The following is a 144,179-nucleotide window of genomic DNA, read 5'->3' as shown; positions in this document are numbered from 1 at the left end:
CTAGGCCACAGTTTGTTCTGGAGAAGCTAAGAGAGCAAGCCCAGAGACATTTTGGAGAAAGCCATTTTGAAACCAGAACCCTGGAACAGATGCCAGTCATGTACCTTCCCAGATAACAATAACAGGTTTCCAGATGCCATCAGCCATTCTTCAGTGAAGGTGCCCTATTGTTGATGCCTTAGTTTGACAGTTTTATGGCCTTAGGACTGTAACTTTGGAACCAAATAAACCCCCCTTTATGAAAGCCAATCCATTTCTAGTATTTTGTAAAATGACATTAGCAAACCAGAGTACTGATTAATATAATATCATCAATATAATGAAATAATATCACAAATTTGGGTTTCTTCTGCCACTAGGCCATGGCAAATGGTCAGGTTATGTAGGTAGCCTTGTTGGAGCATGGTGAAAGTCCTCTATTGTCCTTCCTAGGTGAAGGTGAAAGCAGATTGACTTGCTTTATCTAAAAGAATTATTGAAGAAAGCATTATCTAAATCTAAAACAAAATGATATTAGCATAAATGAGTGCTAATTTCTTGTAGTAAAGAGGCAATATTTGGAATTGCTGCATACAAAGTGCTGTTACTTTAATTCATGGTAGTCTACTTTCATTTGCCAGGTTCCATCTGGTTTCTGTTCAGGCCACACAGGACTATTATAGGGGCTATGGGTTGGTACCAATATTTCTACACTTTATAGTTCCTTAATGGTGCAGAAATCTCTTGAAGTCCTCTTGGGAGCTTATATTGTTTAATGGCTACAATCCTCCAAAGTTGAAGTACTTTTACAAGGGAACATTTTGCCTGCCCCTTAAAAACTGCTTTACTACTCTATACCAGAGGAGGAATTCTTCTCTAGTAATTTGTAATGTGTAATTTAAGAGATCAATTCCTAACATATATTTGGGTGTTGGAAAAATATATACAGTGTTTTCTGGGGGGGGGGGATCTTCTAATTTGTAAGATCAAATTATGTCATTTGGCTCTGATTTCCTTTCCCCCATAGCTATCTATGACCAGCATCGAGGTATTAAATCAGGGTAAATTTCCAGAAATAAAAGTACATTCAGCCTAGTGTCTACTACAGCTAACATTCTCTGTTAGTAGGTGTGCCAGTTTGAATTATTATGTCTCCCAAAATGCCATTATCTTTGATGCAATCTTGTGGGGGCAGATGTATTAATGTTGATTGTATCGGAAACTGTTGATTTAGTATTTCCATGGAGACGTGACCCACCTAACTGTAGGTGATAACTCTGGATAGTTTCCATAGAGGTGTGGTCCCACCCATTCAGGGTGAGTCTTGATTGATTTAGTAGAGTACTTTAAAAAGAGCCACACAGGCCCAGATGCTTGCTACAGCCACAAGACACACTTTGAAAAATGCACAGAGAGCTGAGAGCAACTAAGAGTGACATTTGGGAGGAGCTGCAGCTAAGAGAGGACAAAATGCCCCAAGAGCAACATTTTGGAGAGCACCATTTTGAAATGTAACCTGGGAGCAAGCAAACACCAGCCATGAGCCTTCTGAGCTAACAGAGGTTTTCCAGATGTCAATGGCCTTTCTCCAGTGGAGGTACCCTTTGATGATGCCTTACCTTGGAGACTTCATGGCCTTAAGACTGTAACTGCAACCAAATAAACCCCCTTCATAAAAGCCAATCCATTTCTGGTATTTTGCAAAAGGGCAGCATTAGCAAACTGGAACAGTAGGGGACAAATAAATAGTTAATTCTATATGTGGTCTATGATCCCTGGTTATTGCTCATACCTCGGGGTTTTGATCCTTCCCCTATGGGAGGAGAAAGGGGCCTTGCCAAGTCTTGTCTGGAGGTGCAGAGGGAGTCTCATGTTCTGAAGGGGTTTCTTAGTTCATTTTCCCTGTCAGCTATTTGAGGATTCATTTTAGTAAATCTCTTGTCTTTGGGTAATTTGCTCCACTCTTTGAATAAAATGACATTTGGTTGTTTATCTATGGTTTCTAGTTCTCTCCCTATGGCAATTAGATCAGCCCACATTTGCTTACAGGAGATCTGATTAGGGCCATCATATTCTCAGAGAGTTTTTCCTGCTTCCTTTCTCCTCTTTTCTGGAGCTACTCTGATTCCCTGAGATCTGAGCAGCTCCTGAAACAAGTTGTCCCACTAGAGGACTCAAAATGGACACAAGGGGTCCATAAAAATGATTAAGAGCAGTGTGCAGATGGTGTCTTTCATTCCCACCATAAAAGTTTCATTATTGGGGCCTGCAAAATGCTCAGAATATATTGCATGTTTCATCTCAAGACCCCGCAAACTATCTTGCAGCTCTTCCATTGATGGCTGATGGGGAGTAGTGTGTGGGATATCTCCCTCATTGGGCCAGGCAGTCTTGCATACAGTTACCAGCCAGGCTAACAAAGATACCATTTCTTCATGATTTAAGGAGGCATACAGATGCTGGTATAGGGATGGGTGCATCATAATAAATGATAGCTTACTCATTTCCATTCCAGTTAATATTATGCCCTTGAATCACGTGTTCCATATTGTAAAAGCCAACTGGGCAATGACTCCCTGGTTTTCTGCCTGTAATGCTACCCAAGATCACCTAATTCAGCTGCAGTATAATCTCTCATGGTAATGTGGAGTTTCCATTCAGGAGGTTGTCAATTCTGAGGGTCCACCCTGTTAGGTCACAACTGCAGTGCTTTTAATTTTTGCTATAGCACTGGGTATACCTGTTGGGGTGACTCCTCTTCCACTACTTCCCATACTTCTTAAGTTTCCTCCTTTTCATCATCAGATGAAGAATCTATGGGATCCCAAGTTTTGGGGTCCCATGCTGGATTAGTTAGTATTCTCTGGACATGAACTTGGGGTAATTTTTGACCATGAGTTTGAGCATATCTACAAGCTAGAGTTTCTAATTGATCATCCACATGATGCAAGTGCTCAGTTAGGGAATCATTCATGTCCGCTTGAATGTGCCATTTGTCCCTTTCTAATTTTAATTCCTCCTCTAGACAGCAGGCTGTTGTCTTTGCTGCCTGTTCTGCCTCCGTAACCATATGTAAGGCTCCTTAAAGAGGCCAGGTTATGGCCACTGCTACTTGGTGTTCTCCTTTCTTTTTGCTAAGATTTAATTGCCCTGCTATCTGTTGCAAAACTGATAGCAACCCCACCAGGGTTTTTAAGACATCCCCATATTCTCACAGTGGTCCCCATCCATCCAGAAAGGCTGCAACCCTTCCTCATATGGACCATGCAGGCCAACCTTGGATTTCCCCCTGTGAATTTCCCTTCCCTGGACCCACACCTACTGCTGCTGGTGGTGTCTTGGTCTCCTGGCTGGCTCGCCAATTGTTTGGGCCCAGACTGAACTGATGAAGAGCACGAGCTGGTGCCGCAGCAAGATTGAAAAACACACCAGGCACTGAAGTGGACATAGATTTACTAGGACTTACAAATAGGAGAGAGCCTCTAGTGTCAGCAGTCAGAGGGGTAGCGCTCCACCAAGGGGCAGGACTGCAAGGAGCAATATGTATATGATTTCAAAACAAAGACATTTCATATAGTATGAGGACATCATGCCTCTAGTTAATTATTAAAGGGTCTTAAGATCTGATGTTTTACTACGATTAATGTTTAAGACTAAGATACAATCAGTGCCATCCACTCCCATCCCTTTACATCCATGATTATATTCTTTTCCCTCCAGGGAGGTTGTTTTTTTCTTGAGTTTTGTCCTGGCCAAGTAGATGGTTACATGCTTGGGCCTTTGTTCTTATTTTGGAGGGGGCCTGGGCCCTAGGCCGCCACACAAAACTTTTTAAATTTCCAGTGACCACAATTTTTTAAGTGCTAAAAAGATTGAGTTATAATTTTTAGAATAACTTTAATATATAATGGGTCAAAATAGTATAAATAGTTCACACATTTTCCTGGAAATGTATAATTTAATGAGATGATAGATTTATTGCTCGAATAAGTCAGGATTCATCTTCAATTCTATGCCTCTTTTTTGTTTCTTGGGTGGAGATAGAAATGAAGTTATAACTTCATGCAATATTTTGAACACATTTCTAATTAAGACTTATAAATTAGTGTATGTAAATTGTTATTGAAAGAAAAATATACCATAGTGATTTGTTCCTGAGATTTATTTTTAATTACCTATCAGATGAAAATTTTGTTGGGTTTTTCTTTAATTTTGTTGCAACAAAATTATTTTAAATATAGTTGGAAGCCACCTGACTTGCAAAACTTTTGTTGTAGTGATTCCCTTTCCCTATGTTGACAACAATAATTCAAAATTCTCTTTATTTAGTACCCAATGGATTTTATATCCCAGAGCAATGCACTGTATTGAGACTCAGGAGTGAGAAAAGTTCTTTCCTTTGTAAAGCAGGACAATGGTAATTTGTAGAATGAAAGGTTACAAAGAAGAAATGATACAGCACCTGGAGCACAGACAGTCAAATTGGTGGAAGGAGAGTGCAGAAAGACTGGGAATCAGGAAATTGATGGCCTTAAAACTCCATATACCAACTAGATATTTCAGGGTCTTCAGGTACCCTCAAAAGTACCTGTTACCCAGTTGGAAGTCGATTACTGTAAAGTTGATTCTATGACACAAACATATAATAGTCAGAGAAAAGACTCGGCCACAAGATGTCACTAAAATTCCACATTCTATTCTAAGAATCATCTTTCCTTCAAAATAATCAGCAGCAGATTTGGGCTTTGAATAAAACAAGGATAAAGTCTACTTGATTCCTTCTTAACTTTAAAAGAAAAAATAATGTCGTGGGAAAAGTGATGAAGAAAAACAAAGTTTTACAATGTTATCTCATGCTGTCTTGGCCTTTATAAATTTGTTTCTAATTAAATATAATCCAATAAATATGTTTAAATGAAGTTAATATTTAATAATTAAAAGTAATCTAAACTTGAACAACTATTGTAGAAATGAATGTTATATTAAAGTACTCAGGAAATTAATAACATTTGTGGATAAAAAAGTAAACCTATCCATTACTGAACATTTACCTTAGAAAATTAAATGAACCTGTTCAAGGTTGGAAGTAAAGCAGTTATCTTAGGTTAGTTGTCTTTTTCTTACTCCCTTGTTATGGTCTCTTTGAAATGTTGTTTTATTGTATGTTTTTTTTTTTTTTTTTTTTTTTCATACAGTTGATTTAAAAAAGAAAAAAAGTTTTTAAAAAAAAAAAAGGAAAAAATATGTAGTGCCCCCTTGAGGAGCCTGTGGAGAATGCAGGGGTATTGGCCTACCCCACCTCGATGGTTGCTAACATGACCACAGACATAGGGGACTGGGGGTTTGATGGGCTGAGCCCTCTACCATAGGTTTTACCCTTGGGAAGACGGTTGCTGCAAAGGAGAGGCTAGGCCTCCCTATAATTGTACCTAAGAGCCTCCTCCCGAATGCCTCTTTGTTGCTCAGATGTGGCCCTCTCTCTCTAGCTAAGCCAACTTGAAAGGTGAAATCACTGCCCTCCCCCCTACATGGGATCAGACACCCAGGGGAGTGAATCTCCCTGGCAATGTGGAATATGACTCCTGGGGAGGAATGTAGACCTGGCATCGTGGGACGGAGAACATCTTCTTGACCAAAAGGGGGATGTGAAAGGAAATGAAATAAGCTTCAGTGGCAGAGAGATTCCAAAAGGAGCCGAGAGGTCACTCTGGTGGGCACTCTTACGCACAATTTAGACAACCCTTTTTAGGTTCTAAAGAATTGGGGTAGCTGGTGGTGGATACCCAAAACTATCAAACTACAACCCAGAACCCATTAATCTCGAAGACAATTGTATAAAAATGTAGCTTATGAGGGGTGACAATGGGATTGGGAAAGCCATAAGGACCACACTCCACTTTGTCTAGTTTATGGATGGATGAGTAGAAAAATAGGGGAAGGAAACAAACAAACAAACAGACAAAGGTATCCAGTGTTCTTTTTTACTTCAATTGCTCTTTTTCACTTTAATTATTATTCTTGTTATTTTTGTGTGTGTGCTAATGAAGGTGTCAGGGATTGATTTAGGTGATGAATGTACAACTATGTAATGGTACTGTGAACAATCGAATGTACGATTTGTTTTGTATGACTGCATGGTATGTGCATATATCTCAATAAAATGAAGATAAAAAAATAAAATAAAATAAAATACATCAAACTTAAAAAAAAAAAAATGAACCTGTTCATTCATCTACATAGTTCTGTGCAACACTCTTCTTTTGTGAATTGTCTGTTTAAATATTTTGCCCATTTTAAATTAGAACAGTCATCTTTATATGGTTGAATTGTATGAGTTATTTATGTATTGTATTTTACATTCAAGTCCACTGTTTTGTGAATATTCTCTTCCAGTCTTTGTTTATATTCATTTCTTAGTGGTGTATTTTGATGAGCAGAAGGTTTTTATTTTGATGAAGTCTAATTTATCAAATTTTTCTTGTAGGAATTTTTCTATAATTTATATGAATCCTTTTCTTGGCACCAAGACATGAAAATATTTTCCTATGGTGTCTTTAAAGGCTTTAAGGTTTTAGCTTTTTATGTTTAGATCTATGATCCAAAACTGAATTAATTTTTCTGTATAGTATGAAGTGGACAGTGATTCACTTTTAAAATATGGATATTAAGTTATTCCAAATGACTTTCCTTTCCTCATTGGGTTATTTTGCTACCTTTATTGAAAATCAAATGTATACATGTTTATTTCTGGGTTCTCTATTCTGTTCCATTCATCCTTGGATGTGGATTACTATAACTTGCTAGTAAGTCTAGCAGTTACATAGTATACATCCTCCAATTTTCTTCATTTACATTCTTTTCAGATAATACTTATTGAAAATAGGTGCATCTTTTAATATTATGTATGTCATATAAAATAAAAATAAATCACTTTGCTTATGAGTTTCAAAAAGTGCTAATTTGGAATACAGAGGAAAAAGAAGCTTTATAGTTTTGTTTCTAAACAAACAAAATTAGCCACAGAACAGTCTCAATAATCCTCAAGATATTCACTTTTCGAAATTTAGGAACTCATACCAAATTCACTTTTTATAAAATATAAACAATAAACTAGAGTATTTTAGGCCAAACACTGCAACATAGGCTCAGGTTTACCATTTTATCATCACATCTATTTGTCTGTTTGCCTCATTTAAATTCAAATAAAATTTCACAGTTTAAGACCCAAAATTCTTTACTCACAGATTTCAACTTCACACTTTCAGCTAAATTGCTTTTTCTTTCCTGCTCCATTTATTTTAGGCCTCCTTGCAAGATGACTTTGGTTTTATCTTCAAGGTGGTGCACTATGCCAATCTGCTAAATGACCCTTGTTTGCCTCTAGGGCCCAATTTGTATCAATTTCATCTGACTTGACTCTTAGCAGTATTGTTGCAGAAGTCTAACTAAGCAAAGAGGGTAGTTGTCTAAAATATCAAAAACAAAGTCTTTGTTGTTTACAGACAGGTGTTTTGTGCTGAATCTTTGGGAATTATCAGTTATCATTATGCTACGGTCTATGTTAACTTGAATAAATATGAAGGATAAAGTTAAATCTAGTTCAACACCAAACAACATGTTAGTAAGATCCAACCATGTGCCATCAACAGACTCTACTTATAAAAAGTTACACCAAGGAGAAAATCTTACCCCTTTTATTAAGCTATTTTCTACTATCTTAAATTCAAGGGGATGTGTATGTATGTATTTATTTGTTTTATTTACTATTAAAATAGTCTAGGTAAAATGCTCACCACTTTAGTTGTGAGGGGCACAAACTCCAGAGCTATGTCACCCGTTTTCAAATCGAAGCTATGCCACTTATCTGCAATGTGACCTTGGGTAAGTCACGTGGTATCTCTATGCCTAGGTTCCCAATCTGTAAAATAAGCATAATAATAGTACCTTCTTCATAGTGCTGTTATAAAGAGTAAATGAATTAGAACCTACAAAGTGCTTAAGCCAATGCCTTGCACATATTAAGTCATATCAGTCTTAGCTATTATTTATTTAGTAATATGTCAAGGTTCATTGTTTTAAATGATAATTGAGCCACATTTCAAAAACTTATGTCTCAACACCTGATTTTTATGTTCTTTAACAGTTGTGATAAGATAGAGAGCAATGCTTTAGAGTTTGACAGTGCTCAGTCATATGCATTTATTAAAATACATGTTGCATTGATTTAGGATAAAGTTTAGTATTAACAGTTTCTGCTCCATGTGATGTGCAATAGAGTGAAATGGGTTTCGCATATTCTCAAAGCTTTATTTGGTGGTCTGGAATACCTCAGGAAGAGAAGTAAGCAGGCAAAAACAGCAAATTATGATGAACACAGTGACATGGTAAATCGAGCTAGGGTGCTATGAAAGAACAAAGGAGGGGCACCCAATCTGAATTTCAAGGGTCCAAAAGGCTGCCTTAAGGAAGGGGCTTTTCTAGCTTAATGAACTTTTTAAAAATGTGAAACATTTATGCAGATATCAAGTGAAAAAGGAGGCTATAGTAGTATAGTACTTGGAATTGGCCAAACTACAAAGTCTGAGGGCACAGAACATGGTCCCAGGAAAGCTTATATTATATTGCTCAAGTTTCAGGCCTTTCTCTTACTGTCAATTACTTATGGTCCTTTCTTAAAAAAAAAAAAAAAAAAAAAAAGTGGCAAACTACATAACATAAAATGTACCATTTTAACCATTTTAAAGTATATAATTCAGCGGATTAAGTACATTCACAGTGTTGTGCAACCATCACCACTATCTAATTCCAGAACTTTTTCATCACTCCAAAAGGAAACCCTGTATCCACTAAGCATTCAACTTCCCATCCCTCGTCTCCATAACCCCTGGAAGTCACTTATCTGCTTTCTGTCTCAGGGATGTTCTTATTCTAGACATTTCATATAAATAGAATCATAAAATATGTAGTCTTTTGTATCTGACATCTTTCACTTAACATGTTTTTAAGAGTATCCATGTTGTAGCATGTATCAGTATTTCATTCCCTTTTAAGTTTGAATAATATTCCATTGCATTCAAATACCACATTTTGTTTATCCATTCATCAGTTAATGGACATTTAGGTTTTCTTCACCTTGTGGCTACTGTGAATAATGCTGCTATGAAAATATGTGTACAAATTTTTGTTTGAATACCTGTTTTCAATTCTTCGGGGTGTACACCTAGGAGCGAAATTACTAGGTCCTTTGGTAATTCTATGTTTAACTTTTTGAGGAATGCTGGGAAATGCATCATTTTGTCTGCACCATTTTACATTCCTACCAGCAATGCATGAAGATTCCAATTTCTCCATATCCTTTCCAATGCCTGTTATTTCCCCCCTTTTATTTTGATTATTGCCATCTTAGTTGGTATGAAGTGGTATCTCACTGTGAATAGTTGCATTATAAATTGTTCTGGCCTTGCTTTTTTTTCAGATAACAATATATCTTTGAGAACATTCATATTTATCTTTCTTTCTAACTTTCTCTCTGGCTCATTCATTTTAATAATTTCACACTATTCCACTGTATGGATGTATAAGAATTATATGTTTATTGAACATTTGGAAGAATGAGTAGATTGGTACGGAGGGATGAACCAGTAGGATTACTTATTTTCTTTAATATGTAATTAGAAAACCCCCACTTTTGACCTGATTAATAAGAAATTTATAAGTTTAGCCCCAAGGTCACCCACAATAGGATTACTGTATCTATGATCAACTAAAAATTTAAACATCCCTTCACCCGAGTCCTACTCCATACTAAAACTGAACTGATTCTGTTCCAAGGAAGAATGAGTGAGGATCCATATATTTATATTTTTCTTTGATTTCAATGCTATTAGTCCATGAAACAAAGAGATGTAGTTCATTTATCGCTGTACTCTATAGAAGATCTAGTTAGGGGCTTGTTTTATTTTTTTAACTTAATATACTATAGAAGTAATTTTTTTGTATTAACACCAAGAGACTATATCTAATAAACAAAGGGTTAGTTTAGAATTCTATCAAAATATTTAAAAAAAAAGTCCAAAACCTGCATTAGAAGAACTTCTGGACTTTTCTTCTACCTAATTTTTATTTGCTACTATTAAAATATAGTTGATTTAACCTGACATGTTCTCTGAGAACCATCTACCTCCACACAGCTGGGACCCTGAGGACCCCCACTGACTTAGTGTATATCTTAATGTAACTTTACTATTCTATTGTTTTAATTAACATAACTTTATTATTCCAGGGAACTCTTGCCCAGGCAAATAAAATGATTGTGCATTACAAGCAGTTCCAGACCACCAACTCTTCAATAGAAAGCATCAGCAGTTTGTAATCTTAGGCTATCCTGAATCCCTCTCCTCAAAATTCTTGCCAAACTGTTTCCACCAATCCTAAACTGTTACTCATGATCTTTAGCCAAGCCAGTGAAGCCCCACCAACCACCCATGTCAAAACACCCCACTTAAACCAAACTCCAAATTCTCAATATATTCTGACCTTGTCTTTTCTCCTCAAAAATACTACCAAGGCTCTGTCAAGGTGGTGTTCTCCATTACTATAGTAAGCAAAAAGTTCAGCTCTGAACTATCCACAGGTTGTGATGGTATATTTAGGAAACTGACATTTGATGTATGTAACAATGTTTCTAACACTTTGAATCAATGGACTACTTAAAAAAGTATTCAGTATCCTCAAGGACTATAACTTTTGGTATTAAAATAGTCCAATCACAATTTTTTAAAATGATGAACAAATCACATTTTAAATACATAATGTTACTAATTAATGACTCCAAGCTTTACTCACATACAAAACATTTTAAAAATACCATTACTGAATATTTGCACAGGGATTGGGTATTTGGAAGACATCTTGATATCTTTTCAACATTAAAAATGAGATATATTACATCTTTAAAATCTCTCAACAAGTTTTATATGTACAACTCAGTGTCCAATACATAAACTGAGCAATGGGTCAGACTCTACATCTATTTAATTTCTTTTGCTATTTATTTATACTGAATTGGAAAATTCTGACAACTATTTATAGGTCCTGGGCAAATGTAAGCAAGTGTTTAGTAGTTCTGTCAGATAAATCTAGTTAGATTCAACAAGGGCTCAGACATTATGGAGGGATTTCTCACTGAGAACTACTTTCAGTGCTCCATCAGACACTAGGTCACAATCAAAACCTAGAAACCTCAGTATTTCAACTTGTGAGATGGTGTTAACTGAGTTCTTTAGAATGCTCTTCAGCAATGTTGGCTACTGATATCATGCAATTTTCTTTTTGATAGAAGAACAGCTTGCTTTATTCTTTCTCTAATTATATTTGCTATTAATGTCAAGACTTTTATAGTCTTCTCAGCAACAGTGTCTTTTACTTGGTTTTATTTTAAGAAATTTGACTCTGGATTATGTTTCTATAATTTTGGTCTCTTCTCCAACTTACATGACAAATTTTATACTAGGATGCATTATTTTATGCTTGTTCTGGGAAAATGTAATTACACAACCTATCTGTTTGCAAGATATGTCAATGTACTTTAAAAATGATGTGAAATAGATTGGAATAAGCAAGAGAGGAGGGAGATTAGAGGCTATTGCATGAGTCAAAAAAAAAATGATGTGAAAACTTTGGTGGTGACAAATATTTGACAGGCAATGTGCTATTGGTCCAGTGATTAATAGATTACAGCCACCACTACCCACCAAAAAAAGCTCAGATATTTATCATCTCTCCTAGTCACTTATCTATTTTAGCTGATATTTTGAAAATATCACACTCATAGAATCTCTTGCACAGCACAAATTCTAATTCTGTATTCACAATGAAATTATTTCTACTTTTTGCATTGTCATTTTTATAAGTGGTAGTACTTTTTATTATTTTCATCATTTTTCAGTAAGTCATTTTTGTGAAAGAGTGTTAGTACTTTTTATTAGTTTCATCATGTTGCAGTAAGTCATTTTTGTGGAAAACTATCAATCATTCAATGGAAATTTAACAAGCATTAAAATGAACAGGAAGCATATTAGTGAAGATGAACACTCTCGTAACCGCATGTTGGATAAGACAAGCTGAACAACACAGTCCTTCTAGTGTACATATGTATCTATAATCTTTAAGAATATAATTGTCTTAAACATTTAATAGGAAAGATGGTGGAGATACTTCAGGGCTCATGCCCCCACAGAAGCTTTGAACAAACAGGAAGAACTGGCAGAAACATCTTTCCAAAAGCTCAAGAAAACAGTTAAAGGATTGCAGGAACAGGGCCAGCACTAAATCAAGAAAAAAGACTGCTTAAAAGCAATAGAATCTCCTAGCACCACTCCGCCACTCCTTACTGCTTGGCTAGGAGTCAGCCTGCACTCCCAGTTCAGATCTCTGCTCTGGAGGAAGCAGAGTAACCCCCATCCACATACTGGGAGCATGTATGTCTGGCCCAATCTATTTGGTGTTGGCCTGAGGGACTCACAGTCTTCAACAGAACACTGTGGGAGAGCAGGCAAGTGGCTGTCTGGTGCAAGGGATTGTTAGCTGTAGGATATACAGTGTAGTGCCCAGTATAATGAGGAAACTTTTCTAGGGAAGAGAGGGAACATTTGTATCCATGTAAAAAGATGTGGACACATACGCATGCCTAAGACAAGCATGTGCAAAAGAACCAGAGAAGCCCCTATGCTTCAGCCTGGAGCTATTCTCCAAAGTCATTTTACAGTTAAGCCTTGAAGGAGAGCACACACACACGGGTCAATATGCTAAGACTCGGGAAGGTATTTTCTTTTCCTTTTCTTTTTCTTCCTCCCTTCCTCTTTCTCCCTCTCCCTCTCCCTCCCTCTCTCTCTCCTCTTTCTTTCTCTCCTCTTTCTTTCCTTCCTTCCTTTCTTTCTTTCTTTCTTTCTTTCTTTCTTTCTTTCTGGAATTCTTATAACACACTAAAATATCAAAATGTCCAAGTTGCAACAAAAGATTATAAAATACACAAAGAAACAGGAAGTGATGGTGCAGGCAAAGGAGATTAAAGCATTAGATACCATCAACAAAGAGGATCAGACCTGGGACATTCCAAAGACTTTAAAAAAAAAAAAAAAAAGGTCTAAATATGCTCAAAGGGATAAAAGAAAATATGGACAAAGAACTAAATCAAATCAGGAAAAAAAAAAAAGATGAACACAAAGAGGATATGAATAGAAAGATGGAAATTATGAAAAGGAAACAAACAGAGCTGAAGATAACAGTAACAAATTAAAAATTCCCTAGAGGGGTTTGTGATGGTTTGGAGCTATGTGCCCCAGAAAAACATCTTCTTAAACTTAACCCATTCCTGTGGGTGTGATACAATTTGTAAGTAGGACATTTTAATGAGGTTACTTCAGTTAAGATGTGACCCAACTCAATCAGGACGGGCCTTAATCCTATTAATGGAGTCTTTATAAGCAGCTAGGGAAAAAACAGAGGAAGTAGGAAGCTGAAGGTCAATGGAACCCAGAAGAGAAGGGAGAGGCCAGGAGAGCCTGCCATGTTCATTGCCATGTGACAGAGGAGCCCAGGACCAAGGATCACCAGCAGCCAGCCCCAAAATTCCAGTCTTCAGAAAGAAAGCATCACCTTGATGAGGGCTTGATTTGGAGTTCTCCTAGCCTCAAAACCATGAGCTAGTAAATATCATTGTTTAAGCCAATCCATTGTATGGTATTTCCTTGAGCAGCCAAGGAAACTAAGACAGGATTCAATAGCACATTGGAGCTGGAAGAAGAATCAGCGAACTTAAAGATAAGACAATTGAAATAATCCAGTTTCAGGAGGAGAGAAAGGAAAGAATGAGGAAATGTAAACAGAGCCTGAGGAAACTGTATATATGCATTGTGGGTATCCCAGAAGAAGAGAGAAAGCAGAATAATATTCAAAGAAATAATGACTGAATTCTGAAAGCCAGGAGAATGACAAAGATAAAGAATTCTGAAAGTCACATACAATGGGACTTCAATAAGATTAAGGGATTTGTCAATAGAAATCAAGGCAGCAAGAAAGCAGTGGGAGGACATTTTTAAAGCACTGAAAGCAAAAAAAATGCCAACCAAGAATTCTATATCCAACAAAACTGTCTTTCAAATATGAGGGATGCTTTCAATATGAACAGGTTAGGGTGCTCACTGCCTAGACTTCCCTGAAGATGGAGAAAGAGATTAAGTGAGAGGAGGGTAGCAACAAACAAGATAAGATTTAACAAAGGTCTATGAATACTGAAACTTCATAAAAATATATTTTTTTAGATGCTGGGGTGTTGGAATAGCTGGAAGGAGGTAAATGACATGGCGGAATTGTAACCTATAACATTCTTTGAAATTTGCTCTATACTTATTGAATTGTGCTTTGAAAGTCTTCACTTTTCTGTATACACCCTATATTGCATAATAAAGAACTGAAACTGTGGAACTGTAACCATAACAATTTTTGAAATTACCTATATAACTGCTTGTTGAGCTGTACATTGAAAGTTAACACCTTCCTGTATGTATGTTATATTTTACAATAATGGGAATAGCTGAAGTTGTGGAACTGTGACCCATGACATTCTTTGACATTTGCTCTCTAACTACATGTTAAATCGTACTTTGAAAGTTATCACTGTTATGTATATATATTAAAGTTCACAATTAAAAAATGCTTTAAAAATAAAATGAGGGAGGAATTAAGACATTCCTAGATAAGCAAAAGCTGAGGGACTCCTTCACCACTAGACCAGCCTTACAAGAAATGCTAAAGGGTGTTCTGCAGGTTGAAAGGAAAGGACACTAGACAACTGACTGAAGCCAGATGAAGAAATATAAAGATCTTAGGTAAAGATAATGACATGGGTAAATATAAATACCAGTACTGTTGTATTTTTGATTTGTAACTCCACTTTTTAGTTCCTATAGGTTCTAAAAGGCAGATGCTTAAAATGTAGTAACTCAATGGTTTTTGGACTTGTATAAATATGTAATTTGTGACAAGAACTACATAAAGGTGGGGAGACAGACATAGTTTATGTATACTATTGAAGTTAAGTTGGTATCAAAGCAAATGAGATTGTTACAGATTTAGGATGTTAAATTTAAGCCCTATGATAACCACATATATAGAATATGCAAACTCAGAGAGATAGAAAATAAGAGTACAAAGTCACCCAGGCAGGGAGACAGAAGCAATGGGGAGTTGATGCAAAATGAGTATAGGGTCTTTGTTTAGGGTAAAGGGAAAGTTCTAGTAAGGGATGGTGGTGAAGGTACTGCAACATTGTGAATGTGATTAATCTCATGGAATGGTATGCTTGGGAGGGGTTGGGATAGGAAGATTTATGTTGTATATATGTTTCCACATTTAATTTCCTGAACTTGATAACTGCACTTAAGGTGATTACATAAGTGAACATCCTTGTTCTCAGCAAAAGTACATGTGAGGTAATATGTGCTCAAGGAGTATGTGTACAACTTGCTCTCAAATGTTCAGAAAATATACAGATGGATGATGAATGGATGGATAAATGGATAGAATGATAAGACTAAGGTTGCAAAACATTAAAATCAGTGGAAATGGGTATTTGGGGGGGGTGTCTGTTGGAGTTCTTTTTATGGGGTATGTATTATGTTTGCAACTACCTGTAAGTCTGAAATTATTTCAAAATAAAAAGTTAAAAAATTAATGGGACTTTTATGAAAATCCTACCTTACATTTACAGTTTGCTAAATATATGTGAAAAAAATGCGTGTGTATTTTTTCCCTGCTGAAACTGCCAAACTATTTGACAGACTACCAAAAATGACCATTCTTATATTAGCATTCTCTAGTCCAAAGGTTAGGACTTCCCTTACAATTTAGATAAGTACCAGAAGTTGAAAAACAGTTAAAGTGGTAAAAAGAAGGGCATTAATGAGAAATTAGAAAGAAGCATTTTCTAATAAAATAAACTCTTTATTAAACAATAAATATTATTAAAGTGAGAAAAACATAAGAAACTAGAAGAAACAACAAACTACTTTATGTACCGTCTCCTGTTACAGTGCTTAGCTCAAAAAATAACAATTTGAAAGGGAAACATTTAAAACACTGATGTATTATTTAAAATCAATCTTTCTCAATCTCTTGCTCTAGCATAAGGTATGCTCTTAGAATTAAAATTATGGCTTAATTGAATTTTTTCTTAATTCTTGGTGTCTACTGATGTCTACTGATTTTATGATCATTCTAAAGCCAGTTGCAGCATTAAAGTCCTTGACATGCTTAAACTTTCTATTATTTTCTTGTTTCTATATTCCAGGCTCTTTCTATCATACATCTGTACCATTGCAGTCAGTATAACAAAACTTCTGGTCTTTGCTATCTAAATATTTCCATTCAACTTCCTGAAATAAATTTCAGTGACCTTACTTATAAGCAGCACCCAACACAGGTCCATAAGCCTATCCTAAATCTGCCACTTATCTCCAATGCCACTCTTAAAATGTTTGACAACTACTATTACTCCAGTCTTTTGGGAAGAATAATCTATTTTTGATTATTTTACCAACATCTTTGATTTTACTAGGGCTTATAGCCTGTGACACCACTATTCCCTTCCCTTGCCTAAACACGGAACTATATTTTGAACATGTGACAAGGCAAAAATTTTTTACAGTAGTTTCAAAAATTTTCAGAATTTCTAGTGATTAGAAAATGGTAAAATACTTTAACGGCTTCATAATTTTATTTCCTTTCTTTTCTTTTCATTCTTTTCTGTTTTTCCCTCTATACACAGAAATACACACATATATATTTAAAAATGTATACTTGTATAGTTTGAGATTAAGCATAAAAATGTTTTTGAATAAGGATAACTTATGAGGAAGCAAAAATAATACAGAATTAATTTCTCCAGCAATGAGCAACAAACATTCTTTACAAGTAATATTCTTGCTCAGAAGGTATACAACCATAAAACCATGTAACTTTAAAATTACAACAGACTTCAGAAATCATCTAATCTAATTGGTTCCTATTAACATGTGAAGAAACTGAGGATTAGAGTTTAACTCTTTCAAAGTAAGGTAGTAGCAGTTGACAGACTGGACACAAAGTGCAAGGAAAACCATGGACTGTGTAGTTTAAAAAGAAAATAAAAAAGTAGTCCAGATAAATCTCCACAACACTAGGTGAATTTCAACATGTTACTTAACTTTGGGGGCTGTAGTTTTTTCATCTTTTACAAAAGCTTAATATGTCTTTAATAATTCTATCTAACAGTGTTTATTGTAATTGGGCTCATATACTATCATTCAAGAGGATAACTTAGCTTTGTTTTTTAAACACATTTATTGAGCAGCTAATACATATGCTAGGCATTTGCCTTTAACCAATACAAAAAGGGCAAGGAACGTATAAGGCTCTGAAAAAAGTAGCATTCATTCCCTTAAATAAGTTATCTAAGTTATCTTTTGAATACCTACTCTGTGCAAAGAAATGGAAATATAATGTAAGTGAAACAGATATACTCCTTGCTCTCAGTTTAAAATGTAGTGAGGGAGACAAATAATAAATTAACAAATATTTGAAGGGCTAAGACTGAAACAAATATTAATAAAAGGGTCTCTTTAGTCAAAGAGGAGACAGCATTTAACCCAAGTCCTCAACCCTCAACAATGAAAGTGAAACTGACATGCAAAAAGCTAGGAAAAGATGATTCTAGAGACAAAACAACGTACGTAAAACCTCTATCTCTGTGGCTGAAAGAACAGTAGTGTCACAAACAGGAAGAGGTTTAGAGATTGTGGTGAGATAGGGAGTTCAAGAAATTTGTTATAAATTGTTATATATATTTTTATATTACCCAATTTCCTTTTCTAATTTTTCATGAATAATATTGACATACAAGAACATTCTGAATCTTTTCTCCAGGAGGTTTTAAGTCACTAAATACACCAACTGGGAAAAAAATCACAAGTGATGTATAGGATGTATTAATGCTTCTACTCTGTATTCAGAAGTACAGTTCAGATTAAAGTACCTCTGCTTTGGAAACAAGTGTCAGTAAATGATAAAGCAGAAGAAAATTAGTCAAAAAGGATTCATCAAAACCTTACCATATGTGACAGTATTATCTCAGTGGTTACCACATGGGCTCCAGAGCTCAAATGCCTGGACTCAGAACTAGGTTCTACCATCAGTTGTGAAAGTGTGGGAAGCTATTCAACACTGTTTTCTTGTAAAAGAGGGATAATGGTGTCCCTCTTGAACTGTCCATGTAAAATATACTGAAAAACAACTGGCATATAGTAAGCACCCAAAATTCAGCTATTATTTATTCTGAGCAAGGCAATGCAAGAAGGAAGATCGCAAATTAAGAATAACTAATTTAGGAATTTATAATCTGTTTAGGGAGGTAATAATAACAAATATAACAATGTAACAACAATTAGGTGTGATATTAATCATTAGCCAGTAAATGATGAGATGATCAAGATTAATGTAAAGTTATGAAACCAAATGCTTCAATGAAAAGGCTTTTCTAAGTATTAATTGATTTTATATTTGTACAGAAAACATCAAGCCAGACAAGTAACAGAGTTAGCAGTGGTGATTGTTCCTTTACTAAAATTCGTTAAATCAAATATAAGTAGTTTCACACTTGATATTTAGGGTATCTACAAACTGAAGATGAAAACTGATAACCAAAGAACATCACAAAATGACTCATCATAAGAGCAATAAGGAAATTTAGCAGTATTGGGAATAGAATTTAGGAGGCCCCAAATTCTAGGTCAGTGATTCTATTAACATTTCATGACTAACCCAAGTAGTACTGGAGTTTCTGGTTTTATACTTTGGGGCATATTATAACTCACAGTAAATATTTCACTCAATTTTAATATTAATGCTTCATTGAAAGACTACTGAAAAGGTTAATACTAGAAAAAAATAAAGCTAAAAGGATTTAAGTACATTCTGATAAAGTTCTAACACTTCTTCCAACTCTAAATATATTAAAGTGATCAGTCAAAATATCCTATATTCTGTACTGACAAAATTTATATAGCCTAGTTAAAAGCCATATTGACTACTTAAAATTTCAATTCAACTTTTTTTCTGATCACATAAAAGCTAAGGATCTATCAGAATCCTTCTACGTCTTTCTCATCTACAAGACACTTAACCTAGAGACTTGAACTCAATATAGCACCACTCTTCAAAACAAGAAATTTAGGTAAATAACCTAAAAATATATTCATTTTGCACTTGACCCAGCGCCTTACAAAAAGATGCTAGGGAGAGAACCTAAGATGGCAGCTAGGTGAGACAGGGCAAAAAAACACCTCCATGAAAAATACTAGATAAAAACCAGAAAGTGACCCAGAACACCAGTTTCAGCAATGCACCAGCTGGACAAGGTCTGCTAAAACCACAGGGACCATGCACTTGGTGAAACCGGGAGTCTGCACTCTGAAACGAGTGAGTAAGCTGGCTGAAAGCCCCATGGCCATGCTGCAGTGTGGGGAAACTGGGGGTTGGCATTTGGAGATGGACTAGTTCTTTTTTAAAAAAAAAAAACAAAACCCAGGAGCGGCTGCAGTTACAAAGGTGAGAACCACGCAGTGAAGCATGGCAGGAGTGGGCTGTGCCAACCTCTTGGTGTCTGGTGTGGAGGATAGACCACTGCTGATTACCTCAGGGCTGGGGGGGGCGCAGCGCAAAAGGAGAAAGAAACCACGCTGCTTGCAGCTGGCTCCCTGGCGGGCTGGAGACACTCCTGTCTGGGGCCGTACCCACAGCCCAGAGCTGTGCCAGGAGACCCAGTGTGACGGGGAGTGTATCCCACGGCACCACGCACATGCCACAATACTGATCGTGGACAGTGGCCTTGGGCGCATACACACCTAGTTGTCCTGGAGCTGGGAAGGCGGAGCTGTGCGAAAGGTGGGGGGGTTGAGACACTCCATTCAGCCATCTTTGCATCAGGCTGGGAGTGCCCCTGCACGGCCCAGCGGCCCGGGGCTTCCCTTGAGGGATGGAGCACACTTGTGACGTAGCACATCCTTCCCTCAGCAGAGGTCCTGGAAGATCACAGCTGAGAAGGGGGGCCCGCTCGGAAAACCCAGGGACACTACGTCAATGCCGGTGACTTGTGGGCCAGTGGCAGAGAAAATCTGGGGCAAAACTGAAATGAAGGCTTAGACTCTTGCAACAGTCTTGAATCTCCAGGAACACCTGGGAGGTTTGATTATTAAAGCTGCCCTGCCTCCCTAACCACCCAGACAGACGCCCCACAAGTTGTATTTTTTACAACTTGAAAGAACCCTATCAAGCAAAGCAAATGCCAAGAGGCCAAAAACAACAGAAAATCTTGAAGCATATGATAAAACCAGACGATATGGAGAACCCAATCCAAAACACCCAATCAAAATATCAGAAGAGACAGAGTACTTGGCACAATTAATCAAAGGACTACAATCAAAGAATGAGAGCATGGCACAGGATATAAAGGACATGAAGAAGACCCTAGAGAGCACAAAGAAGAAACTGCAAGAGTAAATAAAAAAATAAAAGATCTTATGGAAATTAAAGAAACTGTTGGCCAAATTAAAAAGACTCTGGATACTCATAATACAAGATTAGAGGAAGGTGAACAACAACTCAGTGTCCTAGAGGACCACAGAACAGAAAATGAAAGAACAAAAGAAAGAATGGAGAAAAAAATCAAAAAAATTGAAATAGATCTCAGGGATACGATAGATAAAATAAAATGTCCAAATTTAAGACTCATTGGTGTCCCTGAAGGGGAAGAGAAGGGTAAAGGTCTAGAAAGAGTATTCAAAGAAATTGTTGGGGAAAACTTCCCAAACCTTCTTACACAATATAAATACACAAAGCATAAATGCCCAGCGAACTCCAAATAGAATAAATCCAAATAAACCCACTCCAAGACATATTCTGATCAGACTGTCAAATACTGAAGAGGAGCAAGTTCTGAAAGCAGCAAGAGAAAAGCAATTCTTCACATACAAAGGAAACAACATAAGACTAAGTAGTGACTACTCAGCAGCCACCATGGAGGCGAGAAGGCAGTGGCATGACATATTTAAAATTCTGAGAGAGAAAAATTTCCAACCAAGAATACTTTATCCAGCAAAACTCTCCTTCAAATTTGAGGGAGAGCTTAAATTTTTCACAGACAAACAAATGCTGAGAGATTTTGCCTCCTTCAGATACTAAAGGGAGCCCTACCGACAGAGAAACAAAAGAAATGAGAGAGAGATACAGAGAATTTTAACAGACATATATAGAACCTTACATCCCAAATCACCAGGACACACATTTTTCTCTAGTGATCATGGATCTTTCTTCAGAATAGACCATACGCTGGGACAGAAAACAAGCCTCAATAAATTAAAAAAAAAAAAATTGAATATATTCAAAGCACATTCTCTGACCACAATGGAATACAAATAGAAGTCAATAATTTTTTAATTGTAACTCCACTATTTACTTCCTACATGATATAAAATACATGAACTCTAATGACAAATCAGTGGTTTTGAACTCAATGTAAAATATGTAATTTTTGACAAGAACTACATTAAGTTGGGGGAATGGAGGAGTATAGGAACATAGTTTATGTGTCCTATTGAAGTCAAGTTGGTATCAAAGAGAAACAAGATTGTTATGGATTCAAGAGGTTAAATTTAAGCCCCACAGTAAACACAAAGAAATTATCAGAGAATATGACCATAGAGATGAAAAGTAGAGTATGGGTTATGAGAAGTGGGAGAAGGGACAATGGGGAGTTAAGAAATGAGTGTAGGGTTGCTGTTTGAGGTGAAGGGAAATTTCTAGTAATGGAAGGTGGGAAGGTGATAGCATTACAACATTCTAAATGTGATTAATTCCACTAATGGAATGCTAGGGAGGGGGTAGAATGGGAAGATTTAGGCTGTATATATATGTTTCCACAATTGAAAAAAAAAAAAAAAAAAAAAAAGACAGTCTAAATAGATGACAATTTAATGCCAAGGATGATCCTGGATGGGATCTGGGGATGGAGGACAGGAGGCTCAAAGGGACATAACTGAGACATAAGGGGAAAAAAAAAAAAAGGAAATATAGAATGTAAGCTTTGTATCAAATTTCTTGAACTTCTTAGCCATGCCTAATGGGGATTGCATAAAAGAATGTTCTTGTTCATGGGAATTGTATATGTGAATTATAGTGTTTGTTCAAGGATATGTGCAGCTTGCTCTCATATGTTCAGAAGACAAAGCAATAGATGACAGATGATAGATAGGGAGGGAGAGAGAGAGAGAAAGAAATTGTGGTGTGACAGGATGTTAAAAGTTGGTGGATTGGGGTATCGGGGGAGGGGGGTCAGGGTATGCTGGAGTTCTGTGTATGGGGTTTGTATTGTTTTTGCAACTGTTCCTATAACTTTGAATTTATTTCAAAATAAAATTAAAAAAAAAAAGCCAAAAAAAAAAAGAGATGCAAAGATGCTCAATAAATGTGCCAAATGAACTTGAAGAAAATCTAGATTCAGAAAGTCTTATTTCCCAGCACCGCAGCTGTGCTATCTACATCTAAACTGGGTATTCACAAAGATTATAAAGTAGGTTGTGGTTTGGGGCTGGGAGTTTGGGGTGTATGTGTGGTGTGTGTGTGTGGTTAAGATGGGAAGATCATGTATATAAGCCTTGTAGAAGAAATGCCCATATTTTAAAAATCTTTCATCAGAATACATTAGCAATACAAAAATCATTAATAAATAAATAAACAATACCTTCTTTGGGTAAAGTTTTTGTAAAGGTCTTGAAAATATTTTTTGTAATTATTTTTTCATTTCACATTTTTGTCATTTTCTCCAAAGCATGTTAGTTGTTCATTAAATTTATCTTGTTAAAACTAAATGAAATTGGAGTATGTTTATGTTTCACTTGAGAGTATTTTGGTAGGTTTTGTCTTCATATCCAATCTTTTCAAAGCAAAATTCTCAAGTAACAAGTCTTGTAAACTAACAGACTCCCTAAAGAGATTATCCTTTCATTCGTAAGATTTATCCTTTAGCTTAGGGACTCGGGCAATGCCACAAAATTTTCTAAAAATAATTTTGATTCTTTTCTCTTAATTGAATAGAGGATTTAGTCTGGGAAAATAGAACTACTTTTAAAAGGGAGTAGAAGGAACCCTTTAAGACTCATAGATGTGTTTTAGGGAAGTCCATGAATTCACTGAAATATGCAAAAATTGTAATGCTATATGCAAACATGTTTTTTCTGGGAAGAACATAGCTTTCATCTGTCTTAAAAAAAATCTATGACCAGCTCCACCAAACCAAATTAAGAAACAGTAAACAAAGGGTCATCTAAATTCATGAAAATATTCTCAAGAAAATGTTTAGGTATGGTTTTTATTCATTCTTATGTCCCCTTTGCCTTAGCCAGTCTTTTAAAGCCCTTCATGGTACTATTATAATTTCTTACTAAGACAGGTAACCAGACTTTCTTCAGCATAAAAATGTTACCTTTCTGAAAATCCAGGAACATTTTCTTGTCCTGCTATCACTGTTATGCCATTTGCGAGATGATTTAATAAATAAAAGGTAGCTTTCTCCTATAGTTTGGTATTTTAGTTTTAAAAAACACATGAAGCAAAGCATGCTATTACGCATTCTTAATAAAATATTCTCATTATTACTTTAAGATTTTCCTCAAAGATACTTAAATTATTAAATTCAAGATGTACACCTTTTTATTAGCCTACAACAAATAAAGCCCAGTTGCTCCCTTAGTTTGACCATCCCATTTTTATGAATTATGTGAACAGGGTTTTATTATTCTTTACTACTAGACTCCACAGATTTTTCAAATAACAGTTGGGTATAACAAAGCAAAAAAAGACCTAAAGCTGGGGTCTCCACCATCGCCTAACACAAACAGTAAATGTAGAGTTCAATCTTTGCAGTGTCAGGTGTGCTTTCCGCCCTTCTCAAAGGCCTGATCAAGCTCAAGCTTCATAAATGGATTTCAATTCGTCCAGGTCCTCTTCCTTCGAGTAGGACTGCTTCATATGCTTCTCCTGTATTTGCTAGGTAGTCTCAGTGCCCTCAAGTATATGTTGATCTGATCCTGGGCTTCTAAATGTAGTGTAGTTCTCCCAAATCTAAGTTATTTTGGGGCCTAAAAATTTCCCTGTATCCATACATGAAATTCACAACTATGTGACCAAACAATCAAGAACTGAAGACAAAATCTAGAGGCAGAAAAGCCTTTTTCACTATATGTAATCTTCTTTTGCTCATTCCTTTCACCCATTCACTCAAACATTAGGCCTTTCTATGTGCCTGGCTGGAGTATTTACATAAAACATAGCCCCGATCTTTAAGCTCAGTCTATAAAGAAACTTTCAAATTTTTAAGGGTGATTAAATCTATATGCAGAGATTGTAGCCTGCCTTGGGCTTTACACAAATCCAAAAATTCGGTATTGAAGAGAGCTGGAAGCAATCCCCATCCATCTACAACGTATGCAATATTTTTGCAGTATTTGACATCAGTAGCACAAAGAAAACAGATGGAAATGGTTTTTCATTTCATCCCTTACTTAGGCTATTTATCTGCTGTACTTTATAACAGACACCACAAGCTTAAGGAAGAAAAAGATAACTTAGCTTTAGTTAGCAATTTTTCAAAACTCAAAAAGAACTATAGGATGGGGACTGATGGACTTGTGACCTGAATGTGTATCTCACAAAGCACAAGAGGTAATTATTTAGCATACCATTGTTTTCTTTATACCTAATTATACCACATAGATAGTGAAACTAGCAGTAGTAAAATATGCTTTATTTTGGTTGATAACCTAAAACTTAAAGAGTAAGCGAGTTGTAAATTAAATCTAAACAATACACTATTCTTATAGCAGGCAACAAGCATTTCCCTCTTTTATTAAGTTCTTATTTTAGGACATATCGATTTGCACTCCTCAAAAGAGGGATGGCATTAAAAACAAACAAAAAAAAGAGTTTTGTCCTCCTGCTTCCAACATTCTTATCAGTCACCTAGATGATCATAAGCAGAGTTAAAGGTAAAAACATGTACAGTACATCATCGTATCAATTTTCCAGTTGAATTTTTCTTCCACAAGGCACTTTTGTAAATTAAAATTACTAACTAAATCCAGGATCAGAAAATAGTTGCTGGGTGATGAGGAATCTAAATTTTAATGCCAGTATGTAATCAACCTGATGCTCAACTTTGTAACTCAAACCTCGTAACAGAAGTTAGAGGTGGAAAACTCCTAACTTTAAATTATGATATGGGTATATATAATGTATGTATGCACATATCATAAATTTGTGGGCTTTTTGTCACCTCTTCCAAGATCAGTCAAGAGGAAGAACAGAAGCACAAATTTTAAAACACTTCAACGTTTCCTGTTTAAGGTGCTACAATAAATGCTCTATAAAGCTGCTAACTGTAGTTCTAGATAAGAAAATGAGGTCTGTTTTAGGAATAGCATTTATCATTGCCCAAAACAGTTCAGAAAATGTTATAGATTATGTAAGATATTTAGCTTGAACTACAGCAGATAACTGAAAAATGTTCCTCAATTATTCAAAGAGATAAAGTAAATTTTTTCATCTGTTAAATTATAGGATTTTTTGCATTAAGAATGTCAATCAAATTTTCTAAAATGAGAACTTTAAGTTCACATTAAATATCTCTACAATATTTATTTTTTTAAACAACACAGGTAAAATTTGTAAACTATCCAATTACCTAGATTGAGATAAAAGTAAATGAGAAACTTGAGAGGAACAAGAGCACTATCAATTCTTTCCCACCTGCAACATACAGATATTATAATATTCACTAAGTAAAATGAAAACATTACCTGGTTTCTAAAGCACACCATTAGCTATTACATCTAAAGTGGGATTTATTTGATGAACCACATTAAGCTTTCAGAACATCTGCTGAAACTCAGGTAGAAATAGGGAAGAATCACATAAGACGGCAGTCTGTAGTCAAGAAAGGTATTTCAACTAAAATGTCAGTCCTCACACCTGAAATCACTTAGACATTACTGATGTAGAATTTGGAAGAGTTTCTGTATAGAAGATTTTTTTAGGCTGACATATGGTGCTCAATGCTTCAGAGGTAAACTCAGTTCTCTTTTGTTCAACAATGCCTCATTTCCACTACATAAAGCTTGGTCTCCAGTTCCACTATCCAATACCTGCTTTCCATTAAGTCGTATTTCGCTGGTACCACATAAACTGATTACATTATAAAAGGCCTCGAGATCACTTGGCTCAAATGTAATGGATGGTTTCTGTACTGTTCCAGGAGCAAGGGAACCCTCTCCAATAATTCTCAGATTGATAAATTTGATTTTCCAAGTATTCTCCACAAAAGGGCAGCGGATGAGTCCAAAAATTTGTTCAAAAATGCCCAAACAAGTGTTCCCTCGGTGGACAGTCCCAGCAACTCCAACCATAACTAACCCATGGGGAGAGGAAGCACACTTCAATCCATGAGAATCCAGATTGGGGTTGAGAAAAAGAAATTCTTCTTTCACCAGTGACAGTAAGCGAAGGCTCACAATTTCTGCTCCATGGTAGTCTATCACATTTTGTTCTGATGTGCTGTAATAAAATCTAAGCTTGACATCATGCCAGAAGTGCTGTGGCCCCCATTCATCTTGAGGTGGTCCCAAAAAAGGATTCTGAGAATTAAGAAGCTCAAAGAACCAATGACAGAATTCTCTTCCTAATCGACGAAAATCTATTTTTTCAGCTTTTTTATCTTCCTTCTCCTGCTGATTAAATATAAACAAAATCAAAGTTAGCTCTATTTTTATATCTAGCATGTTTCACAGCTAAGTTTGAATTATTTATGGAATTACAACTAAGTGTAATCTCATTAAACTCCATGATGCAGCATAAAATCTCTTCTTTAAGAAAAAGTTTTAGAATTTCCCAGCATAACAGATGAAAATTCCACTAAGAAACTAAGGTTTAACAAAGTCTCTTGAAATATCAGTATTGACAGTCAAGAATGATTTATAGAAGCATTTTCTCTTGATTGTGGCTGTGGTTTCACATGTGTATATATGTCAAAACTTATTAAACAATACACATTAAATGGGTGCTGTTTTTTGCATATAAATTATACCTCAATAAATTTGATAGTAAGCATTTTCACTGTCTTTAAACAGATACTTCAATGTGTTTGAAATAAATTATTCTTTATGATTCGGGTTAATTTTGTATTATTTCCGTTTTTTCAAAGGAACCGTAACTCCAAAAATATACCTGATAGGGTGGATCTTATTCATCTATATACTCCAAAGCACAGTATCTCACTGAGATGTGAAAACAATTTACAGTAATTGACCACCTGCTAATGAATATACTGGGCACTGTGCTTTGTACTTCAAATGCTATTTTTGCTATCTTCACAAGTCTTATAGAAGTTGTCATTATGCCCATTTTATGGATGAGGAAACCAAGCCTCAGAAAGGTCAAGTTACTTGCCTAGTCATACACCTAATATACAGCAGATCCTAATTTGAAGCCACATCTATATGATTTCCAAGTCAATGCTATACTCTTCAGTACACCAAGAATGAACATCCATTGAAGATTCTTTCCTACTGTGGAAACAAAGCTCTTTACTGTAAAAACCTCATTAATTTACAGTGTGTGGTATGTAGTTTACCAATCAGCAAATTACTGAGAGGTGCATTTAAACATTAAAATATTCATTGAACATCTAAAATGTACAGTGGCAATAAAAGGAAAAAGAAAACAGCCAATGTCAGCCACAGGAAATTACTATAATAGCATTTTCTCTAGTTAAAAATCCTATGTAAAAATTGAGTTTCTTTCAAGAAATTTTTACAGTTCAATACCAAAGAAATTATTAAAAATGAGCAAGTCACAGACATAGGGGACTGATGGTTTGATGGGTTGAACCGTCTACCACAGGACTTGTCCTTGGGAAGACTGTTGCTGCAAAGGAGAGGCTAGGCCTCCCTATAATTGTGCTTAAGAGCCTCCTCCCGAATGCCTCTTTGTTGCTCAGATGTGGCCTTCTCTCTTTAGCTAAGCCAACTTGGCAGGTGAAATCACTGCCCTCCCCTCTACATGGCATCAGACACCCAGGGGAGTGAATCTCCCTGGCAACATGGAATATGACTCCCAGGGAGGAATGTAGACCCGTCATCGTGGGATGGAGAACATCTTCTTGACCAAAAGGTGGAAGTGAAAGGAAATGAAATAAGCTTCAGTGGCAGAGAGATTCCAAAAGGAGCCAAGAGGTCACTCTGGTGGGCACTCTTAGCACAATACAGACAACCCTTTTTAGGTTCTAATGAATTGGGGTAGCTGGAGGAAGACACCTGAAACTACCAAACTACAACCCAGAACCCATGAATCTTGAAGACGATTGTATAAAAATGTAGCTTATGAGGGGTGACAATGGGATTGGGAAAGCCATAAGGACCACACTCCCCTTTGTCTAGTTTATGGATGGATGAGTAGAAAAATGGGGGAAGGAAAACAAACAGACAAAGGCACCCAGTGTTCTTTTTTACTTTAATTGGTCTTTTTCACTTTAATTATTATTCTTGTTATTTTTGTGTGTGTGGTAACGAAGGTGTCAGGGACTGATTTTGGTGATGAATGCACAACTATAATGGTACTGTGAACAATCGAATGTATGCTTTGTTTGTATGATTGCATGGTATGTGAATATATCTCAATAAAATGAATATTAAAAAAAGAGCAAGTGTTTAAAACAGCATTCTTTTGAAGTGGAAAAAATTACAGAGAACTAGAGTCTAAATTAAAATTAAATTGATCCTGTAGATTATCTATTCTCTAAAAATCCAACAGTCCTCATTTGATAAGAATGAGGAAAAACAAAAACATTTTATTTCCTCACAAATCAGTAGACTATTTTATTTACATTACTAATGCTGGAAATATTTTGTCTTTTAATACTTTACTGTTCTTTCTTCCTTTAGAAGAATGCAAAGGAAATGAAATAAGGTTGTAATTATAAAATATCAATAAAATACTACTGATCATGCTCCCTAGGATCTAGTAATCTAAAGAGTTTTAAACAGAACAGTGGTTCAGGATATAACTATAAGATCTATTTACTTGTTTAAAGAGTTGAATGTCTTCTGTCTTTGTAACTGGCTCTGGTGATTCCTTCAATTTCAGTTTTGATTGCTTTTTCCAATAATCTTTTGCATGCTGAATAAGATTGTGTTTTTCAGTAGCTGGAGGTATAATAACCCCTTGTGCTGCCAGGTACTTAAATATGACTTCTCGGTGGACTTTTTTACGCCTCAAAAGTTCTTCTACACTTTGACTGTAAACTAATATTGCATGAATGGCATCTAGAAGGAAATAGCAAAGATTAATAGAAAATCATGAGTCACTCAAAAACACATTAAAGGTCAGCAAAACTCTATCAAATAATATTTCTAAACCCCTGTAACTAAGTATTATTGATTTTCCATGAGATGGTTATTTTAAAACACTACGAAGTGGGTTGTCAGGTTTTTTTAGAGTTCTCCATGCTTTAAATCTCCCTACCTGAAATTCCCTCTTCCTTTTATTTCTCCAAAGAAAATGAAATTTTAGCATTTCCTTTTAAATAACTATGTTTTAAGAAAAAATTTGATCCACAAAAATTATTCTTCCCTAATAAGGCCAACAGGACCCAAATTCACATACAATACCAAAAACTAAGTAAGATTGTAATATTTTAGGTATACAAGAAATTTCAGTCCATTAGCCTTACTCTACAGATACTGAAAGTTGAGGATACATGAGGTTTTAACAACCATACTTCTTTGATGTGGCAGAACCAAAACTGGTATTCTTTTTTCAATTTTTAAAAATTTTATACTAAACACAGACCAAAGAATACTTTTAAAATGTGTGAGGTATATAAGATGGCAATACACTCACTACCTAGCTTAAGACATAGGAAATTACTAGTATCTTCGAGGACTCTATTTCACCCCTCCCTCATGTTATTCTCCCTCCCTCCTCATTCACCTCACATCCTAAATATTGTTTATCATTCCCTTGTTCTTCTTTTCAGTTATACAACCTAAGTATATATCCCTAATCAATATATTTAAGTTTGGTATTTTTTGAACATTTTATAAATTAAATTCATCAATATCTGGTATTCTGTAATCAGTTTTCACTTAACGCAGTTTCTGAGATTCTTCTATGTGGACATATGTAGCTCTGGTTACTTCACTTACAGCGATGTACAGTAGTTCATTATATGACCATACTATAAGGTATTCATTCTTTAATAAACTTTTTTCCTGTCTGTCCTATTACAACACTTATAATTTAAATTTAAAACAAAACTAGCTATGTGATACAGAGAGTGAAATGAGTGCTTAAGCTGCTCATTTACATGTTTATACAATTTAACAACTCTTGAAAATCTACCGGAGCTTTCAGTCAAGACTCCCGGTGAACAAAGGAGCAAGCAGTATGAGCACCACCTTGGAGCTTGTTAGAAATGCAGAATTTCTGGGACCACCCCAAAACTACTGAATTAGAATCCGCAATTTAATAAGATCTCTCAGGGATTCATAGGCACATTCAAGTTTGAGAAGCACAGGTCTAGAGTATATGCCTAGGATTAAGCAAATCTTCACCATTTGGAGATAATGTCAAAACTGTTTCCAAAGTGGTCGTTTTAACTGACACACCTCCAACAGTTGTCAAGGAGTTATTTCACCTGAACACCAACACACGAGTTTTATACTTTTAATATTCTGCCAACCTGGTACATGGAAAGGCATCTTCCTTCTCCTGCTTTCTAAAGAGAGTGAGCAGTTTGTTGGTTTTATTTCTCTTCTCTGAGAAACGTCTATTCAAATCATTTAAACATTTTTGAACTGGAAGTTTGTTTTTCTTTATTTGCTTTTAAATCCACAATAAAAATAAACTAACATTTTTATCTGTTACAATTTTAAATTCACCCCTCCATGACTGTGATTAGCATGTAAAAATATATAAATGTTGAAGAACTACACGTCTAAAATTATTTACCGTCTAAATTGATAGCAATTTCTTTTAAATGCCCAATATTAAAAGCAGGAAACAGTTTTAAAAAGCAGAATCTTTTGACGGTACTTAAGCCATATGCTAATATTGGAATTATCACATTTTAAAGTAAAATTCAGCAAGTTTAAAATAAAAGGAGCTATGTGATACAGAGAGTGAAATGAGAGCTACAGCTGCTCATTTACATGCTTATACGATTTAACAACTCTTGAAAAATCTACCGGAGTGCCTGTTTGGCTCTGAAAGTAATGTATTCCCAGGACATAAAACACTCTAAAAAATCCTGGATGCAAAAGGAGACACGGAATCAAACTGCCTGTTCTTTTATTACAGCGGCTGTTTTACCTAGGAGACCGATAAAAATATTTAAATCTTCCCCCAAGCCTTGAAGGAAACGAAGGCTGAGCAACATCTGACACTTCTCAACTGAAAAGTTGAAGAGGGAAAAACCCCTCCGTTCCCTGGAAATTAAAAAAAAAAATGACCACCCATTTAACCAGAATCCTCAAAATAAGTATTCGTCCATAACATTCGATGGATAAAACTTGGAAGCACCGTCGTCAGTGCCACCACCTCTCCCAGTCTGCACCGCGGCCTACCCAAGTTGGTGTCTCAGTCACAGAGCCCAGCATTCCCGACGATTTCACCCGAATACTGTCAGGGTGAGAGTGAAGCCTGGGGAAGCGCGGCCGCCCCTGAACCGAAGGGTCCGACCTTACCTTGGCGGTCCTCAGGCTGCACCAGGCGGTTGGTGATAGTGTCGCACAGGGCCATGATCTCGTCGTTGTCCAGAAGGCCAAGCATTTTGCGACAGCCCTCCATCTCTGGCTGGCTGAGCCCCGTCATCTCGACCCCAAAAAAGGGGGAAGAGGACGACGCCAGTAACGTCGCCACTCCGGCCCAGAAGGCCAGCGCCTTGGCAACACTCACCGGAAGTGCCTTCCTTGGTGTTCGCTGCCCAAGGGCCTCGGGTATTCCAGACCCCTGGGCGGAAGTGACAGCCAATGAAGTCAGTAAGGGAACCCGGTACTCTGACTTGTCGTTCCGGGCTGGCCCGCCGGGCCCTACTACGCTGGTCCCACGTAATTCACTTTGGGGAAGCACCGGGTTCACGTCGAGAACATCGACCTTTCGCAAGGAAGTTGGGTGCAGAAAGAGAATCGCCGAACCCTCCAGGAGCTTCCTGTCCAAAAGAGCGTCTCGGAAAGCTGCGCAGGTGCGTGGAAAGCGGGCGGCGGTACAGGCGCACGGGAGCTCCCGTCATGCCCTAGGGCCGGCCAATGGAGGCGGCTCCCACCCGCCGGTGAGCCCGGCCCCCGGGAGCGGTTGAATGTCCGTTCGGCCTCTTCTGTAGGGTGTGGGGCGGTAGTGTGATAGTCTTAGATTACGTAACATTCATTTTTTAAAATAATCGGTCTGTTTAATAGTATACTATGAAAAGTTAAAGACAAAAAAAAGATAATCATCTATCCTTGCCCACGCCTACCAGCTCTCAGACACGCTGGGGTCTGTGTTTTCCTGCATTCTCGCCGGTTTGGCCTTAGGAGAGGCGGTATCGTGCGCAGTTTAAGGCTGGGAGCTCTGAAAGTCAGGTTGCCAGGGTTTTACTCCGTCGTCTATAAACTGTTACCGCAGCTAAATGCTTATGTCTCGAAATGAATCTAACCTCGTAAGGTTGTTGTGGGGCAGGGGAGGGAATGAGGGTGGAGAAGAACAGTTGCTGGTGCCTAGAATGAGCTCAGTAAATATTAGCTGCCATTATTGCTGTTAGTATGACAGAAACGCACATTCATGAGAGGGAAACAGTTATGCTGTGCTGGACTGAGCCCGGATGAGGAATCAGATTTAGAAACATTGTCACTTGCCTCTATCTCCTTCCATTTTTAGTCATTTTAGATTTAATTAGGGTATTGATATTGAGTAGGTGAAATGTACACATCTGCAGATCCAGGTAAGCAAATCTAACATTTTGTATTTAACAGCTAAATACCACTCATAAAATATACTGTAAATATAGTCTTTTAGAAGTGTATCCAAAACATGGTTAAATTAATTTGCCAGTGGATGTCATTTACCCAACAGATACCAGTTCATCATTTTCCACTAAGTATTCATGAGTGCCAACTATGCTAGGTATTGAAGATTCAGGGAAATAACACAGACCTTCCTTTAAGAGCTTTTGGAAGTGTTACAGGTAAATCAATTGTAAGACAAGGGTAAGTGCTCCTATTTGTTGGTGAGGTACCACATGGAAGGCATGCCCAACTTTGTCGTTCCTTCATTAATTCTTTTATTTTAGAAAGGTATATTTTATTGAACACCTGCTACTTGCCAAACACTGTTCTTTTTGCTGGGGATGCTCAAAAGACCCTGCCCTTTGGAGCATGCATTTTAGTGGGAGGAAACAGACAATAAATAAATAAAATATATACTGTGCTGGGAGATGCTATGGAGTAAAATAAATCAGGAGGGGAATGAAGAGATACCTCTCTTTTATACGGGTTGTCAGGAAAGGTTTCTCTTATAAGTGACATTGAAGGACTAATATGAAGAAAGTGAGAGAATGAACCACAGGGGAAGATTATGAAGGAAGAAGCAACAGTTGAGGTCCTGATGAAAAAGGGATGTGCTTGGCATGGAAGAAGAAACCAGTGAGGCTAGAACAGTTTGAGCAAGGAGAAGGCGAAGAGCAATGAAGTTAAAGTTGCAGTCAAGACTGATATAGAGCAAGGTTTCTCAACCGCAGCACTAGGACATCTTGGGCCAGATAATACTTTGATGTGGGGGCTGTCCTGTGCATGTGGGATGTTCTACAACAGTTCTGACTTCTACCCACTAGATGCCAGTGGTCCTCCCTCCACCTGGTGGTAGCAACCAAAAATGTCTCTGGACATAGCCCAACTCCCCTGAGAGTGTGTGTGTGGGGTGGGGGAGGCAGGGGGTGGAGGGCAGGGATTTCCCCCATTAAGAATAAAGCTGACTTGTCCAAAAGTACTTTCTAAGATGATGAAAATATTCTGTATCTGTACTATCAGATATGGCAGCTATTAGCTCCAACACGTTGCTGTTGAGAACTTGTAGCTAGTGATACTGAGGAACTGAATTTTTAATTTTACTTTAATTTAATCAAATTTAAATAGCCACATGTAGCTGGTGGCTTTTGTATCGTACAGGGCAGATCTAGAGCCTTCTAGGCCATTATGAAGACATTGGCTTTTATCTTTTACCTCTTTGACTTATTCTCAGTCTTTGACTCCAGTCTAATCACATTGGTTCCCTTGCTGTTTGTTCCTTGAGCTCACCAGAATAAGAGTTCCTTGAACTCTTGATGTTCTGCCTGGCCTATTTTTCCCTCAGATATCTGAATGACTCTCCCTAACTTCATTCTGGTCCCTGCTCAAGTCACCTCATCATCTTATTTGAAATCACCAACAACAACCCATGCCTACCTATAAATTCCCTACCCATTTTACTTTATTCTTTATTCTTCTCCATAATGCTTATATATAGTTTGCCATGCCTTAATAGAATGTGAGGCAGGGATTTTGGTCTGTTTTATTTTCCAATGCCTATTATAAAGCCTGGTACCCAGTAGGTAAATGATGATAAAAGAAAACCTTTTCATGCAATTTAGGATCTCACAGCTTTATTAAGCGATTCACAAATTGGGCAGCATCCCATTAAGAAAGTAGAAGGAAGCTCCCTGAAGGGGTGGAAAGGAGCTCATATGGGGCGAATGCAGAAGCAAGTGAAGAAATACATTGAGTTTCCATTTTACTTACAGGGGTTCTTACAAAGGTGGGGAGCAGGTGGTTGCTTAGGAATGAAGAAGGTAGCTGGCAATAACTGATGGGCTGTATTTAAATTTGGTCTTCTGAGCCAGGCTGAGCAATTACGTGTAATAAATAGAAACTAGCTTGGGTTTTTGTTTTTGTTGATGTGGAGCTTAGCATGGACGCCTCCATGTTGGGCCTACTAGATTTTATTTGTCAGTGATAAATATTTGTTGAATAAATGAGTTTTGAAGCTATGGGAGGGTTTTAAGCTAACTTGTTTCAAACAGTATCACTTTGGGTATTGATGTGAAGAACATACTAAAGGTGGGGGAAGAGTAAAGGTGTAAGCAGGGAGTCCAGTTAGATTACTGCAGTAATCTTGATGAAAGAAAATGTTGGCTTGAGTCAATGGTAGCAGTTGAGGACATGATAAAGTGTCAGGGATGATTGCAAAGTTTTGGTTTAGGGACTCAAAGAATGGAGTTATGGTTTACTGAGAGGAGGAAAACTGGGAGAAGTAGGTTACAGATGGGAAATCAGGAGTTTCAGAGAGATCAGGCTTTGCGGAGAAAGTGATGATGCCCAAGAAGGATTAAAATCAAAGAGTGAGGGGAAGAGTGAGAATAGAGTGAAGAATTACACGTAAAGAGAGCAATAGTGAAAAATGCATGGCATAAAACAACATTGATGAGAGCAAGTGGGGTTTCATTAAGGCTGGAGCCAAAGGCAGGATAGGAGCCATTACACGAATACAAATTTGGCAACATCGTAAGAAGGGCTCAGGCACTTCACAGACTTATTTCTTAGAACCTTAAAAGAACTGCTTTTCTTCTTTAACAAATAAGAACCCTGAGTTCCACCTACAACTGATCCCCCCTTAATGCTGTTTCCATTAAGTCATGTTCTGATAGTTTTGCTATTGAATACTTTTTGAGCAAAAAATGAAAAGTTCACTTAATGAGCGCCTGGGGTATTAGATCTTCTAAAATATTCTTTTGCCCAACAGTAGTTACTTTAATACCTGTTAATATGAAATACCAGCATGTGAAAGGTGCTGAGTGAACAATGCATATTTGGTCCCTGTCCTAAATGGGGTGCACTTCTTTAAATGTCCTGGAAACTGAGTTTGAAAAGACTCTCAATTAAAGAGAGAATAGCTTACCTTCTGAGGAAACCTTGTTGCTTTAGATGAGTGGTTTTCAAAACTTAGTATTTATCAGAATCACTTGGAGGACTTGTTAGCTTGGTCCCAGCCCACAGAGATTCTTATTCAGGAAGTCTGGATTAGAACCCAAATTTAGCATTTCTGACAGGTTTCCAGGTGAGGCTGATTCTGCTGTTCCGTGGACCACAGTGTAAGATTCACTGCTGGTAGTGATAACCACTAATAGATAATGAAACAAGAACCAGGTATGTCTGTAGATTTCCTCCTTTGTCTCTGACATCACTGTTCTTCAGGCAAATCTGATCCTATATGGATATATATTAGATGCACTCATGCTCTACATTTCTAGGGAAAACTGCATGGCAGAATGGAAACATGGTTTTAGAAGACATCTGATTTTCCTAAAAAATCCCACCTCTTATTAGCTGAGTGACAGAAGTTATTTAACCTTTCTAAGCCTTGGTGTCTAAAAAGTGCTTTTCATGTGTACCTTTGAGATTTTTAAAGATTACAGATCACACAAAGAAAGTAGCTGGTATCCAGTAATTTAGTGTAACAGACTTTACTCATAAATATGCTGTGCACCTGTCTCATTTTTAATTTCTGTTCCATGTAATATTGGACTGCCTTTATTTCAAATCTTGAAACTTCTGTTCCTGTTGACAGTTCTTTAAGTCAATATGAATCTTACGCTATGAAAAGCAACTTAATTTGGTTATCTTGGGAGCATACTTACTAATACTGGGTTGCTTCCCAGAATTCCTGTTTCAGAAAAGGAAAGCTTAAAGTTTAAATAATCCCAAAAACTTTGTCTAAATACCTTAATACATTTATTGGTATGAATATGGATTTAATAGCCTAAGATCATAAGACCATAAATCATAGACTGAGAGATCTAGATCTCAGCTCTAGAATGCTTAAGTAACTTTGTCATAGGGTTTCTCAGAGCATCCAGAGAATGTCTGTTCTCTCATTTGCAGTGGTATTTGCATCAAGAGGTTCCTTATCTACTCCAGCACCCATTTTTTTTTTTTCAGTAGCATATTATAGCAAATAGGGTTAAAGGGGCTTTCCTTTATTAGTGAAATAAAAAAGTAGGAGCCCTCTGCCCAAGGACATCACTTTTGGTTAGATTCTTAATTGACTTAGACATCTTCCCCTGGGAAATGCTCTTGTAAGAAATAATTTTTCCATCATTTACATTCAAAATTTCAATGTAACTTCAGTCTGTCTTTTTTTTTTTCTTTTTCTTTTTTAATTCCATGGGATGCTCTTCACCTTTTAGGAATTACCAACCTACCTAGACCAATTCATCCACTGTCTTGTTCTTGAAGAGTTCTGACATGTATTCTGATCCACCTATTATTTGCAGAAGGTACTATTTCATACTGATACCACTTACCCAAAATGACCTCTTAGTAACCAGAATTTGATTATCTTGTATTTCTGTGTATGAATATTAAAATAATGTTGAAAAAATACCTATTTTGTATCTTAGTTTGAGTAAACTTTGTTTTCTTATTTTTCCATATTATGTTTGAAAAATCAATCAACACTCCAAAAATGGTAAACATAACGAACTAAAATACCTAATTCTCTTAGAATGAGACATGATAGAAATTTCTTATTTAATATATACCTTAAATAAGTCTAATTCCTTTTAAAAGCAATCTGCTACATAAAACTGAACACTTCATTACCAACAAGGACAATGTTTTATTGAACAAATCTATGTACAGTACAAAAATTTCTTGAAATGAAACACTTGTTGATTTATTGCAGTTCAATGGCTCAGTTTTAATTTGTACTCTTATAAAATGCAAAGTAAAATAACTTAATGTTCAACAAGGAAGCACAAATTTTCTTTCTTGCTGAATCTGTAATATCTTTTCACATATTAACAATTCCAAAATGCATATGCAGCATTTAGTCATTCTGAAAAGGTGGTTTACAGTACCAAATAAATTAAAAAATAAACACTGTCATCCCTTTAGGTTTTTCATCCATTCAGCAGTATTAAACTAAACATGAAAGGAGTACGGCTGAACCTTCGGTGTGATTTGAAAAAAAATCACAAGTATAACGTTATAAATTATCTACTCAAATTATATAATTGTTGTTTTTAAAAAAATGAATATGGCTAAAGCCCAAAGTACCAGTGTCCTTGCCCACAGAGATGCCCCTTTACTACTTCTTCCATAGCATCTGAGCAGCACAAATTCAAATTTATTTCTTGACCTTACTGAAACATAGCAAAAAGATAATATTTAAATTTTGAAGGGAATTTTTATTTAAAAACAAAGGTGTGAAACTTATAAGCACATCCTTAAAGTAGGAAGAGCAAAAAAGAAGCAAAGAATAAGAGAATCAGAGGACTGAGAAAGGAACCTTCCTTTTCTTCTGAATCTCAAATTCAGAAGAACAGCTGGAAGTTTACATACCTCATGAAAGCAAAATGATTTAGTTTTATGTTTGATAAGACATATATAATAGCAAAATGTATACATTCTTTCAGTAGGGATTATTTGAGAAATATATAAATAAAGAGGTTGAAAACAATGTAAAATAAAATTTTATAAAAGTCTTTTAGTTATGTATAAACCAATTTGATCTCCATCTTTCAGAAACAGTACTCTTAGCAACATAAAAGTAGAAATAAAACCTCAAATTAACCTTAGAAGACAAATATTTTTAAAAAGTGGAATATGTTTAAATGCATCTTAGAATGAACTGCAGAATTAATGAGAATTTAACAATTTGTAGGTACAGATTTATGTCAGTGGTTATACATTCTAAAAAAAAAAAAAGCAGAAATTATTTTAAAAAACTTCATTGTCCAAATGAACCAGTTTCCAAACAGACTTTTTATTACATGATATACTTTTAGGTTGAAGTGAAATAAAACTCAATAATTACATTTTTAATATCAAGAAGTATGGGGAAAAAAAAGTTTTGTTGTTGTTTACCCTAAAGAATTAAAATATCTGATAGGTTTTGTTTACTTATCTGTTATTTAGATACAAATTCCACAGCCTAATATAGGCTATATAACAAAACAAACCAAAATTTGATTGGAATGGGCTTCTGACCATCATTGCATAGTAGTGATGTCCCATGATAAATAAACTAATAAAATTGAGAAATTTCGTTACGGAATTCCTAATTTAATAAAGTCTGAATACTATCTTGAAAGAAATGTCTCACTTCCTTAGTAACCTCATTCTAGCAGCTTTAATATCCTAAACCTATAATAGTAGGATTTGATGAGATTATCTCCTTGGACAAAAATTAATCAGTTGGAATAACTGGAAAATTTAGTTGATATTAGCACATTAGTAGCTCCACTTTTAAAGATTTGCCTTTGTATTTTTGTTTTTTCCATCCCTGTTTAAGATTAACAAAATATTAGGTAAAAGGAGGTATTTAAGCTCCTCTTTTCAAGAATGTACAAGGGGAAAACATCTAATTTGAGAGGGCATTTAAAAAAATTTGTTTTAGCAATTTATTGAGAAGTTAAAATCTTCCTTAGGAAAATTACTAGTCATCAAGGGAAATAATGCATCAGTATATCACTTACTGTGTTCTTGCTGTTCAAATTTTTGTGTACTTAACATTTACATATAAAAATTACTATTCATACCAAAGTCATCATACGGAACAAAAAAGCATGAGTAGTATGGCTTATTTTGGAGTTAACTCTCCTAATTGAATAAAACCAATGAATTCTGGACCTGATTCTTAGCTGACAAATTTTTAAAGCCAGTTATATTTATAGGACTGAGCTTAGATAACTCACATTAACATCTAAAGGACCTTAATGAATCATCAAGCAATGTCCTAATCCTACTCTATATACAAATAGAAATATCCCAGTGTGCTTATACCATTATTCACATTGAATAATTTGCATTTCAGTGTTTTCCTTCAACTATATAGCCTTTAATAGTCTTAGATTTCCCCCACCACTCCCCAAAGTACTGATGGTACTTTATTTGACACTTATGCCTTTTAAATATAGCTAAATTATATTACAAAAGCAGAAAATGGAAGGTTCTAACAAGCAAAACACTGTTTTGTATTTTTAGTTATCAATGCTGGAATAGCATTCATTGAACTTTGACCTGTTTAATCATCTGGAAACAGATTACATTCTTTAATGGATTACAAGTTTTATTTTCATATGTCAATTTCTAACTTATACCACAAAACAGCAGTGGTTCCTTAAACCACACCTGACCAGAAGGGAAGACATAATCTGATTATGCATGAAAAGAAAACAAATCCTATTTGTAGAATACTTTAAGTTGTTTATCATAAACCAACTCCCCCACCCCTTTTTAATGGGTTAACTTTTTCCTTTCTGTAAGGCCATAGCTGGTTTTTTTTCTGACTAGTTGCCTGAACATGTATGTTTCTCATATAAGCAAAACTCAACATGCTGCTATTAATCATAATTTTTTTTAAATGTGGTTTTCTGGATAACTGGTACTTTGGGAGTTCCGTAATAACCATTTTGGAATCTAAAACAGCACATCTCTGAGTTCATTCTAGAAAATGTGCTTTGTCTTTATCTTTAGTAATCCGAGACCACTCTAAAATTAAGGCCATCAGGGAAATAAAAAACTGATGAAGGATTTTCTTGTAGTGCCTTTTTCACACTACTGCTTGATAGATCTTTCTGAAACATTTTTATCAGGCACCTGTAAAACAGAACATATCTGTTAATTCAAATTTCATAGTTCAACTGGAATTCCAAGTCAGATGTCTATTTAATTTATACCCTTCCTCATTCAAAGGATATTAACATTGACAGACTGGCAAGCTCATCTGTTGCTTTTATAATTATTTTCTGGTTCTTTTCCACTTACATGTTTGTAACAGAGGCAAAACTTTACTTGGTTTATATTCTGGTATGCAGATGACAAAACATTTCCATCATAATTTTATTTCTAGACCATTTACCACATGAAACTTAGAATAATTAAAAAAAAAAGCCTTTGATACAGTGAAAAGAGTATGATCAAAGAATATGAATGATCTGTGTTCAAGTTCTGCCTTTCACAAGTTCACAGGTCTGTGCCTATGCAAATTACTTAACTTTTGTGAATTTCATTTGCCTGATCTATAAAACAGAAATAGGAATATCACTTCAGTTTTAAGGATTAAAGGAAAAATTAAGGATTTGTTATACAAATATTAATTTTTTAAACTCTCAAAGATCTGTTACAATTAATTCTATGGCATTTTCTATTTCTACAGCTATACCTACTGAGCAAAAAGACTTACTTTCATCATCTGAATCAAATCCAAAGAGTGTCTGACATTTCTTTTGTGCAAGGTGAGCTTCAAGTGCTTCTGCATTACAGTAGGTGGTCAGACATTTGCCACATCTTAATCTTTTCACTGATTTTTTACAAACATTATCCTGTTCAGAACAGGCATCTACTCTGTCAGTCAGAAATTTACGGCGTTTTGGCATACTAAGGTACTGTTCATCAAGGTAGCTGGGAGGCAATGGTCTGACATATGGCTTTGTTAAAATTAAGCCATATGAAGTGTGTTCACTTGTTAGATTTGGTTTGGAAGGTGCCTGAGATACTGGCAGGGTATTGTGTCCTTGTGGTACAATGATGGGTAAAATAGAACCATTTTCTGTCCTGGTTCTAGTTGTATCAATTTTCAAAGCAGGATCTGATGAAACTAAAGGTGTTTGCTCTATTTCACTGTGTCCATTGACTAACTGATCACTAATACTACAGTTATTTTCAGAATTTGGCTCTGTATCAGGCATCTTTTGGTCTATCAAGCTTATATCTGAAACAGCATCATCAGAATGTTCATTTCCATTCTGAACTAAATTGTCTGTTTTCTTTTCCATATTTTCTATACATGTCTTTGGTTTTGCAGAATCTTTCCTTGATATGCTAGTAGAAACTGGCAGGCTAATAGTCTGTTTCTCATTACTAGATGAGTCTTTTTCCTGATGATTAGGGTTTGAGTCTGTAAGAACATCCCAAAGAATCACTTCACTTGGTTGTGCAGATGATTCGGGTGTTTTACTTAAATAATGCTGAGCTTCATGTTCATAGAGCAGAGGGAGATCTTCAAAAAGCTCATGGCATTCTGGAAAACTACACTGAGCTTGAAATATCCTGTGACTTTTTGTATGCTGAGCAAGCTGGAAAGGCAGCTTAAATGACTCACTGCAATTAAAATGCAAACAAAAGTACACATTTGGATAGCTATGTCTATTGAGGTGATCTATAAAATGTTGAGAATCTTCAAATTGCCTTTGACAAAATTTGCATTTTCCTTTGCTCCATTTCATTACTGTTTGTCGCACATTTAAATCAGTTGGATGTACAGTCCTTGCGTGTTTATTTAGAAATCCAATTCTTTTAAATATCCTAACACAACCAAGAGCAGGACACTTAAAGTTTCCTTCTTGATCTGTTGCGTATATGTCTTTTGGATGACACACAGTTCCATTGATTTTATGAAGAATTGAGGTTTCTTGATTCAGGTCATAATCATCTTCCTCATAATCAACTTCCTCCTCCTCCTCATCATCACATTCAGGTAAAGGCTCTGGGACATTATTTAAAGGAGTATTAGTACTGCCATTTTCAGTAATGTTCTCAACATATTCTGGTGCACTTACAGGAATTTCAGTGAATTGAGCCACATGCTCAGTGATGATTTCTTTGTTGCCATCACTGGAAGCAGTAAGAGTCTCTACTTCCAAATCCTTATTATCAGAATTCCCATTTTCAAATGAAATGGAAGAATCAGAACACTTTATTTCTTCCAAAGCAGGATTTTCCTGATTTTCCTGTTGAACTGCAGCAATTTGTTGTCTCTGTATTTTCTTAACATGATTCTTTAAATGCTTCTGCATAAGTCCTCTGTTTCTAAATTTCCTACCACATATAACACATGAAAAACTGCCTTTTTTCTGATGAGCCTGGGCATGCCTTACAATGTGACCACCTAGAAATTCTTTGTTACATAACACACAGCGATGCCTTGGGACATTGTGATCTACTTTAGAAGCATTTACAGATGTTAAGTTTTTCTTTGTATGACCATGACCTTTAGACTGCACTCCAGAAAGATCATCGGGATCAAACTCTCGTGTACTCTGATCAGTAATAGAGTGAAGCCTTTCATCTAAACTTTGCTGTTCTGTCTTTTTAAGGTTACCTACAGAATTTTCCAGTGTACTTTCATTTAAAAATCCAACTGCTGATTTATCTCGCAGTAACGCTATACAGTTTTTCTTTATCATTACAAAGTTCCAAAATTCAGGATCAAAAAACAATCCTTTTTTCAAAATTGGAAGTAATTCAAAACGAACACGATTTTGAACACTACTTGTGCCTTCATTATATTCTTCATCTGGACATTTGTAGAGCCGTTCAACAGTGTGATAAGCTTCTAAGGAGCGCTCAAGAAAAAATATTGAGAGTGCACAAATCCTGAGGATCTCCAAATCATTTGGCAAAAAATGTGCAATCGTTTTATAAATTAGACATTTAGTTTTGGGATCGTCATGAAGGTCTAATTGCAGAGCACAACCACATATTTCAACACAAATTTGCAAGCCTTCTTCTTCAACCTGTAGAAAGAAAAATATCACTATTAAGTATCTTTTTATTTAACAAAATTATTGCACTAACTGGTTATCTTTTTAAAATACAACTCTGAAATAAAAGCTGAATAAACAGTATTTCTAATTTGCAGTTTTCCTCAGTAGGTACAATTATTAACTCCTCTTGAATATATAAGTAAATTATTTTTTAAATGAGCATAATTTAGAATAGACAGCATTTCAGCACCCAATTTAATTAATTTTTCAGGTTTTACAAGCCCTATACAAACATTATACAAAAATTTTCATAGATTTATGGTGTTTATAGTTTCCTAACATCTAGATTGCATTTATTATATAGGTATCAATCTCATTCTATGGCAGAATGGTTAAATTATATTAAACTGATCAATTTTCTATGTTAAAAAATGATTTTTTTAAAGAAGTGCTTATGGAAACTCCTTCATAAAGCTGCAATAAATAACATTACTTACTTTATTATTTATCCAAGTAAGGGGTAGGGAGGGAGGGAGTATAGCCCACATGAAGACGGTAATTGCTATCTTTCCAAGTCTAACAGGGTATCAGAATAATGAGTTTACTAGAAGTTAGCTGAAAATTACTCAGGCTTTGGAATGTTTACTGTTGACTGCATTAGCTTTTTTGGGGGGAATATATTGTTTATCCTTCTTAGTTCAAACTATAATGTCTTTAGTGGTTTGTAATAATCTAAGTGCTTATTGGAAAGAAAGGAGATACAACAATAATCTGTTTTAAAATTATATATATATTTTACATATATATAATACTGCCTGCATGTATTATAGATTACAGGGAAGAACACTATAGTTTTCAGACTTACGTCCTCTTAGTCCCTTATTGTCTTGTATAGCCATGCTTAACTACTTACACTTCCACAGGCAGACCTTAACTTTGCACATCTTGCTTCCACTTTATCCAGCTAGTGAGTTGCTACTGATCTCCTCCTATACATTCTTTGATAATAATCAGTTCTACTGTGAAGGTTTATCTCCCCATTCATTCTGGTCTCTGCCCTGGGATAGAGTTAAACTATTCTTTCCACTGAGAATAACTTCTGCCTATATCTAAAAAGTACTTACATGTTGCTTTCTAACTATCTGTGTATGTAGCACCTCCCCAATCCCCTCATATGATTCTTAAATGACAGGGACAGGGTCTCATTTTTTAGTATAGAACTTGGGACACAGCAAACTTTGAATAAATGTTCACAGAATGAATGAAATCAGATGTATTCCACTGACTAGTTTTCCTATAAATCCATCATCTCCAGCTTAGAATCCTTTTATTTCCAATTAACTAGTTCGCATGCCTGTCTAGATTTTCTAGATACAGCAAATTCAAAATCCACAGGTTCAAAACAAAATTCATTCTTTGTTTGGCTCCAAAGTTCTGTCTGTGTCTTGACTCATGAAATCTTATATACCCAGTTGCCCAAGTTTAAAATTTTCATAATCATCACAAAAGGCAACAGGCCACTTTAAAGATTCCAGGACATTTATGAGCAGAAATTCCAGCTTTTAGTGTAGCATTGAAGTCCCTTAAGGATCTCCTACCCCCACCTATCCTCCACCTCAGTCTCCAATTAGTCTCATCTTCTACCCACTTCCCAACATCTCTCTGCTACTCTATTAATGCCACCAGACATTTATGAGAAACAAATAATAAAATGAGGCAAAAATGCTCTCTAAACTACAAATGTGTTATCCTCATCCAACATTCAAAACCTAACTTAAAGTGTCTTCCACTGTGAAGCCTTCTCAGATATGGCATCTTGTAATGTCTCTTGAATTCAAACAGCACTATAACTAGGCCTCTTTTCATAGCACTAAATGATCCTTTCCATCAGATAAAAACATTTTTAAGAGTGTAAACAATTATGCATCATGGTTTTTAATATTCATCTTTGAATTCTGTCCTCTTATAATGTATTCTTAGTTTGACCAGACATGTGAAAATAAGAAAGCCCTATGACAATCAGTTGAACCTCACTTACACTGTAAACTTCGTATGACAAAGTCTTTCAACCTTTGGTGCAACTGAGAACCATGAAAAAAAACTATAAATACATCTGTACTTTTTAAAAGTTCTACAGGTGATTCGGAAACATATCAAATGCTGAAAATTTATAGCTTAATTTTGTGGGTTTTTTCCCCCATTTTTTTTGGCGGGAGGGAGAAGTTAACTTTGACAATGTATCTAAATGACATTTCACTGTATCATTTGATACATACTATGAATGCAATTAGCAAAATAAACAGGAAAGAAAAAACACCCTCAGATACAATGGTGCCAACTTTCTATCATGGGGATATGATCACTACAAGATCATACATCTACTAAATGATGTATTGAATGTGATAAATGTATAAATACCTAAGAAAAAATTAAAATATGTTATTTAATGGATGCCTCTTTATATATTTAAAAGTAACCCACATAACAGATTCAGTGAAGTGGAGCTACCCAAAATGTAAAGGTCTTTCCTGTCTTTGTATTCAAGGTTCTGTTAATATTTGGGGGAGAAATGTTAAAGGTTCTATAGTATCCACTTTTATGTCTACTTAAGTTTCATGTGTAGAATTAAACTCCCTTGCAAGTGGCCCAAGAAAAACTTGATTCAAGACTTTTAAAAAACTGCTACTGGGTTTTTACAATTACTTCAAATAAATACTTTAAAAACTTGTGCTTAAGTTTCAAAAAAGTAAGACTTTTTAAAATCACGCCTCAGAATTCATTGTTGCTTACTGCATAAACACTAGACTTCAAACAGTGAACTAAGTTTCACTATGGCTGTGAGCAGATATTACCTACAGAAACACAAAGTTCACTGGCAAATCAGTTAAGATTTTACAAACAGGAATTTGGATAATGTTAAAAACAGCAAACTAAGAAAAGACCTAAAAGCTTCTTAGGGAAGCACTGTCCCCATATTAAATTTTAAGTAGCAATAAATTGCTTTATTCTTTTTCAGTAATTTTTACTTATATATATATATCCTTTGGACTGTGTTGGGAGTTTGGATGAGGTTAGGGGAGGGGATGTAAAATATGGAGAATTTGGCTTTAAAATCCTTCTCTTCAATTTTACAATCAAATAAATTTTACCATAAGAAATTCAAGTTCAGTGAACTGTCATTTAAATTTAATTTAAAATGCAAGGGATAAATATATCCTATTTACCTCATCTTTAATGATTTTCATGAAAGGAAATATGACTCTCACATTAGTCGCTGTTCTTAAAAGTTGGTAGCATTGGTCTACAAAAACTTGTTTTGAAGGATTAGATTTAAGCTGTAGTTTACTCCATATGAAAATCAATTCCCTGTAAAATGAGAAAAAAAGAGAAATATCAAAAATACAGTTTATTCAAATACAAGCATTAGTTCCCTTTCCCTAGTTCTGTGGTACCCTGACTGGGACTTATATAAAGTGGATGTGAGTATTATATGAACCCCCAAGCTGCTACTGCTACCCACATGAGACTAATATAAGCTGGGAGAAAAACAGAGATCAGAAACTGCAATTCTGCAGTGGTAACGAATGAATTCCCATCACATGCTGGCGTACTAGTGCTCTCTATCTAGTATTTGATCAAAATAGAAATTCTAATCTCAATGTACCAATATTGATATTACTTAAAAGAAAAACAAAACAACTCTGGCCTTTAATTAATTCCCACTTACAAATTTTTAAATTATTTTGTAGAGTTTCTGCAAAAGGAGAAATGGTTCATATTTTTCATTTTCAATCTTAAGATATCAGAAGTAGTAAAGATTAAGAAAGTACTTCTACAAAAGTCTCTAGAATCTGAAATTTTATGTTTAAGATAATCTTTTCTTCCACTAAGATGTAGTAATTGTAAACAGACAAACTATGGACCATTTAAAGTATTTCAGAGGTAAAGTCTTTTCTAAAATATGGTCAGGGTTAAATTACATGTACAAATCTAGGAGCAGTGAGTTTTGTGGCAAAGGCAAATCAGAAGATATAACTGATCTATCTGGGAATTGCATTTTAGCAAATTAGAATTCTTTAAAACATGTCAAAAAAGTTAAGTAAAGCGTCGTACTCTAAATTTATTAAATTAATAGATGAAAATGATTTTTTTAAAGGGTGATTTACTGGGTATGTACTTTGAACCCAGCACACACAGGTATTAAAGGTAAAAAGAGCATGATTACCAACATGAAAGTGCCCATAGTCTACTATGTGCACAAGACAGAAAATAACCGCAAGCAACATACAAGAAGTAAAACACAAATTCCACCTCCATTTTGTTCTAGCTGTGTGAGTGTTCCTTAAGTTTCAGTCTACCACTCACTCTCTTTTGCATACATATACCCTCTGGGAACATTCACCAGGTTTCACACCTTCCTCCCAAATCTCTAGCCCCAACTTCTTTCCAAATTTCCATTAATTTAGATTGCTTTCTTTCACCTTAACCCACTTAAAACTAATGGTATTCCTGCAAAATTGATTCCGTTTTTTTTCAATCATCAACATTCCTCTAACTTCTTTGGTTCTAACCTGTTTATCTTCCACAGTCTTTTTCCTTCTATTATATTTTTGTTCACAGCCATTCTGTCTTTTCCTAAAGCTACTTTAATTTAGGCCCTTTAAGTTTACAAATCTCTTTCTACAGCAGATGCTCAAGTTACATGCTTCCAGCCCCTCTAATCATTTCATTTAGTGCTTATTACACTATGCCCTATAGTATCAACAGCAATAAAAACATGGGTTTTGGAGTCAGAAGGATCAGGAATTCAATCCTGGGTACTCTTTTAGGTTGGTCTCCACACTTCAGTAAATGTGTTTCATTTATTCTCACTTTTGTTTATGGTGATCACTCTACTTGGAAAGTACTTCATTTCTAAGATGAGCTTATCTTTTGAAGTCCAAATCAAGTACCTCTTCTTCATGAAAGCCTTACATGAATACCCAAAACTAAAGTGATACCTACTTCAGAATAGATCTCATTGATTTCATGCCTTTTTATAATGGCATAGATCCTATTTTCCCAACTACTCACACACTGTAAATCTCCTCCATAAAATTACTATATAGAGAAGGTAGTAACAAGAACATGGAGTTGGGAATCAGAGGGACCTAAGTCTCAATATAATTGGAGAGGCACTACCCCTCACCATGAACCACCCTTCTCTAGGAATACAGAGACACAGGGTCATGTCTCCTACATGACCCTCCCCATCCTCCTCTCTACCCCACATAGGATATTGATTCAGGGTTGGGAAACTGATCCCAGTCAGGCTAGCCAGAGTCCCTGAAATATTCTGAATAATAATCTATGAAGTTTGGGGATTGCTGGTGTTCCTGCTCGTCTGCAACAGGAGAGATCGAGGCCAACTGGCAGAGAAAAGAAAGATTCTGAAAACATCCTAGCAGCCTCAGTGTCTCTAGCAGCAGTTGTCTTTGAAGCCCAACTATATACCTGTCCTTCCTGATATACCTTCAATAGATACTACCTTTAACTTAAACTAATTACACACTGACTAGTATAAATTCTAATTCCACTTTTGTAACAGCTGTTTTAACTTTCATCACTTTTAACCAGTTTGCTTATAAATAAAATGGGGATTATTCTTATCCAACATCTTAGCAGAGACAAGACAAGTGAAATTTCCTAGGTGAAATGTCTGGGTGTTTTAACAGTTGCTAGTCTCCTGCATTCTTTTCTTATCTTTGTGATTTTCATAGTATCAAGCAGTGGGATTTATTCAATAAATATCTGCTGGCTGACAATCTGGAAATAATTAATTTCCTCAATGCTGAAGGTAATTAGAGGAAGCCTCTTGAGGAAAGGAGTTTTGAGAAGATCTTAAAAGAAATTGCAAACATGGAATAAGATAAAAGATGGTAGTATGCATTCTAAATAAGGGGTATTATATGATCAAAGGAATGTGGATGGAAGAAGGAAAACTGATGAATGTGTTAAAGAAGAAATGGCATTATCTCTTCAAGAGAAAAAGTCACGGAAGAGATATTCCATTCAGTATTATGCAAATGATTATATAAAATACTAGGGAATTTCCAGGAAAATGGAGGCACAGGGAGGTAGCTACAAAACCTATGCCTCTCCCAAAAGCAGCGAGTAGACAGAACTGTCCCAATCAACTGTTTGGAGCTCCAGAGACCAGGAGAGTTCTGTACAACATCCATGGAAGTGTGGGATGAAGAGACTGAGAAACTGTAGTCAGACATGGCGAGTAATTCCATCCGTGGCTCCTGTCGCCAATTCCCCACCCTCAAGGGAAACAGTAGCGGGCAGTCAGATCCTTGCCTGATTACAGACTGGGACGGCCTCAGGAGTTTCTCCAGCCCAAGTACAGAGGAAGACACAGCCCTGTACTGAGTCAGATACTGGCCGGCAAATTTAGAATGTGGGATTCCACAGTTCTAGGCTGTGCCCGTCAGATGCTGCTGGGCGCCACTGTTTCAACCGTGAACTGGCATACGGTAATAAAAGCCTGCCTCTAAAGGGCTCAGAGGAATAGGCTGCCCAAGAGCTATCTGCTGGGCAGGCCAGAATGTGCAGCCCAATGATGTGGAAGGGGGAAAAAAAAGACTTTTTGGTGTCTTTCCTGACCCTCTCCCAGGGCTCTTTGGATCTGGTCTGCACCCCTGCCAAGGGTACTTGGTCCTGTTTTGGATGGGAAATACAGACAAACCAACTGTCAAAAGAGAGCTTTAACATAAACCCAATCAACAACAAAATCCTAGACAAGTGAGAGAAACAGACCTTCAGAATAAACCCATCAAGATAATCAGATACTCAATATCCGCAAAAATTACAAGCCATACTAAGACTCAGAAAGACATGGCCCAGTCAAAAGAACAAATTAAAAAGTTGGAGGAGATACAGAATTTGGAACTAATCAAAGATGTTCAAACAAATCTAGTAATTCAGGGGGATGGCTAAAGAAATAAAGGATATTAAGGAAACACTGGGTGAGCATAAAAGATTTGAAAGCATAGACAGAGAAAGAAAAGACTTTATGGGAATGAAAAACACCATGGATGAAATTAAAAATACACTAGAGACACACAATAGCAGATCTGAAGAGAAAGAAGAAAGGATCAGCTAGCTAGAAGACAGCATCCAAATGTGAACAGACAAAAGAACAGCTGAGCAAAGAATGGAAAAATTTGAGCGGTGTCTCAGGGAAATGACTGATGACACGAAGCGCACAAACATGTGTCATGTGTGACCCATAAGGAGAAGAGCAGGGAAAAGCGACAGAAAGAATAGTTGAGGAAATATTGGCTGAAAATTTCCCAACTCTTATAAAAGACATAGATATGCATATCCAAGTGCAATGTACTCCAAACAGAATCCAAATAGACCCACTCCAAGACACATACTAATCAGACTCAAATCACAAAGATAAAGAAAAAATTCTGAAAACAGCAAGAGAAAAGTGATTCACCACATCCAAGGAAAGCCACATGAAACTAACTGCAGATTTCTCATCAAAAACCATGGAGGCATGAAGGCAGTTGTACGATATATTTAAAATACTGAAAGAGAAAAATTGCCAACCAAGAATTCTTTATCCAGCAAGGCTGTCCTTCAAAATTGAGGAGAAGTTTAAAATATTCAGATAAAACAAAAGCTGAGAATTCATGAACAAGAGACCTGCCCTACAAGAAGTACTAAAGGGAGTACGGCAGGCTGAAAAGACAAGAGAGACAGGCTTGGAGAAAAATGTAGAAATGAAGATTATCAATAAGAGTAACAAAAAGGATAAAAAGAGAGAAAAATAAGATATAACAAATAAAAGTCAAAGGATAAAATGACTGAAGAAAGTACTGTCTTTACAGTGATAACACTGAATGTTAATGGATTAAACACCTCAATCAAAAGATACAGATTGGTAGAATGGATAAAAAAAATGATCCATCTATAAGCATTTCACTATAGACTCATTTTGGACCCAAACAGGTTGAAAGTGAAAGGCTGAAAAAAGATATTCCATGCAAGGAATAACCACAAAAAACCTGGGTTAACTATACCAATATCAGACAAAACAGACCTTAAATGCAAAAACGTTAGAAAAATAAGGACATGATATATTAATAAAAAGGAAAATTCACCAAGAAGAAGTAACAATCATAAATACTATGCACCTAAACAAGGTGCCCCAAAGTACCTAAGGCAACCACTGGCAAAAGTGAAGTGAGTAACAGACATCTACAATTACAGTAAGAGACTGAACACACCATTCTCATCAACAGACAGAACATTTAAGCAGAGGAAACAGAGAACCTAAATAATACGATAAATGACCTAGACCTAACAGACATATATAGAATATCACCCAAAATAGCAGGATATACATGCTTCTCGAGTGCCCATGGATCATTCTCCAGGATAGACAACAACTTGGGCCCAAAACAGTTCTTAACAAATTTAAAAAGACTGAAATTAAATGAAGCACTTTCTCTGATCATAATGGAATAAGGCTGGAAATCAGTAACATCCAGAGAACTGAATTATTCTGAGAATCGTTAATTGTACACTTTGGATGGACTGTATGGCATGTGAATAAAACTGTTAGAAAAAAATATTTTTTAATAAAAGATTTTAAAAATACTAAAAATTTATTACTCTCCAACTTGTTCCAAAAATTAATTTGAGATGCCTTATAGACATTCTTTGAGTACAATATGATTTTCTTTTCTTTTTTAAACAGAAAATTTATTTTCCCTTTGTCTCTTAAAGTCAGGGAAAAACAGTAAATCCCCAAAACCAAAAAACCTAGTAAGTTTGCCAGGAGAGGGCTACCAATAAGTATTTCAGGAAAAGAAGAAATCTTTGGATATGGTTAAGAAGTTTCATTTCAATTGAATTTACAAAGTAGCCTCTCAGGTTTCACTTTAACACTGGATTTGGCAGGTAAAAACAAAAACAAAACTCAGAAAATCATTTAATGTCTTCTTTGAGAAGACCAAAAGTGAGTGTTCAGTGTTTTCTAAGCTGCTCAAAGCAAATACCATGAAGTGGGTTGGGTTAAAAAATGGGAATATATTTGCTCATGGTTTTGAGGACAAAAAATGTCCAAATCAATGCATTATCAAGGCAATGCTTTCTTACTGAAGACTGGCCACTGGTGATCCTTGGCTCCTCTGTGATATGGCAAGCCAAGCATCTGCTGGTCTTTCCCTTCTCTTCTGGGTTCAGCTTCCTGCCTCCTGTGGCTTTCTCTGCTTTGTCTAAATTTCATTCTTTTAAAAAGGACTCCAGTAATAAGATTAAGAACCATTCTGACTGAGGTGGTTCACACCTTAACTGAAGTAGCCTCATCAGAAGATCCTACTTACAATGGGTGCACCCATAGGAATGGATTAGATTTATGAACATGTTTTTTGGGGGTACATACAGCTTCAAACCAACACAGGCAGGTTTAATGAATTTTACATTCTCTTTTAGTCAAAGACCGTCCTTTAGAAAACAACACATTGTGAAAGCCTTGTGGATCACACTCCCCTTTATCCATTGTATGGATGAATGAGTAGAAAAATGAGGGCAAAAAAAAAAATACTAAAGGAAAAACAGGGCAGGAGGGGGACGATTTGGGTGTTCTTTTTTTACTCTTATTTTTTTATTCTTACTTTCACTTTTTCTGGTACAAGGAAAATGTTAAAAAAAAAAATAAGATGGGGTGATGAATGAACAACTATATGATGGTAATGTGATCAATGGACTATATACTTTGGATGATTGTACGGTATGTGAATAAATCTCAATAAAAAAAATTGAAAACAAACAAAAAAAAACACAGCACCTATCCAGTGCATAAACATGTTTCCCAAGTAGCTACGTAAGAAAGGGCCCTATTAAACTACTAGCAAAATCACTAAGTTATCTAGTTGCTGAGAATAGACTGGCACAGGGTCTATAATGATCCACATAACTCAGATTTTTTCAAACCTGACCCATTTATAGTAAGTAATGTTTAACAGCAGAGATTGTGCATCAAGATGCCTGGGTTTGAACCCTGGCTCCAATATTTACTAGTTGAAGGACTTGGGCATAATAATATTATCTATTCCATGGATTATTGGACTAAAGGAAATAATGCATGTATAAAACACAGAATATAGGATGTATTCAGAAACTGTTAGCCGCTGCTATTATTATCATTATTTTTATTAGTAGTAACGGTTGAAGAGAAATGGTTAGGAGTTTACCCCACTGGTTTGAAATGAAGAGCAAAACCCTACCTGTGGATCAGGTTCTGTCAACAGAGAGGGATGATGAAGGACAACTGGCTCATAGGAAAAAACCATGATGGAACAGAAACCAAAGACCTTTGAAAAGCAGAAAATAATTCTGCCCTTTAAGCTATGATGAATAGCAACTTATAGAAGAAAGAAAAAGGACTCTAACATGTATAAATATAGAGAAGAGAGAGAAAAAAATAAGAGAACAGGCCATCATAACTGGCATACTCCAAAGGAAAGACAAAAAAGCAAGCTAAGGGCTCCTTCCTGGATAGGCAACTGGAATCACACACCCAGCTTCTATTCATAGAAGATGGCTGTGGCCAGGAGCAGGAAGACAGGCATTGTTCTATTTTTACGGTCCCTCTCTAAAGAGCAGGAATTGGTTAGCCAAGAGAAGACAATAAGAATAAAATACATCTTCTTGTTTATAGTTTTATTTTCTGCTGATTTTAGTTTACTTACAAGTATATTAAAATGAAACGACTAAACATGCTCTGTTTAAGTGCCTGTAAATACAGGAGCAGAGAACATTTCTGTGTTTGTAGGAAAAGATCTACTATAATACTTGTAACTATATTCCCTTTCAGAAAAACTATGTATTAAAAAATGCTAATACTTTCAAAACCATTTAAAGTGTAAGCTGTACCATCATTTCCTGAATCCCTCCTCCACTTGGAAATCCAATTATTTCAGTGATATGCCTTTGAATAAAGTTTAGCATTATCTAACTTAAATTATACTTAATTGTACTGCCTTAGAAGTTTTATTTTTTCTAGACCCTGTTCTACTACTAATTATCTATTTGACTCTCTGAATCTGAAGATTTTAATCTATAAAACAAGAGTAAAGAATGAGTTTATCTTTAAATCCCCCTTTCAGTACGAGGCTATTATTTTCAGTATAGTTTTAAAATTCAAAGGCACTGATCAAAAATATTCTTATAGCCCAGTGTTATTTCAGATTATGGCTGCAAATGAAACGTAGTTTTCCCTTAAGAATTAACCCTTAAGAATTAATGGAGGGGGGCGGGGCAAGATGGCAGACTGGTGAGCTGTATGTTTTAGTTACTCCTCCAGGAAATTAGGTAAAAAGCCAGGAACTGCGTGGACTGGACACCACAGAGCAATCTGTCTTTGGGCATACTTCATACAACACTCATGAAAACGTGGAACTGCTGAGATCAGCGAAATCTGTAAGTTTTTGCGGCCAGGGGACCCGCGCCCCTCCCTGCCAGGCTCAGTCCCGGGGGAAGAGGGGCTGTCAGCTCCGGGAAGGAGAAGGGAGAATTGCAGTGGCTGCTCTTATCGGAAACTCATTCTACTGATTCAAACTCCAACCATAGATAGACTGAGACCAGACACCAGAGACTATGAGAGCAGCCAGCCCAGCAGAGAGGAGACAGACATAGAAAAAAAACAACACGAAAAACTCCAAAATAAAAGCAGAGGATTTTTCGAGTTCTGGTGAACACAGAAAGGGGAAGGGCGGAGATCAGGCCTTGAGGCTCATATGCAAATCCCGAAGCAAAGCTGATCTCTCTGCCCTGTGCACCTTTCCTTAATGGCCCTGGTTGCTTTGTCTCTTAGCATTTCAATAACCCATTAGATCTCTGAGGAGGGCCGTTTTTTTTTTTGTTTTTTTTTTTTTTTTAAATCCTTTTTGCTTTTTCTAAAACAATTACTCTAAGAAGCTCAATACAGAAAGCTTCAAAGAATTGAAATTTGGGCACGTCAAGTCAAGAGCAGAACTAAGAGAGCTCTGAGACAAAAGGCAATATTCCAGTGGCTGAGAAAATTCACTAAACAACACAACTTCCCAAGAAAAGGGGGGTGTCCGCTCACAGCCACCATCCTGGTGGACCGGAAACACTCCTGCCCATCGCCAGCCCCATAGCCCAGAGCTGCCCCAGACAACCCAGTGTGACGGAAGTGCTTCAAATAACAGGCACACACCACAAAACTGGGCGTGGACATTAGCCTTCCCTGCAACCTCAGCTGAATGTCCCAGAGCTGGGAAGGGGGAGCAGTGTGAATTAACAGAGCCCCATTCAGCCATCATTTGAGCAGACTGGGAGCCTCCCTACACAGCCCAGCAGCCCAGAACTGCCCTGGGGGGACGGCACTCACCTGTGACATAGCACAGTCATCTCTCAACAGAGGACCCAGGGTGCACAGCCTGGAAGAGGGGCCCACTTGCAAGTCTCAGGAGCCATACGCCAATACCAAAGACTTGTGGGTCAGTGGCAGAGACAAACTGTGGCAGGACTGAACTGAAGGATTAGACTATTGCAGCAGCTTTAAAACTCTAGGATCATCAGGGAGATTTGATTGTTAGGGCCACCCCCCCTCCCCGACTGCCCAGAAACACGCCCCACATACAGGGCAGGCAACACCAACTACACACGCAAGCTTGGTACACCAATTGGGCCCCACAAGACTCACTCCCCCACTCACCAAAAAGGCTAAGCAGGGGAGATCTGGCTTGTGGAGAACAGGTGGCTCGTGGACGCCACCTGCTGGTTAGTTAGAGAAAGTGTACTCCACGAAGCTGTAGATCTGATAAATTAGAGATAAGGACTTCAACTGGTCTACAAACCCTAAAAGAACCCTATCAAGTTCAGCAAATGCCACGAGGCCAAAAACAACAGAAAATTATAAAGCATATGAAAAAACCAGACGATATGGATAACCCAAGCCCAAGCACCCAAATCAAAAGACCAGAAGAGACACACCACCTAGAGCAGCTACTCAAAGAACTAAAGATGAACAATGAGACCCTAGTACGGGATATGAAGGAAATCAAGAAGACCCTAGAAGAGCATAAAGAAGACATTGCAAGACTAAATAAAAAAATGGATGATCTTATGGAAATTAAAGAAACTGTTGACCAAATTAAAAAGATTCTGGACACTCATAGTACAAGACTAGAGGAAGTTGAACAACGAATCAGTGACCTGGAAGATGACAGAATGGAAAATGAAAGCATAAAAGAAAGAATGGGGAAAAAAATTGAAAAACTCGAAATGGACCTCAGGGATATGATAGATAATATGAAACGTCCAAATATAAGACTCATTGGTGTCCCAGAAGGGGAAGAAAAGGGTAAAGGTCTAGGAAGAGTATTCAAAGAAATTGTTGGGGAAAACTTCCCAAATCTTCTAAACAACATAAATACACAAATCATAAATGCTCAGCGAACTCCAAATAGAATAAATCCAAAAAAACCCACTCCGAGACATATACTGATCACACTGTCAAACATAGAAGAGAAGGAGCAAGTTCTGAAAGCAGCAAGAGAAAAGCAATTCACCACATACAAAGGAAACAGCATAAGACTAAGTAGTGACTACTCAGCAGCCACCATGGAGGCAAGAAGGCAGTGGCACGATATATTTAAAATTCTGAGTGAGAGGAATTTCCAGCCAAGAATACTTTATCCAGCAAAGCTCTCCTTCAAATTTGAGGGAGAGCTTAAATTTTTCACAGACAAAGAAATGCTGAGAGAATTTGCTAACAAGAGACCTGCCCTACTGGAGATACTAAAGGGAGCCGTACAGACAGAGAAACAAAGACAGGACAGAGAGACCTGGAGAAAGGTTCAGTACTAAAGAGATTCGGTATGGGTACAATAAAGGATATTAATAGAGAGAGGGAAAAATATGGCAAACATAATCCAAAGGATAAGATGGCCGATTCAAGAAATGCCTTCACGGTTTTAACGTTGAATGTAAATGGATTAAACTCCCCAATTAAAAGATATAGATTCGCAGAATGGATCAAAAAAAATGAACCATCAATATGTTGCATACAAGAGACTCATCTTAGACACAGGGACACAAAGAAACTGAAAGTGAAAGGATGGAAAAAAATATTTCATGCAAGCTACAGCCAAAAGAAAGCAGGTGTAGCAATATTAATCTCAGATAAAATAGACTTCAAATGCAGGGATGTTTTGAGAGACAAAGAAGGCCACTACATACTAATAAAAGGGGCAATTCAGCAAGAAGAAATAACAATAGTAAATGTCTATGCACCCAATCAAGGTGCCACAAAATACATGAGAGAAACATTGGCAAAACTAAAGGAAGCAATTGATGTTTCCACAATAATTGTGGGAGACTTCAACACATCACTCTCTCTTATAGATAGATCAACCAGACAGAAGACCAATAAGGAAATTGAAAACCTAAACAATCTGATAAATGAATTAGATTTAACAGACATCTACAGGACATTACATCCCAAATCACCAGGATACACATACTTTTCTAGTGCTCACGGAACTTTCTCCAGAATAGATCATATGCTGGGACATAAAACAAGCCTCAATAAATTTAAAAAGATTGAAATTATTCAAAGCACATTCTCTGACCACAATGGAATACAATTAGAAGTCAATAACCATCAGAGACTTAGAAAATTCACAAATACCTGGAGGTTAAACAACACACTCCTAAACAATCAGTGGGTTAAAGAAGAAATAGCAAGAGAAATTGCTAAATATATAGAGACGAATGAAAATGAGAACACAACATACCAAAACCTATGGGATGCAGCAAAAGCAGTGCTAAGGGGGAAATTTATAGCACTAAACGCATATATTAAAAAGGAAGAAAGAGCCAAAATCAAAGAACTAATGGATCAACTGAAGAAGCTAGAAAATGAACAGCAAACCAATCCTAAACCAAGTACAAGAAAAGAAATAACAAGGATTAAAGCAGAAATAAATGACATAGAGAACAAAAAAACAATAGAAAGGATAAATATCACCAAAAGTTGGTTCTTTGAGAAGATCAATAAGATTGACAAGCCCCTAGCTAGACTGACAAAATCAAAAAGAGAGAAGACCCATATAAACAAAATAATGAATGAAAAAGGTAACATAACTGCAGATCCTGAAGAAATTAAAAAAATTATAAGAGGATATTATGAACAACTGTATGGCAACAAACTGGATAATGTAGAAGAAATGGACAATTTCCTGGAAACATATGAACAACCTAGACTGACCAGAGAAGAAATAGAAGACCTCAACCAACCCATCACAAGCAAAGAGATCCAATCAGTCATCAAAAATCTTCCCACAAATAAATGCCCAGGGCCAGATGGCTTCACAGGGGAATTCTACCAAACTTTCCAGAAAGAACTGACACCAATCTTACTCAAACTCTTTCAAAACATTGAAAAAAATGGAACACTACCTAACTCATTTTATGAAGCTAACATCAATCTAATACCAAAACCAGGCAAAGATGCTACAAAAAAGGAAAACTACCGGCCAGTCTCCCTAATGAATATAGATGCAAAAATCCTCAACAAAATACTTGCAAATCGAATCCAAAGACACATTAAAAAAATCATACACCATGACCAAGTGGGGTTCATTCCAGGCATGCAAGGATGGTTCAACATAAGAAAAACAATCAATGTATTACAACACATTAAAAACTCAAAAGGGAAAAATCAATTGATCATCTCAATAGATGCTGAAAAAGCATTTGACAAAATCCAACATCCCTTTTTGATAAAAACACTTCAAAAGGTAGGAATTGAAGGAAACTTCCTCAACATGATAAAGAGCATATATGAAAAACCCACAGCCAGCATAGTACTCAATGGTGAGCGACTGAAAGCCTTCCCTCTAAGATCAGGAACAAGACAAGGATGCCCGCTGTCACCACTGTTATTCAACATTGTGCTGGAAGTGCTAGCCAGGGCAATCCGGCAAGACAAAGAAATAAAAGGCATCCAAATTGGAAAAGAAGAAGTAACACTGTCATTGTTTGCAGATGATATGATCTTATATCTAGAAAACCCTGAGAAATCGACGATACACCTACTAGAGCTAATAAACAAATTTAGCAAAGTAGCAGGATACAAGATTAATGCACATAAGTCAGTAATGTTTCTATATGCTAGAAATGAACAAACTGAAGAGACACTCAAGAAAAAGATACCATTTTCAATAGCAACTAAAAAAATCAAGTACCTAGGAATAAACTTAACCAAAGATGTAAAAGACCTATACAAAGAAAACTACATAACTCTACTAAAAGAAATAGAAGGGGACCTTAAAAGATGGAAAAATATTCCATGTTCATGGATAGGAAGGCTAAATGTCATTAAGATGTCAATTCTACCCAAACTCATCTACAGATTCAATGCAATCCCAATCAAAATTCCAACAACCTACTTTGCAGACTTGGAAAAGCTAGTTATCAAATTTATTTGGAAAGGGAAGATGCCTCGAATTGCTAAAGACACTCTAAAAAAGAAAAACGAAGTGGGAGGACTTACACTCCCTGACTTTGAAGCTTATTATAAAGCCACAGTTGCCAAAACAGCATGGTACTGGCACAAAGATAGACATATAGATCAATGGAATCGAATTGAGAATTCAGAGATAGACCCTCAGATCTGTGGCCGACTGATCTTTGATAAGGCCCCCAAAGTCACCGAACTGAGCCATAATGGTCTTTTCAACAAATGGGGCTGGGAGAGTTGGATATCCATATCCAAAAGAATGAAAGAGGACCCCTACCTCACCCCCTACACAAAAATTAACTCAAAATGGACCAAAGATCTCAATATAAAAGAAAGTACCATAAAACTCCTAGAAGATAATGTAGGAAAACATCTTCAAGACCTTGTATTAGGAGGCCACTTCCTAGACTTTACACCCAAAGCACAAGCAACAAAAGAGAAAATAGATAAATGGGAACTCCTCAAGCTTAGAAGTTTCTGCACCTCAAAGGAATTTCTCAAAAAGGTAAAGAGGCAGCCAACTCAATGGGAAAAAATTTTTGGAAACCATGTATCTGACAAAAGACTGATATCTTGCATATACAAAGAAATCCTACAACTCAATGACAATAGTACAGACAGCCCAATTATAAAATGGGCAAAAGATATGAAAAGACAGTTCTCTGAAGAGGAAATACAAATGGCCAAGAAACACATGAAAAAATGTTCAGCTTCACTAGCTATTAGAGAGATGCAAATTAAGACCACAATGAGATACCATCTAACACCGGTTAGAATGGCTGCCATTAAACAAACAGGAAACTACAAATGCTGGAGGGGATGTGGAGAAATTGGAACTCTTATTCATTGTTGGTGGGACTGTATAATGGTTCAGCCACTCTGGAAGTCAGTCTGGCAGTTCCTTAGAAAACTAGATATAGAGCTACCATTCGATCCAGCGATTGCACTTCTCGGTATATACCCGGAAGATCGGAAAGCAGTGACACGAACAGATATCTGCACGCCAATGTTCATAGCAGCATTATTCACAATTGCCAAGAGATGGAAACAACCCAAATGTCCTTCAACAGATGAGTGGATAAATAAAATGTGGTATATACACACGATGGAATACTACGCGGCAGTAAGAAGGAACGATCTGGTGAAACATATGACAACATGGATGAACCTTGAAGACATAATGCTGAGCGAAATAAGCCAGGCACAAAAAGAGAAATATTATATGCTACCACTAATGTGAACTTTGAAAAATGTAAAACAAATGGTTTATAATGTAGAATGTAGGGGAACTAGCAGTAGAGAGCAATTAAGGAAGGGGGAACAATAATCCAAGAAGAACAGATAAGCTATTTAACGTTCTGGGGATGCCCAGAAATGACTATGGTCTGTTAATTTCTGATGGATGTAGTAGGAACAAGTTCACTGAAATGTTGCTATATTATGTAACTTTCTTGGGGTAAAGTAGGAACATGTTGGAAGTTAAGCAGTTATCTTAGGTTAGTTGTCTTTTTCTTACTCCCTTGTTATGGTCTCTTTGAAATGTTCTTTTATTGTATGTTTGTTTTCTTTTTAACTTTTTTTTTCTTACAGTTGATTTAAAAAAGAAGGGAAAGTTAAAAAAAAGAAAAGAAAAAAGACAAACAAGGAAAAAAAAAAAAAAAGATGTAGTGCCCCCTTGAGGAGCCTGTGGAGAATGCAGGGGTATTCGCCTACCCCACCTCCATGGTTGCTAACATGACCACAGACATAGGGGACTGGTGGTTTGATGGGTTGAGCCCTCTACCATAAGTTTTACCCTTGGGAAGACGGTTGCTGCAAAGGAGAGGCTAGGCCTCCCTGTATTTGTGCCTAAGAGTCTCCTCCTGAATGCCTCTTTGTTGCTCAGATGTGGCCCTCTCTCTCTGGCTAAGCCAACTTGAAAGGTGAAATCACTGCCCTCCCCCCTACGTGGGATCAGACACCCAGGGAAGTGAATCTCACTGGCAACGTGGAATATGACTCCCGGGGAGGAATTTAGACCCGGCATCGTGGGATGGAGAACATCTTCTTGACCAAAAGGGGGATGTGAAAGGAAATGAAATAAGCTTCAGTGGCAGAGAGATTCCAAAACGAGCCGAGAGATCACTCTGGTGGGCACTCTTACGCACACTTTAGACAACCTTTTTTAGGTTCTAAAGAATTGGGGTAGCTGGTGGTGGATACCTGAAACTATTAAACTACAACCCAGAACCCATGAATCTCGAAGACAGTTGTATAAAAATGTAGCTTATGAGGGGTGACAGTGGGATTGGGAATGCCATAAGGACCAAACTCCACTTTGTCTAGTTTATGGATGGATGTGTAGAAAAGTAGGGGAAGCAAACAAACAGACAAAGGTACCTAGTGTTCTTTTTTACTTCAATTGCTCTTTTTCACTCTAATTATTATTCTTGTTATTTTTGTGTGTGTGCTAATGAAGGTGTCAGGGATTGATTTAGGTGATGAATGTACAACTATGTAACGGTACTGTAAACAATCGAAAGTACAATTTGTTTTGTATGACTGCGTGGTATGTGAATATATCTCAATAAAAAGATGATTAAAAAAAAAAAAAAAAAAAAAAACAAAAGAATTAATGGAATGTCAAAATGGTAGGTGCTGTATGTGTGTTTTGCCCATAATTTCACCTAACAGTACTGTGTGTATGTGTTACTCATAATTTCACCCAACAGTACTTGAAGGACAGATATTTAGAACATTCTCATACCACTTTATAAATTATATGGTTGCTAGTAAATCTGCTGCTCTATATACGCTACCAAGTTATCAAATATTTTTAAATATGTTTAAAATAATTAACCAAATTTATAAAAAAATTAATTTCAAACATAATAGTTCTTTTATAACACATATGTTTATCTTAAACATGTACATGGTCAATTAGTGATGCACATTTTCTTTTAGTATCCCTAGTTTCTAGAACTTACTATCATGCCTCGCACAGTTAAAAAAAAATAGTGTCTTAATAGTTTCACATAATTTTAAAAAATTAATATAAAGTCCAAACTCTGCTAATCAGTGCTCCTGGTTCCACATCAATTTCTGTATTAGGAACACTTACCAGATACAGTACATCTCTCCATTCTGGAGCTGTGGAATAAGAAAGGATTCACAGAGTTGCAAAGCTAACATGGTCTTGCCTTCTTTCTCAGTGTTACAGATGATATCAATTCCACTCTTACAATCAGTTTTCAATAAATGCTATAAAAGGAAAAGAAAAATCAGTTATTAAAAATATATAAAAAGCTAGTAACAATAAATGTTTACAGTAGACATTCAGAAGAAATTACTTAGATTTCTAGTTTGTCTTCAAAAACAATGATGAATTGTATAGAAATATTTTCATGGTTTCATAGTTTCACAGTGTAGCACCTAAAGTTTACAATGACTCTTTTTAGTCTCATTTAATGTCCCCAATCTGCAGGTAAGTAGGGCAGATGTCCAATAGGAAAAGATTAATTCTTTCATCTTATAAAAAAAAAAATCAAAATAACAAACATGAGCATTTAATTTCTTAGTACTTTATTTGAAAGGAAAAATCATGTTTCTCAATTTTTATTTGACTTCTCAGTCACACCAAAAGCTCAATATGAATAATTGTTATTAAGGGGTACAGTTTTTAGTTTCTTCATTTGTTAATATTACTTTATGTCTAATTCAACAGGAATTTAAAGAATAGTGCCCAAAAAGAACACATCTAGACAATGTAATCTTAAAATTTACAGTAATATTATAAAAGGAATATAACAACAAGAATGGATTACATTTTTTTTCAAAAAAAGGTTAAAATGGTGTTAGGCAGTAATAGTCTCAAACAATACCTCCCGGAATAGCTGATCTTCTAGAGGTGACATAAACAGACATGTGAAGAGTGCTTGATGGAAGTACAAGTCTTTACTGATTTCTGGGTGATTTATACAAGACTTAATGAGAGCCATTGCTTCTGGTATGCGTTCACATGCAATCAGGTATCTGGCACGCAGTTCAAAGAACAGTGGATTTTCAGAACTTAAATATTTGTTCACTATATTAAAAAGAAAACAGACTGTATTACTCTCAAGAAAAGATCCTCTCAAACTTTGATTGTTTGAAACTTTACCATTAAAATATGGTACCTGATTAGATTAACTAGTTATAATAATCAAATAAAATTTTCTTTGACAGGAGTTTATTTTTGAAAAGAGCATTCTATTATATGGTTGGAAAGGAAAATAAGAATTATACCAAAAAAGTGTTCAAGAAATATTTGTTGATTTCCTCTCATTTTAAAAACTCAAAGTCAAAAATAATAAAATTTTTAAAAAGAAGAAATTTTCTTTTACTTTCTTTCACTAATATGTTAAAATATGTTTTAAATAACATGGGATCTGGAATTTCTTTCTAGTCTACAGTTATCTACTTTATTGCCCGGTATTTTCATTACTGTAAGATTAAAAGGCTGAATCCTAATTTGTCACATTAAAACCACTTAAATTCAGATTAATTATAGAGAAAATTAATCAGAATTAATGAAAAAGCTGAACCACGAAGTATTATTTTATTACTTTTCAGAAGAAAATTAAGCCTAAAAGGCGCCAAATAGGACTGCTTATTAATATATCCGTAAGTATCACTAAGAATCATTACTAATTAATACTTACTTTTACCAGTTTAAAAACATATAAACATATTTATCTACATAAGTTTATTTAGACCTAACAACAACCTTATGACAGATATTATAATACTTATTTTATGGATCACAAAACTGAGTCTCAGAGAGGTCAAATGACTTGCCCAAGGACACAGAATTAGTAAGTGACAGAGCAGGACTGGAACCTATTTTATGATTTTGAATCCAAGTTATTAATTACTTGTATATGCTTACTAAGTAGCTTCTAAAATGTTTGAGTAATATTTTATTTGGGATTAAACATTTGCCTTGCAAGTCTCTTTATAACAGATAAGCAAACACTGCTTTGTATAGTTAGTACAAAGATAAACTTTACTCTGGTTTTATCCTAATGATCACTAATTAATCACCCATATTAATGAGGATCTAGATTTCCCAAGGTCAGGATGCAAGTGTTAAGTATGAAAAGAGTATTTTTTATTTTAATATGATTCCCAACCTAACAGGCCATTAGCCCTAAGGCCACCCCACTGTAGCAGGTTTATTCTAGGTCTTACTCAAAGAAGCCTAAAAAGTCCCCTAAAAGCCCAAGTGTTTCTTTTACCCTATCTGTCTAGCAGCCTATCTCCTTTGTTTTGCCAAATGGCTGTTTTCCCAGTCACCTGATAGTTTCCTTCAGTCTGTCATCTTTGGCTCTTTATACTTTTCTCTGTAATTCAACTCTTCCTCCTCAGCTCCAGGTGCCTCCCTTTTCACTTTTTTATCCCTTTTCAAGACCGACACATTAACTGCCAGCCTTCTTTATTTCCTTTGAGTGTTCCATACAGCTGCCAATCTATACCTTAGCCTTCTTTTAGTCTTGTCCCAACCCTTGGCACTACTTCTTCTGGTCCTATTTCTTCATCTTTTCTCATATGTTTGTTAAAGTCCTCCTCGTATGTCTGTTAAAAAGTCCTATCTGGGGCCTACTTGCTCTGACACCCAGAATCACAGCCCCTTCTCCACTCACCTCTACTTACAGCTCACGTTTGGACAAATACAAAGATCCTTGCCTACATACCACACTCTTTGGTGGGAAGTGTCTCTCTCATCAGACCAAGGTATGAGTGGCTGCAGGACTGGGAGGTCTTATCTTTTCCCTTTGGCTATCTTACAACTGTACCCCATAAGCTCTCTCTACTTTCAGATGTTCTCCCCAATTTTGTGCTCATTCATTATTGCTGAGCTTACCTTTTAAGTTTTGATGACCCAAGTTGTTCTGGGATTCAGGAATAAAATGGGAAACATTTTAAAAGAACTAACTAGAAGCAGTTGGCAAAGCCTCCTCCATTCAAAAAGAAATTTTCACCCACAAGACTGTACTACAAATCTGGGTTTGACAGTACATAATGTCAAAGTATGGAGGTTGAAACTTAACTTTTATTACTGAATGAAGTTTGGAAATACTCCTCTAGATTAAATGGAATTGAAATGTATTTTTTTCATTCAAATAGTTACTTATTTACTCATGTATTCAAAGTATGGTCATTCATTCATTCAACAAATACTTAATATTAAGTGTCTACTCTGTACCAGGCACTGAACTAGGTGTAGGGTATGTAATAGTGGTGACCAAAATTGGAAGTGTTCCCTCACAGATGTAAGACAGAGTTGATGTGCTTTTATGAAAAGCAGAGTTTGTTTTGTTTTGTTTTGTTTTTAAAGTGGTCCTATTTCAGCAGATTTGAAATGTATAACTGAAGTGACAAAATCAAACTCCCATTAAGTAACAGCTGGATAGTAAATGTGTTGCCACTAAATTTCCATTAATTAGAAATAAATTGTCCCTAATCTGATGGCAAAAATCACTCTTGGGCCTGGTTAGTATAACAAATTAAAGACACTCCATATGAAAGTACATTACTCCATTATTCAGTATTATAAAATAAAATTTTAAAAATCATTATCACTGCTCTAGTTAGAAAATGAACTTGTATTTGCTTCTCAAAAATTCTGGTTTTGATTTTGAATCTCCTGAAGTACCTATCTCCTGAGATGCTGGCTGGGCTTTAAGAACAGCTTGCAACACTGGATCTTCCCATGGGCCACCATCTCTAATGATTCGAGTCACCAGTTCCAGATTCACATTTTCATATCTGCGGAGGTGATTCTGGCATTCCTAGGAGAGAAAAATCATTTTGGCTTTGTCAATTTAAAGGGGTTAAAAACTAAACTTGATCATCATTGTCAATAAAATGACTGATGGTCAATGAGGCAGCTAATAAATTATTAAAGAGAATGGGTTACAATTGTAACCTAAGTAGGGAGTCAGAATCCCATTAGTACACAAATAGGCTTTAATGCCAAAGGTTACACAATATGAACATAATTGGACTTAGAAAATCCCATCATAGCAGGGATAAAGTGTAACCTAAGGGGGGAAAAAAAACCTTAACAGATGCATCATTTCTAGGAAAAGAACCAGGTTGCAAAAGACTGAAACTTAAACGTTCAGTTATATTTACACAAGGGCTCATAAAGTTCCCATGAACATGGCAGACAAGAGCCTGGCAATAAGAAGGTGCAGCAAATTCCTGCTCAATATGTAGACTCTGGTCTTGACAGGTGGACACAGCTCCCCTGCCCTGATCCCAAATGTATAATCTTAGTTGTAATAAAAGGCTGGAGACGGTAATTCTATTCTCCCTTGTTAGGTAGTCTTGGGATGAAGAAATGAAAAGTTGAAAAGATACATCTAACCTATAATATGAACACTTTGCATTAGGTTTAAGAAAACATGCTGATAACTTGGGTAATGACTGTGATAATTTGTCTACACATTTTCTGTTGTTTTTTAAAGATGTATGAAATGTTTTTAGTCAATCTGCTATCTTAGACTTGTGATTATAGTATGAAGTATGTAACAGAAATTTATAAAGTGTCTAATATTTAGGAGAACTTGGTATCCTGAATTTATAAATTTGTTTTATTAGATTCATATTTATGAGAATTGTTTAATTGTTTGATTTTGCTTTTTTGAGTTAGGTATTCATTTTAAAAATGTTTCAGGGAATTTATTTGACAATTTTAAAAGATAACTGTACATTAATGGCTTAGTGAAGATATGAAGAGATTTCTTAAGTGAACGCAAAATGTATAAGTTGAACTTAAAACCTTAAGGAAAAACTAGACATTGAAACTGATTATCTTAAAAATGTGAATGTTAACTGAATATCAAAATACAAATAACTGACAGTTTTCTCTGTACTCAAAAAAATCCTGCAGCTTTCAAAAACTTACAGCAGTTACAAAGTACAACTTCAGGATAAAAAACATGATCTTCATAAAAATTTACATGTCAGATGAAAAAACTGGGCTTTATATGCAAATTGGGCAAAAATCACTTTGTCTTTCATTAAATTGTCCTATTCTTCCATCATTTGAATGTTCCACCTTAGACTACTAATAGCGATTACTATATGCCACTTGGCATTCCTTGTTAGAATACACAACCTAAAGGAGGAAGTTTTATTTGTTTTATAAAAGAACAAGGCAGTAGAAGAAATCATGTTTCAGGAAAAAGAATAATTAAGTCAAATAATAACCAAAAGATTATGGAAAGAAGTTTCTTCTAAAAGTTATTTAGGGGGTTCCCAAATTAAAACAAGCAAGCAAGCAAACAAACAAAAATCCTATAAACAATGGGCAAGTTACTTAACCTCTCTGTGCTACTTCAGTTAACTCTTCTGCAAAATGAATACTAAGAACACCTATTTCATAGGATTGTTGTGAGGATTAAATAATATACTGCATTAGAAAGTGCTTAAAACACTGCACTCAAATGTTCACTAATATTTCTTTAGTAGTCGTTAACATTTTGAATAAACATTTTATTTCTGGATACCCAATGACTTATCATAAAATTAGTCTCTAAATATCTACAAGTGAGCATGTTATAGCATTCAAAAAAAAATAAAGTAACTATAAGGAATAAAGTTACTGATCAGCCATGATTTTTTAAATATACATGGAACATAGTAAGGATCTGTGGCAATACCTTCTTTGTTGAAAACATTCATTTCAAACCTCAAGGTAAATAAACTCCGAAATCATTCTAAATACACATACTGTTGCCCCTAAAATTCCAACTACTATAAGATGGCTTTTGGCCCAATCAAAGCAAAAGAAATATTTTCTTATCACTAGTGGGCTTAGGTCTGCTGCTAAGCCCTCAGACAATCTATCTAGCTATCTAAGGGTAGGTGAGGCACCAATCACACAGCAATTGCACTGGTGAACTTGGAACTAGATTTAGGCCTAAGTCAAGATACAGTAAAGTAGGTCTACTGCTTATTTCCTGAACCTGGATGAAGATAAGGAACACGTGGATCTCTTGTTAAAAACTAGATTTCTGGTCCGAATTCACACCCACAGAATTAGACTTTTTAGGGGAATGCCCTTGTAATCTGTATATTTAACAACTCCCACAGGCAACTTTGGAAACTTTTTTGATTGTACCTCCCATATTTAGACTGTACGTCCAATGAATGTTTATATTATAAATTACATACATATATACCTGTAAGTTCTCCCATTAAAAATTAACTTCATTTTTCTAAGACAGAAACTAATTATAAATGGAAGTGCTAGTATTTTTTTATGAGTGCACTTCTTGGATCAAGAACACCATAATTTGGAGACCACTGATATGGGAAATAATTCTGGATAGGAAATAGAAGTGACATGAAGATTTCATTCTGGTCCATTTTAAAAGACACGGGATAAAAGAGAGCAAATAGTTTAGAAGAATGTTTTGGCTTCTCCTTTCCTAATAGTATAGTGGCTTTTTTGGATGTTATTCAATTTAAAAGCCTCCAAAGTGAATAAGGAAGCACTTAAATCAGTTTAGAATTCACAACTTATCTCGTGTATGTACATATAGTATTCTTTTAGAATGTTTACTTAAATGATGTTTAAAATTGGACTTGCATATTATCTTAATCCTTTATTAAGTCATCTGTCTACTATCACTGATATCCACTGCACTGTGCTAAATATATCCCCTCAGACAGTCACCATCCAACCCTGTTTCTTTGCCCTAAGTCTCCTATCAGGACTCACTGTGGGTTTAATGTTTTGCTCCAGAGGAAAATGTCTATTTCCTGAGCTCACTGCCATTTTAGGATGAAACTATTCTGGCCATTTCAACAACTTGATCTGAAACCTTCAGCAGCTTACCAGAGTATGAAAGATTCAGTGCCTCAACAAGTTATTTAGAGAGCTCTGTAATCAGCCCCTATACAAATTTCCGATCTTGTTCACCTCTTCACATCATGAATCCGTTTGCCAGCCTGGTCTCTTCCATGTCCTTCAAACTCACCTTGTATTTTCCTGCCTATGCCTTTGTCATGTCACTCCCTTTCTCCTAGAACTTCCTGTAAACCCATCTGAATCCTATTTTTCCTGTCCCATTTTCCCCAAGAAGCCTCCACTAGCTACCTGAATTCATAACAAACACAATTCCTTCTCCTACAGTTTTTGAAAATCTAGTGCACTCTTCAGGTACTTATTGTACAAGAGGGTCTTGCATTATCAATCATCTGATGTCTGATGTCTTATTCAACAGTTAGTTGAGAAAGATAATAGGCTGTTTTCCTTCAAACAGAGCCAGGAAAGGAAAGGTGTTCTAGAGAAGATAAATTCTCAATAGTAAGTACCTTTTTTAATTAAAATAGGGTTTCATGGAAATCTGTGTAAGTGTTAAGATTGCCAAGTAAAGTTATACAGTACCACATATTGAATTCTTTCAAAAGCAAGCTATTGCAGCAAGTGGAAACAAAAACGTAAAAAGTCTTTGATGCAGTTTTTATAAAAACAAAGCCTAGGAGGCGGGGCAAGATGGTGGCATAGAGAGGAGTGGAAGCTAAGTAGTCCCCCTGGAACAACTAAAAAAAAACAGAAACAACTAGTAAATAATCCAGAATAACTGCGGGGGGACAAACGAGACCATCCACTCATCATACACCAACCTGAATTGGGAGGAATGCCAGAGAACACAGCATAAAATCTGTAAGTAAAACCTGCGGATCCAAATCGTGAGACCCCCTCCCCCATAGCCCGAGCTGCAAAGCCTCCTGGTGCCAGAGAGAAGCTCTCTCCCAGCAAGCAAATATAGCTCAGCTGAGCTCCAACTGGGGTTTTAAGTAGCAAGTGTGAACTGTTCACTACAGGTACGCATCCCCAAAAAACAGACAGAGGCTTTGGGTGACAACTGACCTTGGAAAGCCGGAGGGTCGCCTTGGACTGGGTCTGAAGGAGACTATCTGTTTCTTTTTCGGCTCAGTGGAGAAAGCCCCAGTCATATTCAGTTTCCAGGGCTGTGACTTGGGGAAGGGTGGAGACAGCACAAGTAGAGAGAGACCATTGAAATGCTAATGACCTCCACCTGGGGGGTCTGTCTTCTCTAGGAGGAAAGGGGTGGGGCCCTTTGTATTCAGAACCAGACCCCAGAGCCTGGAGGAACAGGGCCATACCTCCTCACATCAGTCAAGAATTATAGGCTAACAGGCATCACCTGCTGGGCAGAAAAGCACAGTGACCTGAGGCATCACAGGGTGGAGCAATTTTCTAAGACACACCCTCAGGGAAACCAGATACTGAATATTTCTTCCCTCTGGGACCTGAGCCTGTTCTGGTCTGGGAAAACCTGATTTGGAATAACCAAGGAAACCATGCCTAGACAACAGAAAATTACAACCTACACTAAGAAAAACAAAATTATGGCCCAGTCAAAGGAACAAACATACACTTCAATTGAGATACAGGAATTTAAACAACTAATGCTAAATCAAATCAAAAAGTTTAAAGAAGATATTGCAAAAGAGATAGAGGCTGTAAAGGAAACACTGGGCATATATATGGCAGAAATCAAAAGTTCAAAAAAACAACTAGTAGAATCTATGGAAATGAAAGGCACAACACAAGAGATGAAAGACACAACAGCAGATCTCAAGAGGCAGAAGAAAACACTCAGGAACTGGAGAACAAAACACCTGAAAGCCTACATGCAAAGGAGCAGATGGAGAAAAGAATGAAAAAATATGAGCAACGACTCTAGGAACTCAAGGATGAAACAAAGTACAATAATGTACGTGTCATTGGTGTCCCAGAAGGAGAAGAGAAGAGAAAGGGGACAGAAGCAATAATAGAGGAAATAATTAATGAAAATTTCCCATCTCTTATGAAAGACATAAAATTACAGATCCAAGAAGCGCAGCGTACTGCAAACAGAATAGATCTGAATAGGCCTACGCCAAGACACTTAATAATCAGATTATCAAATGTCAAAGACAAAGAATCCTGAAAGCAGCAAGAGAAAAGCGATCCCTTACATACAAAGGAAGCTTAATAAGACTATGTGTGGCTCTCTCAGCAGAAACCATGGAGGCAAGAAGGAAGTGGTGTGATATATTTAAGGTACTGAAAGAGAAAAACCGCCAACCAAGAATCCTATATCCAGCAAAGCTGTCCTTCAAATATGAGGGAGAGCTCAAAATATTTTCTGACAAACAGACAATGAGAGACTTTGTGAACAAGACACCCGCCCTACAGGAAATACTAAAGGGAGCACTATAGGGTGATAGAAGACAGGAGTGCGTGGTTTGGAACACAATTTTGGGAGATGGTAGCATAACAATGTAAGTACACTGAACAAAGGTAACTATGAATACGGTTGAGAGAGGAAGGTGGGGAGGATGTGAGACACCACAAGAAAGGAGGAAAGATAAAGACTGGGACGGTGTAACTTGGTGAAACCTAGAGTATTCAACAATTGTGATAAAATGTACAAATATGTTCTTTTACGAGGGAGAACAAGCAAATGCCAACCTTGAAAGTTGTTAAAAATGGGGAGGCATTGGGGGAGGGATGCAATCAGCATAAACTAGAGACTGTAACTAACAGAATCATTGTATTGTGCTTCCTTTGATGTAACAAAGGTGATATAACAAGGTAAATGCAGATAAGAGGGGGGATAGGGGAGACATGTTAGACACCTGACATTGGTGGTGTCTGACTTTACCCTACTTTGATTTACAGTTATTTTTCCTTTTGCTGCTTCCTAGCTGTCATTTTTTTTTCCTCTTTCTTTTGCCTCTCTACCTTCTTTGACTCTCCCTCCTGCCTTGTGGAAGAAACGCAGATGCCCTTATATAGATAGTGGTGAAGGTGGTGAACACATAAATATATGACCATGCAGAGAACCATCGGTTATTTACTTGGGATGGAATGTATGGTGAGTGAACAAAACCATATTAAAAAAAAAAAAAATGGATTGATGACAAAACCTCGAGGGCAATATACTGAGTGAAATAAGCCAGACATATAAGGACAATTATTGCAGGGTCTCACTGATAGGAATTAATTATAATATGTAAACTCAGACATGAAATATAAGGTACCAAGATATAGGATGAGGCTTAAGAATGGGGAGTGGTTGCTTAGTATGAGCAGAATGTTCAATTAAGATGAACTTAAATGTTTCGAAATGAACAGGGGTGTTGGTAGCAAGATGTGAGAATAACTAACAGCGCCGAATGGTGTGTGAATGAGGTGGAAAGGGGAAGTTCAGAGTCATATATGTCACCAGAAGGAAAGCTGGAGGTCAAAAGATGGGAATGTATAAAACTGAATCCTATGGTGGGCAATATCCATGATCAACTGTACAAATACTAGAAATCGCTTCCATGAACCAGAACAAATATATGACAATACAATTAGAAGTTAGTAATAGAGGGGCATATAGGGAAGAACTATATACCTATTACAAACTATATACTACAGTTAGTAGTATTTCAACATTTTTTCATAAACAGTAACAAAAGTACTGTATCAATACTACGAGTCAGCAACTGAGGGAGGTTGGTTAGGGATAGGGGAGGATTAGAGTTTCCTTTTTTTCTTTTTTCATCTTTCACTTTATTTCTTGTCTGGAGTAATGAGAAGTTTCTAAAAATTGAACAAAATTAAGTGTGATGGATGCACAACTGTATGAGGGTACCCAGGGGCAAGTGATTGTACACTTTGGATCTTTGGATAATTGTATGGTATCTGAACAATCTCAATAAAAATGGAAAAAAAAAAAAAAAAAAATGAAGCCTAAAAAAATAATAGATTCTTTACTATATTTTGAAATGAGATGAGAAGGATCATGGGTATTTTTATTATCACATTTTCACTGGCTAATCTTATGGAAAAGCCCTTGAAAAAGTTGTAAAATTCAAAGATATTATGCTTTTTGTCCCAAACTTGCTGACCATTTCTGTGACAGGTTCTTGAGGAGCATTTACCTGATGTTTTTGGAAAAAAAGAAAAAATTCTGGATTTGCCTGTTTAAAATAAAGGGTGCAGTGTAAAAATGAAAAAGTTACTGCTTTTCAAAAGAAAGTCCTTATGGAGAAAATCATTAAAAATCAATGTTTGGAATTCTTTCATTAACAGTAACAAATGTACTATACCAATACTATGAGTCAGTAATTGGGGGGGGGTGATTAGGGGTATGAGAGGATTGGAATTATCTTTTTTGTCTTTATATCTTTTCTGGAATAATGAAAATGTTCTCAAAATTGAAAAAAAAATTGTGTTGATGGATGCACAGCTGTATGATGGTACCATGGGCAACTGATTGTGCACTTTGGATCCTTGGATGATTGTATGGTATGTAAACAATTTCAATAAAATAAAAAAAATTAATAAAAATGGGAGCACATCATTACATGATTGCTATTACCAGACAACCCAATGTGTCACCTATACAGCTCATATCTATATTAAAAAAAAAAAACTTCCTGTTTAAAAATTCCTTTAACTGGAGCATTTTAGTGAGTTTTTAATCAATTTAAAAAATAATGATTAGTATTTTCCTTTGTATTCAAGGAAATGCTTTTTGGCCTCAGGAACAATAGAAATTTAGTACTTCAATTTCAACGATACCCTTTGTATAATTGGAAGGCATTTAAAATTGAGTATTATAATTTACAAAAAAACTTCCATTTGGATCTACCAAAAGTTATCTTTTTCACCTGTGACAGATATTAAAACCATGCATTAAAATAAACTGAACTTATATCCAGACTTTGAACCACTACATAACAGAGTATTAAAATTTTCAAAAATGAAGCAAATTCAGTCACAGTGCTGTCAAAAAGTTTTATGCTGTGAAGTTAAAAACATTATTTTACTTTTATACTTTTAAAATGTATTTTATGTTTCATAATGTACACAGTACTAGTACATGTACATAAATAATCAGTATATACATATTGGAGTTATGTGCTCAAATTTTTAAAATAAAATTGTATGGGTGTAACATCAGAAGTCTGGTGACTCCTAGTCTAAGGTACTATTTGTTTTTATTTTTGTATCTGGTGCCAAATATAAAACTCATCTTCTTCCTCTAATGATCCTAGTGTCATGTCAATTTTCTTTAACATCTCCTGATCTACTTTATTGCTATTTCTACAGCTACCACTCTAGTCTATGGCTTTATCTGCTGTCACTTAGATAACCAAATTAAAGATTCTTCATCCCCACTCCCTCACATCCCCCCAATAAGTAAGTTTTCAGAAGCTTTCAAGTAAGCATGCCGCTCTTAAAATAGTAATACAAATAAAACATTTCTTTAAACCTGTTCTTTTGCCATATACATTATGGCAAACACATTTATATCATTACATATAATAAATTAGGGAATATATGACATACTGGAAAGAATGCTGTATTGGGACTAAGACTTAGGCCCCTTCATTCTGCTTCTGTAAACCACAATTCTGCTAGAGCTTAGTTTTCTGATATTTAAAATAAAGTAAAGGTTAGTGAATTAAAATTTCTAAGGTGACTCCCAATCTCAAAATTATAAAATGCATGAAGGCCTTGCAAGTTATACATACATTTGATTTTTTTAAAATAACTAGAGTCATATATTTAGTGAGCTATTTAAGATACCCCTTTTTGGAGTCTTTTAAAAAATAATATTTAAATATGAATAACTGAACCCTGTTGACAAAACTGATTACATTTTTATCAGTTTTATTTGAAGGGGAAGTCAATCATAACAACACTAAAACCATCAACTGGGAGCATAATCAAATTTAAAAATCAGTTGATGGTTGCCATGCTAATGTAAGCATAACCCTACCATTAACACTTTAAAATAAGTAATGAAATAACAAATAATACCACCACCAGAGAAGTGCTATTGTCAGAGTTCTAATCTGTAAGAACACACACTTCAGGTTTATGCAAGATATGGAACAGGTTTCCCACGCAAAAAAAACGGATCTAAAATGTGATTCAGCAGAAAGAACACGAGAGTCAGTAGAGAAACAGGTCCCAGTCCTGGCTAATTCTACAAACTGGGCAAGTTACTTAATCTCTCATAAATATTGCTGAGTGGAGAAAGGAATTCATTTAAAAATAAGATTGGACTTAATGTTCTATAGTTCTTTATAGCTTAAATTTTCTATGATGTTAGTATTTTCATCTGGAAAAATATAAATTGCTTCAAACACTAATATGCTGATAATTCTAGTCATTGTGTATTAGGAATCCACAGAATCAGCTTTCAGTGAACAACGAATGCCTCAATAACCCTGATGTGCTTTCAGAACTAATTTCAAAGTGTTAATCCTAACATTCATTTTGAAGACAATTACATGCCAGCTTCTGAAAACACGAGACTGCAAGATGCTTAGAATAAAGGGTTCTTCTTTGTTTATGGCTGGATACTTTGTGTATTCATCAATGCACAATGCTTACCCTCTCTTGAGATAACTGCTATTCTATGTGTCAGGTACTGTTTTTCCTGAAATATGCAACTTACTGAAGTTGACAGCCCTGTATTTTGAAGGCTTGTTCTTGGCCCTTTAACTGTTTCCAGTTTATTTATTGTAAATTTTATGCATGACATAACTCTAGGTTTTATATCTCTTCAGAGTGATTACACAAGTTCAACAGCGGAATTGAAGGGAAGTGTTCATCTTTCCCAAACAGAAGGTTAAAAAAAACACGAAGTGAAAGTATTTCTGAGGTAGTGAGATATAATTATTAATCAGGGATAACAATTCAAATAGATATATGTAAATGGAAATATATCAAAATCTTATTCATTTCAAATCAACATTAATCTATGGAATACAATCCTCACAAAATATGATTTAAGAATCTGATGCTTTAATTTTAAGATTAATCCTTTTCATGCTAAATAAATGGTAAACTATCAAGTATGTTTCTTTCATAGACAGTGAAATATTTTCCCTTATACTCTTCTCACAGTTAAGCATATTTCAATTTCCCTTTTCCTACATATTGTCAAAGTATAGTACACAAATAAAAACTTGATGTTTTCATACTACAAATACATTTATTGATGTCTGTTACCCATTCTCACTGTCTACAATTATAACCAAAGGACTATGAGGTAAACAGTTGAGACAACATGCTCAACTGTATTCTGTTTTTTAAAACTCAGTAAGGGATACATCTCTGAAAGGGACTTTAAAAAAGAAGGAAATGGCTAGACATCAGATAGAAACGTCTGTGTTGGTAAAAAATTTGTGTTGGTAAAAATTTATATTAGCACGAAGGGACGAAGACTACTAAGTGTTGGAGACCCAGGGATAAAAGTCAGTCTCTGCCAGCCACATATAACAGTCTAGTGAGACACTATTAAATCACAGATAGAAGATAAGTGGTGAGGATTAGTGCTTTGGTAATGATGGAAAAAAACTGGGGAAAAATCACATGCAGTCCATATGGAGTTGAGCAGAGATAGGAGAGAACTTCTATTTGAGGAGAAAAATATGGTAACACAGTTTTGAAACTGCTGCTCAAAAAATGCCTTGCTATTCAGCTGATATGTTTGTATTCTTTAAAAGCCTTATAGTCAGGACTATTGAGGTTATTTTGAGTTTCAAAACTAGAACCTTGCCAAATTAAGTTTTGGGAAACTTATTCCAAGTTTTCTAGGGAGGGGCCACAGTCCAGGTTTTAAGAAAGTTTTAGTGGAAATAGTTCTAAATTTCTTAGCAAAATAATAAAATCTGGTAAGTCTGCTGGTTTATGTGACTACACATGCTTAACTTCTTGGGAGAGAGCAACATTTGCCCCAGTGAAACAGGGTTGGCATAGCACTTAAATAAAAGTCCTCTCTTTTGGCTCTATTACTTGTGATTATTTTTTGCTCTTCTCCTACAATACTCTTGTGGTAAGATAGCTTTGTGCTTTTCTCCCTGTGAGGTAGTACCCCCTACTTCTTCCCTCTCCTCCCCAAAGAAGGACAAGGCAGATAAAAAGTAGGATGGAGTCCCAGAGAAAGAAAGTTAATGAAGATCTACTTCTAGTCTGAACAGTTAAGAATCTTTTGACTTACACAGGCATACCGTTTTATTGCTCTTCACTTTATTGTGCTTCAAATACTGCATTTTTTACAAATTGAAGGCTTGTGGCAACCCTAAGTCAAGCAAGTCTATCAGTGCCATTTTTCCAACAGCGTGTGCTCACTTTGAGTCTCTGTGTCACACTTTAATTAAGGTATACACATTGTTCTTTTTAGACATAATGCTATTACACATTTAATAAACTACAGTATAATATAAACATAACTTTTCTATGCATCGGGAAACCAAAAAATTTGTGTGACTCACTTTCTTGCAGTGGTCTAGAACTGAACTCCCAATATCTCTGAGGGAGTAGATGCCTGTATATTGACCCCAAGAGATGGGGATATGGCGCTGTCTTTAAGATCAGAGCAGAACTCATTAAAAAACTTGCAGAACTCTAGCAAGTAAGACTTTTAGATTACTGTTTGAATTTTGGTCACTACCCCAGGGTCTATCTTTTTTATTTATTTTTTAAATGAAAACCATTTTGTAACATCTTTTTTCCCTTAATTAATAAATAATACATGCTCTTGGTTAAAAAAATATATATATATAAAAATACAGACCCATGAATCTGACCATCTACTGGGCATCTGTACTTAGATGTTTGAAAGACTCAGAACTCAGTGTGCCCAGAATAGAGCTTCTCTTCTTTGCTGTATTCTGCTTTTCCTCCTGCAATCAATGCCTTAATGAATAGCACCACTCTAGGGGGTTACTTCAACTTAGAAGCCCAAGAACATACTTAACCCTTTCCAAATATCTTCATCCCCATCCAATCAAGAGATTTTAGTAATCAGAGACTTTAGTTCCAGATTACTGTGTGTGCTTTTTTTGCATGTATTTTCTTTTTCCAGAATTGTTGTTGACATTAACAGAATTTTCAGAATAACTATATTAACAACTTTTTACTACTATGTACTTGTTTTTACACTCAGTCCTATTTGTTTTATTTTGTAAAAACCCAACCACCTTCTTAAGTGCTTTGGTCACTTAAGTGCTAAATACTTTTTGAGTATCTGTTTTCCTGATAAAAGACAAGTAGTCTATTTGTTTAGCAAGTATTCTGGCAAGTATTTCTATTGCCCTCTCTTGTGAACTATAGAGTTTGGCCGCTGTATTATCAAATCATAATTGTTTTCCTTTGAAAAACTCCACATTGTTTACATTCTGGCATTTGTTACTGTGGAGGAAAAGTTCACTGCCAATCTGGTTTTATTTTTCCCTTTGTGGGAAATCTGTTTGCTCCACATCAGTCCTGCATTTGTAGGAACTTTTTTTATTCCTCCTAACTGAAAACTGTAACAAGATATAGCTGCATGTAAATTGAGTTTTACTGTTACATGGTACCTATGCCCTTCCTCAGTTTAGGAGAACTAAACTGTCCCCTTATTTATTACATTATTGTTTCTACTCTACTTTCTATGTTCTTTCTTTTTCTAGAATTGCTATTGGATGCCTATAGGAGCTACTGGATCCATCATCCACATCTCAGATTTTTTTCTCATTATTTGTTTCTTATCGTTTTCTTATGAGTCAAAAAATAATTTCTGGAGCTTGCTGTCTTCACTGATTTGGTTTTTACTGTAGCTAATAATGCTGTTAATTGCCTTCATTGCATTTTTAACTTTGTAGTTTTATCTAATTACAATGTCACCTGAATTCATTGTTTGGGGTTGTCCCTTCTCCATAAGTTCACTTCCAGTTTTGTTGAAGAACCCTTGAACTCAATCTCAACAAGAACATAACTAATTATTTTGTTTTGTTTTCAAACTATCATCTTTCCATGTAACTGGTAATAATTGATGTTAATTCTCTTTGGTCATCTTACAATCTGGAACAGAGCCCTAATGTGTTAGAGGCTGAACAGATCCCTGTTAAATCCTTCAAACCCAAACAAATAGAGAAGGTAATAGTTTGTATTTACGACAATGTAATTTGCTACATCAGTGGCTCATAAGGGAGTGAGGAGGAAGCTGTAGTGGGAAACAACCACACCTCTTTACAAGACTTTCTTACCTCTGCATTTAGTTTGGGTCATGTCCCCATACTCTAAATGGAAAGAATGCTGTCATGCAGAGTTATACACTCCATTTTTAATGTGGGTATTAACAATCACATCAGGATTCCTAGTCTCTAGGCTCTGCTACACACCTGGTGCACATCTGAGAAGCACTAACAAGCATGAGATTGGCCACCCACCAAATGCCCATTATCTACTTCCTCCAGCTCTTGTTGTTACAAGCTGTTGGGAAGAGGAAGAGGAGTATTACTGGATATCACTGTAAAGTATCTCTCTCAGTCAGTATTGTTTGAGCCATCCATCAATCTGTTTCATCACTGAGTGCTTTGCATAAGGACCTCTTCTTAGTTTCCAGCATTCATAAAGAACAGTTTCCTCATTTTACATGTTTTTTGACATTTTATGGGGAATCCAGATGAATTAATTAAATAAAAGGGTTTTGGTCACCCAGAATCTGAATTCAACCACTGGCCTATTGCAAAGTTCACCAAATGAACAGATTAAAAACAGTAATAATGGGGCAGGTGCATCATATAAGAAATATGTATCATTTTCTTATGTTGAAAAAGAAAAATTGTCAGAAGCCAAGGGTTAAGAGAAAAACATTTTAGAATCTAATGAATGGAACATCGGGCTCTAAGAAATAAGTTTCCATTTGCAATAAGGCAGAGGAAAAATTATAGTCAGTGGCTAAGAAAACTTAGAAATATCTACCTGAACAGCTCAATTTTAGGAGATCAGAAATTTATGGAAAAATGGAATAAGCTTAAAAGCTAGGTTCTGGTCTTTTTGTAAATACAGAAATCCAAGCAGTCTGACCTCAGAGCCCATACCCTTCTCCAGTAAGGCTATACTGCCTGCCTTAAGAAGAGTGTTGTCATTCTGCTAGGAATGATACCAAGTATTTTACTGATTCAACCCTCACAATGACCCTGTGTAGCAGGTACAATTTTTGTCTTCATTTTACAAATGAGGAAATGGACCCTGAAATTATATAACTTGCTAGTGAGTGGTAAAGCTGAGACATTCACAGTTGGAAATGGGGGAGAAAAAGATGGACACTGATTCAAATCCATCAAAAAATGCTGGTCTCTTGCTACTCAAAGTGTGCTCCAAGGACCAGCACCATCAGGATTACCTGGGAACTTGTTAGAAATGCAGACTTTCAGGCCTCACCCCAGAACTACTGAATCATAATCTGCATTTTAACAAGATGCCCAGGTGAATTTTATGTAGGTTAAAGTATGACTAGCACTGCGTCTACGCTGCTTATGGTAGGAGGAGAAACAGCATCATCTCAAACTGGTTAAAGGAGGGCCTGTATGAAAGATGGTTGGAAATGAACCACTTGGATAAACAGGGTTTGCACCCACAGAAAAAATATGACAGTATTCAAAAAATATTTCAAAACATGACATCAGGATTCTCAATGGATCATCAAAGGTCAGTTAAAATCCTGGAGCAGTCAAAAGTTGAGCAAATCCAAGATCTTAGGGAGGTACACATGATGGACTATACGTTGGCCATTCCTGGATCCCAAAAGGCATAGACCTGGGAAACATCAACAGTAATAGTTCAATTCAGAAAACGGGCGAGGATTATCCCGGTAAAGCTTAAATGGGAACAAAAGTGAAACCTCACCTAGGAAATAGAAGGTAGAGGATCAAGGAATTTTAAATGATGAGGAAACCACAGCAACAAAATGACAGAAATGGACTAGAGAGATTTAAAAAAAAAAAAAAGAAGAAGAAGAAGGAAAAAAAAAGAAAGAAATAGAATCTGGTCAGGATTGATTAGAGATATTCAGTAGAGCAGAAAGTAGAAAAGGGTGTAAAACCATGAACTCTTCCTTAAGGAACTGATTATTTTGATAATTTCAGGAAACCATGCTTGCAAGAGAAAAAAATGAGAAGATAATATCCCTTCACAAATGTTATGTTTTCACACATTGAAAAATAAAAGTCAAATACTGTCTCTCTGTATTCCAAACACTTCAGTGGTTTCCCATCAGCACTCGAATGACATCTCTTTAAGGCATTCCTTGACCACCCTATTTAAAATTAATATTTCCTTCCCCAAGTCCACTATGCTAGCACTTCCTGTCTTCTTTTCTGCTTTATTTTTCCCTGTGGCATTTGTCACTTTATAAAATACTTTAATATAGTTTTGATTTTTGTCCCTATACTACAATGTAAGTTCTGTGATAGCAGAACTTTTCTCTGTTTTGTTTACTATTGTTTTCACAGAGCTTAGTGCCCAGCACTTGTGGTAGTACATAATAAATATTTCTTGAGAAAAGTTCAAGAATGGACTTCCAAGAACACAGGTGTCAAAGGGAAAATGGAATGGATAAGAAGTTTTAAATACTTGAAGACAGACTAATTAGAATGGAAACTCCATGAGAACATATATTCTTACTTCTTTTGCTGAATGTTAAGAACAGATAAAAGTAGAATGTTGAATATAATGTACCCAATTTCACTGATTATAATATGTATATTTTTTCCATATTTTTACTCCTCTGAAATTAGAATACATCCTATATTCAGTGCTCTCTTAGAACTCATTTTGCCCAACAGTGGTCATGATGTAGTTGTCACTGTGCATTGTGCGTGATATCAAAATGGATAGCATGAAAGCCTGCAAAAAGCTATCTCAGTGGCTTAGAAGAAAACCGCAGAGATACTAGCATAGCATTCTTTTAATTCATGGAAACCAAATAGTTGTAGGAGGGGTATGGGGAACTAAACTAATTTAGCAACAGTCCTGCAGTAGGAATTAAAAGTTGGCTAGAGTTCAGCATAACCATAAAACCAGTTTAAAAGCTCAGAATCAATGGCTTTCAGTTCTTTTATGAATTTTTTTAAGAAATGCTGTATCACCAATACTTACGATGGCAATGAAGACAAAACAATGTAGAGAAACACAGACATCAATGACTGAGTGGAAAAGCAATTCAAAAGTTAGATTCTGAATGTGAAGAAGTTTTAGATATACCTTAGCCAATTAATTTTGCTTATAATTTCCCTTTTTAATGTATGCAAGAGTGATCAATCAAAAATCTATTTTAATTTAACTTAAAAACACAATAAATACAAAACAAATTCTGGGTGAGAGAAAGCACTGTATAACATTTCTGTTATTTTGCTGACCTCTTTCCTCAAGGCAGATAGCAATACTCCTGGTTACCCACAGTTTTTCTGATAAAGCCACAGGAATAAAAATGGTGTCTGAATACTTTACCCCTAGGGAGAAGCTCAAGGTACGGCTTCCTTTACTCCATCCTGGGGAACAAGTGATGAGATAATGCCAATGACTTATTAGTGAGCCACAGTACTAGTAACAGCTTACCATGTAAATGGTAAAAAGAGCAAATGTTCTTGCATCTACAGGAGAAGTCTCAGATCTTTGCCATTCCTTTCTGGATTTACTCTTCTCTCATATACCAGGTGCAACAAAAATCTTCTGCCTCCTAGCTTGGGAAGGCTATTGTGAGATGAGAAAATCAGGATCCAGACAAGGGAAAAAGTGGTAGGGGATAGACATGCCTGTTTCTGGTCTAGATAAGAATCCTCTTTCACCAGGGCTGAGATCTATGTGGGGTTTTGAATCAAAGCCTACAGCAATAAAACGTGAGTATTTGCCCAGAGTGTGCTTAGGAATCTACAGAAGTGGTGGCAAGTAGGCTCTGGTCTAATAAATGTGGATTTGGGATCCTGGTTATGAACTGCTTAGAAATATGGCTAAAAAGTAATTTTAAGAGCTTTTTTTTCCTGTCAGTTTACTAGGATCCTAAGCATTGTCATTTTAGCAACCATAAAAACTTACAAGCTATAAAAAACCAATATACTCTTTTTAAAGAGAGAATAAAGGTATCTTTTAAATGTAGACAAAATGTGAAGTAGTAAACTGTTTTACCTGGAATGATCCAAGAATATCCTTTAAGGGCTCTTCATAAAACTCATCTCTTCCAAAGAACAACAGCAACTCAAAGAAACTCCTAGAAAGAATAAGTGAATAACAACTTTCATTGCTTCTTTGAGTTTTTGCCCCAATTTAAAAGATTCTCAAGAGAAAATACCTATGTAAGATAAACAGAAGTATTTGGTTTAAAAAACAAACAAACCTGTATGGCTCATTTAGGATTCATTCAGAAAATGTTATGCTTTCAGCAAAATGTTAAAGGAAGTGCCTTCAAGGAAAATACAAACAAATACACTCGATTCTAGAACTACAGGGTGAAACAATCACATTACTCATGCCTACCACTTTTCACAATGTACTAAAATTCAATGGTATACAAGGTAGCAAAAATTATGGCTGTGTCAGGGACAATCTAAATTGGTCACATAATCCAACTTCACCCTAGCACTAGGAAAATCTAAAATCTAATTTTTTTCTTAGAAGAACATAAGGGATGGATAAAATTGGCTGAAAATATAAGAAAGTTAGAGAATCACCAGAAAACCATCAGCTGACATTTATATTATAGTATATACCACCAACTATATCTAATAAATGACACATGGGCCCTTAAACTCTACCCTTACCTTGATTATCCCACTCATAACAGGACTGTCCAAATTCATTAGTTCCTCCTTTTTAAATGAATTATTTGGAAAGTACTGTTACTAAATTCTTTCTTTACTTTTAATCATTCACAAGTTCACAGAGGCAGAAATATGAATTATTTCCTAACCACAAGCATGGAAATTATAAAATTATTTAATATTATTTAGCAATCATAAAATGTAGCACAAATGACAAATTTCTGAAAATCTTAAATTTTATTTACTCTAGTAGATATTCAGCTAGGACTACCTCAAGTTGAATTCTTTATAAGCAGTTTTGCCTTTAATCAAAATAAATTACTAAAACTGAAAATTTAAACATAACTGTAAGAATATATAGTTTTAAAAAATATAGCACAGAAGAGACCTTTCTAAGTATTGACCACAATAACTATATTCCCCAAACTGATATTTGATAAATCTGACTACTTAAAATTTTAAAACACCACCATTCTAAACCAACATAAAACCAGTCAAAAGCAAAGTGATAGACTGAGAAAGAATCTTTGCTGATCTTCTTATATAAAAAGCTTCCACAATTAAAAAAGAAAAAGGTCAATTACCAAATATAAAACTGGGTGGAAAGAAGAGTATTTCAAAGGAAAGAATGCAAGTGGATTTTTTTTCAATTACAAAAAAGATGCTGTATCTTAATTAATTAAATTGAAAATTATAAAGATGAAATACTATTTATATTTCTCTTACCACATTTACAAAGACAGAAAGTTGATGTATTCTCTGAAATCTGAGATGCAGAGAAACAGAACTAATATCTTGTTGGAGAAATTGTAAATGATATTATCTATTTTAAAAGCAATGTAGCAATAGTTATCAAAATTTAACATGCAAGTACCATTTGACCTAGCAATTCCACTTATAGGGATTCCCCTCCCCACCCCAAATATACACACATAAGCTTAAAGACATATAACTAAGGACATACATAACAGGGCCTGTAGCGGCAAAAGACTGGAAGGAAAAATCCTAAATGTCTACTACAGGGGACTGGCTACATTAATTACAATACATCCACACAATGAGATATAATGCAAATATTAGTGAAAATATAGTTATTTATATATATATATATGAACAGATAAGGAAATAATTCCAACATATATCATTAAGCAAAGAAAGATACAGAGATATATACATTACACTATCATTTGTATAAAGGGTAAAAGGAGGTAGACGGTACAGGCACACCAATGCATAAAGTTTGTACTGTCACACTATCTTGAGGGATATCCCAACAAACTGGTAAAAGTAGCTGCCTCTTGTAGGGGAACTAGGAACCAAAGGTCAGGGATAAAAGGGAGTTATTTTTCATTATTAACCCTTTTGCATTTATTTATTTTACTGTCAATCCTTAAGGATGAAAAAAGCCCCATCAAACCTATCTTTGGGATCTTCTCTTCCCTTATTAACAAAGCATTAATTCACATCTGTTTCAGCTTTAAACTTCTGATAGATCCTTCTTGTCCCCAGTCTTGCTATTCTACTACCTACCTGAAATTCATGCTCAACACAGCTAACATTATCTTCCTGAAATATCAAGGTGATTCCACTACTTACAGACTTTACAAAGTGTTGTTTGAACTATACCATATACACAGAGACCTTCAGCTAACACACTTGCTATATATGGATAAAATATTATTTTAAAAAATTTGTTGCCAATATTTAAAAATTGTTATATTACAGATTAAATCTAGATTTCTCTCTGCTCTTGAAAAACTGGAAAACCCTGTAACACAGGTCTTGCATGTCTGCATGGGAAAGTAAGCTCAGCAGCTACTACCTTTAAACAGGGCAAGAATCCTCTTCCTCCAGTGTGCCAGTCTATCCAACCTGATTTCTAACACAGTGCCTATTTGACCTACTTATTATTTACATTCCCTTCTTAGGTGTTTAAGAACACTGAGCAGATAATCCAAATCCCTTATCATGACATAAGAACCTTTATATATAGCTATATCCACATCTATCCTTCTACAAAAAGCTTATACCACAAATTCCATGTTCCAATAACAGCAAACTTCTCCGTATTTCCTAAACTTTTATGTTCTTTCTGGTCTTTGGATCTATTGCTCCCTTAAGACCTACTTAACACAATTTCACCAAGGAACATGGCCTAAAAGTTCTCTTCCTTCTCTCCACACAATAATATCTGATTCTTCTTCTGTACTATCATAGTATTGTACTTTGCATGCATCTGTATCACAACATGTCAAAACATGGGGGGGTTAAAATGTGCACTAGGTAGAAGGGGATGATAGTATTGACTAGAACAATTAATAGTACTGAAGGAGAAAAATATACAGAGGTTAGAAGTAAAATGTGCTATGGCAATAAATTCCACATCAACATGACTTTCAGAGAAGTAAACAAAATATGGAAGAGAATATAGAATTACATGTTTGTATTACATGCCCATGGAAGAGGGTACCCAACATCCCAAAAGAGATTTGTGCATATCCCACTATCAGTAACATTACTAACAAGTCCCAACTCCAAGATAATGATATTTAAATGAAAAAACCACACGCAAAATGAATCCAGAGTAAACAAAGGCAAAACATCATGGTCTAGTTAGTTCTCCCTTAGGGGAAGGTTTAGGGAAGTCAACAAAGATTTATGCAGTTAAAAAAAAAAAAGGCTGAAATCGCTAGGGGACAATGGGGAGTATATGTAGAAGTAGAAACTTATTCATGTTTCAAACCTGTTCAATTTCCTATCGACTAGGTGAAACCAGTGTAAAAGATCAACTAGATTTTTAGAGATCAAGTTGATTAGGCCATCCTGTCCTTATGAATGAAAACTCTATAGGATGCAGGGTAAAGGAGTCAAAAACAGTAAAAAGAAGAGCCCAAAATATAAGTAGCAGTCTAAAGCAGGGCTGGCAAGCTACCACCCACAGTTCAAATCCATCTCAACATCTCTTGTAAAGCCCAGAAAATAAGAATGATTTTCACATTTTTAAATGGTCAAATTATAAAAACAAAATAACATTTCCCACACATGAAAATCACAAGAAATTCAAATATCAGTGTCAACAGATTATTGTTACACAGCCACACCCCTTTGTTTACATATTGTGTATGGCTGCTTTCACAGGACAATGGCAGAACCAAGTAGTTGCAAGAGACCTTAGGGGCCACAATCCTAAAATATTTATTATCTGGCCTTTTACCAAAAAATTTGTGGACCACTGGTTTAACTCTCAGCTCCACCACTTATAAGCTGTGTGACCCTGGGTAAGTTACTTAACATCTCATAAAATAGGAATAATAACAGCAGCTACTTTCTAGAGTAGCTGTGAGGATTAAATCCATTAATGTACATAAAGCACTTAGAACAATCCCCAGTACTCAGTGTTATAGGTATTTGTTGATAATAAAGTACTAACATAATTACCACTAACATTGTCATCCAAGTTTCCTTCAATAATATAAGAGGAAATACAATCTGTTCAAAGATTTTGTTCTCAGTTGTGTGTCACTTTCTGTTGAAATATAAGACACCAACTTTTCTTCACTTAAATTATGAACATTTTTGAAATATCCAACTAAATTAATCAGAAGGCCCCCTCGCAGAATATTGTCTATAATATTTATATTGGTTTTTAATATCTGTAATTAATGTGTATACACTAATTATAAATAACCCCAGACCAAACTATGGATTACCCACAGAACATTTACCTGAATTGAAATAATTATTCTAGAATTACCTAAAAAAATGCTTTATATAAAAATAAAAAATTATTCATCATGAGGCAATATATTGTAAAAAGTATCTTTTGAATTAAAAAAATTATATTTAATCATAATTATTTGCCTTTCATCAATTAGTATATTCCATATTATCTACACAAGTTAAATATTTAGAGTACTACTGTAATCCCTATTTATGAAACAAGGTATATTCTGTAATTTGGATGCCTGAAATTCAGACCACATTTTCCTATATATTACAGATAGTAACAAGGCACCAGACTTCCTTAAATTACACAGACACACATACATGTACTGTTTGGTATTTATAACAAGAATTGCTACTCTTTTTGGGTCTTGATAGCATATCAGTAATTTTCACAACAAAACACAAGAACATGTATTTGTGCATTCATTTAACATAAGACGAATTCCACTAAATTATGTTACTTAACTATCCAAATACAAGAAGTCCACTTACCAATTTAACTTAAAGAAAATTAGGTCTACTGTCTATCAATCAAATAAGGATGGAATACAATTTTATTACCTATGCTTTATTTAAAACACTCAATTCTTAATTTCTTCTATATTCATTAACTCCAAATCTTCGGTGTCATACAGAAATCTCTACTCAGTGCTACTTAACATGAACAAAAAACATTTACTTTGACGTACTCAAGCATACAAATGCATTTATCTTCAAAATAATTTCTTCAATAAAATGTCTTTACTGAGGAAAGATTCACAGTTTTGCTCATATAAATATAAGGTAAAGAAATTTTACATTATATTTTCCACAGTAGGACAGACTAGGTACCCTTCATGACTATCCCTCTAAAAACAATAAACAGCTGGATTTTGCCTTGACTGAGAGTTCAAACAGCTACTCCTATAATCTTCCTACCCATCTCACTACATTTCAATTTTAAGGAAAACTGCCTATCTTAAGTTGGAGCCAGGTAGAAAAAGAGGAAAAAGTCTACCCTGAAAATGCTCAACTGTAGTTTGTAACCTAAATTCATTAATTCCTATGTGATCCCAAAATTCTCAAGACAAGAATTTAGCTAATACTGGTCTGGGCTGGTAGTGTTCCCAAGCACCTAGCAGAAACAAATGCAAATCCTTTCTGAAGAGCCCATCTTCAATCCGGGCCTCAATTCCCACAAATTTTATTCCCAGAAAATACAAATTCACAATGAAAATAAAAATAATAACAATAAAAAAACAAAGAGCACCATGAGCGACAGCCAACAGAAACAATTCACAAGGACTTCACATATCAAAATGATGCCCAGAATAAAAAATGTAAGTATTATACAGTTTAAAGAGTGAAAATATTGAAAATATAAAGATACTACAAAAACGATGAATAACAAACTTCAAAAAACATCTAGAAATAAAAAGAAAATCACTGTAATTAAAAGTTAATGGAGGCGGGGCAAGATGGCAGAGTGGTAAGGTGTACATTTTAGTTACTCCTCCAGGGCAGTAGGTAGGAAGTCAGGAACTGCGTGGACTGGACACCGCAGAGCAATGTGACTTTGGGCATACTTCATACAACAATCATGAACACATGGAACAGCTGAGATCAGCGAAATCTGTAAGTTTTTGTGGCCAGGGGTCCCGCGACCCTCCCTGCCAGGCTCAGTCCCGTGGGAGAAGGGGCCGTCAGAGGGAGAACTGCAGTTGCAGCCCTTATCGGAAACTCATTCTACTGATCCAAACTCCAAACACAGATAGACTTGAGACCAGACACCGGAGAATCTGTGAACAACCAGCCTGGCGGAGAGAAGATAGGGACATCAAAAATAGCAAGAAAAACCTAAAACTAAAAGCAGAGGCTTTTTGGAGTTCTGGTGAACATAGAACTGGCAAGGGCAGAGCTCAGGCAGAGTCAGGCTCATATGCAAATCCAGAAATGAGTTTGTCTGAAAAACCAGTTTCTCTGCTCTCTGGATCGTTCCTTAAGGGCCCTAATTGCCTTGTCTCTTAGTATTTCAATAACCCATTAGATCTGCAAGGAGGGCCCTTCCTGTTTTTCTCTCTCCCTTTTTCTCTTTTTCTAAAGCAATTACTCTAAGAAGCCCATACAGAAAGCCTCAAAGACTTGCAATTTGGGCAAGTCAAGACAAGAGCAGAACTAAGAGAGCTCTGAGACACAAGGCAATAAGTCCAGTGGCTGAGAAAATTCACTAAACACCACAACTTCCCAAGAAAAGAGGGGCATCCCCTCACAGCCACCTTCCAGTGGGCAGGGAACACTCCTGCCAGTCGCAAGCTCCACAGCCCAGAGCTGCCCCAGACAACCAAGTGTGACACGAAGTGTTGCCAACAACACATGCACACACCACAAAATCGGGCATGGACATTAGCCTTCCCTGCACCCACAGCTGCTTGTCCCAGAGTTGGGAAGGCGGAGCAGTGTGAATTAACACGCCCCAGTCAGCCATCCTTTCAGCAGATTGGGAGCACTCCTACACAGCCCTGCAACCCATAACCGCCCTGGGGGGACGGCGCTCACCTGTGACATAGCACAGTCATCCCTCAACAGAGGACCTGGGGGTGCAAAGCCTGGAAAAGGGACCCACTTGCAAGTCTCAGGGGCCATACACCAACACCAAGGACTTGTGGGTCAGCGGCAGAGACAAACTGTGACAGCACTGAACTGAAGGATTAGACTATTGCAACAGCTTTAACTCTCCAGGAACACCAAGGAGATTTGATTGTTAGAGCCACCCCCTCCTCCCTGACCACCAAGACACACGCCCCATGTACAGGGCGGGTAACACCACCTACACATGCAAGCTTGGAACACCAACTGGACCCCACAAGACTCACACCCCCACTCACCACAAAGACAAAGTGGGGGAGAACTGGCTTGAGGGGACTAGGTGGCTCATGGACACCACCTGGTGGTTAGTTAGAGAAAGTGTACTCCACAAAGCTGTAGATCTGACAAATTAGAGATAAGGGTTTTAATCGGTCTACAAATCCTAAAAGAACCCTATCAAGTTAAGCAAATGCCAAGAAGCCAAAAACAACAGAAAATTTTAAAGCATATGAAAAAAACAGATGATATGGCTAACCCAAGCCCAAGCACCCAAATCAAAAGATAAGAGACGACACAGTACTTGGAGCAATTAATCAAAGAACTAATGACAAACAATGAGAGCATGACACGGTATATAAGGGACATGAAGAAAAGCATGGCACAGGATATAAAGGACATCAAGAAGACCCTAGAAGAACATAAAGAAGAAATTGCAAGAGTAAATAAAAAAATAGATGATCTTATGGAAATTAAAGAAACTGTTGACGAAATTAAAAACATTCTGGATACTCAGTACAAGACTAGAGGAAGCTGAACAGCGTATCAGTGACCTAGAGGATGACAGAATGGAAAATGAAAGAACAAAAGAAAGAATGGGGAAAAAAATAAAAAAAAAAATTGAAATGGACCTCAGGGATATAATAGATAATACAAAACGTCCAAACATAAGACTCACTGGTGTTCCAGAAGGGGAAGAGAAGGGTAAAGATCTAGGAAAAGTATTCAAATAAACTGCTGGGGAAAAACTCCCAAATCTTCAAAACACCATAAATACACAAATCATAAATGCCCAGTGAACTACAAATAGAATAAATCCAAATAAGCCCACTCTGAGACATATTCTGATCACACAGTCAAATACAGACAAGGAGAAGGAAGTTCTGAAAGCAGCAAGAGAAAAGCAATTCACCACCTACAAAGGAAACAGCATAAGACTACTCAGCAGCCACCATGGAGGCCAGAAGGCAGTGGCATGACACAGTTAAAATTCTGAGCAAGAAAAACTGCCAACCAACAATTCTTTATCCAGCAAAGTTCTCCTTCAAATTTGAGGGAGAGCTTAAATTTTTCATAGACAAACAAATGCTGAGAGAATTTGCTAACAAGAGACCTGCCCTACTTGAGATACTAAAGAGAACCCTACGAACAGAAAAACAAAGAGAGAAGAGACAGATATGGAGAAAGGTTCAGAACTAAAGAGATTCAGTATGGGTACATTAAAGGACATTAATAGAAAGAGGGAAAAAATATATATGACAAACATAAACCAAAGGATAAGATGGCTGATTCAAGAAATGCCTTCACAGTAATAATGTTGAACGTAAATGGATTAAACTCCCCAATTAAAAGATACAAATTCACAGAATGGATCAAAAAAAAATGAACCATCAATATGTTGCATAAAGAGACTCATCTTAGACACAGGGACACAAAGAAATTGAAAGTGAAAGGATAGAAAAAAATATTCCATGCAAGCTACACTCAAAAGAAAGCAGGAGTAGCAATATTAATCTCACATAAAATAGACTTTAAATGCAAAGATGTTATGAGAGACAAAGAAGGCCACTACATACTAATAAAAGGGGCAATTCAACAAGAAGAAATAACAATCATAAATGTTTATGCACACAATCAAGGTGCCACAAAATACATGAGAGAAACACTGGCAAAATTAAGGAAGCAATTGATGTTTCCACAATAATTGTGGGAGACTTCAACACATCACTCGCTCCTATAGATAGATCAAGCAGACAGAAGACCAATAAGGAAACTGAAAACCTAAACAATCTGATAAATGAATTGGATTTAACAGACATATATAGAATATTATATCCCATATCACCAGGATACACATTCTTCTCTAGTGATCACGGAACTTTCTCCAGTATAGATCATATGCTGGGACATAAAACACGCCTTAATAAATTTTAAAAAAAATTGAAATTATTCAAAGCACATTCTCTGACCACAATGGAATACAATTAGAAGTCAATAACCATCACAGACTTAGAAAATTTACAAATACCTGGAGGTTAAACAGCATGCTCCTAATCAGTGGGTTAAAGAAGAAATAGCAAAAGAAATTACTAAATATATAGAGACGAATGAAAATGAGAACACAACATACCAAAACCTATGGGATGCAGCAAAAGCAGTACTGAGGGGGGAAATTTATAGCACTAAACGCATTATTAAAAAGGAAGGAAGAGCCAAAATCAAAGAACTAATGGATCAACTGAAGAGGCTAGAAAATGAACAGCAAACCAATCCTAAACCACGTAGAAGAAAAGAAATAACAAGGATTAAAGCAGAAATAAATGACACAGAGAACAAAAAAAAAACAACAGAGAGGATAAATAACACCAAAAGTTGGTTGTCTGAGAAGATCAACAAGATTGACAAGCCCCTAGCTAGACTGACAAAATCAAAAAGAGAGAAGACCCATATAAACAAAATAATGAATGAAAAAGGTGACATAACTGCAGATCCTGAAGAAATTAAAAAAAATATAAGAGGATATTATGAACAACTGTATGGCAACAAACTGGATAATGTAGAAGAAATGGACAATTTCCTGGAAACATATGAACAACCTAGACTGACCAGAGAAGAAATAGAAGACCTCAACCAATCCATCACAAGCAAAGAGATCCAATCAGTCATCAAAAATCTTCCCACAAATAAATGCCCAGGGCCAGATGGCTTCACAGGGGAATTCTACCAAACTTTCCAGAAAGAACTGACACCAATCTTACTCAAACTCTTTCAAAACATTGAAGAAAATGGAACACTACCTAACTCATTTTATGAAGCTAACATCAATCTAATACCAAAACCAGGCAAAGATGCCACAAAAAAGGAAAACTACCAGCCAATCTCCCTAATGAATATAGATGCAAAAATCCTCAACAAAGTACTTGCAAATCGAATACAAAGACACATTAGAAAAATCATACACCATGACCAAGTGGGGTTCATCCCAGGCATGCAAGGATGGTTCAACATAAGAAAATCAATCAATGTATTACAACACATTAACAAATCAAGAGAAAAATCAAATGATCATCTCAATAGATGCTGAGAAAGCATTCGACAAAATCCAACATCCCTTTTTGATAAAAACACTTCAAAAGGTAGGAATTGAAGGAAACTTCCTCAATATGATAAAGAGCATATATGAAAAACCCACAGCCACAATAGTACTCAATGGTGAGAGACTGAAAGCCTTCCCTCTAAGATCAGGAACAAGACAAGGATGCCCGCTGTCACCACTGTTATTCAGCATTGTGCTGGAAGTGATAGCCAGCGCAATCTGGCAAGACAAAGAAATAAAAGGCATCCAAATTGGAAAGGAAGAAGCAAAACTGTCATTGTTTGCAGATGTTATGATCTTATATCTGGAAAACGCTGAGAAATCGATGATATAGCTTCTAGAGCTAATAAACAAACTGAGCAAAGTAGTGGGATACAAGATTAATGCACATAAGTCAGTAATGTTTCTATATGCTAGAAATGAACAAAGTGAAGAGACACTCAAGAAAAAGATACCATTTTCAATAGCAACTAAAAAAATCAAGTACCTAGAAATAAACTTAACCAAAGATGTAAAAGACCTATACAAAAGAAACTACATAACTCTACTAAAAGAAATAGAAGGGGACCTTAAAAGATGGAAAAATATTCCATGTTCATGGATAGGAAGGCTAAATGTCATTAGGATGTCAATTCTCCCCAAACTCATCTATAGATTCAATGCAATCCCAATCAAAATTCCAAAACCTACTCTGCAGACTTGGAAAAGCTAGTTATCAAATTTATTTGGAAAGGGAAGATGTCTCGAATTGCTAAAGACACTCTAAAAAAGAAAAATGAAGTGGGAGGAGTTACACTCCCTGACTTTGAAGCTTATTATAAAGCCACAGTTGTCAAAACAGCATGTACTGGCACAAAGACAGACATATTGATCAATGGAATCAATTTGAGAATTCGGAGATAGACCCCCAGATCTATGGCTGATGGATCTTTGATAAGGCCCCCAAAGCCACTGAACTGGGACATAACAGTGTCTTCAACAAATGGGGCTGGGAGAGTTGGATATCCATATCCAAAAGAATGAAAGAGGACCCCTACCTCTCACCCTACACAAAAATTAACTCAAAGTGGATCAAAAACCTCAATATAAAAGACAGTACCATAAAACTCCTAGAAGATAATATAAGGAAACACCTTCAAGACCTTGTATTAGGAGGCCACTTCCTAGACTTTACACCCAAAGCACAAGCAACAAAAGAAAAAACAGATAAATGGAAACTCCTCAAGCTTAGAAGTTTCTGTACCTCAAAAGAATTTGTCAAAAACATGAAGAGGCAGCCAACTCAAAGGGAAAAAATTTTTGGAAACCATGTATCTGACAAAAGACTGATATCTTGCATATATAAACAACTCCTACAACTCAATGACAATAGTACTGACAGCCCAATTATAAAATGGGCAAAAGATATGAAAAGACAGTTCTCTGAAGAGGAAATACAAATGGCCAAAAAACACATGAAAAAATGTTCAGCTTCACTAGCTATTAGAGAGATGCAAATTAAGAGTACAATGAGATACCATCTCACATCAATTAGAATGGCTGCCATTAAATAAACAGGGAACTACAAATGCTGGAGAAGATGTGGAGAAACTGGAACTCATTCATTGTTGGTGGGACTTTGTAATGGTTCAGCCACTCTGGAAGTCAGTCTGACAGTTCCTTAGAAAACTAGATACAGAGTTACCCTTCGATCCACCAATTGCACTTCTTTGTATATAACCGGAAGATCTGAAAGCAGTGACACGAACAGATATCTGCAGGCCAATGTTCACAGCAGCATTATTCACAATTGCCAAGAGACGGAAACAGCCCAAATGTCTTTCAGCAGATGAGTGGATAAGTAAAATGTGGCATATACGCACGATGGAATACTATGTGGCAGTAAGAAGGAACGATATCTTGAAACATATGACAACATGGATGAACCTTGAAGACGTAATGCTGAGTGAAATAAGCCAGGCACAAAAAGAGAAATATTATATGCTACCACTAATGTGAACACTGAAAAATGTAAAACAAATGCTTTATAATTTAGAATGTAGGGGAACTAGTGATAGAGAGCAATTAAGGAAGGGGAAACGATAATCCAGTAAGAACAGATAAGCTATCATGGGTAAATTTAACATTCTGGGAATGCCCAGGAATGACTATGTTCTGTTAATTTCTGACGGGTATAGCAGGAACAAGTTCACAGAAATGTTGCTATATTAGGTTACTTTCTTGGGGTAGAGTAGGAACATGCTGGAAGTAGTTATCTTAGGTTAGTTGTCTTTTTCCTCCTCCCTTGTTATGGTCTGTTTGAAATGTTTTTTTATTGTATGTTTTTTATTTTTTTAATTTATTTTTATTTTTTATATAGTTGATTTAAAAAAAAAAGTTAATTAAAATATATATATATATGCAGAGCCCCCTTGAGGAGCTGGTCAAGAATGCAGAGGTATTGGGCTTCCCCACCTCGATGGTTGCTAATGTGCTCACAGACATAGGGGAATGGTGGTTTGATGGGTTGAGCCCTCTACCACAGGACTTGCCCTTGAGAAGACAGTTGCTGCAAAGGAGAGGCTAGGCCTCCCTATAATTGTGCCTAAGAGCCTCCTCCCAAATACCTCTTTGTTGCTGAGATGTGGCCCTCTCTCTCCGGCTAAGCCAACTTGGCAGGTGAAATCACTGCCCTCCCCGCTACATGGGATCTGACACCCAGGGGAGTGAATCTCCCTGGCAACGTGGAATATGACTCCCGAGGAGGAATGTAGACCCGGCATCACTGGATGGAGAACATCTTCTTGACCAAAAGGGGGACGTGAAAGGAAATGAAATAAGCTACAGGGAGGAGAGATTCCAAAAGGAGCTAAGAGGTCATTCTGGTGGGCACTCTTACGCACAATATAGACAATATAGACCTTTTTTAGGTTCTAGTGAATTGGAGTAGCTAGCAGTAAATACCTGAAACTATCAAACTACAATGCAGAACCCATGAATCTTGAAGACGTTTGTATAAAAATGTAGCTTATGAGGGGTGACAATGTGACTGGGAAAGCCATAAACTTTGTCTAGTTTATGGATGGATGAGTAGAAAAATGGGGGAAGGAAAAAAACAATCAAAGGCACCCAGTGTTCTTTTTTACTTTAATTGCTCTTTTTCACTTTAATTATTATTCTTGTTATTAGTGTGTGTGTCGTAATGAAGAGGTCAGGGATTGATTCTGGTGATGAATGCACAACTATGTAATGGTACTATGAACAATCAAATGTACACTTTGTTTCGTATGACTGCATGGTATGTGAATATATCTCAATAAAATGAATTTAAGAAAAAGTTAATGGACAGATTTAATGGCAGATCAGAGACAGGTGAAGAGAAAAATTGGTGAACTAAAAGTTCTGAAAAAAATTATCCAGAATGTAATAAAAAGAGACAAAGAAATGGAAAATACAAGCAAGAGTTAAGAGACTCAGGGAATAGAGTGCACAAGTCTAATAGCAGTTCCAAAAGAAAAAGAAAATGGGGAAAAGACAACAACCGGGTAAGAATTTTACTCAACTGATAGAATATCAATCCAGAGTCAGAAAGCCCAGAAAATCTCAATCAAGATACATGAAAAGAAATCTATACCCAGCTCATCACAGTAAACTATAAAATACAAAAAGCAATGTATGAACAACCAGAAAAAAATGTATAAGATTATATATAAAGAAATGGGGAATTAAATTGGCAACTAATAGCAACAGTGGAAGCCAAAAGCCAGTGGAATGATATGTTTGATATTATTTATCCAGCAAAATCTTTTTCAGGGAGAGGAGCAAATAAAGGTAATTTTAGACAAGCAGTAAGTGTTTCCCACCAACAAATCCACTTTTAAGAAAAGTCCACAATGTGTACTGCAGGCAGAAGAAAAGTGATCCAACTAGTAAGATCTAAAATGCAAATTAGTAAATATGTAGGTTTAAAAAAAGAAATGACAGCAGGAATCAATAACCATAATCTCTTCTGGGATAAAAAAATAGAACTAAAATACTTGATGTCAACAGCATGTAAGTTGGGAGGGGAGGTTTTCAGCATTAGTATTCCAGTTTCCTTGGACTGGAAGAATGTAAAGAGCATACAAAACATATACTCAACTGAAGTTAAGAACTAAATTCTCCCTAATTAATTTATAAATTTATACATAATGAAAGTAACTTCAACTTTTTTCTGGAAGTAGGCAAGTTGATTACAAAGCTGAACATCTAGAAAAACCATGAAACAACAAGAGCAATGAAAACAGACTAGATGATATGAAAACATCTTGTAAAGTCTCTATAACCAAACCAGGATGGTACTGGCACATGGACATCTAATGAAACCAAATGGAAAATTAAAAAATAGATCCAACTGCATGGAAAAATTTAGTATATGAAACAGACAGCATCTCAGATCAGTGGGGGGCTAGGAGGTGGGAGGATGGACTTTTTCTTCATTTTGATTAAAAACTCAGGAGCTATTAGGAAATACTGATACATTTTAATTACATTAAAAAACTTCTACATGGTTTAAAAAAACAGTAAAAATATAAACACCATAAGCAAAGCAAAAAGATAAATAACAAAATATACTTGGCAAATTACATCACAGAAAGGGGCTAATATAACTAATACATACAGTGCTTATGAAAATTTAGAAGAAAAAGTCTAACCTACAGAGAAATGGGTTTGAAATATAACATAGTTAGCTCATGGAAAATGAATCACAATTGGTCTAAAGATATAAGAAAAGTTTACCCTCACAGTAAAAATTAAAGCTGCACTAAGATGTCATTTCTCATTTAAAAGATTAACAAAACATCAAAAGGTTGACAAAATAAACTGGCGGTGAAGGCACAAAATGGAACAAAGCCTTACGGAGGGAGTTTTGGAAATATTTAGCAAAATCAAGTATCTATTTATCCTTTGACCCAGATCTAGAATTCCATCCCAAAAATCTACTTGTAAAAATATAAAAAGATGTATGTATTATACAAAAAGATATATTTATTATAGCACTGTTTATAACAGCAAAAGACTGGAAACAATCCAAGTATCTATCAACATAGAACAAGTTGAATGAACTACTATACATCTACACAATAGAATGTTATGAGCTGTAAAAAGAAACTGGAATATATCTACATAGTACCATGAAGTGATCTCCAAGATATAATATTAAGGTAAAAAAAGAAGAGTGGGAAAAAAATGTGTATCTATTTATCTAAAAAAATGACATGGGATATGAATATATGTATTTGTATTTGCTTATATCAAAAATAGAAGGGACACACAAATATGCATATATGTATATATTTGTAGATATATTCCATACATATATATTTCACATATATTTTTTCATTTATGCTTGTCGACAACATATAGTTGGGGTTACTTTTCCATCCATCAAAGAAGTTGTCATTTTAGTGGGCTTAGACCATTCACATTTGATGTAATTTTTGATATGGTTAGATTAAAACCTATCATCTTAATTATTTTCTATTTGTTCTATCAGTCTATTGTTCCATTTGAAGTCTTCTACCTTCTTTTGGACAATTTTTAATAATTCCATTTTCTCTCCACTTTACTGTATTATTTCCCTCTCTGTACTAAATGCTTTTAGTGGTTACCTCAAGTTTGCCTAGTGATTACGTAGGGTTTATTTATTTATTTTTAATAAATCCCAGCTTACCTTCAAATAATAATATACTGCTTTAGGTATAGTTTAAAAATATCTTTGTGATATTTTTGTTGTACATTTTACTTTTAAATATGCTATAACCCAATAATATTTCACTACAAATTTTGCTAGAGACCTGGGGTTTAGAAAATATGGCCCAATGAGATGGCCAACAGATTTTATAAATAAAGTTTTATTGGAACATAGTTATACCCATTCATTCATATTGTCTATGGCTGCTTTTGCACTACAAGAGCAGAACTGAGTAGTTTTGACAGAGACATCATGACCCACAAGCCTAAAGGACCTAGCCCTCTAAAAAAATGTTTTAACAATCAATTATCTTTTACAGTGATTTAAAAAAATGAGAATTTTATACTTAATCTTTTTACTATTTCCAGCTTGCTTCATTTCTCTGGGCAGATCTAAATTTCTGTCTAGCATCATATCTATGCTGCTTGAAAAACTTTTACCATTTTTTGTAGTTCAGGTTTGCTTAATGAATTTTCTCAGTTTTTGTTTTAAAGCATGTTTATTTTTCCTTTTTTTTGAAGATATTTTTGTGAATTGATGGTTAACATTTTTTTTTTCTTTCAGTACTTGAAAGATGGCACTTCGTGGTGTTCTAGCTTGCATAGTTTTTGAGGAGATGTCTGCTATATTTCTTATCTTTATTCTTCTTTACCTGTGTTTTTCTCTGGTTGCCTTCAAGATTTTCTCTCCATGATTTTAAGAGTATAAATGTGATGTATCTGGTGCTAGGGGTGTGTATGTATGTGAAAAAGAGAGAGAGGGAGAGAGAAATTATCCTTCTTGGTGCTGAGTTTGGAACTGTGATTTTATCTCTTTCATTATTTTTGGAAAATTCATTGCCATTATTTTGTCAAGTATTTCTTCTGCCCCATTCTGTTTCTCTTCTTCTGGGATTCTAGTAATGTATGTTACGCAGTTATATTTTCCCATAGAATTTAAATGCTCTGTTCTGTTTTCTTCTCCTTTTTTCTCTATGCATTTCAGTTTCAGTATTTCAGTTGTTTTATTTTCAAGATCACTCATTCTTTCCTCATCATTGTTGAGTCTACTGATTAGCCCACCAAAGGCATTATTCATCTGTTACTATGTGTGTGTTTATTTTCAGCGTTTCCATTTGATTCTTTCTTAAAGCTTTTCTCTCTCTGCTGAAGTCCCCAATCTGTTCCAAGCATGGTGTCCACCTTTTCCACTAAAGATTTTATTTGTATCTGATTCTGTTGATTGCTTTCTCTTTTGATCATGCATTGCTTTTTCTTGCTTTTTTGTGTCTCATATAGTTTTTGGTTGAAAGCTGGACTTCATAATGTAGGGCAGTAACAACTGAAGTAAATAGTATTTATGCCTGAAAATAGACCTGCCTCTTCTTCTGCTAGACTTTTATTGTGGGACACTTGAGTAAAATTGGTCAAGATATAAGCTGTGTTTGGGCTTTGTCATTGCTATCATGGCCCTCAGTGTACCACTAGCTTCATATTCCTCTGCTGATACCTTATTTAGGGTGGAGGGTGGGATGCCAAATAATATTTTAGGCTTTGCAGGCCACATACATCTTTGTCACATACTCTTTTTTGAAAATCACTTAAAAAAAAAAAGTTAAAAAAAAATACCCACAAACATTCTTACCTAGAGGCCCATTAAAAAAAAAAAAACAAAAAAAAAACAAGGACATGGGCAGGATTTGGCCCATGGGCCAAGTTTGTCAACCCCTGAAGTACAGGAAAGATTAAGCATAGGAAGTAGAGAAACAGAAGATATAGAAGACCCAGATCAAACTTTTATAGATGAAAAATACACTGGATGAAATGAATGGCGGAATAGACACTGCAGAAAGTAAGATGTATGAATGTGAACAAAGTGCAATAAAAACTATCTAAAATGAAATGCAAAAAGAAAAAAAGCATGAATAAAGAAATGGACAGAGCATCCGTAAGCTATAGGGCAACTGGGGATTCCCTTTAAGTAGAACCCCTGAAGGAAACATGACTTCTAAGAACAAGTTTTTGAAGGAATTTCCCAAATCTGATCAAAATTATAAACCCACAACCAAGAAGCTTAAGAGGAATAAATTTGAAGAAAACTACATAAAGCATATTATAATCAAATTGCTGAAAACCAGCAATAAATTTCAAAAGATACCAATAAGGAAATGGAAGGACAAGCCACAGACTTTGAGAAGTATTTACAAATTACATCTCAGATAAAGGATGTTTATCCAGAATATGTAAAAAACTCTTGGAGTTCAAGAAGACGACAATTCAATTTTAAAATAGGCCAAGGATTTGAATAGAAATTCTGCCAAAGAAGATATACAACAGCAAAAAAGAATATGAAAAGATGCTTAACATCAGTAGCATGGGGGAAATGCAAATTAAGCTAAAATGAAATACCATTATGCAACCACTAGAATGGTTATTTGAATCTGGTTCTAATTGATTGCATTGTTTCTTGACAGTGGGTTGTTTTTTCCTGCTTTTATGCATGTCTCATAATTTTTTATTGAAAGCTGGATTTCATAATGTTGGACAGAAACAACTTAGATAAATAGTATTTATACCTAGATACAGGCATGCCTTTTCTTCTGCTAGACTTCTGCTATTACAAAAAAGACAAATAATAACAAGTATTAGTGAAGATGTGGAGAAACTGGAACCCACATATGTTGCTGGTTAGAATTTTATATGGTTCAGCCACTTTGCAAGCAATTTGGCAGTTTTATAAAAAGTTAAATATAAATTTATCATACATCTCATGATTCCACACCTAGGTATCTACTCAAGAAAAATGAAAATATTTGTCCACACAAGACTTGTATACAAATGTTCACTGCCAAAAACTGAAAACAGTCCAAATATCCATCAATTGCTGAATGCATAAAAATGTGGTGGATCCATACAATGGATTAATACTCAGTATAAAAAGGAACTAGCTACTAATACATGCTAAACAAGTATGAACCTCAAAAACATTATTCTGGTAAAAGTAGTCATAGATAATAGACTACATATTGTGTGATACTGTTTATATGAAATGTCCAGAAAAGGCAACTCTATAGAGATAGAACACAGACCAGTGGTTGCCTGGGACTAGGGGTGGGACTATTAAATGACTGCAAATGAGCCCAAGGGAGCTTTTTGGGGTGATGAAATGTTGGGAAACTGGATTGTGGTAATTACTGCACAACTCTATAAATTTACTAAAAATCACTGAATTATACACTTTTAACAAGTTAATTTAATGACAAGCAAATTATACCTTAATAAAGCTGTTTAAAAAGATAACCACAGGGGTTTGGAGTGGAGAAGTATAGATGAAACAAGATCAGTGATATATAGTGATAATTGCTGATGCTGGGTTATGGGTAATGGGAGTTCATTATACTATTCCTTCTACTTTCTGGCATGTTTGAAATTTTTCATAATAAAAAGTTAAAAATAAAACTATTACAGGCATGGGGAAACAAATATTCTCATAAATTGATGGTAGGAATATAAATTGGTTCAACCTCTACAGAGGAAATTTGGTAATATCTACCAAAATAACAAACCTCATACTCTTGGACCTAGTAACTCCACTCCTAGTCTACATCTAGAATATACAAATATCCTTGCACATATTCCAAAGGCGCGCATGGTAATTCACTAACGAGTTACTGATAATAGCAAAGAGTTACTGATAAATAGCAAAAGATTGAAAGAAAAACTAAATATCCATTAGTAGAGGACTGGTTAAATAAATTTTGGTATATCCATAGGGTGAAATACTCTACAGCCATTTTAAAGACTGTGAAGTACGGTGAAAAAAGTGAAATATGAATTTTTTTCTTGTATATGCATAAAATATTTCTGGAAGGAAACCCAAGAAAATAATTACATTGGTTGCCTGTAAAAAGTGAAACTAGGGGGCTGGGAGACATAAATGTTGGGATATCTTACTTTATACTTATGATAATTTTTGACTTTTGAATTATGTGCATGTATTACCTACTCAAAATTTGAATTAAAAAAAGGTAATAAAGAGAAAATCTCAAAGAAAGCAAGGAGAAAAGGCACATAAGAGACAAAAAAAAAACAACACACAAAAAAAACGAGTGACAACAGACTTCTTAATAGAATGAATGCAAGCCAAAAGGCAGTGGACAAAAAACTGTCAACCTATAAATCAATATCCAGTAAAAGTATCTATCAGAAACAAAGGGCTCTGTAAGCTACGTAAGAGCTACTAGCTTCTGGTTGGTTTGGATGAGGCACTGGTAGAAAACTGGAAGTCAAGAGGGAGAGAGACATGACAATCTTTCTCCCCTGTCTTGCTTCAGGGCCCTCATTAGCAGTAATTATGTCTGTTCCAAGGAACTCTCTCGCACAGGTCAGGGCTTCTTCACTTCAAGCATCTCCAGTCTCTGGGCTCCTTCTCCGTTTCTGCTTCCATTCGTAGGGTTAACAGCAGCTCCCAACAGTTGCTTATCTCTGGTTTCACCACCCCTATTCTTTCAGATCTTCTAAAACATTTCAAAGTGTTATCAAATTATCTAGCATGGCCTCCATTTTCCTATCTGGATCCTGACTGAAAAACCCTATATATCTTAATCAAAAAGAAAAAGGGGAAAAAAAAACCCATACATTTATTGATGATTATTCCCTATAAGTAGTAAATTGTTTTTCATCACCCAAATCCCAAAATTAGAAGAGAAAACTTTTTCAAGAAATCGTGGCTGAAGAAAACTATAACTGATAGCTTTTACCCAGCATGGGCCACATAAATACTTATTCAAAATAAAAAATACAAATTTGTTACTATGTTGAGCTCAGGAAGAATTTCTTATAAGATTTTTATATAATGTGCAATGGGCAAAATTTTGTCAGCTTTACAACAATTCCAGAAGCATTTCATGTATATTTTCTATCTTACTTTATTCCACAGTTAGAGTTGATAGTAAAATGGTGTCATCTAGTTCTATGAATCAACACTATCAGTGGAAGGAAGGAAAAGTTAAAAGATTCAGATCTACAGTTTTCCAGTGATTTTAGCACAAGATTAAGATATTCAAATACCTGAAAAATTAGAACATGTATTGACACCCTTGATAAAGACCACATACATCTTTTTCTACAGAATGATAAACCTTCCTAATAGTAATAAAACCAGAACCACCTTTTCAATCTGTTGCTTTCTCACTCTAATTTTTGTATATCCATACTGCTCAAGGGAATTATCAATTTTTATTTCCTTTAGTTACAAAAGAAAAGCAATAAATAGCATTTTTTAAAAACTACACATGTTCAGCCCTCTAGATTCCGACATATACTCATGTGGATGGGAATTAAGTTATCTCATCACCTAATCACATCCTGCAAACACAAACATATCAGACTGATAACTCTTTTATCTCTGTCCATAAAATGATTATAGTCTCAACTGCTTCACTCCAAAATTAACAGAAGGGCAAAAAGACCAAAATTATAGGGAAAAAAAAGATGCTAGTATTAACTAGCATCAAATGAAATGCTAAGTTTCTAAACATTGTCAGTATAAACAAATGAAGACAAAATTTGTCTAATGTTGACTTTAGCTATAACTGATCCAGAAAACTTAAAAATAGTATATGGTTATGGAAAAGGAAAATAAAACAACACTGAAGAACTGTAGTAAAGAAATAGAATCAAAATCAATTGCCTCAAAAAAGAACATCATCTCTTCCTCAGAGAGAGAAGACAAAGAAATAGAAGTGTAGACAGCCTAGATTTATCGATCAAATAACTGAGATCAACCTGCCACAAATGATAAGTAAAGACAATAATGGATACAAAATTGGAGGTTTAGAATATGTGTCAGTCAATATATTTAAAAATATAATAAATATAAATAAATAAAGCAAAATCTTTTTCTTTAGAAGTACAGCTTATAAGGAGAATAAACAAACACAGGTAAAGTTAGACAAAATTATAATTAGCCAATTTAAGACAATTTTCCACATGACTATCCATTTCTGTAAAATTAGAAAAACACTAAGAGATCAGAGTGCTTTTTGGTGTAAAGAAGGGAGTACTGATACTGGCCTATAAGTCAAAAACCGTTTGTGAAGCCTGAGCCCCATCCCACCCCAAACAAATGTCCCTTTATAATGAGACTTTCTTCTTTTGATTGCCAAGCTGTTACCTAAACTGGTTGAAGCCTAGACCTAAATCATAAATGCGATCAAATAAAACTTGGTCGTAACACAGTAGACTGAACTTAGGCACAAATGCTGTGTTTAAAATACAGTATAAGTTAGCGACAGAACGCATCAGTGACTTACCATTACATGTATGACCCAGCCTGTGACTGTCTAGCCACTCTAATTAGAAGCTAATTATACCCACTTAGTGCCATGAAAGACAAAGCCCTATGATCTTCTCTCCAAGGCAACTTGGCATATTAGGACATATACTTTTAGTCTTTGCCACTGCACATGCTAAATGCTACTATCTGAACCCGTACCAGTTCCTTCCTCCCCTAATCACTGTGAACCTAATGGGTGTCCCACCACTGATCTATGCCTGGGAATGCTGAAATCTATGAACATCTCTTTTCCCTTAGGCTAAAGGCGGCTCGAAAGCATTCTATGTCTGAAGGTCTATTTAGGTTCAGGCATGTTTGGCTTTGTTCTACCTGTGAAACTTAGAAATCAGTGTTTGACCAAGCTAACATGAGAACAATAGGAAAAAGAACAGTCAGAACTTAACTCAGACTTGGCAAAAGTCCCCTAATTTCCTACATCTCAGTTTTCTTATCTATAAAAAGGAATATATTTGAAGTATTTTTTTAGTGCAAATAAATAAATACAGCAAAATATTTTTCTTTATAAGTACACCTAATAAGGAGACTAAACACAGGTAAAGTTAGACAAAATTATAATTAGCCAGTTTAAGACAATTGCCCACATGACTATCAATTTCCATAAAATTAGAAAAACACTAAGGTACGAATAAAAACAAAATCCTCTTCCCCCAATATAGAACACTTTGCAATACTGCAGTTTTAAGTCTCCCAGCCTATTTAGAAGACAAATGTTCACCTATGTATAATTTGTAATATAGGTATAGGCTTTTTTGGAGGTGAACATCTATGTCAGACAATACTGTCAGCAAATATAGTAACATGCATTTTATATATATATATAAATATTTGTATATATTACTTATATACTTATATACGAAAGATTCATAGAATTTTGTCTTTTATAAGACAGAATCATCTTATAAATTAAATATTATTTAATAACTTTTTTGCTCACCTATATACTTTCAATATGCCAAGTGAATAAAAAATTAAAAATACATGATACAAATCATAAATAAAATTCTATAAACAGATCCTAATTATAATGAAATCCATCAATATCCTGACTTCCTGTCCAGGAGCCTTAGCCATTCTGCTCATCAGAAAGCTCTTCTACTCCTCTATCTAATTTATTCCTATCATCCCTTTAGAACATGGCTCAAGTCTTAACTCATTCAGCAAATTTTCCCTGACTTCCCAGACCAGGTCAAGTCCCCTGTTATGCTCTCTAATTGCACCCTGTAATTCTCTCATAATTGCAATTACATAATGGTGTAACTGCTTGTTTAATATCTCTTAGCTCGGAAAGGTCTTTGAGAACTGATCTATTTTTACTTTAACCCTAGAACCTAGCACAAAGGCTTTACAGAATGAACTAATAACTAAATGTGGAATAATTGTTAGAAGAATTTTCTGGCTTAAGTATTTAAATAAAATAGAAAACTGTTACGACTTATTACTCTTTTAAGAGAAATGCCATGTTGCTATTTCTCCATTTTTCTTCTGGTATCAAAAATACAATTAACTTTTCTGTTAGGGAAAATTTAAATAAGGCAGAAAGATTCCCTTTTAAAAACCATTACTATTTAATAAGAACTAAATAACTTATTTTCCTTTACCTGGTCCATCTTAAATAAAATTTGCTCCTGCTTAATACATACTTTCCAGTAGCTTTAGTGAAACAGAAATGACAGGGGAAAAAAAGTACTTTTAAAAGCTTTAAAAGCATCTTCACATTGCAACCCTAAAATTAACAATGACTGTAAAGACAGAAAAAAAAAATCCTAGCAGGTACTGAAAGAACAATACTTTTTGCTCACAAATCATCTATTTCTTTTAATAGAAAGAATAACTTCACTCTGTCTGGTGGCCTGCAAAAAAAGGCCTGATGATTAGCCTGAATGGAAAAATTCCAATTAACTTCTTCATATGCATTCTCTCAAAGTATTTCATTCTCCACCCTCTATTTCTCTATTTCTTAACTTGCGCCTTTAACTTCTAAACCTCTCTAGGATTCCTAATGGGAGTGGGAGTGGGCAGGCTAACTTCCTCTTACCTTATAAAGCAGAGGATTTTTTTTTTAAACTGCTACCCATGGTTTAAAAAAAGTTTTACAAATAATTGAGAATACACATATATAAAAATAAATATAGAAAGCAACAGCAGTTTCACAAATACTTATTCTCTGAGAAGTATACAATTTTCCATTGTATTTTTTATGCTAATCATTGATTTCACAACCCACTATTGTGGTATGTGCTGCACTTCAAGGAAAAAGAAAAAGAAAACAGATGTATCTGTGACTTCCTCTGCTGGGTTTCAATTACCACTCCTCTATCTGCTTGCTGTCCCCCAGATAATTTCTGAACTCTTTAATCCACTGATAACCCTTCTCTATTTCTGAACTCTTTAATCCATTGATAACCTTCTCTATTTCTTATCACTGTATTTCTCTTTTACTTCTTTACTAAATTTTAGTGTCTCATAGAAAGGGAAAATGGATAAGCACATGTGCTAACTTTGAGCTCTTTAACTAGCACACTTTTAAAAACCAGTAGTTTCCTAACTCTCTGGCTTGATTTAAGATCCCTCTGCTAACTACCATGGCCTCAGTTGCGGTATTCTGGGACTTACCAGTAGAGCCTGCCAAAGCAATCTGAGGAATTAAAAGGGAAAGGAAAAGTGCTTATAGTGAGGTCACAGAAATCTATATATCACAATTCCATTTAATGCTAGAACTAAAAGTAAAAGTGTAGTTAAATAGTAAAAATTAAAACTAAATACTTAAGAAATGGAAAATTATTTTTGGTGGAAAAAAAACAAACTAGGAAAGGATCCTTCTTCAGAGGAAATAACCAAAAGAAATTTCCAAATATAGCAATAAAAATAATATTTTTTAAGAAGTGAAGAGTACTTACAAAGCAAGGCTACTCAAAACATACTGTACGTGCTCACATCCATCTGGGAATGATGCACTGGCTGATGTAAAACAACAAAGTGCAGTCTGAAGAACCTGAAGCTGTGGCAAAGGGACCTGCCATCTTCCAGCATAATCTTCAACCACCTGATAGGAAGCAATCCAAAAAGTACATTACTATAGAAAATGTTCTCAACATTCTCAAGTTTAAAAATATGGATAAATTTGCTGGAGAAAGTAAAACATTAATTCATTATGAACACAAATAATTTAGGGAAAGAAAATTTTTTATTGTTTATTTTCATGTTATGCATTTGAAAATAAAATCAAATATTATTTGTGGAAATATGGAAAATATATGGTATATGGATGACTGTGCTGTTAACTGACAAATCTTTAACAAATTTTGTAATAAATGCCCTTCATCAGCTTTGTCAAGACAATTATTAAGTATTAAAATTGCTAAATGATATAGTGTAAAGATAATTAGAAAGGAATGTGCAGCATTACTGTTATTTTTTGCAAGACTCAATATTAAGAATTCTGGCAATAAATGAGTAGTAAGATACAGTAATATAATGCTCTGATTATGAAATTTTAAACTATAGACAGTATCATACTATGAGGAGAAAGTCCAGAATACATAGTCTGTACTGGCTCTGTCAGTTTAACGAGTTTTATGAATTTGGACAAGTCATCTACCTTCGTTATAGTTTCTCCATAAAAATGGAAATAATAATCCTCATCTCGAAATTTGGATGATTTACGAGAAAGCATTTTAGAACAATCGCTGTAAAAATGTTCATTATGATCTTTCACATGCAAAACTGCTGTATTAAAAAATGTATTATATTAACAAAATGCATCACATAATAGAGGGGTTGGAAAACTGCCCACAGGCCAAATTTGGCCTGATGCCTGTTTTTGTACAACACAAGCTAAGAATGGATTTCTGTTTTTAAATGGTTGAAAAAAAATCAAAAGAATAATACCTCATGATGTATGAAAATTATGAGATTCAAATTTCTATAAGTAAATGTCTGTAAGTAAAGTTTTATTGGAACACAGCCAGCATTGTCTATGGCTGCTTTCCCACTACAACAGCAGAGTTGAATAGTTGTGACAGAGACCATATGGCTCACAGGCCTAAATATTTAATATCCATCCCTTTACAGAAAAAGTTTGCTGATTCTTGATATAAATGCTGGGAAAATTAGAGCCAAATACAAAAGCTAAGAACATGCAGCGCTCAAAGGATTTCACACTAATCACTTCCTGTTGGGTGACAAGTTTCCATGGGTCTCTCACATTTCTACAGTTTTTCAAAATAAGGCACTGATTGTGCCTTTATCTTTTCAAAGATATTTATAGGAAAAAGCCTTGGAAAAGAGAGATGACTTCTCCCTCTGGAGCAGAGAGCAGGTTAGTTTACTGCCCAGTACAATATAGATAATGTCTCCCTCTGGGGCAAAGATCAGACAGAATTGCTTGTAGCCCATCTATAAAAGACTGGGGTTCCTAGGCTCAGAGTTCCTCAGCATCCACCTAGGCTGCTTTATGCCACTCATGTAGGACTTGAGAAGCAAGGAGAACCAACATGAAAATGCAGCTCATGCTCCTTGCTGTGCTGTGAATAATAAACTCCTTTGTCTCTGATCCAGGAGTCTCGTGTCCTCTGCCAGCACACATGAAACTGTGGCATAAAAATTTGTTAGCTTGCAAGTAGAATAAAAGCTCAGATCCTTCCAAGTTCTTGACAATTCCAAGTCGTAATACCAGCTACAAAGCATCTCTCTCCAATCTTTCTGAGAACATGCATAGATAAAAAAGAAAGCAGAAGGGATTATCTCTGTAAACTTTTCTCTTTTAGATGGCGTAGTCCTCATTAGCTGGGAAATATAAAACAACTTTTTCCCACTAACTCTGCTAACACCATGTAAAACAGATTTTCTAAACCACCTCAGGCCAAAATAAAATGTTAGACAGTAAGAACATTCCCTGGCTCTAAATTCTCACTACTGTCTTTGATCTGCTTTACTGCTGCTTTTTTGGGCCACCCAACAGTACTCTGTAGCCACATAAAAAAAAACGGGTATCTGACACCCTCACATTTTTCCTGTTCTCAGTCCTTAATAGTTCACCCTAATCCATGTCTCCTTATAACCATATTCACTTCCTATATATGGGCTAGGTTTATCTTCTTGGAACAGAGGCTTTCTACTTTCTCAAGTTCTGTTCTAATAACTTTCCTCATTCACCAAGATTCAGCTACTAATACCCTGCTTGATCTAGCTGAGCCCAAACGTAATGCAATAAAAGGCCTTGTGAACAACATTACCACTAAATTTGCCCCAAACCCTCAAAGGGACACAGAACAAAATTATTTAGAATTTTGGTATTTTCCTAATTTGTTTAATGTCATGCCAGACACCGCCAATTCATCTTAACATTACTTCTCTTTGAAATAATTTCCTTAAAATATATAAAATTATCCATTACATTACACTGTTACACTGAAATATTTCTCCTATGCTCTGAGTATTGTCATAAACACTCTGCTAATGATAGCTGATGACCTGACATCATTAATCTGAATGTAGTCTGCCAGGATATAGTATAGTAAACATGTCATCTTCCACTTTTCTTATTTGTGGCAGGTTGAATTATACACCCCAGGAAAAAAAAAGTTAACCTTAACCTATTGTTGTGGGTGTGTAAACCCACTGTAAATAGGACTTCTGAAAGATTTTTTGTTGTTGTTAATTTGTGGCCAACTGAATCAGGATGGCTCTTAATCCTATTAGTAGAGGCCTTATAGAAAAAGCCAGGAAGAAGCAGGAAGCCAGAAGTCAATGGAACCTGGAAGAGAAAGGAGAGGACATCACCACGTGACAGGAAAGCCAGGGAACCCAAGGACTGCTGCCAGCCAGAACATTACTGCTCCTAGGGAGGAAATAAACCTTTTAGTCTCTGATACTGTGGAGACAACAAATTCCCATTGTTTAAGCCAACCCACTGCATGGTATTTGTCATAGCAGCCAGGAAACTAAGACATTATTGCTTTGTTGGGGAGGGGGGTGGTTTTGTCTTCTACTAGGTAACAGTTTTAACATAATAGTCAATGAGCATGCTGAAGTTCTAGCAAACAAAGGAATAATATTTTCCTCATTTTAAAAAGCAACTCCTAACTCAAGTTCTAGATTCTTAAGAAAAAAAAAACTGGTCTAGAAAATAAGAGGATCCAGATTAAAAGTAAATTAGGAATTGGTGGAGAGCCTTTTTTTCATTTTGAAGGGCATAATAAACTTTACTGTAAAGAGCATTTACAGAAACTATGAATGTTATTGAAAGAAGTTGTGACCAAGGTCAGAAGCATGCCATGGCACTTTCTCACTCTGTCACACACACATACTACATACTAACAAATCTTTATTTACCAAAATAAATATGAGAATGAATACAGATGACACTTTCACAATGTAGACTTAATGTAAACCTATTAAGATTAAATTACATTATTTGTGAACATTAAAATACACATATCCAAAGTATAAACATATTGTTTAGGAACCCTCAAAATATCATATAAAGTGATCAGATATACTTATCTTTCTTAATTGAGCTCTCCTCTTTTCTAGTATAAAAAAGAAAGCTACCAAATATTAGTTTATCACTGAGCAAAGAACCTACTTGGTTTTTAAATCCAGGTCATAATAGACTAGAAGATGAAACACAGTATCAAGCATGACCTTATTTCTATAAGCCCTCTCTTGACCATCCCTGTCATTCTCCTCTCTGGAATCGCGCATTATCATTAAGTTTCATTATGTCAAACACCTCACAGTTCACAGGTGTCAAATCAAGCTAATGTTCTCTAATGTTAATTTCATCAGCTTGTTTACAGTGAACACATGACACTTTTTATATCTGATTAACCAGAGGACACATCGCAATTTCTTTCCATTCTAAGTGTTTCAAAAAATACTTTTGTTTGTTGAATACAAACTAATACAATCTAGTCAACAAAAAGTCTGCTCATTTTCTAAAATAACTAAAACAAACATTTTAATAAACATCCTGGAATAGAAAGAGAGCATTAGTGGAAAAAGTGGTGAATTTCCAAAAAGATCTGTAATTTAGTTAATAATATTGTACCAATATTAATTCCCTATTCTTGATAACTGATCATGATTATATGAGATATTAACATTAAGCAAGGCAGGATGAAGGATAAAAGAGAATTCAATTCTATTTTTGCAACTTATCTGTAAGTCTAAATTTAGTTGAATAAAAGTTTAAAATTAAAACTAATCTGCTCCTACCTCTTCCCCAAAATTTCAACATTCTCATTTATTTTCTGGAGGCTACTTTATAACAAAAGCATGATTCTGCATTTACTTTCCCTACTTTATTACACATCTGCACCTAAGACTTACCTTGCCTGTGGGTATTTATGAGGTAGATTGAAAAATAAGACAGGTAGACTGGCAGCACAGTGGAAATAATATAGGCTTTGGAATCAGACCGACCTTGGTTTGAATTCCAGCTCTGTCACTTTTTAATGGTGTAAACTCTGCAACCTTATTACACTCCTCAGTCTCAGTTTCTTGTAAAATAAACTGAATATAACCTTCATCAAAGATATATTAAAGAACTAAATAAGGCCTATGTTAAAATCTAGGATAATTCCTGGCACACAACAAATGAGCTATAGTTACTAGTTTACTTTGTTTTAAGAAAATAGGAAGATGGGATTAAGCTTGCTTTATGGACTATTTCATTGCATCAGTACAGGCTGGTTAATGATATCCAAGTATGATTAATCATAACAAATTTTACTTACTTTTAGCAAGCAGATAGGCTACTTCCAAATTAAATTTACTTAAAAACTTAAGACTTTCAACTATTTAGCTCAATACTTACTTGACAGATGAAGCACATCCTCGAAACAGCTATACAATGACATGCTTCATATCTGAACAGATACCTGAGCATTCATTTTTTTCCTACAGTTTTTCACTGAGAATTAAGAAGATAAACAAAAATACTGTTCAAGAAAAAGAAGTCATTTGTTATTTTTACTTTTTGTATCAAGATATTAATGTAAATAAAAATTTAAAAATTAAAGTCATCCAAAAAAAACATCAAAATGGTTTGAAAATAGATTCTAATTAATAAAAGGTGCTTGGGATCTGCAATAGACATAATCTATATAGTAGCAAGCACCTAAAACCCAGTCCTTTGGGTGGCTCAATGAAGCATAGTGTTTGTACAGCTCAACACTACTTAAATTTATGTTTCTACACCATTAAGGTCTTTGATAAGTTCTATGAGTGCAATAAGACTAAAACTTTTACAAACTAGAAAATGGAGTAAGCATCTCTGAATATTAATATTCCATAAAATCACACTGGTAAAAGAAATCTTCAAGGTTATTTAGTTGAACTACCAAATAGAGCAGGAATACCCATTACCATATCACTCCCAAAGCATTAGCCGACACGAATATTGCTACTGATGGGTAGTTCATCACCACAAAAGAAAATACTCTTAATTTTTACAGAACTGTTTATTAGGAAATTCTTCATTATGAAGAAAAAACTGCCTCTCTGTAATATCCATCCATCAGTCCAACTGAGAAGTTCTAACATTGTAAAAACAAGACATTCAACAGTCTTTCAAGTGTTATAAAGTAGCTAGCATATAAATCTGTTATAATCTCTTTTCTAGATTAAATATCCCCATTCCTTTCAACCACTTCTCAACAGTTCCAATAATTTCACAGTTTTCATTAGTATCTCCTGTTCATTCTCCAGTTTGTCCAAGTTCTTCTTAAACATAGTTTCCAGAATGGAACTTAAAAGACTCCAGGCAGACTCCAGTCAGAATCAGTGGATCTACTGACTCCCTGTTCTTGACTCTGGGCTTTTATTAATGCACCTTAAGGTTACCTTAGGTTTTTATTGATCTTGAGTCAGCATAAACTCTTTTTTCAAACCGACTGCTATTCAGCCAGTTCTCTACATACCATAACTTTATAGTTGATTTTTTAAATCATGACTGTACATTAATCCTTACCACTTTTTCCATTCTTAGTTTCAGCCCCAACCTCCAGACCTGTGTTTCTAGCCAATACATTAGCTTTCCCTTCCAGTATGTGTCACTGTAAATCTTAAAAAAAGGGTTTTCCATGTTATCATCAAGTTGTTAAAAAACAAAACATAAGTACTCAGACACACAAAATTAATAGGGCCAAGTTCAGATCCTTCAGTTACATACTAAGACCATTAATACCCTTTTAGCAACAGTGTTCAACCAACCACCAATACTAGACCATCCCACTTTTCTCCATGCTGAAATCCATTTATGCTGAGTCTCTCATATCCCCCACAGTGTATTACAGAAATCTAATTAAAATAAATAAACAAAAACCTGAAAGAATAACCTGATTTAATGAACCCATGGTGATGCCTAACTACTGAAAATCGTTTATTCAATGAATTATTCAATAATTTTGTTTCACTTTATAATTTTAGTGGCCTACTGGTCCCATAACATGTTGAAAAATAGAATATTAGCCCATCTCTTCAATTCTCTATGTTTCTTCAGACATTACTTACTGTGGTTCAGAAACACATGTGCAAAATCCCTGCCCCATTTAATGAAGAGAAAACTTACTTTAAATGCCCCTACCAGCTTTCCCTACTTACTTGGGGCTGTAATTCTTTTAACCACATTTAGTTCCCAATTTGGAAACCATTCATTTGTTAGGAAAGATATTTGAAAAATGGAAATGGAAAAAGTTCTATTTTTTTCCTGCTTGACACAGAGGGTCTATCACTTTGTTCACATCTGTTAATTTAATACAAAACAATGAATCTGCACAGGAAGGAATGAAATTATATTACAGGAATTCATTCATCCCAAGAGGAAAGAAAACATATTTTAAAAATCCTACTAAACTAGTTTAAAACAAATTAACCAGATATACACAAAAGTCTGAAACATAAAGTGTCCTGCCTGCTAATACAGGTATTTCAGATAAGTATATTAAACATGTTTCATGTTATATGCAAATACACATCACAAAGCAATTTGGCCCATAAAGCAGTTTTATAGTCACAAGATTCACCTGAAATCTAACATCTATACAAAATAAAAGAATTTTAGTGAGTCATGAAAGACAGTGAGGTTTTAACTTAAAACTATACAGAATCACCTCTACACTAAAAACCAACCTTAGTTTTTAGACGATTTTCATTAGCCATCTGTAAGTAAATTTGGACCAAGATATTATTTAATATCTGTTGTGACTTCTTCAGTTTCTAAATTTTTCATTAAACTGCATTGTTAGTTTGCACTTGAATAGTGTTCAACATGTTTCACTTAACTTTTCCTATTTAATACATGAAAAAAGGTATTCTTATCCCAGAAGCAGTATATTTTTGTGACATACCCACAAATGGAAGTTTTGTCATATGTATATTTCAAGAATAAAATGAGGGGAAAATGGTTTTCCATGTCAAGTTAAGTCCATTACTTGTTCTCTTTTTCCTTGTTTCTGTGGCCAAAAACATATTCTGTAAGTGCAATTTTCTTTGCAAGGACAAAGAGCTAGAAAGCAGGCTGCTTACGTTGGTGAGTGGAAGACAGATGAGTAGGGAAGGGAAAAAACAGTGAAAAACTATAGAGAACACCCCCCTCCCCCATTTCCATTCTTCTATTTTTGTCGTCTTCTTAAATTCCCGACATTGTGAGTTTAGAGGAAACCTTTTCTCTTTCCTTCAACCTTCTTGTTCATAAAATAGGAACTTTACATACCCTCTCAAAAGTACCCGAGAGGACAAATTTCATCCTTCCCCTAAAATTCCCTTACTCAAGGAAGTGAAGTTACTTATAACAGTGAAAGTCTATCTTCTGGCCAAAGGTAATATACAAGTCTGGCTCAACTTCTTGTTTTCTGCATACACAGGGTGTGAGGCAGGTCAGTGTGCAACTTGTGGCTGCTTGGGTGTCTGCTTACAGACCCAGCTTTCCTCTTAAGTAGGTCTAAAGAAGGTAAGCAGTAGGCTCATCTTAAAATCTTTAATCCTTCAATCCCTGTCTCTTCAGTCAACTTTTTATTTGACTACAAAATCAATGAGGAGAGTAATATATTAAATGTTTCCCTTATAAACATTAAAAATTGGTGTGGGGACAAGGAGACATCAAGATATATGCACAAAGTAAAGTATATGACTATAAAATTAAAATGTGGGTTGAACGAACATTTTCATGTAGCTAGAGCTGGTGATATCCACAGATGTGTGAGCATGTGTGAATGTCTTAATTAGCACGAGCTAAGCAGAACTCTGCATCTAACATCAGTTTAAACTGGTCTGGCTACAAATAGTATTACAGGCATTGGTGAGGCAATTATATTATTGCCTTTTAGAAAGTCTTTTAGTCATACTTTTTTTCAGGTATTAATAGGGAGAAAATTGGTCCCTCTGTCCAGTTTCTCAGCAAGGACTACGGGTCAAAGTTTTAAACTACAAAGGGATTAAGTTCTATATGGGTCTGTATTAGACATGGTTCTACAGAGAAATAGAATTGAAAGTATATGTATGTATGTGTGTTAATGTATGTATAAATAATAAGAGATTTATCATAGGAATTGGCTGATGCAACCATGGGAGTGGGTACAATTTGACCGTAAGGCAGCCCATGAGGACGAAATTGCAATGAGGTTGAAATCTGCAGGAAAAGCTGACAGGCTGAAGATAGAAATTCTTCTTTCTGACTTCTGAAATCCTCAGTTCTGGCTTTTGAGAACCCCAACTGATTGGATGAGGAGACTCCTCTCATTGTTGAGGGCAGTCTCCTTTGTTGAATGTAGATGGAATCAACTGACTACAGATGCACACCTATCTATGAAATACCTTCACAGTAACAATCAGGCCAGCGTATGCCTAACCAAACAACTGGACACCATAATCTAACCAAGTTAACACATGAAATTAACTATCACAGGGGCTTAGAACACTAATATGTGAATGTTTAGCCTCTAAATTGCTAATATTAGCCCTAGATCAACTGACCTAACTTCTAACCTTCTCCTTCTTAATTCAGTTCTCCAAGAGCCAGGCCAAGGAGTTAAGTGGAGGGGCTGTTGGATTTAGGAGATTTGTCCAATGTCATAATAGTTTCAAGAAGCCTCTGGAATTGTTAAATACATAAATCCAATCAAAACTTTATATTTCAGGATTTTATCTGCGTTCAACCAAAAAGGGCCAGTGGATTTTTACCAAGTGAACAGATAAGTAATGGTAAAGTTCCATATTATATAGGACACAAATCACTTTCTTAGGCTGGAGCAGAATAAAACCTCATGGAATTATTACAGATCCAAAGGCCAAAAGGAAAATTTAAAGGTCTGTGACTCAAACAACAACTCTAGGTACTAGATTTGCTCAGTTACAAGAAAATTGGTTTAAATAAAAAACACATGATACACTTACAAGTAACATTAACAGTGGCAGAGTTAAAGAAAAATACAAGGAGGTATGATGATTAAGAAGGAAGAAGAGAGGGGCTTCCTTACAAAAAAGAGTTCACTCTTTGAAGCTAGACTAGTGAGTTTGAAAAATTAAAAAGGAGATATATACCAGAACTGTTCCTAAAGATAGGATTAAGAAAAGAAAAAAGGGATATTATAGTTGTTACTAATTATAATATAAAGGATAGATAATTCCTACCACCTAAAAAATAGAAGGAAACTGTGGGATAGAAATCTCAGAGTAAACCAGAATGGAAATCCAACTTTCGAAGATGCTCTTTTAAAGAAATAGAAAGTCCATAGTAAGAGCAAGTGGAAGACTGAGACTGCTATACTATAGAAAGTAACATAATCTGTACAAATTTGACCGCTAAAAGAGCAGGGAGGTTATTTTAAAATACTTGAAGCATTTTCAAGTGCATTTCATGTTAAAATAGTTATTACACATGGTAACACACAGTATAACATGGTGGCCCCAATGGAACATGCCCTAAGAACTTAAAGTTAGGCCTCAGAGGAGTGAATAAGAAAAGGAATAGAGAGGAACAAGATAAGAGTTCAGTCTTGGTTTTGACATTGAGTTGGTAGGATTTTCTTAAGACAGGGAGATGAGAGTAGGCAAAATCTGTTTAAATAACGAAAGCTCTCTGAATTCAGAGCTCCTTGACTTTCATCTCTGACGTTATGAGTAACCCTAAAAAAGATGATTAAAGAATATTAGAACCTGGGTTCATAAGGAAAGAGAAAGGAGAAGGAAGATAGAAGGGACTAACTTAAGAGGAGGCTAAAATGTAAACAAAAACGGAAACAAAAACTAGCTATGATTGTCCAAAATAAAAACAATGGCAAAATACAACATTTGATCGGTGTGTCAGTCAAGGTTCTCCAGGGAAACAGAACTGGCAGTTATTTGTGGAAATATGGTTAAGATGTGTGCTGGTCTGAAGCTGTTATATACCCCCAGAAAAGGGCACGTTCTTTTAATCCATCCTGTGGGATCTTCTGGTTAGATTATTTCAATTGAGATGTGACCCAGCCCATTCAAGGTGGTCTTAATCCTTCCACTGCGGTTCTTTGTAACAGGAAGAGAGTCACCCAGAAAGCTCAGAGAAGAGAGGAAAGCCTCAGGAGAAGCAAGGACCCACAGAAACTGAAGCCAGAAGCTCACGGCAATGGAACCTGAGAGAAGGACCAGCAGATGCCGGCCATGGGCCTTTCCATGTGACAAAGGTGGCCCAGATGCCGGCAGCCTTTCTTCAGAGAAGGTATCATCCTACAGATGCCTTAATTTAGACATTTTCATGGCTTAAGAACTGTAAATTGTAACCTAATAAATCTTCATTGTAAAAATCAATCATTTCCGGTATATTGCATTCCAGCAGCTTTAGCAAACCAACACGAGATGTATTATAGGAATTGGCTCACACAACTACGTAGAATTCCCAAGGGCAGGCCACCAGTTGGGATCTCCTATGAAGGATTCCAAGTATTCCCCAAGAGAAACTGGCTTGCTGAAGTGTATATTACTTCACTGCTAAAACCATCAGTTCTCCCTTTAAGGCCTTCAACTGTTTGGATAAGATTTCTCTCATTGCCGAAGGCACTCTCTTTTGCTGATTGTAGATATAATAAGCCACAGATACAATCAACTGACCAATGATTTAAATCCACCAAATATCCTCACAGTAAAAATCAGGTCAGTGCTCGCTTGACTAAACAACTGGATACCATAACCTAGCCAAGTTGACACGTGAACTTAACCATCACAAAAAGCATATGCTATTATTGCTAAAAGGCATATGACTAAAAGGAATGTTTATGTTGTCACTGAAGTAGAATAAATTATAAATTAAGGCCTAAAACAATTAAAAAGAGTAAAGAAAAAGTGTAATGGAACAAGTGTCAGAAGAGATACTGTCTTCACTGGACCCTAAGAGCAGAGATTCAGAAATATCTAAAGCGGCTTCATTTCAGATATCTGCTGATGGTTTTTCTCTGAATAATTTAAATATAGGGCACAGGAAGAGTACTTATATGATTCTAGTTCAATAGGTCTAAGAATTTCAGGGGAGTGGCAACAGCCAAGGTAACAGGACTAAAAATGTCCTGGCATAAGTTTACAGAACAAAACATACAGAGACACAGCCAGAACACAAGGGCTGTGGAGTGTGCAAGGCCATGACCATGCTTGGAGCTTTATACACTACAATTAAGTGATACACTCTTTATAAGAGACAGTAGAAGCTGTGCCACTAGACCGAACACACACTTAATTCAGCACAGAAGTACCAGGACAACACAGAAGAAATGGAAATTAAAAGCTTTTAATACAAAGGGAATCTAGAGGAAATCTCAAGCTAAGACCTGATGCCTGGAGATGCTATAAATGGACAATTTCTAAATTTTAGCAATAGAAAGAAAGTTGGAGTATACTGGCAGAGAGGAGGAAGTATATAGGTATAAGCTCCCCCACCCCACCCCAAAGACACAAAACCCTCCCAAAGTAAAGAAAAAATACAGTAGCACAGTTAACCACTTGATGTGTTTTCCCAGTAAAGTAAAATTTACAAGTCTTGGACTCTGACAGCTGGCACAACTGACTGGCACCCTGGTGAGGATGTCACCAAAACTGACCTAGTACCCTGTATTCTGTGCATCCATATTCCCTCATCCTTCTGGCAAAAGTAACAAATCAAGTACTGGGAATTAATGGTGTTTCTAAATTTAATGAGTTTTGCATGGGTGAGGTAATAAATGTTTGCCCTCCTGATCTTCTAGATCACTTTAAAAAGTAAAAAACAAAAGATATTGGGGATTAAATAATTCTCCTTTAGAGGTGCTAAAGAACAACTCCTGTTTTAGAGGAAGACAGTCCAAGCTGCTGGCCTTGAAAAATCCCCAGCTCTAAACATGGAGACATGTGAAAGACCTGGTGGCTCTGATTTAGCAATATTCTGGGAAGGGAAGAATTTGGGGTACTATCCTCCTTGAGCCCTGGACTTTAATTTCTCCTTAACAACTTGATAATGGAGATAATTCAATTGACCAAGTTTGATACATGATTATTTGTTGACATTTGAATTCCTGTACCAAAGTTGCTTAAATCCATAAATTAAAACCTGAAAGGAAATTTTAAACTTAAAAACTATCATGGGTAAATTAACTCTCTGAAACACAAAAGCAGTATCTATTAAAAAACTTTGTACTCTGACTAGTACAGTATTGTTGAAATGAGAAAAGAAATGATGAACTCTTTTATTTTGATTACCAATTACCTGAAAATGCATTGTTCTTACACTGGGTGAATATTCAAGATAAATAAAAATATCCATTGTGGTTAATTAACAATTCCCGCTCTTCCATTTCTTTTTTTTTTTTTAGAATGCACAAATTCCCCCAACCCCTTAATTGTTCCTTCCACCATCTATTCTTAATACTACCACCATATTTCCAAATATTTAGACTAGAAACCCAAGTAATCTCACAGAATTATTTATGCCTTGTCCCCATGCTATATACTTTTGATGTTTATTTCATGATGTTTCTTAAAACAGTTCCCACCTGTCCATTTTCATTGTCAGTATCAACCAGGCCCTCAATTACTCATTTCCTAAAATATAAACAGTATTTTAAGATTAATGATGACATTAGTTTGCCCTTAACCTCAAAATCTTTCCACAAAATTCAAGTCCCTCAGCCAAGATCTGGACCAATACATTTTACCAGTATCAATACTGACCATTACTTTTATGTATGTTTTTTTTTCCCATTGGTTCTCAAACTTTAGTATGCATCAGAATCACCTGGAAGGCTTATAAAAAAAACTGATTCCTGTGCCCCAGCCCAGGGGACAAAATCAAAAGAGCTGGACAGGAACCAGATTATGAAACCTTGTAGCCCATCCTAAGAACTCTGGCTTCGAATTTGAAAGGAAAGCATGGAAAGTTTGGAAGACAGCTCACTCATGTATTTAAAAGGATCACTTTGACTGCTGTGTGGAAAATAAACTGTGAAAATAGCTGGAAGTCAGGAGAGCAATAATCTAGGGGAAAGATGACTATGGTTTGAATCAGGGTCATAACAATGGTAGTAGTAGTTCCATATGCTTTTTCTCCCTCACTAGATGATTCAATTCCTTGAGGGCAAGTTTTTTGTTTGTTTGTTTTTTGTTTTCCTTTTTCCTCTTTAAATCCCCTATAACAACTAGGATAGTGCTTTTCATATATTACAGAATCAATTTTTTCTTGAAGGAGTACCTTGTAAAAACTTATATTTTACTTCATATATCTAGAACTACACCTAATAATAATTCAATTACCTGATATTAAGAAACAGTAATTCATGGACTGCCTGACAGATATATATGCAGCATTTTATGAGCACCTATCAAACAGACTACTTAATAGTTATTGAAATAAACTTCAAAATATAAAAGAGAGGACAAAGACTCCCAAGAGTAAGAATGAGTTAAAAAGAAAAATGACTTCAGTTGATAAATTTTCTTTAAAAAAATAAACATAATTGAATAATTTCTTCTTTTGTCTCCCTAAAATCAAGAGTTAAGTAGTGGGTGCATGATAGAGGTAGATGCCAGGACGGGAAGCAGAAATTGCATGTCTGCTCTTTAGGAAATAAAAGTAATGTATTAAGAAAGGACATTCTTACACCTCTGTTATGTTTAATTTTTTTTATATCTTTTCTCCCTCTTGATAAGTTATATATACTAACTGTAGTAAATTTTGGTACTATATGAGAAATCATCATTGCACTGCCTACATGGAACCAATATTGACATACTATTAACTTCCCTTTCTAGCTGTCTTGAGAATAGTTGCTTAACCTCTCTGAATCTCAACTGCATCATTCATAAAATGAAGATAAAAATAGTACCTATTTCACAGGATTGTTGCAAAGAATACATGAGAATCTAGGATAGACAGTGGCTTTTTCTTAAAGGGTCAGAAAGTCACTTGTGGGCCATAAATTCTGACCCAACTACTCAACCCTGCCATTCTGGCAGGAAAGAAGCCATGAACAATATAGAAATGAGTGGTTGCAGCTGTACTCCAGTAAAACTTTATTTGCAAAAACAGCCAATGCTGCTTGAGCCACAATGGCTTACAGCAAAGGTTCATAACTTTTTTGGTATTTGGATGGTTGGTGGGTTGTTTATTTGTTTGGCAAGTTTTGAAATTCTCAAGAGACTCTCATAAAAACTTTGGTCCTACTCACCAGGAAAATGCAGGAATATACAGTATTTTGCAAATAATTTCAGAGGGTTCACAAACTTCCCTAAGTATATTAAAGGAGTATATTTCTATGAAGCAGCATCAAAAAATCCTATTTCTAGTGAAGTAGCTCATTTGATTTTTCTTTATGGCCCTTATCCCCTCTCTAAAGCTAGAAGTGAGAACAGTGAGAATGGATCATCCTAAATGCAAATTGTGTAATCCCTGATACAATTTTTTTCACTGTATTTTTTGGCATTATCACTTATTGTATTTACCTAGGTCACTACATAGTCACCAGAAACATTTTTTTATGGCTTACTGTTTTAGTTCATGGATGGCTGAAAACTGTATTCAACGATTTGATGTTCTAGTTACTTTCCCATCTTCACTCTTACAATTAATGCTATGATGAGTACTTTACATACAAATTTTATTTCCTCAGAAATGAATACGATAAGGAAAATTACCAAGTTAAAAGGTCCAAACTATTTTTAAGGTTCTTAATATATCTTGCAAAACTGTGGTCCAAAACAGCTGTAGTGATTTTTACTCCACACAACTGAAAATGAGAGATCCATCTTTACCAAACCCCCACAAGCATGAAATACACATAATCTTAATCTCTTGAGTTCTATGATCTGAGAGATCTTTGGCAAGAGTTTTCAAAGCATGGTAAAAAGATAAATAATAAAATCCAAAAATGCATACCTCTTGTGTTCTGATTAACAGAATTTCCAGACATTCAAAGTTAAGTCTAAATAATGAGAAACTGAAAACTTAAATTGTAATCATTTAAGATAAATATCTAAAATATATCCCATACTCTCCTGCCTTCAAAAATTTAAGATAATAAACATAAAATAACTTATACTGGTTTGTGATCATCCTAATTTTTGCACTTTGAGAATAACCACTATAGTGAGCCACTGCTCCTGGGAGGAGTATGACCCATTCAGGAAAGTTGGGGAAAAAAAATAAAAATGTTAAGAATCACTTCTTATGGGAAACTTCTGACAGCTTAAGTTTGATTTTTCTCTTTCTCACATTCGTGAATGTCTCTAGTTTCTGCTGTCTATTTTTTAAACACTGTCATTCTACTACTACTCTTCAGGCAATACTGCTTTGATACGCTATAGCATATGCAATGGGTTGAATTGGGGCCTCCAAAAAAGATATGTTCAAGTCCTAATCCCCAGACCTGTTAACGTGACTTTATTTGGAAAAAGGTTCTCTGAAGACGTGATTAGTTAAAATGAGGCCATACTGATAGTCTCCTTATAAGGGGAGAATTGGACACATTCAGACAGACACAGGGGAGAATGATGAGTGAGGCAAAGATTAATACCCAAGCAAACCACTAATTGCCAGCAAACCACTAGAAGCTAGGAAGAAGAAAGGAAGGATTCTGCACTACAGATTCTGCATTTCTAGCCTACAGAACTGTGAGACAATAAATTTCTGTTGTGGTACATTGTTAACAAGAGGCCTAGGAAACTAAGACAGTATATATCAAATACATATGCAAAGATGATAAAACAGATACCAAATGCATATTCCTAGATACAATATAATATAAATGAGTATTGTAGTGGTAAAGTGCACAGACTCCGGAATCAGACTGGCCAGGTTACAATCCGATGATCACATACTAGGTATGTGACTTAATCAAGTCATTTAATCGCTCTTGGTCTTAGTTTTCTGACCTATAAAATGAAGATAATAATGGCACACACCTACAGGGTAGTGAATAAAATGAGATAAAAGAGGTAAAGGATTTATCACAGTCCCTGACACATGGAAAGCATTCAAAATATAAAATATTATATGCATATACACACAGAGTGCTGCAATAAAATAGGTAAATATCCCAGATATTAAAAACACAACATATGTACATCAAATCATTGGCAACAGTGAGTAATGAATATTTAGAACAATTCACCTTTTGGGTAACCAACAGATAATGGTTAATATCAGTACTCTAACTGTAGGAACAAATATTAATATTATTTATAATAAACTGTAAATATTAATAAACTGTATAAATGGTTTACATATACACATATGTACACATACATATTTTCATGGTACAGAGAGCAATGCTGTGCATCTATCCACAAATTTCTACAGCTATAACCACTTCTCTTCCTTTTCTCTTCTCCTTTCACTTCTCTGTAGTACGTTTTGCCACAAATGCTGTCAGAAAATGAGACTGTTCTCTTGTTTCTCAAAGTTAATTAACTGATCAATTACAGTGTATCACCCAACCCTAATGAATATAACTAGATACTTTCACCATGTGGTTACCTAAGCAGCCAAGCACTATTGAACCAAGGTGCAGACTATGGTTAGCAAACCCAAATGGTTTTCTAGGTCAACTCAGTCTACCTCTCTAAGCAACTACCATTCAGACTTCCATTCACCTTAACCCTGTAACCATCCCCATATGCTTTCAACGGATGAACTTTTCTCCTACCCCAAATCTCCTATATAAAGCAACCCCTCCACTTGTGCTTGGAATCTAGTCTTTCCTTTCTGTCAGGAATCTTACACTACAGATTATTCTCTCCCCTCCCCGCCCTTTATTTTTTTTGTAGTTTTACCTCTTCCTTTCAAATAGATCATAATCATCAGATTTTAAGCATTCTCTATTCTCACCAAATTAAAAAAAAAAAATCTCACCTTCAATTCACAACCCCTCCAGCTACCAGTCATATCTTTCCTGCTTTATATCCAATTTTTGTAGGATACTTACTATCTCTTCTTCTTTACCTCTAACTTACCCTTCAAGCTATTCCAGTCTGACTCCTGCTCCCATCACTGCATCAAACAACTCTGTGTAGAATCATCAAAGATCTCCATATTAATTCAATGGTTGGATCTCAGCAGCTTTGGGTGCTGGTTTTCTATCCTGAAATATTATCTTTCCTTGCCTTCTGTGACACCACAGTTCCCTGGTTTTTTCCTATCTCTTCAGTCCTTCTCATTCTTCACTGTAGGTGCATCCTTTCCCACTGGACCATTTAATAATGGGGTCCCTTAAGCTTCAGTTCTAAATTCTTTTCTCTTCCTACTCCGTAATTCTCTATGTGAGCTAATTCACATACAAAGCCTCAAATACCATCAACACAGCTTTGACAACCAGACCTCTCTTCTGAGCTCTGGATTTTGTAAATCTACCTATCTTTAAGATTTCTCCTTGCATGAGGCAACAGCACCTCAAATCCAACATTTTCAAATTAAACCAAAAATTCTCAGCCAAGCTCAACCTTCCCAAGAATACAAAAGTAGCCAAGCCTCCATTCATGAAAATAGGGACAATGCCTGTTTGCCTACAATTGAATTGCCAGTATCTCAGGTAAATCATAAACTCCAATGCTCACATCAATGACTCTTTTTCTTACTCCCTAGATAGAGAGTCTTAACTACCTTGAAGAGTTAAAAGTACTGAGTGCTTGGTATTTAGTGTTAATATACTGGTCTTTAGGTTCATATGTATCACATAATACACATGTATCTCCTCCTTTATTTATTTTGCTACCAGTAGTTCACCATGGCTCTAACAAGGTGACCCTGAATGAGTCTCATCTTAGAGAGCCAATCCACACTAAATAGAGGATACTACTCAAATGATGAGTCAGCCCTTCAGAGAAATAGGCAGCTGAGAAATCAGTAAAGGGGGTAAGGGGAGGGGGGGAGAGGGAGAGAGAGAGAGAAGGGAAGGAGGGAGGGAGGCATTTGAGCAGGTGAAAATAAGATGGATGAGTAGTAACTGACTTAACAGAAGTGAGGAACAGAAACCCAAGTCATCAGTGGAAGAACTTAAGGAACAAGCTGATTCGTGTTACAGAACTCCAGAAAATATCAGAATCAAAGGCACCAAATACCTCTAAAAGTGGAGCTGAAAGTGGAGTAAAAAACAGAAAGATCAGCTGAAAATTTCCCCCAGATCCACCCCGGAACAGAACAATAGAGACTCACTACTAATTTTCTGGAGAGGTTGAACTACAAGAGACCCAGAAATAAGGTGGTGAGCAGGGTGGGCAGAAGGGAAGGAAATGTAGGAAAAAATTAGTTATATCAAAGTCTACATACTGTACATGCTGACTAGTGAGATGGGAAGTAGAACCCACCTTCTCCCTCAACTAGGCCAACTGATCACATCTACAAATGGAAGGAAAAAAAAACAAAAACAAATTATTTATAAACATGGAGATACATATGAAGAGCTAAAATGTTGCAAAGCACTGCATCTTGGGAATAAGAATGGGGGAGAAAGGGATGGAGCATGACTGCTCCAAAATGACTTTACTATAAGCTATGGCAAAATAAACAAACAAAAAACACCCCAATTGCTCTGCAATACCCATTCTTATTTTCTGCCTTACTTAAAGAATCATAGGCATATGCTTGTTGGGGGAAAAAAATTCCTAACATTCTTTTCATATGGGGATAGCTATCAAAACGAAAGTAGATGTCATTGAGTAGGATTAAGGGCAAGCTTTTTTTGGGCTTACCCCCAGAGACACCCTGTTCCTGTCCCTTGGAACTCAGATGTGATGGCTGGAACTCCAACAACTATCTTGGATCACGAGGCAAACTTGAGCTTGGAAGACAAGGATGGCTGATGAGAAAGAAAGAGCAAATGATGGTAAAATGATGATAAAACCACCATACCATCCCTACCCTGCCTATGTAAAACACTTTACATGACAGAGAAATAAGCTTCTATCTTATTGAAGCCACTTACATCAGGTCTCTGTTACGAACAAAATGTAATTCCTGGTACATTTTGTATGACTTTTAAACTACTACATGTAAAACATTGATAAAAATTAAGAGTAAATTTAAAAATAATTGCAATTAATAGCTAGAAGTGGAAAAAATGTGATCACTATACCCTAAGAATCTACTCATAAAACTGAAAGTATTATGTAAATTCCACACCAAGATGAACTATCTTTTCTTAAAACAAAAACAAATTTTTCTAAAGTAAGAGACATCAACATGTATTTTATAAAACATTGAGGTGAACCCTTTTTTCTGCTTATTGTTTCTTAGGCACCTATTACAGTGTTTGGCATGCAATAATTGTTTTAAAATGATCTGAGGATTATCAAATAATTTTTTGCCATTTATATCAACATCACTAAGGTAAAGCATCCACTAACAATCTCAAAGTAAGAGTAAAGCGGGATCTCTCTCAACCTGGGCACTACTGATTTTGGACCAGATAACTCTTTGTTGTGTGGACTGTACTATGCATTGTAGCGTGGTCTGTAGCATGTTCTGTAGCATCCCCGGCCTTTACCCAGTAGGTATAAGCAGCAACTCCCCATCATGACAATCAAAAATGTTTTCAGATGTTGCCAAGTGTCCCCTGCAGGGAAAAAATATCCTCCAGTTGACAAACCCTGGCAGAGAAAATGTAGTCGTTTTGCAAATCATTTAGTGCTTCACCAAGAGCATGAGACTTTTCTAGTAAATCAGCAGAGTTTTAGAATTGTAACATTCTAAATTTTCTCTGAAGTTTATAATGGGATACAAACTCTAAGCAACCTACAGATTGGATTATCTCTAATTTCCCTCTTAAACCCTGAGAGGATTTCACACAGCAGAAATAGTAATAGCTTCTACTATTTAAGCCCCCTATCTATGGGCTAGGTACAGTACTAAGTACTTTATGCCCATTCTCTTATTTTATACTCATGATATCCTCACGGAATGGCTTTTAATCCCACTGCAATAAGAAATAATTTAAAAGTCTACTTTAATTAGCGTATCAACTATTTCCACAAATACTTATTTATCACTCACTAAATTACTTCTGGCACTGAACTAAGAAGAAAGTAATATAACTTGCCAAGGCTGCAATCAATTCATTATTTAAAACAATTTAAATATATTTAGTGATAAAATAAGTTGAATTATTCTAGCCTTCAGGAATCGCAGAAATGTTCAGTACCTAACAGGTGGAAGGGACAATATTTATCTATTTCCTGAAATATTTTTTCTGAGGCATAATGACAGAGTACTTTTTAAACTTTTTTGTCCATAATTCCCTGAGTATCTCCAGCAACTTTATTTTCCCCTTTCACCAGCTTGCCAAAACAAATCTGCTTTATGATTGAGGATTTATTTGTAATTTCAGTCTGCCTTTCAACAGAAACTGAAGGTTGGGCTCAAACCCACTTGTCCACCTACTAGAACTTAGCTTATTAAGGCCTTAACTTCAACAGTATAATATACATATTAAAATATACCTCAAAGCTTTGCTGCATGAATTGAATGACCCTAAGAGTTAGCAGGCCTTCAATAAAAGTTACTTTCCCCTTCCTTTCATCCTAGAAAAAAATTAAATAGTAATTAGGGGCCAATTCTACTAAGGATATATTGAGAGTTTGCTAACAACAGCCAAGGAAGGATGTGTTAGGGACAACTAGTCCAACATTGTTGACAGTATGCAACTATTTGGACATCAACACTTTCAATGTCCCAAATCCATCATTTCAAAAACCAGGTGAAACCTAATTCCCTTAGCTTGAGATTTTATAATTACTAGTATCGTCTCTCAAATAGAAAAATATATCATCAAATGCATTGAATGTATGCATAAAATATCACATATTATTTATTTATTGTCTTTTCTTTGGAGTAAAAGACACAAGAAACTCTCTTGGAAATAAGTGTTCCTTCCTCTTTCCCTTCACCTACATAAAACTAACTGCCAAGAAATTTTGATTCATAGTTCACTCTTAAAAGGAGGACGATAAATTGGAGCCATTCATCTCAACTCCACAAGACTGTGTGCATAATTCATACATTTAGTTAGCTGTCACCTACCCAAGTGCATTTTATGCACTTTATAGATTACCCACAATTAAGTCACTTTACTAATGAATGCAAGTTACTCCATATTACCCTCAGTAAATAATAGGAAAGCAAATCTTTACAATGAAACTCTCTTTGACTGGAAATTAGGTTATACAATTCACTGCTCCCCTTGTTGGCAAATAAAACTGACAATCAATATAGTAAAATTTTATATAGATCAGTGAATAAAATTCAACTTAATGCAGTTGATCTTTTATTCCATCTAAAAGTTTTACGACAAAAAAGGACTTTACTAAATTCACTTGCAAGGTAGTACCAGGACAGGAAACCCTGAGAATAGATCTACTGGTAAACTAAAATATTATAAAATATGTAATGAGGTTTTAGGCAAAAGTTGGTAACATAAAAGTAAGTAAGTACAACACCAATAATTAGGAATATAAAATACAAGTTTTTAAAGTGCTTCCTGCTTACTTTTATTTCTGTGTATATTTAGAAGTAGTGGAAATTTATAAACTATCAATTTCATTTGTTCTTAAAAACTGATTTTAAGAAACAATAAGAATAGTTAAAAGTTCTCCAAAATGTTCTAGTCCTCAAATAAGTTCTCAAATTCTAGCTCAATTAAAGGTTATCTGATCAATAAATTAACAAAGCTAAATGTTACCAAAAACAATTTGGTCATTAATGATATATAAATCAAAACATAGAAAAAAGTAAAGAGGCTTTCTACAGTCAATATGTTAAAAAGATCAATTGTAACCCAATTCTCAGTTTAAATTTCCTGTAATTACTCAGTCCACTGATAACATGTTTTTTAGAAATGAAACATATAGTTAGAAAACAAATGCACTAAAGACACTGAACCTCTGTATCTCGCAAATACCAACACCAAAAATTAAAATACATTTTCAAAAAAAGTCACTAAATGTACACTAATGCCAATGAAAACTGACACACCCTCCATACCACCTTCAAACCAACATGTCTATGACACTGGGGAAAAAAAAATATCAAGCGACAACTTAAAACATTAAAAACTTACCTGAAACTGCCAATTCCATGCTTTTTCTTCCAATGCTTGGAAGGGTATAAAATCAAATGTCAGTAAAAAATGATGCCCACTTCTTGCTAACTTTAATTCCTATTTGTTACCAGAATGAAATTAAAAGCTAACTGACGCAAGCCCTTTGTATATTCACTCATTTAACTATTACTCCTATTTGACAGAAGAGGAAACCATTAAAGATCAAGGTTAAGTGTTCAAGATCACACAGCTAAGAAGTGGTGGAACCAGGATTTGAACACTATATATCCAAGATAATAAGTATAAAAAGCAGAGGTGGAAGGATGAGGGGTGAAAAAGTGAAAAAGGTGTGTTTAAAATTTTTTCCAAAATTTGCAAAAGAGCGTTGTGCATGAAAATGAAACATTTAAACTATAAATATACATAGATGTGTATGCAGATTACACAAATTTTACCCCTAGACAAGAATTCGCGTACAGTAATATTTTATTATCCGAACACTTTAAACTATAACAAATCCTAGCGGCAGTCGACTAAGTAAAGGAAATAATTCATTGTCACTGTTCGGAGATTGTATTTCACAGGCTAAATAAAATACGTTGTAATTTAAAGGATAAAAGGGAATGGGAATGTAACCGGAGCAACAGTTTAAGAAAAACGACTTTCCTCTAAAAACAGTTAATTAAAAGAAAGTGTGTATGTGTTGGGGGAAGTGGGTAAGAGGAGGAAAGATGACAGTAACACTGCCTTAACACTCCTCCCCACCTTCCCAAAAACTAACTAAACCACTGTGGGTCAGCGCTGAAGCCAACTGGAGCCAAAGTGGCCGAGCGGGATATTGAGGAGGGATGACAGGAGACCCTAGCAGAGGGGGAGGGGTGGCGATGACAGGAGAGGCGGCGGTAGAGCGATGGCATGCCTCCCATTCCCGAAAAAGAGAAGAATACGGGGGGCAAGGGGCGGAGAAAGGGAGGCAGGAAATGTTACCAGGATTCCAAATGAGGTGAGAAGAACAGGGTAAGAAACCCAAGAAAGGCGGGACCCCAGGGCAAGAAAGGAACTGTTTGGGGCAAGGGGGGCTTAGGCTTGTCAGTACCGAGCTTTCCGGCCAGCTGACCCTCCCACCCGCCCCCCAACCCCCGACAAACCCTCACTTTCTCAGCAACTCTAAACCCGCGGGTCACCCCCGCCCCCCCCCCACTCCAAGCCGGATAGGTGGAGGGAGCTTCACCCTCACCCTCACATTAGGGTGCAGGAGCGAGCACCCGGACACGGCCCACCCACGGGACACGAAGTCCAGGAGACACACGGAGGCCCAGAACTGGGGGTGACCAAGACAGGGAGGCCGGCGAGCGCCTCACCTGACAGAAGCGTCGGCAGTAATCCCGACTGCTGATCCCGCCGCTGCCGCCGCCGCCGCTGCCAGCGCCGCCGCCGCCGTCGCCAGCAGCTTTAAGCCCCGCAGGGCTCGCCGGGGACTCCACAATGGCCACGAGCTCTTCTCCGAGGCGTTCGGCCTCCTGGTCGCTCTCTTCCTCCGCCATGAGGCTCTCGCTGCCCAGCGCGTACCAGCCCCTGCGCCGCCGCCGCTGTAGCTGCCTCGGCTAACCTCCTCCTCCTCCTCTAGTTCCCTCCCCCTACCCTCCGCCCCAGCCGGACAGGGGCCTCTAGGTTGAGTTCTACTTCCGGCTCCGCCTACCCACGCCCCCAGTTTTCGTTGGACTACTCTGGCCGCCAGTCATGCTTATGCCCGCCCTTCCACTGCCATTGGTCAAATTAGCCGTCTGTTTCATAGGTCCGCTGTCCGTTGGTCAATATTGCTCGGCGGTTGCTGGGGACCGCCTACTGGGCTCTGCCATAGGCGGTGCAGAAGGACGGGGCGCGGCGGGGGACACGGCGGCCGCCGGGCTCGGTGGAGCAACGGCGACGACGGCGGCGAAGGCGACGGCGACTGGCTCTCTTTCTCCCTCACGCTCTTGCTTTTCTTCTTCCCCCTCCTTTCCTTTTCGACTTGGTCTCATCCGCTTTCCCTAGTGGCCACTCCGATCCTACGGTACGGAGGAGCTGGGTTAGCCGAGGGTGGGCCCGGCCGTTGGTGCAGGCTCTGGCCCAGGGGCCTTCCGTCCTGAAACGGGAGCTGGGGGCGGGGCCATGGCGCGGTTGTCGGCGGGAGGAAGAGGGAGGAGACGGAAGCCTGTCAGCGGCCGCCTCCGCTGGGCTCCTGCAACCTCGTCTCCTGAGACTGCCGCCAACTCTGTTCTCGAGTTCCCGGGCCCAGGGACTCGGCCTTGCCCAGGTAGCGGAGCCTGGGTGGTGCGGAGCTGGCGTGCTGGGTTCGGCGCGGAACCGGGAGGCCAGATGCCTGGGAACGCCCCGGGCCCCGCCCTTCCCTCCCCCTCCCGAACCTTGGGCCCTGCGGAGCGCGAGGAGGTGCCTAGGGGGGCGGACGACCGAGGAAGCGGCAGGAGATGGGGTGGGGTTGGTGAGTTAAGCGTTGGGATCTGGGTTTGTGGTATGGAGTTATCCAAAGAGCAGTTTTTGAGACATCTGCCTGGTAACTGTCGTTGACGTTCTTGTTCATGTTTCCTTCCTCCCCACCCCCATGTTTTCTTTTGTTTTTTCGTGTTTTACAATAAAGGCATGACTTTCCGGCACCACAGGGAGAATAGGGTGCAAGCCCAGAAACTATTTCCCCACCACCACTTGTTGAAAAACTGATTTGGAGGGATCTCCGAGTTTGAACAATCAGAAAGTGCCAGAATTTGAGGCGTCTCTACTTCACTAAGTATCAAGACGAAAAAACTGGAAATTAATCAGGTAAACATTTAAACTTGAAAACTTCTGTTTTGCTTTGTTTTGTTTCGGGATCGAGTAAATGATTCGCTGCTGCTTTTTTGTTGGCTAAATCCTGCTCTTAACTTGTTAACTTCCTCGTTTTTTAAAAAAAAAAGTCTTTATCTTTATTGAGAACACTTTTGATCTTCAGGTCTGTAAACCCCAACATCTACTGGGTGGGTAATTGCCTCTGTAGTAACACAAACAGAACTTTTGAAACTTACAAGACATTGGAACGCGTAGGCCTTTCACGTTAGCTAGTCCCAGTGATTGTGTATTTTAAGCCTGTTTATTGTTTTAAAGCTTGAAATCCAAATATTTAAAGACGTAATACGTCTCATAAAGTAAGGTTTATCTATTACTAGACAGAAGTATTCGATGTTTTTCATAACTAGTTTAGAACCGTTAATTGTTATTGGGACTAATTTGCCATAGGAGTATGAGACATACATTTAATTTATAAAGTACAAACATGTAATGGTAGTTGGTAATTCGCTAATTTCTGGCAGGAATCATAGCTGTCCTATTTGCCCTTGTAAACCTGTGGCCTAATACAGTAATGGCCCATGAGAACAACACATAAAAATTTTTATGTGGAAAAAAAGTAGAATTAAATCTGAGGTATCTATATGAATGTTTAACTGTCATGTTACTCAGCTGTTAATTTTCTAGTATGGGTTATTGGAATACTCCATTGTTTCTGATTACACTTACAAAGCGTGTTTCTTCAGAGTACACTTTAGAATCTTTCTCTAACATATTTATACAGAACAGAATTTATCTTGAATTCCTTCACATTAATTTTAATTTCTTGAATCTAGATTATCTTTAATATTTAAAAGACTTAGTCTAAAAGCATGGCCCCAGAGAACAACTAACACTTATCAATAATGATTTTGACCATTATGTCACTAACTGACATGTGTTTATTATCTCAAGTTTTCAGTGCCCATAACATTACAATTTTGGCACTTGGTCCAGTCATAAAAATTTTGAGAAATCATCAAGATGCTTCTGAGTTAGATATTTGGACAAATGTGAAGATGTTCATGTACTTCTGTGAGCAGGTTTTGATTGAGCATTGTCATATGTTAGGCATTATGTTTAGTTCTTAGTTTTGTTCTTACTGGTTAGTAAGTGAAATGAATATTAACAAATGTAATTATTAGCCTTTAATGGATGAATATTAACAAATGTAATTATTAGCCTTTAATGGAAGAAAGAAGCAAAAAGTGTTAGAGGGAAAGCACTTTGTATGTCTTAAATTTTTTGGAAAAGTTAGGAGAGAGATACATGCCATAAAAAATAACTTACTTTGATTCTATATGATGGCTTTAAAATTTAATGCCTTGTTGCTGCTGTTAATTGCATTGGTCTTTGTTCCTTCTTAGTTTTTATTTTTGTTCTCCTCAAAACAATTTGGAAATTCTGTTCATCTTCATAGAGCATTATGCTCTTTTATTAGCCCACTTGCTTGAACATACTTTGTGCACAATTCCCTACAATTTTGTTCTTAACTTCAGTTATCCCAGAATTGTGAAGGGACAGAGCTTTTCAAATTTGCATATTTAAATTGGATGAGATTAATAAAATTAATAACCCTAATGTTGACATTTGATTAGGTTTTCCCAAAAGATAAAGATATCTGGGATAATTTGAGTTTTTTTTCATGGTTTTAATTTATTTGAATTGCATGTAAATTAAGGAATGGATCTAGTTGTTATTTTAATAACTTGGTCTAGTTTTGCTTTTCCTTAAATATTCCAGGTAGTTGATGACTTAATGGACACACATTGTACTGATTTAAGTTGTTTGAAATCTTTAGTCTTAAATTTTTATACCTGCCTTTCATTGTTAATTACTTCTAGAATGAACTGTCATAGTAATACTTATTTTTGTTTCTTTTGTTTTGAAAGAACTTTATACAAAGTCAGAATGGAACGATTTGTAGTAACAGCACCACCTGCTCGAAACCGTTCTAAAACTGCTTTGTATGTGACTCCTCTGGATCGAGTCAGTGAGTTTGGAGGTGAGCTGCATGAAGATGGAGGAAAACTCTTCTGCACTTCTTGCAATGTGGTTCTGAATCATGTTCGGAAGTCTGCCATTAGTGACCACCTTAAGTCCAAGACTCATACTAAGAGGAAGGCAGAATTCGAAGAGCAGAACGTGAGAAAGAAGCAGAGGCCCCTAACTGCATCTCTTCAGTGCAACAGTACTGCACAAACAGAGAAAGTCAGTGTTATCCAGGACTTTGTGAAAATGTGCCTGGAAGCCAACATCCCACTTGAGAAAGCTGATCACCCAGCAGTCCGTGCTTTCCTGTCTCGCCATGTGAAGAATGGAGGCTCCATACCTAAGTCAGACCAGCTGAGAAGAGCATATCTGCCTGATGGATATGAGAATGAGAATCAACTCCTCAGTTCACAAGATTGTTGACAAGGAGGCTACCACCATTGTGATCAAGATAAATAATGTGGAGTATTAAAGTTATGTGTTGATTGTGTGGTTCATTTTTATATTTATTTCATTAAAATCATGTGATACAGAATAGTTCTGCGGAGTGTATATAGCCGGAAAAAAAAAAAAAACTCTCACTGCTAAACTTACTGTTAATTTTAGTCACCAATGGTATAAAGCAAAACGTAGGTTTAGAGTGTGCTGGGATACCTGAAACTTGATGGTTATCTTTAAAATTGGTGGTTTTTATCCTGAAATGTTTGTGCATGGAAGAACTGCCCTGCTTTTTTACCTGTTACCGTTTATGACTATTCTTTGTGAGAGTACTTAATTATTTGGATTGAAGGAAATTGAAGCTGCTGCTAGACAATACCACTCAACAATAACTTAGAGGAAATTTTTCTGATTAGAGGATCCCCTTTAAAAAGCAAGGGGTGGGGGGAAATTGTTCTTACATTTTCAGATTCCTAACGGAAATGACTGTTTATTGTAAACTATGCTGTTTGTATATGATGTAGTTATCTTAACTATCCTTCAGTTCCTCACTGTCTCTTTCCCCCTTTTTAAAGGCTTGTTGTATTTAGTAGCAGCTTCAAGTGACCAAAAGACTAAAATCTTTCTTTTAATGTCAGTGCCAAAAACCATGGGGAATTTTGCAGTGACAAGATTTTAGTCTTAATATAAACAAATTTTTGAACCATAGCTTTTATTTCAGACATCTTGGATTTGCAAACTTTTTTATATCTTGATGTTAAAAGAATCCAAGATTTGCATTTTAATTTAAATGGGTGAACATTTAATGTTTGCGTTTCCTATTTTTACAGAGAATTAGTAATTGCTTTTTGGCTGACAGAGCAGAAAATACGGAAATTGTTTTCAATACATTAATTTTTCCATATGATTTTATAAGAAGTTATTTGGGTAACTAGACTAGAAACAAGTTTACTTAATTTTACTTTTATCTGCTTTGCTTCTGGTGGTATAAGGTTTTTTAAACATGGATGGTAAACTGTCTAGAAATCCTGGCAAGATTTTTGTAGTGGAAATCTGGCAGTATCCTGCATAACTTGGGAGAGGTGGGGCAGGGAAGGGCAGAGAGGAGAGTAATTATCAGTTCTGTTAAGGATCAACCATGTTCAGGCATCGATCTCTCTGAACTTCACTATCCTGTAAGATTATCAAAGTAGCTTAGGCCAGTTAAGTCCTCTCCATAAGAGACCCAAATTATATTTTTTAAAAAGTAAACAGCTAAAAACATGGAACAGAGCATTTAAAAATCTTAAATTCTTTGAAAATACCCAAATTTAAAAATATTTATAAAGTATATTTCTATACAAAGCACTGACAAATGATGCCCTTTGTGACTTGTAGTTATATTTGAGGTCATATTACCATAAATCATTTTAAAAAGCCAAAGTGAATAGGAAAAAGGCTTGATTTTATATTTTTCAGAAACAACATTCAATGTGTAGGTTTCCTTACTGACTTAAGTTCTTAGTTCAGGTTGTCAAACTGGCTCTTTTAGATTCTATGGGGTTTCTTTTTCCTTTAAAAAAAAAAATTGCACTTGTCAAAATTTGGACTTCTAGTTTTTTTCTCATTCTAAGTTATGTTAAGGTAGCACAATAAATGCCTAGAATATTGTTATCATTGATAAAGCATATATGTGAGGAGACCAGCAACAAAACATAACCGAAATGTACTTTGCTTTTACTTTCTCTAAATAACCTGCAGGCGACCATATTTAATTAGAATTGTCAGGTATTCTGAGGAGCTAGGAAAATAGTTGAGTTTTATAGCATTATTTTTAGAATACAAAATAAGATCAGATGTACAATCATTCTAATTTTTTAAAATTACATGTGATTCAGACCACCCCATACTGATTGGGTATTAATTTACACTAACAGCAAACAGGTAGTGACAGAACAGCTTTGAGTAGTCTGTAAGTAATAAGCTGACGGTGTTGCCATAGAAAAACATCATCAATAGTTCATCTTTGAGTTTCTGGTAGTTATTACTGATTTGATGATCATTTAGGTCCCTGTCTTAATGTATTTCTCCTAGTATTACCACATACGCTGTATCTAGGGACATAGTCCACCCTCTTAGGATTATATCACGTCCTTAGAAGTCTTACTGTTGTGGGGGGTTAATATTAATGTTTCTTTACTGATTATGAAACTTTCGTTCCCTAAGACTGGTTAACTTTGCCTCATAGTTTAAAAATGTATACAGCAGAATGATTGTTTTAGCCTTTTCAGATTAGTGCAGATTTGTGAAACCATGGTAGGCATATGTTAGATAACAAATGGAAATGTCTAAGGCATATGTTGCTTTGGAGGTGTAGTGAACATTGTGTACAGAAGCTTTCAACCTTAACTATGTAGTGTTAGTGTGATGCTATACTATTGGAAAAAATAGCATTTTTTTTCTATTTTGTAAGTTGTATGCATAAATATAAGATTTGTAATGTTTCCTTTATACCTTCAACACATACCTGTTAATAGCGTTTTCTCAAAGTATGATAGTATGTCTTCCAGAACTTCACTATATGCTTATGGTTCCTAGGTTGTTGAAATGTTGAATTTCTTGATTTCTTTTTGATTCTATGGGGCACAAAACAAGCTGAAAGGACATTGTAATCATTTCTTAATAGGGTGAGATTTTAGAAAGATTGTGTATAAGAGCCTATATTGTTATTTTACCCATTATCATCTTTGAGTAAGACTTTAAAAAAAAAAAAAATGCTACTTACAGGTGATGCATTTGGTCCTGCTGAATTTTCAGGGACCAAAAAATTTTAATGAAAATTCCTGCATCTTAACGATTGTAACAGTTAAGCTTGGGATTGTTCTGAAGTATTAATTGCTTAAAAACAATTCTTGTAACAGTGGCAAGATCTCCACCCTGAAAGTTCCATGTTGAAAATTTTACCTGAGAGAATTTGTACATTAATGTTAGTGGAAAACACCTACAAACAAAATAAAATTTAAGGTGACCCAAAACAAAAGCCACAAACATATTTGTCATTTGGTGCTTAGTCTTTGTAAGGGCTCTTCATGGTTTGACTTGCCCCACCTGCCATTAAATGAGGACAGATCACCTTAAAACATGTTAATCTAATTAGTTCTACAATTTCATTTTAAAATCTTATTAGCCTAAATTACTTTAGCTTCTGGTCAGCACTGATTAAAATGTGACTAGTGAAGTGGCTCTCCTAAGCCTTGGTTTTTCTCATCCCATACTATCAGGGTTTCTAAGGTAAATACAATTGATATCTAAGTGATATTCTACTTCTATCCAGAATACTGTACTAATTAGTAATTTACTATGTTCATTTTGTATTCCCGTGCTTATTTTCTTTGCTCACGCATGTATCCTTAGTATAAATATGTTGCTTTTAAAGTTTTGTCTGTGACTTTTAGAAATAAATTTTTAAAAAACACTAGTTTCAGAAGTTTTTGAAAGCACTTTGATTGCTTTATGAGTTAAACATTTTTTTCAACTCCAAGAGATCAACAGAATTTTACTAATTTGAGTTTTATTTTTCTATTAGTTATCTCTCCCTTTTGTGGGATGTAAAAACTTACATTCTGTGAAACCAGATACATCCTATGCCCTTTTTTCCAAAAATTCTTATACAGGTAACTTAAATAAGCCATGCCAGTAGTTTTAATTTGAAACATCTAATATTTCAGTCTTCTACTTTTTGAAGCATTAATTATGAAAGACAAGGGCCTAATATGCATCTCAAGTTGTATTGAATTTTTCAAATATTTGCTTTCTTCTTATTTGGCACTTGGGACAGCAAATAAATTGTAAAATGTTTGCCTTTTAAAAGTTTTACATAGTTTTGAGGCAACCTATTTCTCCTAGTTCCATTTGGCAAAAATAAATAACAAAATAGTTAATACTTTATATTTTTCCTGGAATCAAAGTGGTAGAAAGGACCATAAGACATCAGTCAAAATTTCTGCTTCCATTTTAAGATCTCATCAGAGATATGTCTTCACTTCTAAGAATCTCTAAAAATAAATACTATGCCCTTTCTTGATTAACTGTAAATTTATTGAATGTTTATGCCTCTGGATCTTATAACTAACAGTTCTTTTTATTTCCTATGTGTAAATTGGTTTTATGTATCTGAAATAAAGTATATCATGATGTAAAGATGCTCCCAGGATCATACTAGCTAACCTAGCTCTGAAAGCTAAAACCATAGGGCATAACTTCCATCCAATTACCCCTCCAATGTTACTTGATTAAAATTGTTTTATATGTACAGTATTTAGAGTAATTGCTTCTTAGCTCTTTTAAAATTATTTACAATAAAATTCTCTGCCACAGCCATTAGGCAATTAACATTAAATCCATCAGGTATATATTAATGTATCTATTACATTTATGTTTGTGTTTCTTACCAAGCATTGACAATGAAGCTAATGTTACAAATGTCTGATCAACTTGTTTTCTTAAGGCTCTGTAGATTGTCAGTCATCATGCTATCTTTAGAAAAGAAATAGCATTCATAGATAAGTGTTTATATTTCTCAAATTTTGGCAGCCTTTTATTTGCTTCTGTATTCTTTTATAAGTTCATTGTTATTTTTGTAAAAATAATACATGCACCTAGTTTAGAAAGATCGATACTAAATGAATTACAGTCAGTAATTCCTGCCTCACCCTTCTCTATTCTTCAATCCTCCTCCTCCACCCAGACTCACCCTCTTTAAACTCTTAGCTGTTTCTTCTGATACTTACTTTCATGTTTCTGAAAAATGTCTATACTGCCATTTTTATTTATCAATTTTAGACATGATGCTTAAAATTAAGGTTTTGTTCTTTTCCACTAACATCATCCCACACTTCCCTCACCATGAAATATTTATGTAGTTAAAAATCAATAGAAAGGGTTTTCATTTGTATGATCATGTAAATGATTTTTCACCACTGAACAAAATAGTGTACTACCATTATTTCCTTTCTCATACAATGTTTCAAATTTTTATTAAAGTTAATCATTTTATCTATTTTTTTTCATGTTTTGTTTTCTATTTTTTTCCAAATGATTTTATTCCAGGATAAAAAATATGGCAAATACCTAAAAATCTTTCTAAATGTTTACATATGTCAAATAAAAAATTCTGTTTATTTTCCTGGAGACCCCCCCGTCCCAGCCCTCTCCTGCTCTAATCTGAGCTGCTTGTTCTCTAGGTTCAATATAGTGGTCATCCTGGAATTTCTCTTTGTTTTGCTGCACTTCTGGCTGGATACTCCCTTGCCTGTATCCCATATCCTATGTCTTAGGATTGCCTTAAGCACATCCTCCAAAAAATTCCTAAGAATGAATGCATGGAAGGTACATATTTTTTGAGCTTTTGCAGGGCCAAAATTTTGAATTCGTTATATCCTCACAATTAATTGAAAATTTGTTTGGATATGGAATTCCAGGTTGAAAAGAATTTTATTTCATAATTTTTAAGGCACAGCACCACTGTCTTTCAGTTTCTAGTGTTCTTTTAAGCCAAGTGCTTTTCTCAGTCTTTTTCCCTAACATGGTACAGTTTTATTTTTTTGATAACTCTATTTTATTCTGTTTTTTTGTTTGTTTTTTTAGTTCTAAGGGTTCTTTCTTGGTTTATGAGTATTTCCTTTTCATAGCATCCTGTTTTAGGTTTGTGTTTGTGATTTTCCTCTCATCTCTCTGTGACTATAATGATTTTTTTAGAAACTTTCTTCTGCTCCCTACTGTTAAGAGCTGAACTGAGCTGAGCTGAGCTGAGAACAATGAACTGCGTTGCCAGGGGTCAGAAGTAGCCATTGAAGACAAGAAGTCAAATGAAAGTTACAGTCAAGTCTTTAATCATTTACTGTGATGGTATAAGCAAGAAGCTAACCTGGAGAGAATGCTGTCTCCTCTTGTTCCATGTTATTCCATGGAACAGTGTCCAGCACTATTGCATGGATCCGCAGAGATGTGGGAATGTCTCATCCCGAGGGAGTCCCAAATGAAAGACTTCTGCACTTTTATCAACATGGAATCTAGGATGGAGAGGTAGGAGTGGATGTGAAAAAGCACTGAATAATGAGTCAGAATGGAGATAAGTGTCGTTGATCCTCCCTTTTCTCCCCCCCGAATCTGAGGGTCTCAGCAGAGATGCCTGAGCAGGACCTCAGTTTTGAGCCCTTTATAGGGAGATGCTAAATAAACTTGGCTGTGCACCAAGTCTAACATCAGGAAGGGTACTTTCCCCCATTAGGCCTGTCAGGTAAAGACTTCGTAATTGCCTATGGTTGGACCTGAACAATCAATCACACGTAGGATTTTGGCCAGGAGCTGTACTCCTCATCTGCATTGTCTATTTCCTCCAGGCCTCTCTATTCCCAATAGCTTGTTCCAGTCTGTCTCTTTCATAGTGGAAACATAACTTAAATATATAATGATCCTTCATATTTAACCAACTAAATAGCTGGTTGAAATACCTATCTACCTGGGTGGGGCTTGGCAACAGGTAGAGTAATAAGAAGCAAAACCCAGTCTTTGAAGAACCCCCAAAATCAGTATTTGGAAATATTTTATCTAAGGGTTTTCAGTTTCTTCAATCTCACTGGGAGAGGAGTGACAACAATGTGTGTAATATGCCAAATTACTGACATTCTGAGACCAGGAAGAGTAAGGGAACTTATGGCCCAGGGTATAATAAGGCATTTAATCCCCATGTTGTTAGCCCCTTGACTCACCTTAGCTTTCTGTTCACTGACATTCCTGAATCTGGAGGT

At 35.8% G+C, this 144,179-nt stretch overlaps 3 protein-coding genes and 1 long non-coding RNA gene across 6 annotated transcripts; 2 read left to right on the top strand and 2 right to left on the bottom strand.

The window, feature by feature from the left end:
* Positions 1 to 24,854: 24,854 nt before the first annotated feature.
* Positions 24,855 to 32,380, bottom strand: C1H3orf38 (chromosome 1 C3orf38 homolog). The gene is made up of 3 exons (XM_037833897.1): positions 31,863 to 32,380; positions 29,200 to 29,441; positions 24,855 to 26,849 (listed from the first exon to the last, which is right to left on the bottom strand). The coding sequence occupies exons 1-3, from the start codon at positions 31,987 to 31,989 to the stop codon at positions 26,175 to 26,177; spliced, it is 1,044 nt and encodes a 347-aa protein (XP_037689825.1). The 5' UTR covers positions 31,990 to 32,380; the 3' UTR covers positions 24,855 to 26,174.
* A 479-nt stretch (positions 32,381 to 32,859) lies between these two features.
* LOC119531992 lies at positions 32,860 to 74,281 on the top strand. The gene is made up of 4 exons (XR_005216460.1): positions 32,860 to 33,337; positions 37,370 to 37,459; positions 41,344 to 41,422; positions 74,183 to 74,281. It is a non-coding gene; the product is annotated as an uncharacterized LOC119531992 (long non-coding RNA).
* On the bottom strand, positions 37,787 to 134,181 carry ZNF654 (zinc finger protein 654). 3 transcript variants are annotated; one of them, XM_037833874.1, is made up of 9 exons: positions 133,464 to 134,179; positions 109,474 to 109,619; positions 84,232 to 84,313; positions 66,898 to 67,033; positions 64,085 to 64,287; positions 63,325 to 63,464; positions 46,897 to 47,038; positions 41,371 to 43,702; positions 37,787 to 40,784 (listed from the first exon to the last, which is right to left on the bottom strand). In XM_037833874.1, the coding sequence occupies exons 1-9, from the start codon at positions 133,644 to 133,646 to the stop codon at positions 40,777 to 40,779; spliced, it is 3,372 nt and encodes a 1,123-aa protein (XP_037689802.1). In that variant the 5' UTR covers positions 133,647 to 134,179; the 3' UTR covers positions 37,787 to 40,776. The 3 variants fall into 3 exon arrangements, with proteins under 3 accessions (XP_037689802.1, XP_037689796.1, XP_037689813.1); XM_037833868.1 differs by lacking the exon at positions 37,787 to 40,784 and having other exon boundaries at positions 40,791 to 43,702; positions 133,464 to 134,181; XM_037833885.1 differs by lacking the exons at positions 37,787 to 40,784; positions 66,898 to 67,033; positions 109,474 to 109,619; positions 133,464 to 134,179 and having other exon boundaries at positions 40,791 to 43,702; positions 84,232 to 84,308.
* CGGBP1 (CGG triplet repeat binding protein 1) lies at positions 133,977 to 140,845 on the top strand. Its single transcript, XM_037833907.1, has 3 exons — positions 133,977 to 134,155; positions 134,741 to 134,919; positions 136,854 to 140,845. Exon 3 carries the CDS (start codon positions 136,873 to 136,875, stop codon positions 137,374 to 137,376), a length of 504 nt encoding a protein of 167 aa, XP_037689835.1. The 5' UTR covers positions 133,977 to 134,155; positions 134,741 to 134,919; positions 136,854 to 136,872; the 3' UTR covers positions 137,377 to 140,845.
* Positions 140,846 to 144,179: the final 3,334 nt, after the last annotated feature.

This window comes from Choloepus didactylus, chromosome 1 (genome assembly GCF_015220235.1).
Source record: "Choloepus didactylus isolate mChoDid1 chromosome 1, mChoDid1.pri, whole genome shotgun sequence".
Lineage (NCBI taxonomy): Eukaryota > Metazoa > Chordata > Mammalia > Pilosa > Megalonychidae > Choloepus > Choloepus didactylus.
This window is presented reverse-complemented; position numbering and strand designations above follow the sequence as displayed.

Coding starts and splice junctions, on each gene's coding strand:
- CGGBP1 (XM_037833907.1), top strand. CDS start 136,873: ATGGAACGATTTGTAGTAACAGCACCACCTGCTCGAAACCGTTCTAAA.
- ZNF654 (XM_037833868.1), bottom strand. CDS start 133,646: ATGGCGGAGGAAGAGAGCGACCAGGAGGCCGAACGCCTCGGAGAAGAG. Junction 109,620..133,463: donor ACTGCCGACGCTTCTGTCAG/GTGAGGCGCTCG, acceptor GCTTCCTATCAG/GTGGTTGAAGATTATGCTGG. Junction 84,314..109,473: donor GTTTTGAGTAGCCTTGCTTT/GTAAGTACTCTT, acceptor TATTCTTTCTAG/GAGTTTCTTTGAGTTGCTGT.
- C1H3orf38 (XM_037833897.1), bottom strand. CDS start 31,989: ATGACGGGGCTCAGCCAGCCAGAGATGGAGGGCTGTCGCAAAATGCTT. Junction 29,442..31,862: donor GCAGCCTGAGGACCGCCAAG/GTAAGGTCGGAC, acceptor ATTTCCTTCTAG/ATGCCATTCATGCAATATTA. Junction 26,850..29,199: donor ACATTCAACTCTTTAAACAA/GTAAATAGATCT, acceptor ATATTTAATCAG/CAGGAGAAGGAAGATAAAAA.